This window comes from Pomacea canaliculata, linkage group LG13 (assembly GCF_003073045.1).
Source record: "Pomacea canaliculata isolate SZHN2017 linkage group LG13, ASM307304v1, whole genome shotgun sequence".
In the NCBI taxonomy this organism is placed as follows: domain Eukaryota; kingdom Metazoa; phylum Mollusca; class Gastropoda; order Architaenioglossa; family Ampullariidae; genus Pomacea; species Pomacea canaliculata.
In genome coordinates, this window is record NC_037602.1 from 2,906,723 (window position 1) to 3,033,617 (window position 126,895).

General features: G+C 44.8%; 1 protein-coding gene across 1 annotated transcript; it reads left to right on the top strand.

The window, feature by feature from the left end:
- The first annotated feature begins 27,202 nt into the window (after window positions 1-27,202).
- On the top strand, window positions 27,203-104,562 carry LOC112554215 (small conductance calcium-activated potassium channel protein 2-like). Its single transcript, XM_025221882.1, is given in 11 exon segments — window positions 27,203-28,789; window positions 46,583-46,678; window positions 68,279-68,697; window positions 90,800-90,935; window positions 92,305-92,415; window positions 92,565-92,692; window positions 92,919-92,988; window positions 95,306-95,377; window positions 98,067-98,168; window positions 98,484-98,648; window positions 98,651-104,562. Coding segments are annotated over 11 exon segments (2,334 nt in total). The 5' UTR covers window positions 27,203-27,889; the 3' UTR covers window positions 98,786-104,562.
- The last annotated feature ends 22,333 nt before the right edge of the window (window positions 104,563-126,895 follow it).

Sequence of the window (126,895 nt, forward strand, 5' to 3'; positions counted from 1 at the left end):
GTTGGCACAGCTGTGAAGAACTGAAGTGATTGAGGAACAATGAACAGTGTAGAGAACAGTTCAGTTATTAATCTTTAGTCTGTACCGACTCCTACCAGTACAGAAAGCACTTTGTAAATATCAAAACATTGCTCATGTAGGTGATGTGAAAAGGTTGGGCATGTTTGGGAGAAAGGATCATCAAGTCCATTCTAACAGCAGCAGTCACGTGGGATCTCGCGAGAAAAAAAAAAAGGACACGAATTCTGCGTTACAAACTGGCCTGCTCAACAAACAAATAACTTACAAATGTTTAACTACAACATTTCTGCATTAAAACTAATGTCGTGGAGGATCACGTGACAGTCTGCTGCTGCATTGACTCAGTCAAGTCTCGCGAGAAGCAATAACATGTCACGTGACGTTCCGACGTATACTCGGTGCACGCAGGGTGGCCTGCTGACGTAGGAGACCTGTTGCTGCCTGGCATCGAGCGCGATGTCTTTCAACTTCTCTTACTTCTGAGAGCTTTTCTTGTGCTGCCTGCAACCAAGCGAGCTGCTATAGGTACTGGCAACCTGAGCCGGATGTACTGGCGCGCCGAGAGTGATAGATGAACCCGGGGTAATGATGATGACGTCACTGGGGTGGGAAGGATGGTCGCAGTCTTTGGCAAACAGTCTTGGAGGCCGGGGTGGCCACCTGCAAATGTCGTTAGGTTGCCGAAGCCACACACACACACGCAGAAAAGCTCGGCGATAAACAGAGCAAGTAGTACACGAGTGTGTCGACTACAGCAGGCACCAGACCTTGCACACAGCAGGATGATGCGATAACCGAGAAAAAATGTACCAAGGGGGGTTAAAACTCAGGAAATATTATTCTATGTTCATTGAAAAAATTAAATGTCCTGTCGTCCTCGAAAGAAGTACATCTGTCCGCTCAAACTCCTTCAGTACAAACAACAGTGGCCAGGAATAAAGAGCTAAGACTATGTAATAACTAAAAAAAGTAAGAAATTTTATTGTCGGATACTTTAACGAGTACATGGGACACCTCTTCATAACTATTTGTTTCATCAATAGGCGTGGCTACATGGAACCTCAGTCTGTTTTCTTGCCTTTTTTTCCTCTTTGTTTGTTTGTTTGTTTTTTGTCTCTCTGTTGACATAGAAACTGCTTTATGAAACTCGAATAATGAGAAATGGACGTCACAATGCCAGTAACTTTGAAAATAGCCTTCAAGGGTCAGAACAAATAACGAGAGCTAAGAGCAAAATAAACAGAAAGCCAGCCCTTGTCAACATGTCGCGTCTACATGTCTAGTCTTCACGACAAAGCAAATGAAAAACATTCTCCAGGTCTTTATTTTCTTCGTGAAAATATTTGTATAAAAAATAATCTGTCAAATCATCACTTTTTATCACCAAAATATTGAAGTTATTTTGAGTTTATTCTTGATTCATCAATGGTTAGTGAATCGACGGTTGGTGTGTTTGTAGTTTGTACTGACTACACTAACATCACGTGGTCCTGAGAGGCGTACCGAGTGTCAGAGAGTAGTCACTCAACTTATTTCTCTTGTTCATGCAACTTCCAGTTGAGTGAGTTGAAGATAAAGTTGATTGCGAGCAGGTACATGCTGCTAGCTGGTGGCTGGTGCTGTCTGCTAAATAACAGACTTTATCGAGTTGCAGCAAGTGCTTGCCTGAAGTGTCCATCGCGCAAATAACGGGATCGATCACCTGCACCAGCGTCTTTGTCGGCACGTGCAAGGTGGCGCGAGGTTGGGGCTGGAGTTCATCAACCTGACGGATAGACTGCTGGGAAGCTGGCGGTGTGTAGGCTGCAGCTAATCAAGGTGATGTACAGGTTGTAGCTGCTGCTGGTGGTGTGTAGGCTGCTGCAGGTCAGTCTGATGTTTAGAGCTCAGCTCATCTGCCGACATGCAGGTAATCAGTGTGAGCTGGGGTACTTGAAAGGATGAAAGCTACCCGGCACCCAGAGCAGGAAATCACTCGGCTTGGTAAATGAGATGAGCAAGGAAGCCAGCAGCTGTAAGTCTAATAGACAAGGGATCAAGAACTATCTAAAATGTCCACAAAACGAAATGGCTTTTCATTTTAATCAAAATAATCCTTCCCATGATTTTTCACCAAGAATGGATGTGTGTTAATCATCTGCACAAAGATCTTACCCTGAATTGATTATTCCGTTTATTTCTTTGATTATCATATATTGTTGTTATTTAAAGTGAAAATAATTATTTTTACACATTCTTCTTATTATTTATTTTTTTTAATCACCAGTTAGACAGTGTTAGGCCAATCCCAGAGTCCTTGACATTGTGTGAAGAGTGCTGTTCAGTCAACACCTGACTACATTCATATCATGGATGATTCTCACAGCCACGTCAGCTCGTAAAACACACGAGTGCTTGGCACCCGGTTGCTAGCACCGCGGAGCTTGATAGCCGACATCCGAGGAGTGAGTTGTTGAACAGTCTGCTACAGGATCAGCAAGTAGCTATAGCTATACGATATTAGCTATCCATTGCCTTTAGTCGACTCTACCCCATACCTACCCTCCTCTGGTAGCAGGATGTGTCTGGAGCGTATTTCTTGCTTCACTGCGCAGGACTGAAGGTTTGATGGAGAACCTTAGTGCTTGCGTCGATACATCAGATAGTTCCAGTCTTAGATATGTATATATATACCTCACATCGGGAAAAATACTTGTATCGTGCGAATGATTGTGTGTGTGTGTGAGAGAGAGATAAAGAGGAATAGGAATGAGTGCAAAAAGCTTGAAAAACATGAAAGCCCGATTGGTCGTTCTTCTGCACTTGATGGCGCGGTGGGGCCGCTTACAGTTGTAATGGCTTTGAATGGTCTCTGCCGCTTGTCTCCTGCTTGTAGGAGAGACCGCAGCTTCTTTCTTCCCCCAGTGCTTTCTGAACTCGAGATCGTGCACTTCACCTAGCGGCGCAGGCAGCTTGCGAGGCTCCTATGTCATTGATTTGGATGTAATGACTTCATCGGCGGCTGTTCGCGAACGAAGGAAGAGCCGCCATCAAAATGATTGCTTGGCTTCAGGCGGCCACTTTGAAGTCGCTCGCTCAACGCCCATGTCTATGGCTAAGGAGCATAATCTACAGACGGCACGAACGACAGGAGTAAACAGGGGGAGGGAGGAGAGAGGAAAAAGAGAAAAGGAGAGTAGTGATTAGAAAGGGAGAGAAGCGAGATTAGGAAGGAAGAGAAGAGTATAGAAAGAAGAGATGAGAAGGGAAGACAGGAAAGGATGTGAACGAGTAATATTGGGAAGAAAAGAACTTAGGGACAGACAGGTTAGGGAGAAAAATTTGGCTAGGAAGAAGAGAGAGAAGAACTTATCAGAGGAAGGAATAACTAAAAAGGGGAAGAGAGAGAGAGGATAAAGATGATAAAATGAGTCTAAGGAAAGGTTGAACAGTACGCCTCGTTGCATGGAAAGATGTCGGATAAAAATGGTGTCTTCAGTTGCAGAAGAATCAATGTATTGCACATAATAATTTATGATTTCATGTGTCGTCCTGCGGTCTTCACTGGTGCAGTGAGTACAACTGTAGTACCCTTGTTCTTCATGGTTCGCTGCTTTGGGGAGAAAGTGCTTCCCTTACTAGGGGAAAAACTGTATCACATATAGAGAGTGTCCCGAGATGAGATCTGAACCCAGGGCCTCTCTCTCTATTGGTGACAAGCAAGTGTTTTGACCACAACCCCACCGGACGCCTCTTTCTTTCAGATGATGGCACTCACATGAAATGTTCTCATCGTAGACACGTGCTGGTCCCCGAGACAAGGAGACCATCAGTTCCATCAAACTACTTCTCCCGGCGTTTTTTATCGCTGATGCGGCGTCTGACAGATAAAAGAGACCCGGCTGTTTACTCGAGTGTAACAAAAACATTTTATTTGTCCAGAATGGTGGCAACAGGCAAAATGTCACCAGAAATGTCGCAGGTGGTTAGTAAGGACAGTGTGACAAGACTGAAATAAAATGTTGGTGAAAGAACATGGTGATAAGACCACAACAGGTGGTTGGTAAGGATAGTGAGACTAGACTGATGATGGTGATGATGGTGCGGCAAGTGCGGGGCTGCAAGGATAGGGCACACTCATGACACTCGCTATGGAGGGTTTAATTGCCAACTGTTTAATTGTATAACTCTATAATTGCATTATTATAGAATTGTCCTCCCTAACCTGTGCATGGGAATCTCACCCATTCACACACCCACCTAGACACGGAGGGGGGAACATTGAAGGAAGAGGGTAGACTGGCTTGCCGCTGGGTTTCCCAGTAATCGAAATCTGTTGCAGGCAGGAATAATAATAATAAAAAAAAAAATTACGGGCGGGTATACAGCTCAGGCATTACGGGTAGATTAATATAAAAATTCAGCAATCACGACATCTAAACAGCGCTCAGAAAACAAGATCGTAAAATGTTTGTTGACAAAGACAGCGAAGACGGGAAGGTAGAATAAGTGGCGGAGGCATCAGATGGCGGGCGTCAGGAGGCACAGGCACAGCATTGTAGGCCTGTACACAGACGTCAGCAAGCACGCCACCAGGCGGAGCTGTACACTATGTAAACAAAGCATTGGCATTTTTTTCCCGGGCAATTTACACTCCCCTGTTTTATCTCGACAATCAGGCCCACGGACTTCTTCGTCTCTTTTATGTTAAAGGCCGATATTAATCAGAGGAGAAAATAAGTCTCAGTCCTTTGGCAGAAAGAAGGCAGGCAACGAGTAATACTTTTTAAAAAATACGGTTTTATTTCTGGCTTCCTCTGTCTGTCTATCAGGCTGGCTGGATGGTTATGTCCGCGTGTCTTTGTCTGTATTCTGTTCATGACAGATAAGCACATTTTTTAACAGTCATGATTGGTCTACTGACGCTTACACAGACACATAAAAAGACAATAACCTCCACAATTGAACAACACAGATAGAATTCGAGTAAACAAGATAATCTCAAGGAAAACATCAGCATGACGTGAAAAGAAAACAGTGTTTGTGTGCAAAGTGCGAATATTCGGTTACCTGAGCGTCAGTGTCACGTGACCGGGCTGATTGTCTCTGGTTACCTGAGACAGAGAATTAGGCCAGTACCTCGCAGCTTTTTTTGGAAAACGGGGGTAAGTGGGAAGGGGGAGATGAGAAGAGAGGATGAGGAGGGCGGGGGAGAGAACTCTTGGCATGTTGCCGACCTCGTCCTGGGCTGTGGCGCAAGACAGGGGAGTTAATCTGCTCCATACGACGGCTGCATGGCATTCGTTCAGCGGCTGTGGTTGTTGCTGCTCTCGCTGGCGTCTGCTTCCCGGCTACTTTACAACGACCGACGCCCTTTGGAAGCCTCATCTCCGCGTACACACTTACAAACAGCTCGTGTGTACCTATGTGCATGCGTGTCCACAGTCATGCGTGTCTTTGTAGGGTGGTGGTCGTGGTGGTGGTACTGGTGTTGGTGGAGGTGGTGTGTGTGACCGACTATTCTAGGTTAACAAATCCACAAACACCAGCATCCCTAAAGAAAAAAAAAAAAAAACCAGCCCCGAACAAACCCATCGTGAATATTCTCATCGCCGGGGTGATAATGAGGAGCCGCGGCATCTGCTGATGTAGTCGCCTCCCTGTGCACTGATGCGAATTTGATGAAGCTATCGTAACAACAAACACATGGATCGAGTAAGAAATGCAATATTAATCAGCAAACACATGGAAAACCAACACCATCTCATGCATGTGGTGGCAAGGGCGGTGTGGTGATGGTGGCGCGGAGTGTGAGGTAGACGAGGGTTGTCGGGGCTCACACTGATGACGACCAGATATGAAGGAAAGAGGAGAGAAACACAATTACCCTTGAGGGCTTTGTTTTGCTGGCTATCGTCTCGCGAAAACATGTAAAACATTTATTTCATCCTAAGAGGATTTGGAAATTACAAATATTAGATTCTCTCGTGGTAAGAGTGTTTTCGAGATACTACTTGTTTTGTTTCGCCACTTGCCTCTTCCTCATCCTTTTTGCGTCTTTTTTTTCTTATTCAACACCATTCGTCAGTATTTTGTATCACGCACACGAGGTTTATGGAATTTACATCCAGTAAACATTACCGTTTGGTTAAAAACAAACTTTCATGCAAAGGATTTATTGTTTATTTTAAATTGATGTAGATTATACTGATAATCTTTTATTTTGTTGCGAAGATTAATGCGCTGTTGGAGGCATTTGATAAACGAGAGCTAAACTGTCTATTGTTCTACTGTCCACGTGATCACGTGACGTACATGAAAAATATTTTTTTTTCGGCCGAGCTATTTTCCTGTGAGAGAAATTGTCTGAACCATGTCAAACTAATCGCTTCCATCTTCATCCATGTATACACCGCGGTCATGTTGCAGCCAGACACACCTGGGCAGTCTGATTACCTGTCATGCTATGTGTCATCATACTAAAAACCGTCTAGTCGCATGGATTTTTTGTGTGTATTTTCCCTGCTCTCAAGGGTAGAATTGTTGGTTGATTACGGTTGATAGGTTGATTGATTTTACCTACTTTCAGCCGATCAGGGCGGGGGGCACAAAATTCTTTAGACACGACTAACTTGTCCTGGCGGGTTGGGCGAGTGCCGCAGCTTGTGAAGATACAAGAGCCAGCCGTCTGCCAACCACCAGGCAGGGACGTGAAAAGTTCAATGAAAACAGCCATCACTCCTCCCCTCCCACCATTCGCAGGTCTGTGTGAATGCACGTGACATCTTGTGCCCGGGCACGCCTTGCTGCCATCTTGCAAGAAACTTTTCTTTGAAAGTCTGCTCGGGTGGAATTTGTGGTAGCTTTTGGAATAACGGGGCTGAGCTCAGAATAAAATCCGAATGAATAACTTCTTCACGTTTTCGAGATTTAAGGCTACCATCACCATCATTCCCAGAAAGAGGTTAAACCTCTGAAATATCCTACCACAGACATGTATATGGACTGCTGTCTGTCTGCCGAGACCAACGCTTAGACTCTTGCAAAGTTCTCCGCTGCTAGTCTCGGCGAGCCTCAACAATGAATGTGACTAAACCGGAAGCTTTGTACACTCCTGCCTCGTTTTAGTAGTGAACTGGAAAAAAAAATCGTCTGCCAGCAGTCCAGAAATACAAGTTCGTGGTCTTAATATGTTACCAAAAAAGCTTGTTGCTGATACGCACGAGAGGTCTGTCGGGAGAGATCCACGACAAAAAGAAAGGAAAAAAAAATGATCAAGAGAATAAGAAAGGAAGCAGTCATTCAGTAAAAATGCTGTTCACTGACAACAAATCCAGAACCAATCCATCTCTCACATTTACAATGCATTTGTACCAATTCTCGCCACACGTACAAGGGACGTGGTATTTCAATCGACAGACATAACGAAGGAGGAATGATGGAGGTAAAGAGCAACAGGTGATCTGCTGACATTTGAAACATTTTGTAGAATGAGAGAAAGAGTCGCAGATCAATTGTTGCTATGGGGCTTTTGTCCTCGCCCTCTGAACCTGACCTCTTTACTGACGTCACAGGAGAGGATAGCGAGGGTTAGTCACGTGCGTTTTGTATTTATGCGTGGGAACTCTTTTCTGCTGAAGGTGACAAAGAACTTTCGACAACAGTTTTATTGCGCTACTCAAGTTTAAGTAGGTAATAGAAAAGTAAAAACTGGAGCATCATTTTTAAAATGTTGAAACAGGGTTGCACTCTGCCATTCGAATTTATTTTTTAAATTGAGAACATTTAACAAGGAAAAGGTGAGAGAGAGAGAGAGTGGGAAGAGCACAGATGTAGAGTTAATTCCCTCGCATACTTCATTCTAAGCAAATGTTCGCTCAAATCTCACAAAACTAAACCACCTCCCGTTTCATATGTCATCATCATTGAACATCTTCTCAACTCTGAATTCCCAGCTTGTTGCCATGATGCCTGGTGATCTCTAACAGCATGGATCAACACCCGCCATCGTTGCTTTTAAGAAACCTGTGATCGCTCTGGCACAAGGTGTTGTTGAAAAGAATCACTGAAGTTTTTTCAGAGTGAACACAGCTTTGAGTCTTAGAGGTCTACACTTACCAACAGGTTTTTGAAGAAAATTATAGCAACATTTTTCAGTGAAAGAGATGTAATTAGCCAAAGTACTAAAGATTGAAAATATTTCTTCTTGTCCATTCTCTCCTTCTTGTGAAAGTGCGATACAAATAGACTAGTGATTGATTGGCTAATTGCTTTCTTGATTGTTAGGTGGATTAATATGTGTGGTATGAGGATCGTGTTACACCAGAAAAAATTCTATGAAATACTTGTAAATAGTAATGAAGTGGATGGCACTTGTGGGGAGCTAGTTCCAGGTAAGAACTCTGGTTTGCTCAATAACACATGAACTGATATATAATATTACAGCCTCACTACCAACTACATCAACCAAATTATCGGTGATGAAGACTATAGATACGTGGCGTGTTTAGCAGAAAATCTTCGGCAACTGGCAAGAACACTAATCAATGGTTGGTGGGAAATCAGCCTCACAGGGGGCCATGGCTTGTCCCCGAGGAAAGAAAGAGCACAGAAGATAAAAACAAACCAAGAATTATGCAAAGTAGAGAAGCAATTACCTACAAGAACACCTCGTACCCCTCGGGTCACGAGATCGAAGCCTAGAAATGCAGGAAGGAGATTGCTCTCCCTGACCTTTTGATTCCCCGCTTTTCTTGTTTTCGTGGAAAAGAACTTACAATGCTTAGCTTTACCATAAATTGCTTATTGTTCCTCCTCCTCCTCATCATCATCATCTGTTTACCTTGACTTCATTAGCTTGTCTAGGATAGTTACACATTTTAAAAAAAATTAAATGTAAGTAAGAAACAATAAATTAAGAAGAATTATGTTCGAGGACAGCAATATTTTCTCACTGTGACATCATCTAATGCTTGAAATAACTCTTTCTTTCTCTCCCTCTCTTCTCTTCCCTTCACATTCTTTTCCGACTCACACCCCGTTAAGACCTCATTAAAGCTGGAATGACTCATTAACTTTCATAATTAAGAAGGAAATTGCGAAAACAAATCACAAGCGAGGAGTCGTGACACGGTTCATGCACACAACCTGCACGTGCAGGCTCGTTCTCTCACTCACAGTGTGAGGAATGCTGAGGTCAAGGGGTGCTTGACGAGTACGAAGACACGTGAGGTTGAAGTTCTCAGACAAATCTTCTGTGAAAGCTCTTGCCTCATTTATTTCAATTTATTTTATTTTATTTTGTCTGAGAGTGTTGGAATGCGTGACTAATTTAGTGTCGGGTTAGCCTCAGCTTCTATTTCCGTTTCTTGAAGGAATAGTCGAGCCTTTTCCTTTCCTCCCATCCGTTCGTCTTTCATTTGACACGAGTCTTTTATTTGTTCTTCCTTTTTTGTTTGAGCTTGTTTCTTTGTTTTGTTTTCCTTGTTGCTTATTCATTTGTTTGTTCGTTCTTTGTGCTTTCCTTACTTTTCATTGTGTTTTTTTTTTTTTTGCTCTTTTGTATTTTATTTGTTGTTTATTTTTTATTTTTTATTTTTTTTTTTGGGAGTTGGGTTGAAGTTTATTACAAACCGTTGGTTTCGATGGAGGATTCGGTGGATGCAACTGATGGATTTAACAGCCGAGGGTGAGTTTGTTGTGAACTAAATGCCTGGAGACTCATTACAATATCATGCCAGCTCCGCCTACACGCGCACTTCTCCTTGTTTTCTCTTCATCCTCCTCTCTCCCAACCTCGTCACAGGCATTTCAATCGGTCCTTCGGGAAAATGAAGCTGACGAGAAGATCACGAAATGCAGACATTGGCAGGGGTGATGGTGGAGTGGAAATGAAGGAATGAAGTAACAACTTAGCAGCAGACCACTGAGTTCTGTAGTTGGTTCTGTCAGCATCTTCACCAGCTAAAAGCTTTGTGCCTCGAGCGGAGACCAGAACTTTCTGTATCACAAACTTTTTCTTGTCTTGGTTCAGCTTCCGTGTTCATGCTATTTCAAGTATTGTGCTCGATTTATTTCGACTTTTAAATGAGTTAATTTATGACTGAGCAATGAAAGGCTATGATTACAACCCGTGATGACAGATGAGACTAATTTACGAGAAGGGATGATATTAAAACGAAGTTGATATGAAAAACTCCTCCTCCCCTGGCTGACACCGCACTCGCCACGCTTCACAAACCCGTTATTGCAAATATTTGACGGATGCCTGTAACCCTGCCTGCGACCATAAATATTTGTGTGTTTGACAGGAATTATTCTGTCTCTACATCACATTTCAACCCACAGCTTCGTGAGCGTCAGTCATCTTGTTTTAATGGCGGTCTCCCGAGCTCTCAACACAGGGAAAGAGGTACATCGGGTGAAGTCTTCAGTTACGGTAGCTGCTAAATAGCTAGAGAGGATATATAATGATGCTTGCGAACCCATCGCCGCACACCCCGACTTCATGTCCATCACAGTCAATACCCAGCGTTCTGCAGTTCGGGTATCTCTAAACACCTGCCTACTTCTGAATGCAGGCCATATTCTTCAGGTCCATGTCTTTTTTTTGTGTCAGCTTAATGAGCATCTTGGAGCCTTGGTAACCAGGTGTTTCTAGGTTACCTCGCTAACCGGTCGCTAAATGAATATACGTTTACCTTTTCTGTCCATCCATTGCAATCAGTCACCATTTTGAAAACCTCATTCCGAAAATAAATTAATTTTATTTAAACAACCCTTGTTCAAACTCTTCCACTACCTTCTGATCACATAGTAACGGTTGGCCATCGACCTGCACGTGATTGGACAAGCAAACAAAATGGCGGAGAAGAGCAGATTATACAGACATTCATGAGTCGCGTGTATGGACCATCAGGACCAGACAACTCTTCCTGGCCTGCCCCGTGGCGGTCCGTCGTCCTCTCACATCAAAACCACAAACTATCTTAAGGTCCACAGTGCTGTCAATAAAGCTGGTTATTATGGGATGGAGTTGCTGCTGTATCACATCTGTAGGACGCTCAAGCTGCGACTTTGTGATGAAGGCGGGTAAATACAGTAATCGTGTTTAGAGGGGAACTGCCCAACTTTTTCAATCTTCTCCGCTGCTGGGTTTTGAACGGCCAGGCCGCAGCGAGTAAGCGGCAGTCAAAGAGTTAATCCACTTCTTGTGGCTATAAATAGAAGGAGCATCAATGGAGGAGGGCGCTGCTGCCGTCTGTGTCAACTCACGTGCGCTCCTAACGCAATTACACACAGAACTGAGCGCCGAGACTTCCACAGTGATTTCAGCGGCCCATTCCTCTTTCTACACCCTGCTATTGCCCCTTCTTCTCTCTCTCCTGGTCTGTGCTCGCTCTTCCTTCGCCTGTCACGTGTACGAATGTCAGGGTAGATTTGTATGTACGGGTGAGATTTTATGTAAATTATGTATGCATAAGTTTGGTTGGTTGTACGTACGCGCGTTTGTGTGTTTGTCTGTCTGTCTGTCTGTCTGTCTGTCTGTCTGTCTGTCTCTTTGTGTGTAAGTGTGTGCTGGTCCACATGCTTGTATGTATGTTTTTAATACACGCGACTGACTGTAACAATCCCTGAGTGATCAATGTCCCTTCATACATCACACTTTGCACATTGACTTGTTTTTCTTCTAATCTTCACAGCTGGCTAACTGCAGCTGTCTATGCAGCTGTACTGCTGTCAGTAGGTCGGAAGATACATCTCATTGCTGTCTGTATTTGACAAACGAGTATCGGAGTGTTTGCACTTCTTTGCTTCCAGTCATTGTATATATCTGTTACCCTCCAGTAAATCTTTATGTATCTGGAGTATGCGGACACACCCAATGTAAGATGACAGACGGCTTGGGGGAAAATCGGTAATCCTCTCTACCTAGAAGAACTTTAAAAGCATTTGATTGCCACTTCTGGTCTATTAAAAAGGCAGTAGTTTGTGAAACCTTTAATAAAATGAGCTGAACGTGAATCATACGTTGTGAAACGTTTTTAAAACTCATCTATTGACTTCATAAATTTTCTGTTTCCTTCAGGTTTGAATTTTTAAGAACTGAGATATAAGCCAAAAAACAGCATAAAAATCAAAGCATGTCTACATGTTTACAGTTTTCAGTCCATGCCTATCGAATATCGAGTATCAAAGGTAACAAAATTAAAAGCGATAAACTAGGTTTAGAACACGTGATTCGTTTCAACGCCGATTTGAGGAATGCCAGTGAGTGGTGGCAGTTTTATTAGGAGAGTGAGATAAAGCCGGGTACTACCCACCCATGTCAGTGGTTCTTTCAGTATTTTGGACGATGTGAAGCTTGCATGCCGGCAGACAAGGTTTTTCCCGTTCGGTGCCTGCGAAGATCATCAGCAGCGACAGGGAAGCGCCGCCTGGCGGAGAGGGAGGAGGACTGCACCTGTACATTCACTGAATACCTACAGACCAACATTAAGGAAGGTCTCAGGCTCTGGGTGTTAGTCAAGAATACACTTCTCGATGGTTCGCTAGCAAAGCACTCACATGACACGAGAACGACTCGAGATTTGCTGGGAATTGCATAGCCAGGTGGCAATGAACTGCAGGAAGTGGTAGGTGAAGAGGATTACTAGGAGGGGATGGATTTTGGAGGAGACATACACCCTGCCCAAGAATTTCCTTCGCAATGAAAAAATGTACTGTGTACAGACTTTACCTGGGGCAGTCAGCTGTTTGAACGAAAACATAATTCCAGAAGAAGAAGAGGTAAACAACTTTGTGCTTGTATGTCTTTGGATGTAGACCTTCCAAGAACAAGTCAAGTTTTCATTGGTAGCATCCTTGTTGGGTGTGTGTTCAATGAACCAGGTAGCTAAAAATTGATATACAGTGTTGCATAAAGTCTTCATTAACGTTGAACAGAAAATGTAAATGCACAAACAAAGAAGTGAGCAACGTAATTTCAAGAAAAAGAGAGAAGAAAAATACTGATATACCACCACATCTATCAACAGACAAACTCGAGTGTTTGATCGCCGAAAACAGCATCTGAAGTTGAGCAGAATCCTCTCCAGCGGCCATCAAACAAAGCAGGCTGAACAAATGCGTTTCCGTCAAAGATCATCAATCAAATCGCAGATAACAAAATCGATGTGGGAGTACTTGTTGATTTTCTTGGTTGCTCTCAGCACAAGCCCACCCTGGGTAAAAGGATCACAGCTTTCATTGCTAATCCCCGGGGAGACGGTCAACACATTCCTTCCTCCAAGTCCTCAGCACTTAATCTGGAATTATCCTCCGCCATTTTGAGAATAAATACACTTGGCTGGACCCTCCTCACAGTGTCATTGACTGTCACAAGTGGACTGGCATCGCACATGGCTAGAGGAATGCAGAGTTGATGTAACTATCATCATTAAATATTAAATTGAAATGTTCAAAGATAAAAGCGTATTCTTAAATATTGTTTTAAAGGGGAATATGACCTGGATATTTACTGAGTAAATGTCAAAATGAACAAAATGTGAGATTGAATGAAAATGTTGTAATAAATAGTCTGCAATACATTTTTTATATTATACAAACACTGGGGTCCAACACCTCTGTCTTGAGCTCTAGGTTTCCTTCAGGGTTACCTGTTCTTAGCTCATGGTCTGAGCTGTGAGCACAGGAAGGGATGTTTGCTGGGGTCCTGCCCCAGGGCCAGACCTTGTAATGCGGCTTTTGATCTTCTGGACACAAAGAGTATTTCCTACTCCGTTCAGACCATTGTAAAGATCTGTTTGGCACAGTACAGTTCGGTTCCCCTAGAAAACAAGTTTTAAAAGTTAATGCCACCCAACACCTAACGCCTGTGAGAAATGTAATCCTCAAACAAGATGTTGTTTTCTCAACGTTTCTTATTGATCAAACGTTTCCTTTGACACTTTTTCTTTTGTTTCTTTCATTTTTTTCTAAAGAATGTCTTGGAAAAAGAAACAAGGTTGTATCAATAAAGTTTTTTTTGAAATTACATGGTTTGAAGATTGCCATTATCAGGTCCGCTCTCAGTTGCTACGGTACATTATCTTCTGCCACCTTTCATGTGCCGCTCAAAGTGCTCTGCCAAAAGTACTCTCTGTGTTTTGGCTGTTTTAAAATGTTTTCAATTCTTTGCCTGTAGCACTTTATCTATTTATTTTCCATCAAGGTCTAAGGAAATCGATTTCACATGCAAGTCCGACATCATCTCAGACATTGAAATTTTGAGGCAGCAACTATGTGGAGCCATATCACATTATTTTTTTGTTTTCTTTTCGTTGGCTTAAGCTATTTATGACCGGAAAATTTTAAATCGTTATGAATGGCAACTAGATCATATCAGCTGGGAAAATCTGCTGGTACCATCATGCATGTACATTGGATCATCAGCAGGTTAAATTGTGTCCCCCACGACCCCCAACAAGCCGATCACCAGAGAGACAAACTTTATACCATCATGGCTGCCTGTTATGTCATCATAACAACAACTAGTAACAGTACAGACAGCTCCAGTAGAAAAAATGTTTTTATGTTCTAGAAATATTGAAACTGAATTTCTTGATCAACTAGAACTCATCAAAGAATAGACATAAAGAAGTAGAAAAATTGGGCACCTTTGGTATCTCCAGTACAAACTCATTCCAGCATGCTCACCTGGGAGCTGAAAAACAGACATAACATCCAGGTAAACATCAGAGTTTTTGACGAGATAATGTTTCTTTTTACAACCTCTAAGATTGCTTTTATTGATCGCAAACTTTTATGTCTGTTTAAAGAGTTCAGGCTTTTAAGTGTCTGGGCCTTTGAAAATAAGGTTTAAAGAGGAGACAAACACACATGTGCTCTGGCAGCAAGCGTTTGCAGTTGTGGATGATGTCTGCCAGCATCCACGGAGGAGGAGACAGAGTATGTTGATATTGTTCTGCCGACAAACAGCAAAAGCCTGTGAAACTCAAATCCACTTTTTCTGTCTTTGCACAACAAATTACCTCCCTTTTACAGACGGCAGCAAGAGATGTTAATGGAATTACACTCAAAGGGCTGCAGTCGCTTTCCAAGAGGTCAATGCTTTCTTGAAAGCATCATTTCCAATGTACTTTTTTGCAGTTAAAGAAGATGTCATGCCGGTGGTGGTGGTGGTGGGGAGGCTGTTGAAGCAAATCCCAGCAGTCTATTCAAGCGCGATGGCGGCCGTGCCTCGGTCCACTGTTAAGTTGATTGCCGTCTGAGATCATTCGACCGAAGTCTGATGGCAATGTCTTGTGGTAGACAGTCACAGTCGGTGTACATTGCATGGCATCGGCAACCACACGGTTTCTTGTTGTTGCACGATTATTCGAGGTGCGATCCCCTGAAGTCGTATTTTCCTGCGGGCGTCGGGAAGATGTCTGAAGGTCTTCGAAACTGTTTTGGGATGGAGGGAAGTCTGATGTACAGGCTTCAAGCTCAAAACAGATTTACTGATGGTGGGATGTAGAATAGAAACGGAAAGAATAACGCAAAGTTAACTGTGTCTGTCAACATGTTTTATGGCCATGGGATTAGTTTTTTTTTCTCTCCCTCACACGTTCGGGACAGACTTGTGCACAGGTCGATCAATGCTCGAAACTCGTTTTATTTTTGTCAGAACATCAAACTGCTTAGCCTGCAGCTAGGCCAAGTGTGTCTAGCCTTCTTTAAAAAAAAAAGGCGAGGAAGCTGGGCGACGGAGAGAAAGAAGGCACGGAATAAATCTAACGAGCTTCCTGCACAACACAACCATTCGTCTGTAGCCCCGAGATAAAGAGAAGGGAGGTGGAGAAAAAAGTAAATTTACAGTCTCACGTTTTATTTTGGTTGGAGAGGGTTTCCAACAAACACGTCTGAGTTTTTTTTGTTTAAACTTTTGCTGCAAGAAAAAAAGGATAAAAACTTACTTGATCAATGTATTTTATGTTCTCACAATGTTTGGGTCGAGTCCGAGTGTAGAAGAGTACTGGTCGAGTCAATGCGTTTCTCGAACTCGACCTCTGGTTTGCTGAGGGCCACCCACATGGTCGTGGGTGTAATTAATGGTTTGATGCACTATGTCTGATGCATGTACATATTTTTTTACTTTTTGCATCATCCCCTATTTTTGGTGTCTTGGATCGAACGAATCATTGATGGCTTTTCTAAGAAAGCTTTCAACTGAGAAAACCATATTTTCTCTCTCTCAATCTTTTTTTTGTGAATCGATACTTTCTTTTACGATTGTGAATTTAGGTACAAAGACACCAAAAGAAAGAAAGGCTAATAATCATTCAGCTATTTAATCCCGTCTGTGTAAGCTTTTTAAAAAATTATATATTCTGACTCCGGGTGGATGATTCACCAAAGGTTTGAAGATCTCAGGCTTTGCCAACACAAGTAGTGTAGACAGCTTTATTTAAATTCATTCCACACTTGGCGAGTAGCGTCTGCTCTGGGAATTGCAAGCACTTTTCTCCAAAGAACTTCCATTTAGAAACTTGGAAATGGGAAAAACACATTGTCGCATGCTTGAAGTAGCAAAGGCCTGTTAAGCTGCGGGTTTATTTTGAGCTCCCGTGAAGACAATGGAGCCACGTCCTCATGTCCAGGCTTGAGGCCTTTCCTTAGTCTCACGCCATCTTTAATTTTGTTTCTTGCGACTTTGGGCAGACAAAAAAATTCCCTGTTCTCACGTCCTTCAGCACTAGCTGAGGATTTTATTCTGGTCTAAACACTATGATATAACAAAGTAGTTTTGAGGTAATTGTTGTGTATAGTCCGTGGGTGACAGACGTTTGATACCTGCGTGAAGCAATGATTATACTCATTTTTGATTAAACTTTTTTTCAAGACCTCGCAATGGCAAACAGGTCCATGGAGACTTTGTTTTATTTTAAGCGTATCCTCTGGCTGTGTTTTTTATGGAACTATCTAAAGACAACAACAACAACAACAACAACAACAAACAAACAAACAAAAACCAAACTAAACAAGCCAAAAAATCAATAAAACAAAACCAACAAAAAACCTCAACAAAACAAAACCAACAAAAAACATCAACAATACCAACAAAAACATCAACAAAACCAACAAAAAACATCAACAAAACCAACAAAAACATCAACAAAACAAAAAAACATCAACAAAACAAAACAAACAAAAAACATCAACAAAACAAAACAAACAAAAAACAAACCCAACAAAAAACGAAAACAAATAAAACATAATAAGCTCTGAAGGAAGACATGGTAGTTTAGGAATTGTTTTTTTCTTTTCCTGGCTCTTAATTTGTTGACATTTAAAATAGAAGGGACAGGAGGCTGACAACAGCAAGTTGTCTTTCTCTCTCGTGTGGTTTAGCTTCCCCTCGTCTAATGTAGTTAAAGCTCGGCGTTATCTGGAGTTTGTCCTCGCGCTGAGATAAATGTTTAACAGGGTGATGACGTCACTTTGTGTTCTGTCGGTTACTTCGTCTGCTCTCTCTCTCTCATTTGCTCGAGCAGTTTATCAACTGTCGCTTCTAGAGTTATCTCTCCCATAACGTCCCTGTCCTTTGTGCCCTTAAAGTGAAAAGAGAAAAAAAAAAAAAAAAGAAAATGAGAAAACGAAAAAAAGCTAAAAAAAAATACATTCTCTGTCTGGGTCTGCGTGGTATTTTTTTTTTCTTTCATCCGTCCTCACTCCGTCTGTCCCTCAACCCCTCCTCTCCAACCTTTCTACTAACCGCGTGATACTGTCGTTGATCAGAAACCGTTGCTCGACAGAGACTGTCTCACAACTTAAGGAGATGCCCGAGAGATGGAGTGATTTTTAACCCCTCGGAACAAGTGGTTTCACAGACAAACACTCTCGTGAGCTCCTCACGTTCGTTCTGTCTTGGCTGGAGCCCCTGAAGCGCAGCGGGAGGCGACCAGCAGGCTCGTCGTTCACTGGTCTGGAACCAGCGGCTGTCCCGCCCTGTGATTGTTGTGACGAGCTTGCCGGGGTCGACGGGTGCACAGCCACTTACACTGAGGGCAACTCACGGCGGCGGCATGGGAAAACAATCATGGGTGTGCTTGTGTCAAGTGCTCCGGGGTTACGCCGCCTGCTGGCAATCAGATTGCTATTCTGTGGCGATGTTAGCGACCATTAACCCGTCTTCACAGCATTCAGACTTTTTTAGAATTGTGATAAGTAAAAAACATATTGTTTCAATAGTTGTTTGAAGGATTGACTTGTCTATAAGATCGTTTACGACCAGAGAAGATGCTCTTGCCAATGGAAATGCAGTTTGACAAACTTCTACAGGTGCTAGCCGGGGCATTGTTGCCAAGAACTAAAAAAAAAAAACGAGCAGCTGCTGAAGTTAATCACGATAATCACATTGAGAATGGCGATTTTGCAGAGCTGAAAACTTTGCTCAGACTTTAGAAGACTCTTTTTTTCCATTCCTCCATGCTGGCAGCAAACGAGATAAAAGAAATTCTTAAGATGAGTTGAGACAGGAGAAGGGAATGGCGTGGGTGACGAGCGGCGTGACTGACATATTGCCTGGTGGTGCATGGGATACGCTGGCCACGACAATATATCTTTAGCATCTGCAGCCATCACCCACCCTAGCAACGGCTTCGTCAGGCTTCACCAAGATGGACATGGATGTCGATGAGTTCAGCAGCCTCCGAGACTGATGCACGCATCCTGTCGCCACGTGCAGACAGCCGAGACAGCGCCTCCTAGCGGCAAGCATGCAGACTCTGTCGTCAGCATCGCACCCCTGTCACCTCATCATTTGCACTAGGAATTTATTCATGTGGAACGCAGACAGCCGTCTTGTGAAGAAAATAAATTGGGATGTCATTGCCAAACAGAAGTACAGCTGTGGCTAAAGCTATTTCTGCCTTACACGCAGCTGCAGGCCCTGATGGAAGGACTGTATACAGCTGCGATTGTATTAGTAGAAGACGTGAACTTTGAACCCTCTTCCCTTGATATCATTTGGTTTTCCCATGGCTTCAGTTCTTCGGTGCAAAACCTTCTTCTGTAATCTGAGAGAGCGACTCAGGTCTGTTTCTGACACACACGAGAAACTCAAAAATTTTTAGAACCGTGATGTCATTAGTCTACCTGGTGACACCTGGTCTTCCTCAGAGTACTTCATTCTTGATGACATCAGCTCACAATCCTAATTCAACGACATCAGGTTTTTGTGTCTCCCACCATCTATTTGGCACAAAGATTTGCTCAGATTCCAGTGAGTATAAACTGAGAAATAACTAAACAAATCCCAAATATTTATAAACTTTTAAACGTTGACCTCTGAATTCAGTTCGACTTAAGAAATGGACGATATATTTTCGGAGAAGCCGGAAGTGGATGGATTGAAACCCACGCGCCATATCGAGGCAGGCCAAGTCCATGCAAATTGCTGGCGTGCAGGGCGTGAAGTGAGTTCACGCATCAGTGCACCCGGATAAAGAGCGGCGTCCCCGGGTACCTGACCGTCAACTCCCTGGTGCCGAGCACAAAGACGATGCCGGACCAATACATTGCGATAAAACCATTCCACGGGCCTGGCAGACGGATGCACCCTATCACGACCAGTAATGACCCACACCCTGAAAACGACGGCAACGCAGGCTGGAGTGACGTAAGCGACTAACCGTCAATTACTAGGAGTGCTTCGCAAATTACTGGCTGTGATCTTCCATCTCTCTCTGTAATCTATCAACCGCCATTGGTTTGAAAGACTGTAGGAGCCACGTCCGACTTTTCTCCCGTATCCAACCCTTTGTTTGAGTTCTTTTTCTAAGGCAGACACCATGAGACCTTTGAGGCAAGGGTTTCACTTGGTAACAAATTCCACATTTCCTTCTGCACAACTATTCCAGCATCCAGTCAACCAATTCAGTAGGGTGGACCAAGCAGCTGGTCCACACTGGGGACAAAGGACAAAAGTCGGTCAGTGTCACAAAACGGGACCAATCCTCCACATCGATGTTTGAGCAAACATAAGTTTATAAACAAACACATTTTAAACCCAACTTTTAAGATAAAAGCACATCAAATAGTAACAACTGTCGGCTTTGTGATGTGGATGCCAGTCTGACAGAGTGAAATAAAGGTGGAGATGGCGAGGGCTCTCTGTCACTGTGTGTTTTCATCCAAAGGTCATGATCGAACTGATTTCTGTTGACTTTTCCTATAATTTCTGCGGGGCGGCGGGGAATGGTGAGGTCCTGGTGTCTAGGCTATGTCTCGAGAACCTTGTGTGGATAAAAGGACCACTTGGCGCCGCCATGTACAAGGATCTGAACTGAGCTCCGTCTGAGCTACAGCTGATTGCCTGTCTCCTGGACAGTCAGCCCGTCTGCCAGGCTTCTTTTCACAGTAGGTTGCCTCTGGAGGGAGATGAACCAGTGCTCAGCTTCAAGAGGGTTTAACTTTTGAAGCATCCTACTCTCAGTGTCAAAGCCTGGACGGAGGAGGACCAAAAGACTATTGTAAGTGTGGCGTCCACCCAAGCTGACAAAACCCGAGGCTTCTCAAGTCCACCTTTTCTACTTTGTCTGTGCCTCATACATCAGGCATCATCTGTAGCTCGGGGGCGTGTGGGTCTAAATGTGTGCAGGAAATCGTCCTCCTGTCATTTTTGTTTCGAAACATTTGAGTTTATAGTTTAGTCATTCTACGTCGAACAGATGGTGTCTTCAGAAAACAGAGAACAAGAGAAGAATTTCTTTTATAGGACTGCAGCATTTTTAATTTGTATACTTGAAACCATGACTCTTTGTCCTTTGAGTTTTGAATATGGGGATCTGTAAATTTCATTTAAAGTTTCATACTTTTAGTAAAACCCAACTGCTTTCTTGAGTTTAAATATTTAAACAATTTAGCCAATCTTTATAACTTTATGAAAAATCGCGAGTTATCTCAAGATTTTGTTTCTAGAATTGGTTAGAATTTAAGATTAGAAATTCTTAGGGATGAAAATGTCACCATCTGTATTTTTTTCTTCTGTTGTTGTCAGAAACAAAGCTTACTGGGTTGGATGTACATGGGTTTAAAAAAATACTGTTCACTCGATTCAAAGAGAATGGGGGTCAAAGGTTACTGTGGTTAACAAGTTTCAAGCTCATTGCGGATACTCTGTCAAGATAACATCTCTTACATTTGACAAATGTGCTGCCCCTGCCCGGCATTCCCACCCGGCTGAGAGATGTTGCCGGCAGAGGGCAGCAAGTCACGTGCCTCTAGCAGCAGTGTCGATGGCACTCCTAGTAGCTATTTATTGTTGCACATGTTTACACAGAACTGGAGAAACCACCCATCAAAATACTAAAATACTATTTCCAGTCTGTATTTTGTTTTCGTTTCCTCTTCCTACAAGATGGCGCCTGTTCAACGCTCATCCCGAACCTGACCAATTTTTAAGTCTTGTTTTCCCGGATGTCTATCCTCATTACCAAAGTTGTTAAAACTTTCAGATAGTATCTAGCCTCTACTGAGGTGGACTGAGGCTTAATTAAGTGGAACTTACCTAAGGGTACAAAAAGATGTATACTACAAGTCAGCCTTGGGGTTAGGGGACACTAATTGATGTAGACCTTGCGGTGATGGGAAGCTTCATTTACACTAGTAAACATTGAGACTTATACTTCGGAACTAATGAAGGAAACCACTTCTTTCAAATTAAATCAAACAGCAAAACCAAACCTTTTACAGTGAGACCATATGGAAAAATATTTTAGTGTATGGCTGAGTACACTCTCAGACACAGTATTATTACTATGTGTATAGTCTTCCTTGCATTTGTTTGCACAACCTACTTTCACTGTTTTCGTAATCTATTAGCAAAACAATCCGTTTGTCTTGCGAGTTTCTATTTTATAAGCAGTGTTTTGTATCGTGTTGTGTGGGTGATAGATCGATGAGCATTTCCATCTTGAAAGGTCTGCACCTTTGTATGAACGGCTTTTTATTACTGCGCATGCGCAAAGCCTCGCCAACAAATGAACAACTCGATTTTAGCTCAGACAGCAAACCGTTGCTTTGTTGACGACCAGAGGTTGGATTTGCGAGAAAAACAACAAAAATACATATTAAATCATTGACTGTCTTTTTATCTATCTTTTTCTGAGTGTCTGTCAGTGTGTCTGTCTGTGTGTCTGTCTGTCGGTTCCTCTCTCTCTCTTGTCACTCACTCACTCTGTGTATTTGTTTTGCAAATATTAAAATTGCTCTAATATCGTTTTCCCAACTTTTCGAACCAAGAAAACCAGCATCCAATATAATAAATTCTCATTTGTTTAATGGGCGCTTGTGTTATTGGTTTTGCAAAGAACATGGAGGCTTTACTCTCTTCAGTCGGCAAATGTCAGTTCGAATTTCCAGCTCTGACATTTTACTGTATTGATGGACAGAGCAAAGGAATCCAATCATAGTTTGTCGACTTTGATTCCAGTAAAATTGTGTGTTCTCTTCTGTGCAGAGTGTTGACAGAAACTGAAAGATAAATGTAATATAGCATTGGGAAGACTCTGTCGCCTTGTCCTGTTACTGTGATCTCCATTAAAACCATTCTTAATTGCCTAAAGCCTCTGCCAAGATTTAGCCTGAGTACAAGATGATGAACAGTCATTTCAACAACAGTCTTCCTTCACTTCTTTTCGGAGACAAATTTATCTCCACGTCAGCTTTCCTTATGTTAGAAATAATGAGACAGAGAGAACATGGTGCTTTGTATTTAAATACATTCTGGATGCGCGGTCTTGACATTTCATGTCGTGGATCTTTGTCAGATTTGGAACTTCTCATCTTCGAATTTTGTCCAAGAGTTTCATTGGGTCTTTTTTTACCCTGGAATAATTTTTGAAATTCGTGTAATAACTATAATGAAAGTAAATTTTCAGTTGAAAGCATCAGTGAAATAATTATACTACAAAAGCAGCTTTATTAAGGTGATACTACCTGACAGGTGCTTTTCTGTGAAATAATTGAATATCTAAAGCTAGAGTTTCTGAGCAGTGTAGAAATCTTTAAATCTTTCTCTTATTGGTAGCTTGACCGGGAGAGGAATGAGTGAGAAATGAAGAAATAAAAGAGGGATCATGCGAGAGCCTAGCTCCAGTGTAAAAGCAAACTAAGGTTTGTAGAATAAGAATAAAGTTCGTTGAAGTAGAATAAAGTTTGTACAACCAGACACAGGTTTGTAGAAGCAAAGTAAAATTTAAGAAATTGTATCTTTTCCTGTGTTTAACTGATAGTCCAATAACAAACAAAATAAAATACTTTTTACCTCTTTTACAATGTTTTCCCCCGAAATTTACAGATTACAATTTCGTAAAACATAGATTGGATTTCAACAAGGCTTTTGGCTGGAGCTTTAACCTTTTAATTTCACGGGTGCATTCGCTGCCACATTTAATAAAAGCCAGAGAGATTATTTGAAGTCAAAGACCAGAGACAGACACCAGTCTGTAAGTAAACAGATACAGAATTTTTAGTCTGATTTCCTCTCGCCTTTCCAGCTTTGGTTTCCTGCGTTCACCCGCAAGACATTTGAAGGAAACCCTACTAAAAATATTGAAGAGATCATCTTTCTAATGTAAGCAGCAGACAACTTTCTGTCAGTGGCCTTTGCAGGTAGGAATACTAACTTTAAAACCGAAATTTGTATCGTGTATCAAGGATTTTAAAAATAAATAGAATTTCAATTATCTCTAGATGTAGCATATCGTGTATCTAGAGAATCATCGTAAAGTGGAAGCAGAGACAATAGTCAATTTATATTTTTAGTTAGTGATAAACTGGTTTGTTCAGCTCACGTGTCTACTGTAATGAAAACAGATGAGTTTACCTCTAATCACAAAAACCTCTCTCGAGACACATAACCAACAGAAAAACACATTAAACTTCTGTGCATTAAGTACTGAGCAATATCCAGTCAACGGAAACAGTGAAACTTAAGTGTTAATAAAGACTGTTCATATGAGTCTGAATTATTGTAAAAGGTCTGTTCATGGAGGATTTGGGGAAACAAAGTATTTGTCATCGAAAATACTAAATGTTTCGATTTCCGCAGTTTTTTTCGTTGTCGTCTCTCTTGCTCTATCAGCTGGTTCTCCTTCCCAGTCTCTTTCAAGAGTAATGTCCTCCAGTTGTGGCGATCCTTCCCTCTGGTGGTTAGTGTCAAGCCCCGATCCACAGAGATGGACAGCAACTCTATAGTAGTCATGACACACAGATGAATCATCCACTGAACAGCAAGCCTATAGTCATGGCCCACAAATGTCTCCTCCACTGGTGGTACCGTCCGTTGTCACCCTACACTACCATCCACCTTCCAAGTCAGGGAGGGACAATTGCTCCCTCGGCGACTCTCAGTCCAGAGACCTTCTGTGACTTTTCAACAGCTACTGGTCTCTCCTTTGTCTTGTCACCATAACTCTCAGAGGTGGGAGCCGAGGAGTACACAACCACTTACAGTCGCTGGACGAATGGCACTCGGATGTGTCTGATCTTTCCCGACTAGAGGCTAGAGGACGAGTGAGTGAATACCGTGCATTGTCTTCCCTTTCTCACAACGGTCACTTCGCCCTGGCCTTGGCCTCGAACACCTACCTTGTAAAGTTAGACGAAGTCCTGTTCGTGCTGTCTGAAACTTCCTCCCAACATTTATACACGTCTATACTAAAAGAAATGCCACTGGTCAGTGACAACCCATAAATAAACATCTATCTTCCTCTCCACGCTCTCTCTATATATAATAAAGAGAAAGTGAAGAAAGTTATATGCAGGTATGTATAACTGTCCTCACACCTGGCTGGGGTTGTGTACCTGTACCTTCTGTGCCGGCTCTATAGGTCGTCAGTCCATTTTTAAAAACCAATTTTATCAACACATGAAGTTTCAACTTTACACTTAGACTCTGAAGCTCAAAGTGGCGATGATATGGTATGCCAACAATATTTTTCAACCAATGACAGATTAAAACACTGCACCCACCACCTGCATGCACCTGGAATAATTGTGTCCACGTCCTACATCCATTGTTTGCTGATCGCTGTTGTTGACTGGTACAACAAAGTGTATTGTATTTAAACAGTGTCAAATGCCTTTGATGACTCTAACAGCGATTACATTGTTATTATGTTCAGACCTCTCCCGGCCAAAGCTGCTGGACCTGCAACAGTCCAAACCTCTCTCCCTCCCTGTCCATGGAGGACAGGCGTCTGCACAATTTTAATTAGAGATGCGATGGTGCGGTGTGCGGTATTTATGATTATTGTAAACGGTTGCCAGAGATGACACTTGACAAACAAACAACGCCTTAATGGGCGAGCTATTGATTGGCCTAAATAGCTCGGCAACCGGCAAAACACATTCAGCTGACGCACGGAGCGAACCTGGGTAGACAGGTGTCGGCCATTGAAACCTTTATCACTTCCGTTATAATACTTGTCATCATCATCAGCAGCAGCAGCAGCTCAACATCTGTGCATTGTCAGCGCTCGCTATTCACACACTGATGATCAATGGTACAACAGGCTTTGTCCTCTACCCCTTATCCCTCATTCTCTTTTACAGATTAAAACCTGATTTCCAGACAGAAGGATGAACATAATAACGGATGCATAAAGCTGGAATGCAAAGCGATAAATAAATGAATTGATTAAAGAGCAGATCCATCCACATCCCTTCCCCCCAGAGACATGGCTGAGAGAAAGACAGAAGAACGGACTGACAACAATATCCTAACTGGCAGCAAATCCAAAAATGCTAATGTAAACATATAAAACTCTAGCAATGCTTCTAGGATGAATTAATGGGCAAGGGAAGACAAGAAGACAAACAGACAGGTAGGGACAAAGGTTGTTTTCGTTAGTTATAACATCTGAAGAGGTATTGTTTGAGCTGCACAGAGGATTTGGTGGAAATTTAAAAACTAGTAACACTATGTAGTTTGAAATAATTATTACATTTTTTTCCTTTGTGACCTACAGGGTTCTGCTGTAGCTACGAGGTGTGTAGTGTGATCTTCACTCAAAGCATCTTCTAGTCTCACTCAAAGCCAGCTTCTAATCTCCACTCAAAGCAAGTTTCTAATTCACTGCGAGACCCGCGAGACAGAGAGCTGCCAGGAACGACAACTGTCGATACGACTTCCGGCCTGGCTGCAGGCTGTGAAGCACAGTATCGTCAGATGACGACCGAGGACACGTGCTGACTGAGTTCACGAGGCTCAACGACTATTGATCAAGCTCCACTTTCAGACCTGTTGCTTCCAGCCTCTGATAAGAAAGAACAACTGCAGCTAGAGATGAGTTATCGCAAAAGGAAAGCAGCATGCCTTATCAACTTAAAAATCAGTTTTAAGAGATAATTACCAAGAATGAATGCATGAATAAATGAATAAATAAACAAATAAACAAATAAATAAGACCAAAGTTACAAGCAAGATTGCCCACATGCAAACAGCCTTCGTGCATTGCATACCACAAAACCAAAATGTTTGTAACTCCACAGCAAGGGTAGGTTGTATGGCGGAATAGTTAGCTCCTGTCACCAATATAGTGAGTATTCTCTGCCCTGGGTTCGGATCTCATCTCAGGCACGCATTTTTTTTCTCTGCATATGATATCTGTTAGCAGGGCTGGCTACTTTATCGTGATATAGTCTTAGTTCTGACTCGGCGTAAGCACCGATTCCCCCAACCCTTTGTCGAAATCTTTAAAATACTTACAAACACTTTAAAGCCTCATCTTTAAATTAATATTAACGAAAATATTAATAAAAATAGTATTCATAAAATGGATAAGATAAAATAATAACAATAGAAGAATAGATGCTTCGAAAAAATTACTGAAAGTGAAATGAATTTTACAGCATCATAATATGAAGCCCTCTAAGAATGGAACTAACTTATGTTTTGATATGCCTTGGAGCGTGTGGCATATCCATTTGGTTGTCACGCAACCATTTGCCGATGCAGATATAAAAAGGAATCTCGAATTCCTCGTTCACGATGCAACACACAAGTAGAAGATAATTACATCTTAAGGACGCGCGCCGACGACAGGCCTAACGATGTCGGTGATGATTGTGGAGCCAGCCAGTCAACACCACCGTATCGACTCCACGGAACAGCTGCTACAACCCGATTTTGTCAGCGGGGAGATAAGCGACGAGGGCGAGCCGCCGGCAGAGGGCGTCCCCCGAGCGCCAGATGCGCAGGCCGCACGCGCCCCACACGCGCGTCAGCATGCAGACACGCAGCTTGGTGAGACACGGAGCTCTCGGCACGCCGGTGCACGCCATAAGGACACAGCTACCGCCGCTTGCAGCAGTAACAAGACCAGCAGTGCAGGTGGTGGCAGCAACAGCGGCGGCCGCGGTCGCAGCAGCAGCATTGGCAACGTCAGAACTGCGCGCGGCCACAACGGCAAGAGCGACGGCAGCAGCAACAGCAACAGAAGCAACAGTGTCTCCTCCTGCTTCAGGACTAGAAGGCGCAGCGGTGGTCCCCCCAGGTTCCGTCCGCGAGGGCGGGTGGCTGCTGACGTGCAGCACCTCAGCAGCAGTAGCACGTCCTCCTCCGCATCCCCGGACGGCAGCAGTGCGGCCACGACAACGTCGACCACTCCAGTGTCAGCGACGGCGACAGTGCGGGACGCGGACTCTCTCTTCAGTCCGTACCGCCATAACAGTCAGCAGCCCGTCAGTCCACAGGAGCCCCGTGCGGACTCGGCTCAAACTCGCGGGCAGGATGCTGCCGCGGCCATGGAAGGTCCTCCAGGACGTAGCGTGCCGGCTTTGAACCTCCCGGCGCTTCACGGCGGCGGTGGCGGCAGCGGTGGTGGTGGGCTTCCACAAGATGGCCGCGTCAACCGCGGCTACACCTCACCCGACATCGAGCTCAAGTCCTACAGCTTCACAGGCGGCGACAGTCTGGCGTCCCTGGGTGACATCCGACCTCCTGGCCTGCCGGCGCAGCACAGCGACCCGGCTCCAACTTCACTTCCGGTCTGCGGCGGCAGGAACGGTTGGCCATCACCCCGGGGGACAGCGACGACGAGCTGCAGGTGGCCTTCCGCCCTCGTCCCTACAGCTGGGCACCCCGGCGACGACGCCTTTGTCACAGACGGTGTCGCCAGTGGACATTCTCGTGGACAGTGCTAACCAGCTAGGCGCCATGATTTCGACCGGTTCACGCACGCGCTTGCACGTCCAGATGGAGCGCGCTCGCCAGAGCAGCGAGGAGGAAGGACGAGCTCATAGCGACGTGGAGAGCTATACTGGCGGGGCTGGGGGTAGTCTGGGTGGTGGAGGTCGCACGTCCAGCGTGTGTCACCTGGGCAGTGGGGGCACGGTTTCGGGGGGAGTGGGATCCTTAAGTGAAGCACGCAAGAAGGAGTCGGCCCTTTCCGACATCGGCGCGGACTATATGCGCGTCAACGGGGCCATCGGCTCCTTCCGGCAGCTGCAGAAGCCCACGTCCATGCAGTCGCTGCCCACGTCATCAAAGATGTCGTACACGTCGGCCGAGGAGGCCGGCATCGCGCTGGTGGGGGGCGCAGACTTCCAGAAGTACACGGACGAGCGCCTGCAACACAAGTCTCGGCAGAAGCCCAACGTGGGCTACCGACTGGGCAAGCGGCGCGCCCTCTACCAGAAGCGCAAGAAGATCTCGGACTACTGTCTTGTGTGTGGAATGTTTGGGATTGTTGCCATGGTGCTGGAAACGGAACTCAGCATGGCGGACGTGTATGACAAGGTAAGTTTTGCTTCCGGTTTCCAGGTCTAAAGAAAAAAAATCCATTCTCTTCCATTCAGCACCGACACAGTTTTGATTGATTTCACTAGTTTTTCAATATTTATTCTTAATAGTTTTTTGTCTTTTGTAATAGGCAGGCAATGTAGTCTGTATCTAGGTTTTACAAATAATTATTTATATATGAATACTATATTATATCTATTTTCTGTTGTGTTTATTTTGATATTTTCCCTTCATTTCTAATATTAGTTTTTCTGCTCCGTGGGACCGCGGACGTGCCTTATGCAAAGTTTATTAATGCATTGCATCGATTGGATTATATGAACAAGAAATAACGATGTGTTTATCAAAACCGTTTGCTGAATAGAATTAAATCGTGTGACAACAGCTGGAGGAGACATTCTCCAATCAGGCTGACAAGTGTAGTAATGACTTCAGGTTCAAATGTTATGTCGGAGCTTCCATCTTTGATTTTTTCTCACGTGTTTGTGCGTGTGAGATAGAGTTAGTTTTCATACTGCGTTATCTGTTTGTCAGTTAGTGAGAGAGGTTCTTTCTTCATCTTCGTACATTTCGTTCACACTATGCGATGGTGTCGAAAGAGGTGAACTCAGGTATGTTGCACTACTTGGCTGGCCTAGCATCTTCTGTGCTCGTGACTGTGAAGTGCGTGCGAGCATGCAAACAAAGTATTTGTCTGTGTGTGTCGTGACGTGTGTGCGTGTGTCAGTTCGTGTGTCGGTGCGTGCACAGAGCATGCAAGCCGACAAAGTATTTGTGCGTGCGTGAGTGCGATGTTTCTTGTCATCGCGTGCGTTCGTGTGCGTGCCGGCCAGTTGACTTTTTGTCACCGCTGCCTGCGAACCAAGCCAGCAGGCTCTCTAATCTCCATGGCAACGCGTGCAGCAATGGTGGACTAGGACTCTCAAAGTGTAAGATGCTTGTACAAATCACTCACATCGAAGGTTTCCACACACATTCCGTACCTCGACTGCCTCCAGCTTCACCGGAAGCTTGACCTATACCGTGAACTTTCAAGTTGCCCATCAAATATATATTTCTACATCCACGTGCTTCAATACCAAGATTCCTCGGCATCGTTCTGAGCTTGCCTCCAACCTCCCCACCTCTCTATCATTTCCCCTCCCATTTCTCTCTCTCTCATATTGATCAGTCTGTTTCATATTCACCAGCTTTGACCTTCTGTCCGCTCGCTCTGGTCATCGCGGTCAGTCTCCTGCTGCCTGACCTTTGACCTTTCGCGGGGAGTCATGCCCTGCGGATCACCCAGCAGGCCAGCATAAAGATTCGGTTATTACCGGGCTTGTTGCCCTGGAATGGCTGTAATGAGCAGCGGAGCCGGAGATGCAGGTCTCTTATTCAACACTTCATATCCTCTTGTTACACTGTGATCACAGTCACGTGACTGTATTTATTTGTTGTGCTGGCGGCGATCTTTTATTCCTCCTCCCCTCTGTCACGTGCACAACTGCTGATCTCATCCACACAACGTGTCCTCTCTCTCTCTCCTTCTTTGTCTGTCTCTCTTTTTCAGTTAGAAGCTTGAAGGGTGATGACTGTAATCAACAAAAACGAGAAGAAGACGAAAATAGCGAGGAATGAGTGGTGTCTAGTGAAACCATTTTACAATCAGAATAAACAGACTTTGGAAGGAAACATAAATCAAGCTCAGCAAGCTACAAATAGAAACCGAGAAACAGGATTTTTTTCTTTCGCATTTTCCTCCTTTGTGCCTGCATTTAAAAGATGAAACATGCTTCCTCTCAAGATTGGGATATGCGAAAAAACATGATTCTGGAGTAAACGAAAAGAAACAAGAACATCAGAAAAAAAAAAAATTAACTTCGTTATGTCAGATGCTTGTAACGTTTTTTTTTTTTTTTTTTTTTTTTTGAAATTCAAAACGTGTTGAAACAGGTGTATTGTAGTATGTCCTGATTAATAAACAATAGGTCGATTAACTGGTGGTTTTTTATTATTTGTTTTGCTTTTTTGCCGTCAAGTTCTAGTCAAGTGGGATTTGTTTGTCAAACGGCTGGGTATAGATGTCCAGGATAATGCATAATTTATAAATATCCTACATACATTATAAATAAGTCCCTTCTATCTTTTTTCGAGATCCTGGCGATGGTGGGGTATCATGTTGAAACATGATTGCCGGTAGAGAAATCCAATCTGTGAGATCGTGTTGGGACATTGCTTTGCCTCATTAACACACCAACCCTCGCCTTCAGTGAACTGTCGCCTTGACAACGGCCAGCATGGCGTCACACATCACACATCTGACCTCTTACACTTTCGATGTTTGGAAAGCTTAATTAAACTTCATGAAGGACGGGCTGCTGTTTGCTCAGATGTTGAGGATCTGTAGGCTATCACAAGGTTTGCTGTCAAACATTACAGGGACGCCACTCTACCATTTGGTTCGCACTCTTGTGTCCTCGCGCTCTCGTCACTCACATCGCCGACCAAGAATTTTCAAACACTACAGAAGGGGGGAAAAAATGCCCAGGAACCTTTTGCACACTTTGCTGTTAACGGCTGCGACAGTTGGACGAACGGATGAGCGACAGTGCGCGCTGGCAGACGCATGCATGCATTCAATTCGCGGGGACAAATTTGCAGGACCGTCCTGCTGTGTGCTCTAGAATGGCGCGCATGCACTCTGTCTTGGCGAGAACAAGCTTCGGTGATTGTGTTCACACAGCGGGGTAAACAAGTGCTGGCCAGGCACGAGTACAACAAGGAGATGAGAGATAGTCAGGCAACGAACAGAAGACGAGACTGTGTCCATGTTCTTTCGAGAATGGCAGTAGTGCACACAACAGAACTTTCTTCTTGTCTGTTTCTAGAAACTTCTTGTGGTGACTGACATGATGATCGTTGGATGATCGGGAAAACCAGGTGAACGAAGATGGTTTATAGAAGTGTTCGTGACCTCTACTGACCCCCTATTCCCCTTTTACCTCGTTCTCTGTGTACACTTCTCTTCCCCCATTATAAACATGGACGAAAGGACAATGAATATTCGTTCTCTCATAGAGCAATACCGTGACCGATCGAAAAGTCCGCAAAGGTCACAACCTGCAGCACGTGACATGTCGCATGTCAGGTGTGTCGACTCCGCCATTCAACCCCCGGAACATAATCTTGAGTACAACATGCAATGTGAAGTGGAACGTGCCGGTGCCAGAAGAAACACAGAAAAGCTGCGAGGCCAGCTCAGCCTCCACGACTTCCTCCTACAACCATTCCTTCTTGCTATCGTTAATAATAGCTCCAAGGAAGCCGAATTGTCCAGCTTCTAGAGGTTGATCGATAACGACGATGGAATTATCCTCCTCGCTGGTCTCCTGACAATCAGATACGCTGCCGTCGCCTACCTGTGCAGTCGGAGGCTGGGTGGGAGGACGGCTGGGAGGACGTGGTGAAGGCGGAAAGATGGTGCCATTACAGAGATGCTCTGCAGGAGGCAGAAAAGCTAAGAAAGCAAGATCGATAGCAATACGCTGCAGCCATCTGTTATTGGAGGCCAACAGACGCTTTTTGATGACTGGCCGCTCAAGACACGTCTTCCGCCGCGTTTGCTCGGAGTTCGCTCCCTTTGCCGTCTTTATTCCCCGCGAACTTTGACCTCCCTGGCTCTCTTCTTCTGTTTGGCACTCGTAGGTAGGATGAGACTCCCGGCAGCTTCCATGATTATCAGGGACCCATTGGCACATGGATATTCTTGACACAGGGAAGCCAAGGATTAAAAGTTTGGTAAATAAAATAAACAAAAAGAAGGATGAAAGATTTGTTTATGTTTTTGTCGCTGTCAGAAATTCAGGCTGAGTGTATCGCGTGTCTTCTCTTTGCATAGATCATCGCCTCGAGGGCAGAGTGGCAGATGCTGGTTGGTAGGAGTAGAAAACAGATGAAACTGTGGATTTTTACACTGCACGATGGGAAAGCATTGATGATGATGTTGAAAACACATTTTTCTATAAGACACCGGAAAGGAGATGGAGTGAAAAAGTTAAAAAATAAGATTTTATTTTACAGGGCAAGCGGACACACACACATACATACACACGCACATACATATTCACTGATCCTTATCCGAGACATGTACACACATTAGTATTGTTTTATCCTTGTGTTGTCTCGATGGAAGTTTCTGTTTTCAGCACCTCTCCATTACTTGCACTGACTCAGCCGGGGCCGTAGTCACGAGGCAACCTTACCTCAGGGTTAGCCTCCAAGGGTTGCTTCATCCTGTAATTGGAAACAGGAACATACCTTGGGTGTTGGACTGAAACCCAAGGACTGCGGGCTATGATCACAACTCACAGCTGTGGCTACACAAAGTCTGCTGGTGCCGGAGGTCTAGAGAGGAGATAAATAAACCCCGGGGTAGGAATGTAACCTCTGTCTCATGTTTACAGCCCTTGAATGTGTTTGACACTTTCCGTGAGGTTGTTGCTCCTTTGAACTGTTCTGGTTACAGAGAAATACATCGCAGGGAGGTTTAAACGGAACTTTAAACGGAACTAAGGTCTTTAGAAGTCTTCAGTAGACTGAACGGACCACACTGGCAGCCCCCTTGCCTTATTGCCAATGGTATTAGTTAACAACAACAACAACAACAACAACAACAACAACAACAACAACAACAACAATTGGCAATAAAGGTATATAAGAAATCAAACTTAAATTGTGCCCCTCCCATCGAATGCTATTCCCGTGTCCCCCTTAATTATTTTCCAAGAGAAAGACCCTATAGATACGTGTAACGAGAAATTTCGCTAATTACCTGTTTATATGTAGCACATCGACATGGACATTACAGTTAAAAATGAGGTTTGTACTCATTTAATAGGACACGAGACATTTTACTGTCTTATTAGACATTTTTATGTCCGCGGGGATAAAATCTTTCCAGCATGCAAGTTTCAATTACAGGATAAGCAGCATTTTTACTCTTGAAAACTTCGTAGTAGTTGCTCTGTCAATAGTCATCAACAAAATAGACAGTGTATCCGAATTTTTAGTCGTTAGAAAAGCGTTAAAGCATTGAGAAAATGGATGGAGACTGTTTGAAAGAACACAGTATATATATATCATGTCGCTATACTGAATGATTTGTCAGGGACATCTTTCATCTAACCCTGATCGCCAGCCAACGGCAAAATAAAACATTTTACACATCAGTCACTCATCTTTTGGTTGCTGAAGAATGAGTGCAGATACATGCCCAAACTCCTGTAAGAATCCTCTTTTTCCTGAGTGAAAAGATTTAGTTTGCCTGTTACTATCTCTTTCTTTCTTTCTTTGTTTCCCAGGAGGATCTTCGCACAAAAGACCATTGTCCACAATTTGCTAGCGCTTTAAGAGACCTATCTCCTTAAAAAAATATGATCTGTTTCCGAACAGGAATTTTCCCCCGACATAAAAATAGCAGCAGCAGCATCCACACCTCTTTGCACCATCTGTCCATCAATGTATTTATCAACTGCTGAACTCAGCTCACCATCTCTTCATTCCCCATTCCCCAGTGTAGGGAAAGCAGAGAAAGTGGGAGGTTCTACAGTTTACATCTGTTGACAGTCGTCGCCTGTAGGGGGCGCTATACACTTGGCAGTTAGTTTACACTTGTTGTCTCAGGCTGCTGTACTTCAGGTGGTTTACGGTCTTTGTCGGAGGGACGAGGATGTCTTCTCTCTCTCTCGCTGCTTACTTGACAAACGGCCTCCGTATTGTACCACCAACACAGACACACTCGCCTCCCGGGCTCTGGATTTTTATTTTCTTAGATAACGGAGAAATATGCGACTTCGAGAGGAAAGACATTGATATTGTGTCATCTTTCCTCTCATTTTTTTCTTTCATTTTGCTACCGCAGTCTAAATATTGGATATTTTATTCTGTGGATATTAGTAAGTTAGTTTCCTTTTGTACTATTGAATGCTTTTAATGGATTATTATAATTATTATTATTAACGAAAATTATCGCTAAGCACGCCATTCACAGAAAAGTATACAAAGAAAGAAAATAATGATACATTTGAGTGTTTGATACACATTGGACAGTCCGACAGTATCTCGATGGTAACACGAAAATCAAAACAAATAATTGAATGTGAAATACTTTTAATTTTTGTTTAAATTGGAGTTTGTTTAATGACATTCTCTCTATTTTCTCCCTCCCTCTCTCTCACACACACACAGAGGAGCGCTCAAGGGTAAAAAACACAAAACAAGGCCTACTCGCAGGCTGGCAATTAGAGCAAATTACTGGAAATCCTGATGACAGAGAGATTAGCCAATGTCGTGTAGTCTCAGTCTCGCCTGTACACACAACTCCCACGCTTGAGCGGAGGACATTCCAGTCGACAGGAGAGAGAGAGAGAACAAGTCAGCGGTTCGCCGGTTGCTGATGTGAAAATCAGATGCTCACTTGCTCTCTTCTTTCATTGCTGCTGCTTCTATCGTCAGCTTTTATCGTTTTATCGTTATCGCTAGAACTTTCTATGTATTGAGATTTTTTTCCCTTCCTTCTTCTCTCTTCTTCTTCGTCTCCTCCTTCTCCTTCTATCACGTATAACTATAACTGCAAATTCGTGATCAGATTTAAACACTGATGTTTGTTGGTAGTGTGATGACCGGTAGAAATTGTTCTGTCTTTGTATTTTTTCCACTTTTATTTCATAGTACTGAGACCTTCCGCTCTAAACGTGACCAGTGTGTGTGTTTAAAAACTGACAAAGTTTAAAAAAAATGTTAATGATAGGTACCTGCTGTCATTTCATTAATTAGTTGAAAGCTTAGGACTGCTGCAGTAGTTGAAGCAATCAATAATAAACAACTCAGCCTTAACATCAAACCAGTCAGCGTCTACTCGCCACGCTTCATTAACCCTCCCCTTCTCACGGGAAACAAGCTTTTTCTTGGCTCGGCCATGAAGATGTAATGTGTCCTGGGGGAATAAGTGAGGAGAATGTTGTGGCAAAGATTTTAAAAATAATATTCGTCGTAAACAACATTTGGTATTATTTTTTTTAATATAAATTTTTTTTGACAATAAAAATACAGAGCAAGAGCGATAAATAAAGCTAGTAGGTGCTCTTGATGCTGAAATGCTGAGTGAAGGCCGTTGGGAACGCTCAGGCAAGAGTTATCCCTCACTTCCACACACACACACCTCCCAACATCCCCCAGTGCACATTCCTGTTGCAGGTCTGTACGGCAGTGTGATGCCATGCACTTGGCGCGCGGCCGCCATTTCCCTGTGTCAGCCCTCGGCAGGTCGCTTCATCTTTCGCATTCTTTGGTGACGGGCCGCCTGTCAGCAGCAATTAGCCTTTGAAGGCAGCGGTGCTTTGTAATCATCTGTGGCTCAAATAGCCTGAATCATGTCCTCCAACCATGACAAACGTGACAAATATAAATGGTATTCGCTGTGCTCGTGCGCATGCGTGCCCTACTTCCTGAGAGACTGCGTTTAAAGATGTACTTTGCATAAATTAACAATATAATTATATGCTTTGGTATATTTCATTTACGTAATATTTTCATACATTTTAATTAGAACTATTGTTTCTACCCCACTCCTTCACACACACCTAGCATGTCCCTCCGCCAAGCAAGGGAAGCAACTCGGCCTTGCAGTGTCCACAATTCACACTTTATAGTCCAGCGGTTAAGATGTTAAAATGTTAGATGACAGCATGCAGCAATTTCTGAAGTTTTTCTGTGCATGTCTGTCAAGTTTGTGTTTTTGCTGTTTTGGTTTTAAGGTAAAAACCATTTTTATGCGGTGAACATTTACTCGCAGACCCAACGCCATCAGGCGCCGAGTAAGATGCGATCCATTGCACTCAAAACACTTGTGTGTCCGCCTTTCAGCTTGCTGCAAGCATGGTACGTGGAGCTTAGACATGGAAACCGCCTGCTGGTGTCACGAATATCTCAGCTTCCTTTACCTTTCAGCTATTTCCAGCACTTTCATCGGTGGTTTGTTGTTTCAGAAACTGGGAGTGGGTTCTCGTCCCTGGGTCTGTATTTCACGTCAAACAACAGCTCATCCGCGACATTTCAGAAATTCAGATCATTTTAAGGAAGTGGCACTGTGAATGTACACCACAGCTACAACAGAAAAGGGTTGGAACTAATTTCTTTGAAAAAAAACTGGAAGTATCGGGATTTTTTTTTGAAAGTTAAACTTTGCTGAAGACGTAAGGTCCAGATTATCTCCCTTAGAACAGACATCTTGCAGTCTCTTATCCTGAGATTACTCTGGTAATCCACTTTCTCGTGAGGATTCTTTGTAAAGATGGCAAGCTTGATGGTGTTATCGCTTCTGAGTTCCAAACAGCTCTCTAACTCTTTCTTTGTTTTCTTCTTCCTTCATTGATACACATCCGCTTTGTTCTACAATTTCTCCTTCTGGATTTTTAATTTGTTTTTGGCATATTTCCTTCTTTTCTCTTGTTTACTTCCATTTTATTGACTTCTTTCTTCTTTTCTTTGTTATTTCCCTTTTCCTTTTTCTTTCTTTCATCTTTTTTCTTTTTTTTTTTTTGTCGCAAGGGATGGCCCCTATGGCTTATTAGGTTAGAATATGCAGTTTTCACTTCCCTGTTGAAAGTTATTTTGTTGATTGAGTTTTTAGGGGCCTTCTTTCAGTTTCAATTGCTCTGGGGACGGACTTCTCACATCCTGGCCCCAGAAAGCACAGCATTAATTACCATGTGGCCTTAAAGGTGTCACTTAAAGGTGCCACACGAGGTGCTAACCGAGTAAGCTCTCCTGTTAGCTTCTTAACACATCGTTGGCGCTGACATGAGTAGCAAATATTCCTCCTTCTTCTTGTAACAAGTTTGGTTGTAAAACTCGCTTGACAAGCTTTCTTGTCGTCTTTCTTCAAAAACTCGGCTTTCTTAAAGGATGAGTGAAGCACAGCATTAAAGTGAAATTTACTGGAGAGTTCACAGACCATGGCATTGCCACTAGATTGTCCTTAAAACACTTCTGTTCTTAATTATTTATTTTGGGCTGAAAACACGTGTTATTTTCTTTATTTCATTCTTCTTTTCTATTTTGTCATTTTCCTTTTGCATCCTTCTTCGCCTTGATGAGTATCTCTTGACAAACCTGCAGGTTCCCATGCTTCTTCTGTGTGAGAGGTGAAGGTAGGAAACTTTCTGTCTTCCAGAAGAACACAGGAATCGATCTCCAGAACTTGACTTTCCCTGAAATCACTCTTAGCCTGAAAATGAATTTCCCTGGAGGACTTTATTGGAACTTTTAAAGACTTTTTCCCCCGACAACATAACTTGCATTCTAAAAGTTTTTCATAAGGCAAAAAAGTTGATTTTTAAAATTTGTGTTTGTCAATGCTTACGATTTGAAATTCTGAATTGTGGTGTGGAGTGCCTGGAATCTCATCAGTTCAAAACCGCCTGCTCGGACCTGACCCTGGAACCCTCGGCTCCCTCATTAACGAAGCTGGTCAACAAAAGTGGGTTTATGGTTTATCGGGAAAGTAAAAGGTGTCGAAACAACAACAACAACACAACACAACACCACAACACAACAACACCAAAACACACAACATAACAAAACCATAACACAACAATACCAAAGCACAACAATACAACAACAACGCCACAACGCCACAACACAACAACACAACAACACCAAAACACAAAAACAACACAACAAAACCACAACACAGCAACACCACAACACAACAACACAGCAACACCAAAACACAACAACATAACAACACAGCAACACCAAAACACAACAACACAACACGAAAAAAAACAACAACAAAACAACATAATAGCACAGCAACACCAAAACACACCAACACAGCAACACAACAACACCAAAACACAACAACAACACCACAACAACACCACAAGAACACAAGAAAACCACACAACAACACAACATCACGACAAAAACACAACACAAGAAAACAACAACAACATCACCACAACACCACCACAACACAACAAAACTACAACTCAACAACACAACAACACAACACCGCAACACAACAAGACGACACGTGATCGAGCTCTGTGTCGTGAAGCATGCATATAGAAAGCGACGACGACACCATGACCTACACCTTGAACTCGCTTTGTTTGTCCTTTTTATTTCGTTCTGTTTTCTGCTGCGTTGAGCTCAACGGTCCAAGAGGCGTGCAGTGTACACAGTCACAACCAGCGTGTGAACACTCGCCTGCTGATCCTGTGCCGATGCCAGAAGACAGAATCAACACACGCGGGGCTGAGCGCCATTCCAGAACAAACGAAATGCAGTGATTAGTGAACGAGGCTCACGCGCGCGTCTCGTGTCGCAGTCTCAGTAGCACGTGCACCCTCCTCCCAGCTGCGATCGTTAACGTCGCCAGACATTGCCGGGCTATTATCGGCAAGGTGCAGGCGATCGCCAAGCTTTGCTGTCATTACTGACATTCGCTGAAAGGTCGGGGGTTAGTTTGCGAATAGCATTAAAACGACCAATCGACCGCGGGTGTCCTCACACAACAATACCCGGGATGCTTTGCTGGTCCTTAGGCAAACTAGGTCAGGCATCTACCCGGGATTCTTTCACAGCCAGAGGCAAATCAATGCTGACCATGTGCAGAAATTCTTGTTTTTTTTTAAATTCCTTCAGTCAGTAGACATTTCAGACATTTTTGTTTTAAAATAGTTTTTAAGATAACTCATTTTTCTTGTTTTAAATTTTGGAATGAAATGACGAACGGCAGCGAAACTTTGAGTTAAAAATTGGCTAACATTCTTTTTTTAAGAAAGTTTGACCAAAAAATTATCAGAAAATACGAAAATATTTGCATTAAAACTTGCATTGGAATGACTATAAGAAAGTCTGCAAGCCTTTCGTGTTACATGCGCGGTCATGAACCTTGGCAACAACATTTTTCTTAACCTGTGGAATTTTAAAAAAAAACTCTTACTCGTGGGACACAGACACAATCACTCGTGAAAGCTGGTTAAATTTTGCTCTACACGATTTTCTACTGATTTCAATGAGTTTTTTAAAAAAAACTCTGTTGAAACAAAAATTAGAGATTGCATAAGAACCTGCTCTACTTACCTCAAGATGCTTACGTGGGAATTCGTTCACAAGTTCTTCCGAGACTAGGGCTGAGTAAATATTTAGCGGAGCTTGTGATCTCCGATCTCCTTTCTATTTGCGTGGTCGGGACCAGTCCCGCACAGACGCAGAAGTAAGATGTTGTTATCTACTGCCAGGTTATTTTTAGACTTTTCTCGTCGTCAAAAGAAATATATATTGCATGCCGAAAATTCTGGCACACGACATTTTATTTATGGATGATAAATACTAACCCGTCATGCCACTCACCGTGACGGCGCGTGCGGACAATAAAGATGACCGATGACCTTCTGTCTCCTGGCACAGCTTGTGCATGTCATCGTAAAAAGACGGGAAGGCAAGCAGAAATAAAATCTTTGATAAAAGGTCGTGTCGATGTGTGGTTTGGCGATGAACAATGATAAACACAAACAGGATGAGGATGCTACACAGGTGAAAGATATTTTTAAATAATAAACCTGAAGAGGTGAGATAGCAGCGCATCGACATCTTTCTCTCAAGGATACACATATTTTATTTTTTCTCGATTTTGTAGGTTTCTTGTGTGGGAAGAAGAGTGGAAGAATTTAGCGAACTGCTGCAGTATGTAGGTATAAAAAAATATGTTCTTTTCTTGACTTTCAGCCGGCATCTTATGTGTTATTTTAGGTCAGTAGGTGATCGCATTTCTTCGGTTGGGATGCTAATAAATATTTATACATATATTTCTGAGATGGAAAGATTCTCCAGTATTTGAAAGATAATGCAAAGACATGCAACAGACAGTAGCAAAAGTAACAAGAAAGAAAGAGTGAATGAGTGAAAGTGAGTAACCAAGAGTGTGTTTGTGGATGTGTGTGTAAATGTGCGTATATTCAAGCTGTATGTATGTCCTATTCCATCAAAGTACCTTGCAATGAACACATACACCTTTCCTCGCAATCGTTTCCCTTACTTACAGGAACAGCTGTAGAATTTTTCCAGTCTAATTAACACAATTCCCAGACAAGTTTGCTTCTTCATATGCAGTCATAATTTTCCTAACGTTCGTTTGTTTGAACATTACAAATCTCTTGGCTTTAAAAAAAAATACCAGATGCCCGGATGTAAAGCTCGAACTAATGGCCAACAGTCAGTTAATTGCCGATTTATCTTCAGTAATTTGAATGACTACATCCGGTCCCCCAATGTCTCCCCCTTGTGATGCATTTCAGTCAACCACCCACGCGAGGTGGTCTGGCACCGAGAACTGCTGTGTGGGGTAAAAATGGTTGAAAATGATGGAAACAGCAACATGACACAATCTGTATTTCATTGTTTGGTTAAGAGTGTGGGAATTACATCACAGAATGTAGCTGTCAAACTGATGAACTATTCTATGAGGCTGAGCTCACAATTAGAAGCGGTTGCGTGCAGCAATGTTAGCTTTTATTTTTTACCTTGAAAAAGTCTTTGCAGGATTCAGAGAAAATCTTTGACAAGTCTGGGAACAGTTTAACCATGGGAAGGGAAGGTGTATTAGAAACATCTGTTTTTGTCAGACAAGCGTGTGTTTGTGACAGGAGGAGGAGCAGAAGAGATGATGAAAATGATGACTTACCTACCCAGCAATCAGAAGTCCTAAAGTAACTAACCCTGACGAAGAACATGATTCATTACTTATTATTCATCCTTGTACTACATCTCATATATAAATCCGAACTTAACAGACCGGTAATTTCCACTAAATTTATGTAAAGAAAAAGAAAAACCCACAGACTGTAAACTTGCCTTAACGAATGTGTTGTAGCTGCCAAGTTCTATTGGACTCCAGTCTTTGCAATCCACTGGGTAAACAAAACCCAAGCTTATCTCTTCACTGAGTCTTGTCATTTATACACAGCGCCTGCAAAACTCAGTTTGCAGTTAATGCAGTTTGGAAATTGCATCATGCGATCCTCTGTTTACTTTGGACATGCCACAGAATTATTGTACAACGGTAAAATAAACATTTTATGCTCTGCACAGGTTGGACTCACTAATGGAAACTACACGTAAAGCAGATGTCGGGAAAAAATGTTGACCGAGTTTTTCTTTCTGAGGAAATATTTATAGGATTTATCATCTTTAACACTTTTGTTTTTGGAGGGGGGACATTTGTTTCATTAAGCACGCGGGTAATCAGCGGGTAGTCGGCGGCACAGTTTGCAGAACAAGTCCATCTGTCGGTGTTAAAGGACTAGTGGAGTGTACAACTTTGTTTTAAAGATCGGATAAATCAAGGAACTGTTTTACAGAATAAATAACCGATTCCGTTCTCGAGATACATGCCTACTAAATCCCTCATGCACTTAAAGAAGTCAACAACTTATTTTTTTTATAGAAAAGACGGATCCGTTAAGACTTCAGCTAATGGGAGAGTTGGAAACACATGTTCATAAATCTTTCTGTCATGGTGGTGTTTGTCAACAAATATCGCCAGAACTGAAGAAGTGTATTCACTGAGATTTGGAGAAGAGAAATATCTGGCACTGAGCTTTACTCAATCATCTAAAAAATATCGTACCCTACTCGTCCTTTAAGCAACTAAAAGGTTAGCAATCCCTGTAATAGCACTTCACTGTTGGGTGTCAGACCATGCTGAGCTGCTCATCACCTGCATGGCCATGTTCTCAGCAGGAAAACATCGCTTCATTTGCTCTGGACTCACGGGTGGTCGTATGCTTAGTGCCGCTTATAAGGCTAGGTGACAGCTCCTGCTGTTCCTCCTCTGGCTGACAATAAACTTTCAAATCCTTCTCATGTCTTAAACAGAGCAAAATTACTCCAGATGGAATCTGTAGATGTCTCTTGTTTCAGCATCCGGCGGTTTGGGTTCAAACAACTCAGTTGCAAAAACACAGACTAAATAATAACTCTAATAATTAATTTGTTCAACACAGTATCTCCTAACCATCAGGCGAACTGATTGGACTGAACAGCATCCATACCATCGACTCAACAGCCTTGAATAATGATGAGAGACAAAGAACCGTTTTTCCCCTGTAGGAAGAGGCGAAAGTGTTAGCAGGAGAGAAGACAAACAAGACAGGCTGGAAAATGGAGTTGCTACATTTATCTGCTGGAGGCGATAACAAGACTGACGCGAGAGGCGTTGGCTAGAAATCGTTGAGCTCAGTCCTCGCCATTCATTGCCCTTATCGTGTCGAGTGTCTCGCAGGACCAATATGTCAACAGGCCTGTGCTGGCTCCTCCACCTTCACTCAACGGCACAGCACAACGATGCAAAAAAGAAAAAAAAAAAATTAAAAGACAGAACGAAGAGAAGAAACAAAAAAGAAATTAAATGGCGCAAAAACAAAACAGTTCTGCTCCTTCACAGACCTCAGAGCACGGTGTTCTACAGACAACAAAACATGATGCTAATTCTTCACACAGCATCAAACACATCTCTGAAGAATGGTGTACTTTGGGTTTAAATTGTTTGTCTTTTTCGGGAAATTTGGAGAATTATGGACTTTTTTGGAATAGAAGTGAAATTAGGTCGATCCTGGCTTACAGGTAGCCGATCCCTAGAGCTTTGGGGGAAGCCGGACAGAGAGAGAGAGAACTTCACAGGTAAACCTCCAGGTAATGCTTCTCCTGCGCCACCTGGGATGTCGGTCAATGCCAGCATTTTGTTTAGCTCCCAGGCTCTTACATCCGCTTCATTTCATTTGCGAGAAGCACGCGAGGTGGTTTTAGCCTTATAATACCCAATAAATATTGAAGTAAGCTTGTCATAAGCTGTGCCTGCCAACAATTCGGTTATCAGGTTAGAAAGGTGAATAGTTGTAAAGCATTGATTGATCTCACTCACGGACACACATACCCACAGACACTCACATACACACAGACGCACACACACACACAGACAAACACCTGTTACTGCAGCCATCGCGTGCGCGCGCATCCCGACTGTGGAGGCATCAGACTGATTAACCCCGTCAGTGGCCCACGTGCAGGCGCCAGCACTGTGGTCAGACCTGACGTCAGTCTGCACACACCAAACCTCTCAGCCCACACGTCTGACGTGACTTCCTGTGGTTGTGTGGGGCTCGTGAGGGCTTATCATCCTGACATTGATTCCACCTGGTCGCTAGGTCTGTAAGTCATCGGAGGTTGGTCGCTGAATGGATGGTGACTTCCTATTCCCCTCCTCTACATAAATAGCTGAATGTGTATGTGAATCTATGAGTTAATTAACTGTAATTAAATGGCTTGGTAAAGTGTTTATGAATAATTCAGGAAGTAACTAATCCAATAACTAAGTCCTGTAACCTGACAACCGCTGACTGTCAGTATCTACAGTATCTATAGACTGTTATATTCTGACAAGGACCAGTCACCATGTTACACAGTTGGAAATTCAGTGTCTCGCAGTCTCATTGTTTTCAGTCATTTTTAACAGTTCAACAGAATTACATTTAAATTGAAAATACACTCATTTTTGTTAGTCGACCTTTACATTCTTTATAATTGTTTGAGCAGTCATTTTGTTCTGATTTATATATCTGTAGTTTTAATTTGTGTAATTAATTTAATTTGGGGCTCATAATTTGTGTACTTGGATGAACATAATATATTGTGACACATATTGTTTTCCAAACTCTATTTTAAAGTTAAAAAAAACCTGTAAAAATATCCTTATATAGGAATCCTATATATGTATATACATAAACCATTTTATAGGAATATAGGAATTGTACTACAAGAGTACACAAGAACCAAGCCGGTGCAGCTGAACCTAAATGCTGACCGACTAATCATCGGCGAAATCGATTGTCCTGTTATCATCGGATGACAACAAGTGATGGAGCACAAGGTGTTCTCTCACACACCAGGCTCCCTGCTATTTGTCATCTACAAAACCCTGAGGTTCTGTCCCGCCATGGGGGCTGTCTCCCTAGTCTCAGGTGGACAAAGATGAGTAATGATGGAGCAAGTAGGATCCAGGTAATTAGTGTCTGGAAGGTGCCTGTACCTGTCCTGGGCCTCAGTCCTTTCACCCAATGCTAACAACATTTATTACAATATTCGTGGGTCCTGTTTGCACAGGTGATGGAAATGATTTGACAGATTTTTAAACAAACTAATCTTAAATAAAAAAGATATTCTTGAGGCTAGCTTTATTAAAACTTCCAAAAACCCTTAATATCTTAGCCTAAACAGATGAGTGATAAAATAGAGAAGAATGTTTCTGCTGCAATTTATTTGATAACACATCCATAATATATGAGTTGACTGAATTGACCTTCACGGGTGAATGAGAAAGTGAGAGAGAAATAAGTGTGAATGCATTAGTCTGTATGAGTCACTCAGTGTGTGTGTCTGATAATGTACACACACTTAAAATAATTACAAAGGGAGTGTGTGTCTTAACATACACTTCTTTGTTAAATGTAATAGAATTTACAGACAATAGTTTGTTGTCAGCAGCTGATGTCCGTCTTGTTGAACATTGGTAATAATGCAAATAATCACAATCATAAACATCAAAAAATGTATTTTTATTTCAATTGAATTTTCAATCTTCCAATAGCGTTTGAGAATTAGTTTCTTTTCTTGAAAGCTTAGTTTGGCTTCCATTAAATCCAATGGATTCAATCTGAGAAGAACAAGAAGTTATGAAGTATCAACTGTTAAGGCGAGTGTACAATTTTTGGAACATGTATATAGTATTTGCGTGTGTATATATTTCCATGATATATTTTTGTACTTATATTATGTGGATAATTGACTTTTAAACATCTCAACACCCCACGGGACGTAGAAAAATATAAAGTATTTTGTATCTGATCTGAGTAACAATTTTTGTAATTTTTTTCCTTTTGGGCGAGCGCGCGTGTCTGTTCGTTTGTGTAGATGTGTGTGTATGTGAAAGGACTAGCATTATGTAAAGTTTGTAATGGAAAGTACAGATAATGAGATACATACACACGTGTGAACAGCCCTTTGGGAGCAGGCAGCAAGGTGTGTCGGTGTGTCTGTCCGTGCGAGTGTAAGACTGCGCTTAGCAGCCGTCAGTTCTTATGTTCCCGCGGAGATGCTCGGTGGTAGCCATGGTAACAGTCATTAGTTGCAGCAAAAAGCCGGCACTAACATTACTTTCTATATTCTCGCCTCTTCCATTAGTTGAGAGTCCCTGGCGGGCTAACAGAACGACTTTCTGTGTCCATAGCAACATGACATACCCACGCAAATAATCAGAGATAATAAAAATTCTTTGTTTCACCTGACACTGTAGTCTGGTCTCTCCTCACCTGATGGTTCATATTCATTCCATGCATTAAAAGCCAATTGTTCCTGTGATTTTGTGGGTTTTTTTAAAAAACATTTTTCATCTTTGAGAGTCCATGTCATCTGAACTGTTCAAGGACCGGCGAATATATCCTCTGAAAAAATAGTCAAGCAATTGTCAAGATTACAAGATGAACAAAACCCATGAAAAGCAAAATGAACATCATAAAAAGTCAATCAAAGTGTCATAAACACTGTTCACCTTTACTCACGCACCATCCATTATTTCCTATTTTAAACAAATTGAACAATAATTTGGTTTTCGTTTGTTGTTTGTGTTATTTATTACTTACCCTTGTGTCCAGTGCCCGGAGTTATCTCTTTTTTCTTTTGTTGCAGTCGGACTTTGCTTCGCTGTTCATCAAATCTTTGATATCGTTATCTACGGTTATCCTTCTTGGACTTATCCTGGCATACCACGCTCTGGAGGTCAAGGTAAGCCGTGAAAGGTCAACGTGCCCTAACTAACAACGTAGGTTACGTGAGGTGGTTACGTCGCTGTGTACACCAGGGCCAATGACATAGTTGGAAAGAATGTACGCAAAAGCAACTAGAAATAGTTCTATAAAATAAATAAATAATAAGAAAGAAGTCTTGAAAAATTGAAACATTAAATAAAGTCTTGTAACATTTTGTCAAACAGGCAAACACGTGTCCTGCACATCCACGTCCTCTAATCGCATGCATAGACACACGCACGCGCGTGCAAACAGACAGCGAGAGAATTAATATGTCACAGTGATCAGCTCCTCTTTCAGTGTCATTGGCCCTTGCTTAGTCTCTGTACTGGGGTAGTCACACGTCTGCTTCATGAGTACTGCCTACACTGTGTTACTAACTGAGCGGTCCACGTGTCTTCCGGTGACTGTTGGTGACCTGTCCCACGTGCAGTCGTGTGAGGGTGCGAACGTAGCTTCCAGCGCAGTCATGTCAGTGCGAAGGTAGACAGCTCCACTTGTAGTCATGCCATTGTGCGAAGGTAGACAGCTCCACAGGTAGTCATGCCATTGTGCGAACATAGACAATTCCATATGCAATCATGATATGGTGCGAACATAAGTTCAAGCGCAGTCATGTCAGTGCGAAAGTAGACATCTCCAGCGAGCGCTAACGATACAAGTTCTGAGATAGTATTGCAATGTTTGGTTACATCAGAGCCATGAATTAAACTGATTGGCTAACAGTCAAGGGACGGGCACACCTAACGATAACATTATTATTAAATAATGACAAGAGAATTAGCTTAGTGGAATATCACTATTTCCCAAACGGATTATTTATCATAGAAATCTTTAGCGTTCTATCTTCAAAGAATTTTTTTGGAGGGTCACAAGTTTACGACTTTTCTTCAAAATCAGTTTAAACAAACTTTGTCGCAACTTTTTTTAAAAAAATTTCCTAAGCGAATAGAAATGTTGGTTGGGACAATACTACAAGGTCCAAAGGAAAAAAAATGCTTTGAGATTCATTCCAAGCGTAGGAAAATAAAAAAATATTTGCGTCGTCTTTATGCCACATCTCATCTCATTCCCGTGCGTGCGTGACACAGCAGCAGCAACACAGCAACTTTGCAACATCAGTTGCTCTGATGGTAGGTAACAAGAAGCAGGTGCGGTGCAATAATACCCGGTACACTAATCAAACATAGGCACCACGTGACGTGTACAACTACAGCAGTTTCACTGTCAGCACGTGTGCTTAGGCAAGGAGCAGCGAGTAGTAGTAGATAAGATGGGTGCCACCACGTGGAGAACCAAACATAACTTCACTCTCTTTTTTAATATTCAAGTGCTCCTTCTCTCTCTCTCATTATTTATATATGTACTTGTGTTCCAAAAACTCTACTAGCTACTTCTCAGCAAAGCGAGGGTTAGCGCTCTGTGTCCGGGTGGATGTGGTGAAGCTATTACAGACATGCGCAGATTCAAACCTCTAATCGTGCGTCAGCAACAAGTGCAGCGCTAAGCATGCCTGTAGCAAATAATAATAATAATGATGATAATAATAATAATGACAATAATTTGCCCCATTACTCTCGGCTGCTCGAGGTCAGGTGACGCACAACGCTCCCACACAGCACGCGATCAATGAACGTCACTGTGTGTCACGGACCTCACACCGCGAACCCTGCGTCAGACGTCACGTGCGTAGGCTTGTCAGTGACGTCATGTAACAGGGTCGATGGCCGTTTAGGCACAACCAGTGTGACGTCATGCTATCGAGCAGGTCAGGTGTGGAGTTCACTTCCGATATCCATCAATCTGCTGTTTCGCGTGTAATCCCAGAATGCATTTGTCATACTGTCTGTAGGCGGTCGTCTTCTTTCATGTGGCGCTCGGTGTGTTTGGCAGGTTATTTATTATTGACAAACACGTGTCAACAATCTTTCTTTTTATTATTAAAAACATATTTGTTAAGGTTTCCAGTTGGCTGCACGTGACGATCAGACAGAGCAAATGAAAATAATCTGTCTTTTTGTCTTCGAAAGAATGCTTTTACTTCCATATTTATTTTAGAAAAATCGAGAACATTTCTGCACTGTCTGTTGTCTTCTGTATTACTGTTTTCTTCCTTTTTGTTTTCGGGAATTTTTGTTTTGTAAACAAATATTTTCTGTAACTGAAAATCAATATCAGAAACACCCTAGTGTGCACAAAGGATGGCAGCAGCTGCTTTTGTGTGTCATGCTAACCTCTTTCAGCTAAAAAGTAGAGGAAACTGGAATTAACGAGAGGATAATGTTATGACGTACAAGTAATGAAGAACGTTAGGTGGTGTTACCTGCCATATCAGTACCCTCCATACCCCTCCATGCACCCAGTCTAAGCGAGGGGAGCGCACTCTGCAGACTGTTTTTCTTTCGTTGAAATGAGAGAGAAAGGATTGAAAGGAGTGAGAGAAGAGAAAAAGAGATCCACTGTACACTTGTATTTAACTTTCATTTGTTCTTGTTTGTTTCTTGAATATTTGAGTAAAAATAGAGAAAACCCACTAAAAATTATACAGACATGAAGAAAGAACGAAAGAGGGTTTGACTGATAGCTAGTGATTAGAACGCTAAAGTACAGACTACGTATCGCGTCAGTTCGATACCCATGTAGCGCACAAAAAAAAAAAGTTTATCCAGTCGGAACTCAGCTGGGGAAGGTAGGGAGGAGAGGGCCACTGGTTTTAATAAAACTGTGATTGTAACATTTACTTCACAATGACCTGAATAGTTCAGGGGACGATTTTACCTCTTTACCTACTTATATAAATATAAATGCTTGAGTTTACCTAATTCTTTATACACAATAAATTTATATATTTAAGAGCATGAGCAGCAGTTTATAAACATGCATTTAGATGGTTAGGTACACAAAATATAGACGGAAAACACTTCTTGAGTAGAAAGCAAGTAGTTAAGGTTAGAGATTGGGATGTGAGTGAGAGAGGGAGAGAGAGGTAGAGGTTGCATGGTGTTACATCCACAGTGTAGGTGTCGGGTACAGACTTGAGTGCATTGTTAGATTATCCGTTAAAGTAAGGTAAAGAAAAGAAGAAGACAAGGGAACTATCAGCTTGGGGGCGGGGGCAGTATGTGGTGGTAGGTGTTATCCCCTCGCCTCAAGCTTCTGATGGAGGAGGGGTTGGTGCATCCTGCCTCAGCGGCAAGACTTCTTGACACACGGGGTTACACTGGCAGCCCCTGCTGTTGAGATGATCTGTCAGTACTCCTTAGTATCGTCACCGGGTATACAGGTACCCTGGGGATATTGCTGATCTGAAACACAGGTGTCAGTGTCTTCAGGTGCTTGCCTGAGATAACATCCTCAACCATATGCTTTCTGCTTGAATGACATCGTCTTTCTTTCGTCCCCCGCACACACACATACATTCTTTCTGTCACACTTTCTCAAGGATCCCGCTATGAACTCTTGTGTTTCTGTTTGTCTCTCACTCTATGCACTCCTCATCCCCTTTCTCTCTTCTCTCTTTTCTCTCTCTTTTCGCTTGCTTGCTCTCTCACTATCACTTTTTTGTTTGTTCATTTATCATTCATCCATCCAGTCCTGTCTAATTCAGCAATCTGCACAAGAACACAAAACATCCCACAGCTGAACTTCACTCAGCAACTCTGTCGGGGATGTAACTGTCGAAATTAAAAAAAAAGTAATGCAAGTCATGGATAAGTAAAATTCAAGGTTTATAAATGTTTAAAGAAATGTAAACAGCAGACACTTTTGGCTTTCTGCTTACGTTCGGTAGACGGTTACCTCTCAAAAAGAAAAAAAAAAACACCCAAACTGTGCACATGCAGCTCTCACACACACACGCACGCCCACGCACACTCACTCACACACAGGCTGTGGAGGAGATAGCAAAGTGTTGTTGATGGGTACAGCTCCTGTCTACCAAAACCTATTGCCCGTAAACACAAGTCGGCTGAGAATGGGGAACTGACGTGTCTGTGAAAAAAAGAAACCTTTGTTGCACGGCCGCTCAACTCGCTAAAAAAATACTGTTTGCAGCAAGTCCTGAGTGTCTTTCTAGAGGCCAAGTGGAAACATGCGATGTCTGTGTGTGGAGATGAGCAGGTATGTTTGGTATTGCAGTCATCTGTGTAAAAAAGCTGGCGGACTTTCTACCCGGCCTTGGGCGCTATGTACCCCAATGGATTCAAATAAGAACATTTAGCCCACACACGCGCCATTGCTAGCAGGTAGTTACATTTACACGGCAGTGGCCCACAAAAGAGAGTTTTAAAAGAACTGCTCTCGGCCCACAAAGAATACGCTCCTCTGGTCCACAGACTTCTTCTTGCCCACTCTGGTCCACGGATTCCTCTTGAGGCCCTGTATAAGAGACACTTGTAGACTAGAGCTAGCACAAGCTCATGACTTTTAACGACCAGCTAATTACGACTTTGATAGCTAGCTAATTACGAGACTGCCAATGTCTATATGATTAATGACAGACATCGCTGGCCTGTCATCTGTCTTCCATCAAGCCAAAGAAAGAAGTAAGACTGACCACCGAGGTCGGATATTTCGGTCCTCTAATCAGACCGGACCGGAATGCCCTCGGCGCGCAGTGCGCTTTGTAGACGGCAGCAGATGTACCACTCGGTATTGGGTCTGAAAAGCTCCGTGAGTATATTTCAGCCTCAGGCGCAAAAGATTGGTACAATGGCGGTTTTCTTCTTTTCTTGTCCTCTTTTTGCGGGGTAGCCAGCGGATTCCCAGGAGCCAGGCCTTGATGAAGCCATCAGACAAAGCATCTTAATAGAGATGGCTGCTTACACGGCACGCGAGGCTCTCGGGTTCTTGTACTCTAATCCTTCTGATCAGTCTCACTGCCTCAGTCTCACACATTTTCGCTAGTAATTTCTGATTTCAGGGTTACCTTCCAGCCCCAAAAGTTAATTTATAAGCGAATGCCAAAAAGATTTTTTTATTATCAGTTTTTTTTAAGCTCAAAATAAAAGTTTCTGGAGAAGCCGGGTTTCAATGACAAATTAAGGCGGAAGCAACAGGTGTTGGGTCCTAGCTGCATAATTGTACTCATGCCAGCAATCATGTCTGGAGGCGACATCTGGATGAGCAGCCTATCACATCGGGTTCACACCCTCGGACGTCGCGTGATTTGTTACGACAGAGAACAGCGCGACCTCGCGTGACGGGTGTGGCCTTACATTCTGTCGAGCAAAGTGCATCGACACGTGGGTGTCTGAAGAGAAGCTTAATTTAACAAAACCAATTAAGAAGTGATATTAAACTCTTCACGTGAGCTCTCTGTTGCTTTATCTGGATAACTACAGAAACTGTGGACAAGAGCTCTGCGCGGATGCAAGGAACTATTCACTGCCGAACTGTTCGTCAGTTAGCTTTTCTGAAGTCATCAATAGCTGACTGATCTTCAATCAGAAGGATAAGAAACTGCCCTGAGCATGATGACGATGACAATGAAAATGAAAACGACGACTACGTTGATGAGGATGTGATAGCGTGTATAGTGAAGCCTTGCTCATACCATGACAAAGGACTTGAGACAATAACAAATAAACATAAAAGCTAATGAAGTCCGATGTGGGGACATAATTCCTGGGTCCAATAACATCAGGACTGACATGAACAAATGAAGATATATGTGCGGGGTAGGGGTGAGGGACGGGAATGGAACTACATCCGGTTAATTTCGACGCAGCCGGTTGGTTTCGTCTTGTTGATAGATGAGGTCATCAGGGTGCACGTGACGTCATTGATCTCGACAGCAGGCTTCATCACTCCTCTGATCACCAGATGTTATCTTTGCGATTCTCTAGCCAATCACTTGAAGGTGCTGGTGGTGAAGTAATCCAATAGTTTGTAATGAACTTTTCCAACAGATGACATCTTCGTCCAACTTCTACAAACTCCATTTCTTCCTGCAGTAAGAAAAGTACGCGAGGTACTCGTGAACCACTCCCACCCCGACTCCCAGCCCTCGGGCGTGCACAGATTACGATGTACAGGGCGTAGGAAGCACTGACTGACAGACTTGGCATCTGCACAGATGCTTTTCCATCCCGCAGCACACGCAGCCTCCCAGCCAGCCGACGTCAGGCTGAACAATGGCAAGACATTCCACAGAGGCAGTTCTCTATTTCCTGGCAATGCTAATAATTTCCTGAATACTTTAGCAATTATTTCGCTCCTTTCCACACTGGCTGGTGGAAGCGGCGATTGTATTTCAAGATCTGCTAGCACTCTGGAGAAAATTAGGCAGAAAGTTACCCCAGCCGGGGATCGACTTCTTTCCGTTTCCCTTCTAAGTGGGCGCTCTGCTCGATTTCGCCTGCCTCACACTTGAAACTTGATGCCAGACGGCGAGACAAGACAGAGCTCCTACCCCTGCACCCGACTCCCCCACCCTACACCTTCCCCGTATATACCCAGCTGTGGCAGACAGCAACTGTCTTTGTGTCTGCAAATTCTTGTCTACTTACCATCCATGGATGCATCATTATATCAGTTGAGGCGACAAGAAGGGAGAGAGAACAATTTGTAGCAACGGTTCTCCTCTTCCCGTCATCGCTGGACCTGGCTGTTATTTATAAATAATGAGACAGAAGACAATAGCAAAGTAGTGTAGCCCCTAGGTGAGCCCCTCTTTCTGTAAGAGAGGTAAGTTGTGATAAAACAGTTCAACCAACCGTCCTTGAATCTTTACGCGTTGGTGGATTTGAACACCGACGCCTTTTAACCTTTGAAGACAAAAAAGGTTTTTGTGAGCATGTGTCAGAGGGTTGTCGAGTGCCTGAAGTAAAGAATTTTGATTTTTCGGCATTTTTACTTTCTTCTTTGTCCTGTCTTTGTACTCTGTGACGAGTCTGAGTGACGTGGTCAGTAAGGTCTGAGAGCAAAGCAGACGACTTCTGTCAACGCAGCGGAAACAACGGACTGCAGCCTTATTTATTCATTTCTTCTCCTTGAAATGTAAACTGGGAAGATGGTAAGATATGCAAAGTCATCACATTCAAAGCCACAGTCAGGCCCTTGTGATCCTGGTCACGTGATCCCATTGCCCTTTATTACTCGAACTCAGTCCCCTTTGTCTACGTCACGTCTGAATAACCTTTGATGAAACGATGGCAGAAAATAGAATTGAAAAAAAACCAGTTTACATTTCTGCTTTTATTTATCGTTTAGCACCAGGATGTAAATTTTTAAGCCTGCTGCTAAATTGGACAGATTGTGTGGTTTGTTGCTGTCGTCACGTTTGTTCCTCCTGTGGGTGAACGAACCGACATATTGATTGATGTCAGCATGTGGGAAACATGAGAATGGCGTGCTGCCATCTATTGTCACAGCCATCGTTTTGTCAGACTCCAATATGATTCTGCAAGTGGGCGAGCCATGCTGCCGACCGGTCTGCAGCTTCCCTCGGTTGCATTTCATCCCCTTTCCATAACGCATTTATCCGCCCCTGGGTGTGGAAAGTTTGTCGCAAGTGATGCGCGCAGCTTGCGTCCGCCCTCGGCGCCAGTGGTGGCTGCCATGCTGATTATTCTTAGGATGCTGCTTAATGAGGGGGACTCATTATTCTCCAACATGCTGCAGACGATGTGACGGATTGCAACACGGCAATCACGACACAAATGATACAAACAACGATAAATAAATTAATATGGTGATGAAGACTCGTGATAATATGCCAGTGCCTCATTTATACTAATAAGCCAGTGTTCCACTAATAATAAGCCAGTGTTCCACTAATAATAAGCCAGTGTTCCACTGATACTAATAAACTAATGTTCCATTGACACTAATAAGCCAGTGTTGCACTGGTTGTCAACCATCAGTCGGCTCCCAGAAGCAGGGCTTCTGTTAAGGCTAAATTCTTTGGGGTCCCAGGGACCCCTTCTTCAGGTTTCTAAGGGGTCCCAGGCTAACTCTAAGGGGTCCCTTTACAACGTTGAAAAAAACACCAACAAATCAACTATGTATACTTTGTTCAACTGCCTTTCAGGCACACAAAGGACAAAGCACTGTAATGTCTAGTCAGAAACGGCGAGACTTCTGTGCCATGAAGAGTGTGCAAGCATCTGTGATGAGCTTATGCTCACTGTACTTAGGGTGCTCACTTTTCCCCCGTTTCTGATACGATGATTTTAACCACGCTGTCAACATCTTGGAAATAGGAAAAAAAAAACAAAAAACACCTCAGTGCAAGGGAAGTAACTCTCACCTTGTAGCAGACGACAACAATAGACTGGGCTTGTCAGACACTGTATCTGTTCTTCGCCCAAATTTGAAGGGGTCCCCTGGGACCACATTGACGAAAACTGAAGGGGTCCTCCGAACTTTTAATGCGTACTGTACGCAATTTTTTGCGTAAGCAGAAGCCCTACAGAAGCCTTTACTAAACTCCATTACTGAGGGTGGACGTCTCGTCCAACTGCCTCCCGTCGGCGTCTTTGATGTGGAAGCATCCATCTGCCTGCAGGCCTGTGCCAAAGGGTGTGTTCCTCTTTGTGCATCGGGTCGTCGGGTGCGTTCAGAGCTGCATTCACATCCTTTCATATGGAATCTCGGCAAACTTCGATCGCTGTTTTTTTCTGTTTAGGTCTCGGCTATCACAGTCACGTGCAGCTGTTGACGTCTGCACACCAGGAGAATTAAGTGTTCTTTGTGAAGCTGTCCTTTTTAATTCTCTCGGTCTGTATCAGTGCCGGGAATTCTCTAAACACTGATATGAGTGACGGTGAACAACATTTTACATAAACAAGCAGCTAAAGAAAGGACTATCAGAGACCTAGCATATCAAAAACACTATAATCATTACTACTCATCTCTTTATTTCCCTCGAAAATTCTCTGGAATTTTTCCAAAGTGGCTTATTGATCTCTTCCATTATTAACGTGAATATGTTGACCTCTGAACTTTCCCGCCAGACAAACAAGCTCACTGACCAGGTGGAAAAAAGTTGTTGATAGAATGGCTAAGTGCTTTACACAGAAAATTAATGTCGTCTATGAAAGACCTTGACACATGCGACATTTAGCTCTAGACGAGGCGGGGGAGTAAATTATAAAAATAAAACAAAACTTTACTTCAGAAGGGAAGACTGTCACTATCTGGACATGACAAAACATTTGGCCCTGGCAACAAGTGTCAAGTAAAAATAACAAGTAAAAATTGCTTTGGACCACTTTTGAACATATAACATATAACATTATTGTATGTGTATTATTTTAGCGCGGATCCAAAGGTCAGAGTGAAATTTCCCGAGTGTCTTGTTTACGTCTGCACAAGAGAAGCATGCTTTTTGAAGTGGGTTGGCAAGACTCAGGAGCCGGTGGCTTGCTGATGTCGATCCTTGGCGCGACAGACATTGCCAGCATGAGAGCATGCATGGTGTCTTCAGTGCTCCTCTCTGACTTTTTTGCACATCCTATTTGCACATGAAAGAGGAGAAAGATTTTACTATTCCAAACACGACTCAAGAGCCTTCAACATAGGAAAATCCCTCGATGAACCTCGGCAAACGCTGATGGTGTGTCCATCATGCCCGTGTCATTGTAAAGAAAATGAGAGCAATGATTTGCAATCTTTCTTCACTTTTTCTTCGTTTACAGGTTTCCGGTAATTTGTAAAGTTTACTCAGCTAAAGAAGAAATAAAAAATCAGGAAAGGGATGAATAAAACAGAACGGTTTAATAAAGAGGACAAGAAAAAGCTTGTGATGTTATTGCAACTATCACTGATGGTGATTATTACTACGATTGCAACCACCACCAGAACGTCCTACCACCAGCCACGTCATCCCCACTGGTAAAAGAAAAACTAAAATAAAATGTTAATAGTACGAGTGGTTCACTGTTACCAGTAGGAGCGGGAGATTTCAAAGACATTCCAATGGATGCTCAAGTATCCAAGGAAACCAAGCCGAGTGCTAAAAGTTAAAAGCAGTTGCAGCAGCCTTCATCTCTGTTAATGTTCATCTCGACCTGAGGCTTGTTGTGTCAGCAATGCAAGCAGCTTCTGTCATCTCTCTTTATCCCCGAGGCGGACTCGTGCCACTCACAGAGCCTGGACTTGGCAGCACACACCACTCCTCATGGAGGGTGTACACTTCCAAAGATGCATGGTGTGATGTTACTCTTCACAATGAGATGAGAGGAAATAGAAAACAAAAATCCAAGATTGTGAATAAAACGAAAAAAAGAAAGCCCCAAGGCTACCCCGAGGTAAGTGTTTCTTTTCGAGTTCAAGTCATGAATCATCTCTGTTCTGGAAAAAGATTTGTCAAGAGTACAATCACTGTACAATCAAACATTAAAACAAAAATGTAAATGTCATTATTTATGAGGAAAATACGAATGATACTGATAGAATTTAAAAGATAAATTGCAATGCAAAGTTAAAAAAGGACGTGAGTGGTGGTAGAGAGTATAAATAAAAAGTATAGTTAAACTATCCCCCAAAGACATAAAACAATAAACTTAATGTAATTCTCCGATTTTCATCTTGCTGTCTGCTCTGATGTTGAGTAATGGTGGAGCCAGGGCTACATCCGGGAAGCTTTGGGAAAGTAGATACAGAGGTCAGGAACGGCGCTGGATGTTGTCCATGCAGTGGTTGTCGTGGTAAGGGTTGCATACGAAGCCCAGACTATGGTGCGAGGCGACACCTTGTGGAGAGGGTCTGTGTAGTGAGCAGTGAACAGCTGAGGAGACTCTTTGGAGGAAAGTCATGTTGTTTCTGAAGAACTCATCGGAGGAATGTCCTGCTGTTTCTGAACTACTTACTGATGAATATCCTGTTTATTCAAGCACTAACCCTGAAGGAGCTGTTCACAATAAGTACAAAGTACAATAATGCAAAGTAAAAGCCAAACGATGTAATGAAATATAACATAGACGGTTTGATAATACGACACATGTGCAAGGATTCGCTTAAAGTAAAAGAATATTTGGCATAAATAAAAAGTGTCTTGTCTGTGCTTTTGGTAATAGGAGGACTTGTTTGTGTAAGTGGTCAGGACTGTCGCATAATCCTTTTCGCGGAATGAACGGTTATTGAAATTCTGTCCATTAAACAGCCTGGGGCCAGGTGCACGACATTTAGCTATGAGCTAGCAGTCAGCTAAACTGTCAGATTGAAGCCAGTGGCAGATGGTTTGAGTTTGCCATCCAGCTAGTGATAAACTACTGGTTTTTCTCAGCTATTGTGTGACTTGCTGTCTGGTGTAACTTTGTTGACTACAAACTGACTTCCTGCCAGACGAGGACAGTCCTCAAGATATCTTTAAAAAAACAATTTCTGACAGTCGAAACAAAAGAGAGGCTGTAAGGTGTGACATTTCTAGACTCATCTAGGACAGAACTGCACGATAACAAGTTCTCAGCTTGTGTCACCTGCAATCAGATGTCATCACCTTGTCAGAGAGCTGCAGCAACTTGTCCTCCACTAACAAACTGGTTCAAAACTTGGTTGTTTTTCTGACATTTTACTGACACTTTTGTGACCATGTTCCAAAGCCCTTAACAGCAAAAGCAGCCAAGCGCCACCTTCTCCATATAGCTGTCGCCTCACTTATCTCCCTTCTGCCTCTGGGAAGCAAGCGAGGATAAGCCCTTTCATTTCCGGTCCTGGATCCGACGAACCTCTTCTGCCGATAGCGGGATACCGACGAGTATTGTTCCCCGGAGAGCCACTGATACTGTGAGTGCACAGAGAGAAACAAGACAAAACAAAAATAAGACACAAATTTGAGCACAATAATACCGACACTTAATTTCGAGGGTCGCAGGGCAATTTTCCCGGCAACATTTCTGATTGACTTAATTATGCAATTAGCTCGGCCACCGTCTAATGATCGAGTTAATTGCTTATATAGTTTTGCGATGTGATTGTACTCACTGTATATTAGGTTTGTGTGTGTCTGGGTCCTTAAATAACTGTTCAGGTCTATTAGTACAATGTAATAATATGCACATTAAGCTGTGATAATTTGTTTAGTTGTTCAGTCTGTGAAGTGTACTCTACTCAGCACGTGATTTTCTTTCTACTCCCTTACGTGCGTCATCGAACGCGCGCGCGTGCATGTTTATTCTTGCATGCCTGTCTCTGCGTATGGGAGTGTGTACGCGTGGCTCTCTCTCTCTGTCTGTGTGCACAGGCATGTCATCCTTTATTGAAAAGCCAGATCGAAATCGGTGCAAAAGGGTAAGGTCAAGGGTCAATGCCACCGCCACACTGAGATAGCAGGGATGGCCGTTCGTTTTGAAGGTATAATTTTTCTTCCGGAAACAGCGTGTCGAGAGTTAAGGCCTCGACACAAAATAAACACTCCGCCGCCCACGTGCCCCGAGCTTGGCCGTTAACTCTTCACGTCCTCCACACGCCCTCCTCCCGACTCGCCCTCCTCCCGACTCGCCCACACAGTTAAGTGCCGTTGGACATCAAAGACGCCAGTTGTATGCAGACCACCCGGCAAGTCTTCGACAGTCATCCCACCTCCACCCATTGACCACACTCTTGACCCATCACTTTGTGTGTCCACGCGCTCACACGAAGGCGCACACACATATATATATATTCACACCCACACATATTTACAAGCACACGCACTCTAACCAGTACTTTGGCCCAGTTCTAAAACTATTCTAAGCTGCGCTTGGCATCTATTTTCTGGTCAAAAACAACAACAAAACAAACTGAACATCAACAACAAAAAAGGGTTATTGCGCTTATTGGCCAAGTACAACCTTTTTAAAGTCAACTCGATAAAGGGAATACGAGCGGGTAATTCTACCCGACCGGCAAATTGCCGTCACAGGACGGTCGTCTGATTACAAAAGCTGCAACTACAGGACTGCAGGCTTTCATTTCGATGGGTTGGTAGGGACGACTGTAACTTGAGAGCTCCCTGATGATTTATGACGCAGCTGGAGAATTATTATTCTTGTTATTTAATGTTTTTATGTCCTGACAACTTTCATTGACAGTCTTTCTTTTAGTTGGTAGAGATGGATGTGAAGGTGAATCAGAGATAGTGATTGGTGGTACGAATTATAAAGATTTCAATACTGTGTTTATGTTGTTCATACAGTCTGTCGTTTTCTCTTTTCATAATTCGGCTACAAACTCAGAGGGGAAACACGTTTGTCATTTGTAAACACGTTTGTCGTGCGTTGTCTGACCTTTGTCAAGATGGTCAATAATGTCAATAAACTGTCGAGTGACACAAGTTTACCGGTTATTGTCAATCGTGTCAGTAACAGCAACACATCTACTTAAAGTTTCATCTATCCTCGCGTACGTGAGCTGTCAGCTGACTAAGTTCTAGTTGACTGATGTTAACGTGCGCGTGGTGTTGTTATTATTTCCGTCGTCCAAACACGTCTGCTGCTTGTTGGAGGCCATGAACTCTTTCTTCTTACTCTCAGTTCGTTTTTGGTGATGCTTGATGTGCTCTTAGAGCAAAATTCGAAAGTAATAATGTCTGAACAAAAAGAAACTTTCTTTGCGCGAGTTATTTTAAATCTTAAGCCAGACTTGCACACACAGGCACTTAGTCGTAGGTAAGAACATAATCGCTTGATATTAGCCTCTACATCGTTGCTTTCAGCACCCTTAGCTCTCTCTCACACACGTACAAACTCAACACATTAGCAGACTCACTGCTTGTAAATGATATTGTGTGATTATTCATTACTTTACCTTATTTTTAATTTAAATGAATGTTTTGAATGTCATGTGATGCCGGAAACAAAATCCTACTTGTCCCTCAGGGACTCGAAGAGGGAGAGCAGTGGTCCTGGAAGTATTTGCCATTATTCTATTAACAAAAAGTTGTTTTTGTTGCTTTTGGCGGACGACCTCGGAAAGCGAAACCGGAGAATCAAAAATCATTCGGAACAAATGGGTAATATGACAATATCATGCTAGCTAACAACTACCCACTACCACCACCCACTCACCATCTCTCTCTTATTCTCCCAGTACTTGCACTTGTACCACTCTGTCTACAAGTTTTGATAAAGATTGAGTATTTATGAGCAACAATATCATTTGACAATAAGATTTGTACAACAATATGTTGTCGCTAACTCTCCGCTTGCATCCAGAGCCTCTCTGCTGATTTTTTTAATCTTGCCAGGGTGCGTGTGCGTGTTTATCCTTTATTTCTACAATAACTACATTTTCTTTCTTAAAAGCAAAGCCAATACTCCACGTCTACAACTCTTATATTTTCTCCATTGACCACCCAGGTTACCTAATTTTCTTTGAAGATGCTCATCAAGTCCAAGACGATCTCAATATTATTTAGACGGTTTGTCAGTAGACTCTACAAAGCAAGGAGGTTTCGCAATGAGATGCCGCAGTGTTACTCAGGGAAAAAATATGGTTTCGTTACCATTCAGTTGTGGGGTAGGCGTTGATGTTCTCCTTACTGCTTGTGGTACCGGATACGGGGCCCTCCTGACATTAGGCTTTGACATTCATCCGGCGGGAGGTTTGGCAAGCAACCGAGGGCACTGGGAGAGAGAACGAAGGGAGAATATGCAGCGTAGTCGTCTGGATCGCGATTATCATCTGTTCCACATGTTCGACCTGCGTGGACTCTGCTACGAAGAGTAAATTTTTTTTAACAATCCACGTCCCATCATTGTCTTCACGACAGTGGTTTGTCTTCAGTGGTTTACAAAGCAGTCCTGAAGGCTATAGCAACTATATTAAAACAAAGACATGGCCTTCAAAAGATTTTTTGTTGTTCCCTAAAGGACCCTTATTGAGACCTTAAGGTCTACTTTATTCCACGCTGACGGGGGATTGCAGCGGGCCCATAATGAGTCCTCGGTGCCTGAAACAAACCTCACTGCACTGGGATGTTCATATCCCGGGCTCCCATAAATATTCTCATCACTAGTGAGATGGTGAAAAGGACTGCAGAACATTTAGCAAAAGCTGGAAACATCTCCAGTGAAAATGCCAATGTTTTGACACTTGTCTTGGAACTTCGTACCCATAAATAAAATGAAATATGGGGTGGAGGCAATGTAAACGTCTGTTACTTCTCTCCTAGGCTCGTATTCACGGAGAACATTTATTTAACTTCTTCCAAACCTGAGCTGGGTAGCCTTTCAAACCCTGGACTTGTTTATTCAGGGTAGGCCTATACAAATTGGTTTACCTGCTGGAAATTTATTGAGATGTTACTGTCTTACAACTTCTTTTATCATAAGTACATGTGGCAGAGATAGTGATTCAGTTCAACCGAACATTGCTCGAACTGTATCCCTTGTAGTATTCTGACTACACGGGTCATTATATGCACGTGACTGGCTCTGTCATCTAGAAGCCCGTACACCGCGTTCTCGTCCCTCTGTCCATGCTGAGGTCCTTTCCCTGCCCTTGCCTCTTGCAGGCTGGAGAGGTTGAGCTAATTGGAAGACAGGGAGGGAGAGAGAGACAGAACCCATTTACTCCCTTTCTTCCCTCCATCGAGAAACGACCGACAAGCCAGATACTAGACTATTTCTTTCTTCCTCCTGGTCCCAAACCCCAAACCATCTTGATTGTCCACCGTCTAACTGGCTAGAGGTGACTGCTTTCCGTTACTTTGTGTTATTTGCCTGTTTGTGTCTATATTGCTCTCAGTGTCTGTCAAGCAATTGCCTTTGTTCCTGGACTGATGTCTGTATCTTCGCCACTGCACCTTTTAGGGGATGATTTTATTTCTACTGCTACATCTGCGCCATCTTGCAATCACTTATATTTTATATCCGTTCATCAGCAGCATCCATTCTAAACTGATCTGCGATTGGTTCATGTTGGGAAGTTTAGCCATTAAAAGTTTCGTGAAGGCAGGTCTAGGTCTGCTGGCGGACATTGCGCATCTCCAGGAACATAAGTTTTAATGACCATTAGCATGATGTTGTGACAAGAATGGTGTAGATTTTTGCGAAAGTTAGGCCACTGCATCAAAAATCACCAGTTTAGCCTCCATAAAAATGACATAATAACTTTCAATTACTTTTCAAACGACAACTTTATTGACTTCTCGAAGATTCCACTCAACGGCAAGAGTGCAGACCTCACCCTCTCAGCAATTCTACACTACGGAGAACTCAATGAACTTGTTGCTTTAAGATTCGTCATTATTATTATTATTTTTATTATTTATTATTAATTACTATGTCTGTATACTTTGTGCAAATCACTTTGAGCCTGTCTTTAATGGTTAAAGCGCGATATGTCAACTTTATTACTATTTATTCTACTCTTTCTCCTCACCACTTCGCACTTCTTACTCGCGGTCTCTCTCTCTGTGTTCTGTCTCACTCTCTGATTTTTCCTTTCTCTGTTGTCTCACTATCTCTCTGTTTTCTCTCTCAGATTTATCTTTCATGCCTTCATAGGGATTCCTCAGGATCAGCTTACAGTGTAAACAGAGGTTTTGATCATATTAACCATCACAAACCTCATCAACAGCCTTTTATCTTCGATTAGTCGAAGCCTTTCAGGCGGAGTGTTGATTAGCATGCAATTCGATTCTCCGCTCGTCTTGTCTTCTTTTCTTCTAAGTCTGTTATTAGAAGAGAAAAAAATCTTATACTTTTCCTCGCAATTCCTTTGTTTATTTTTTTTTTAATGTAAATACAACATTATGTTTCCTCCCTCATTATGAACACAAAGATGTGAGCAACTATTCACGTCAACAGACTCGCAAACTAACAAGCAGCAGAAATGCTCCTAATTGATGAGTTAGTTTAGTTTACAATTATGTGTTTATTTATGTTGAATGTGTTTGTATCCTTTGTTTGGAGTTTCGATAGTATTAATCCTGTTTAAAGTGAGTTTTGATAAACAGACTTGTAGATTGACGTTGTTTCATTTTCTGTCTATGACAGGGCCATGTGAGTGACATTTTGGTGACATTTTGAGTGACTGTTGGTCATTAACCCACTGATATCATATACACACAGCAGTTACAGCTGTCACGCTCGCTTGCTGTACTCGGTGTACAATAACGAACAGCGTTGCCGACAGCGATAACGACCCTCGTTAACTTAACCCTCGGCGTTAGCGCAAGCGGTGTACTAACTAACCCCCAACACAGCGTCACGTGCTAACAGTGCTCCACTGCGCATGCGTGGATGTTGTACTAGCTGCTGCGTCGTGCTAACCTGCGCCTAGAGTCTCGCACAGCTCGGCTTGCTTCCACCCTGAATGCCAGTGAAAATAAACGTGTGGCGTCTGTACAGTTGTCTCCATGGTTACTGACAATGTTTGCACAACCTTTTTCTGTCGTTCTGTACTTGATGCCGCAATGCACACTGGGCCTACTTGTGTTAATTACGTGTGCTATTATTGGTTGTTTGGATTATTCAGATTTTAATGTTCTGGTTATTATTTATCTACCGTATCTTTTACTGAAGTTTTTGTCTGCATGAATGTTGTGACTGGTCACGAGGCTAGTGCTAATATGGATGCTCTGTGTTGTGACTGGTGATGGAGCTAGCTAATCTGGATGCTCTGTGTTGTGTTTTTTTTTTAGGAAGCTGGGACGGAGGTACTGTAAACACCAGAACCACAGTTCACACCAGTGTTCCCCGGTCGCAAGGCTTGAGCCTTCCCCTCTAGTTCAGTAGAGACCAACCCTCCCTCCCTCCCTGTTAAAGACGAGAACCTGTGCATATTTGATTACCTTCCTTCCTTCCTTCCCTCCCGCCTTTATTTCAGAGAGGCTTAGCATGAGCTCACGCAGGATGTCATGAAATCTTATTACACGATGCCGGAGACTCCAAGTCTTAGTGTAGGATGGAATATTCTAGCTAGCCATCATGATTCCGGATGATATTAACTATAAGGTTTACTGCATGATGTCACAGAGAGGACAATTAAGATCAGTTTATTGTGATATGTCACAGACAGGGGACCTAAACAAAAACTATTATTAATTAAAAAATATTTCGTGACATCATGGAGTAGGAAGCGCCATGCAGAACCGAAGGACTCCATGTATGTTTTTACGGATTAGTCGTTCATGCAAACTTATATCTCCATAGAAAATGAACCTTTTAGAGGAAAGTATGCCTGTTAATTGAGAATACGGATGTTGGTTAGTAGAGATTAACCCTGGAAGTTAAGAGAGCTGTTAAACATCTTAGAAGAATAGTCAATGAGGAAGAGAAACCTAGATACCGTGCTTCCCGAAAAATAAGACATGGTCTTATAACTTTTCCAAAAAAGGTATTAGGGTTTATCTTTCCCTGTACAAAAATCTACATTAATTCAAGTACAAAATCTGAATTTATTGTAATACAGTCATGTCATTATCTTTTGAAACATCACTCACTCATGAAGCTATTTATTTAGATAGCAATGTCATCATTTTATAATTCTTGATGTTTGTCGTTTTTCATAAAGAAATCTGTCCGTCTGGTTGACGATCTTAGGTTTAAATATGGGATGGGGCTTGTATCACGAATATCCCAAAATCATTGTAAGTTATTTTCTGGTTAGGTCTTTGGGGGAAACACGGTATGTAGTTCTCTAGGATCATTGCCCATGACAGGTTGAAAGCTGATTGTTTTCGCCAATAGTTCGACTATCCACGCTCACACCCTTGTATCCGCAAACTTATCCATGTTTATATATTTCGTTGTCTTAGTTGTTAATAGAATCGTCAACTGGCTTAAGACCATGTCATCACACACACAATTCATCCGCTGGACTGCTTTTTTGTGTCCATCATCTTTGTCGTCCCTCCCACTTTCCGGCTTCGCCCCGAAACGCATCCCTTTTGTTCCTTCCTTCCTGCAAACTGACAGTGTTTCCTCATCCTCCCTCAAAATCCACCAGTTCTCCACAGCTTGTCCAGCAACTTTGTCGTTTTTCTTTGGATGTATCCGTCTTTGCCGCCAGAATTCCTGTCCACATGTTTGCAGTGCTGCTGACCATTCTCCTCGCATTTATTCATCCAGTCTATTGTTGGCATGTAGAAGTTGTCTTTCCAGACCACAGAACCTTTCTTTCGCGTTGCAATCATATTGTTTATTAATTATATGCTCTGGTTCAAGCACTCATGTAATATTGTACAGTAAACTCATATTCTAGGAGGTTGCACAGCAACAGTTTTTATAAACATGTAAACAAAGCACAGCTTGGCCTTTAGTGTTCTGTAGTTAAGGTTACATTCATAGGAACATAATAATCCTTTTTCTTTTAGTAAAAATGTTTATTGATCTCTAAGCAGGAAGAAAAATAATCTCCATTTTTTGCCTGTTAAGGGTATGTACATTCTATGATACACATCCGGGAAAATCATAAAGAGAAGTAATTGATGTCCCTTTGTTTGCACGTGCATATTTAGAGCAAGTAAGAATATTTCTCAATTGCTCTTTTTTTTTTTTTTTTTGTCTTTTATTGTTTTCGATCCGACAGGTTCAATGTAAAGCACGGTCGTTCGCCTACATGTCTATTGATCCCTGAAGAACTCCCTCCATGGCCACATCGACCAACTCTATTTTTAGCGCAATTTGCTTTCTTCCCGTCGGTCAATGGGACAGGAAGTGTTTATTTTGTCTTGGACGCGCTTGTGTGTTATGCTTTTAAGTCATTTCCACCTGGGTGGGGTACTTCCCTATCAGTGTTATTTATTCTCAGAATAGCCCTTGCACGGCATGGCGCCTGCTTCACGGATTATTTACTCACAAGAACATTTTTAGCAGCTTTACTTCGCCTCTTAAAAATGAACCAACTGCTTTCAAGGGTTCTTTTTGTTTTTGTTGATGATGAAATGATATTTTTGTCATTCCGAACATGACCGGCAGCTATTTAGAAAGACCCGGAGCTGACATGCGCAGACTGCACGTGCATCAGATGCCGGCGATGCTAGATTGTTCTAGTCGTGTGGACACGTCAATGAGGCCTCAAGTCCTCCATTCCGTTCCCGAGTCGTAAAGTTCCGGCAGACCGGAAGTGCGCTGAGACTGCAGTTTATGGCTCACACGCAAAACGGGGAGGAGGAGGATAATGGGAGAGAGGCAGGCTATGGGGGGGGGGGCACTAGCAATCTTTAGACTAAACAAAGACACACTAGTTTAAGCTTTCTTGAATTAATTTAACAACCAGTGAAAATGTAACAAGTCTTATGCCATAAAATGTAAGTTTTAATTTTAATTTCTCGCTAAGCTTTGCCTTTAATGTTCGTTGGTCTTGTAAGTACTACAGCACTTAATTAAGTTTAAATATTGTTAACAGTTTGAAAGCCTTTGACTATTTTCAAAAAACAACAACAAAAGACATTCTGTAATACTCGGGAAAATCAACTACAATAAAGGTACAACAGAGGGTCTTGATGACACCCAACAAATGTAGTCAGTCTAGACATTTCAAAAGATAAGTTTCTATACACTGACCGTTTTCTCATGACTATACTACAGACTTAATTCAGTCTAAATAAAAGTTCGCTTGCTTTTGCAAAAAAAAAATTCTGTAATTTCCTCCTACTTCGGAAAGTCAACTACAACAAAGCCACTTCATTTTGACTGCTTGATAAGGGGGTCGTCTGACATTTAGAAAGTTTAATCACTACAAATGTTCCATAGACGAGTGAATGTCACAGAAGTTTAAGTTAGAACTGTAGATGTGTTTGTCACTTCGATCTCTATTGGCCGTTTAACAACAACGGGTCAGTTAGTCCACCAGATAGCTCTTGTCTTTAGAGGGTTAGGCATTATTCGGAAGTAGATGGTATACTTTGAAGACCAGACACGACATGTGTGTAAACATTTAATCTGTGGATGTGATTTATTTCTGTTATTTCGTCTGCTGTCCCTAGGTAAGTACGTACGTGAGTGTGTCCGTAGGATACAAGTGTTGCTTGGCTGCTTGTCCTGCTTCTCTACAGCAGCTGGCTGTTGATGGCAGCATCCGGTGGCCATGGTGTGTCCCAGTAGCATGGCTTGACTCGGGAAATGGCTTTGTGTTCATGTTGTGTGCATGGTGTTTCTGTGTTCACCATACTTAGCTGCATATCGTGAAGAACATCCTGCATTCTCAGATGGGTTCTTCACAGCATGACCTTCCACTTTACTGGACCATCTTAGAGGCTTTGTTATCATCGTAAAGTTAATGGTCCCTGTAGGCTAGCTAGACTGAACTAAGGGACTCTTATTTCAATATCTTTCTTGACCACAAACAGTAATAAATAATGTACAGGCCAAGCGGCAGCAGCTTTTCAGTTAGGTTTATTTGTATAGACATGTGAAAAATCGTTTTTCTTATCAGTAAGATATTCCGATTTTGTTGCATTTGAACTTGTGATCCTTGCCTATCACTCGTTGTCAAACACCGTTTCCTTTTTTTGAATTTATTCATTCTCCCACCCAAGCCCGCTTCTTATTTAGGTTATAGTTGAGCCTCATATCCATAAAATGCTACAGCCAACATCCCAGTAGATACCTCAGGTGCAGCTGTATTGATGTTCAAATGTAACCCATTTTTGCACAGCTGCAGGTTTAACATGCCGCTGACACCCAGTTGCGTCCCTTTGCAGCTGTTCGCGGTGGACAACTGCGTGGAGGACTGGCGCATCGCCATCTCGTGGCGGCGCATGATCCAGCTGTTCGTGGAGATTCTCATCTGCGCCATCCACCCGATCCCTGGCAACTTCACCTTCGAGTGGACGGTGATCAAAGCGGAGGACAAGGCGTCCGTCGCGCGTGTGGTGTCCGTGGACGTCCTTCTGTCCATCCCCATGTTCCTGCGCTTGTACCTCATCTGCCGTGTGATGCTGCTGCACAGCAGGCTCTTCACCGACGCCTCGTCACGCAGCATCGGGGCGCTGAACCGCATCCACTTCGACACCAAGTTCGTGCTGAAGACGCTGATGACCATCTGCCCGGGCACCGTGCTCCTGGTCTTCATGCTGACTTTGTGGATCATCGCCGGATGGTTGTTGCGAGCCTGCGAACGGTAAGACATTGGTCGTCGTACTGGGAAGGTTTAGGAAAAGCCGTGAAAAGAAGAAAGAAAGGAAAGAAAGGGGAGTTTATGGGGGAAGAAAGGACCTTACGATGCCTCTTTTTTCTGGAGATGTGTTCTATAAAACAGGACGAATGCGAACAGAAATACAGGACATTAATCTTTAAGTACACCTTGCTCGCTTATGTCTGCAAATTAATGGGCCATTTATTCTAGAAACATTTATGTAGCAGCTCGTTTGTTCGTCCCTTGCGATCTCAATGGCATCACAGGTCGGTGATAGCCCATCACGACATCTGGCCAATGTGATTTTTTTTTATAGTTTATTTCTTTTATTTTACTAATCTTGCAGTATTCTTTTTAACAAGTTGATGACATGTCCTCCCATTTATCTGAGTGCGTACAGCGATGTAAGAAGTATATTATTTGTTTTATTAGCACCAGCGGTTTTTTGCACACAGTGCAAATTCTGTATTTAGGGGCACGGACTTCTGGTATGAGACTCAGAGACTCATGAAAACCTTGCGATGTCTTAGAATTGGGTCCCTATCTCCTCTAAAGAAAAAAAAACTGATTAAAATTCTCCTCCACTCTAAGGGAAAGTGGTTCTCAACATGAAGTTCCCGGCACCCTACTGAGAGGGTGGGTATAGGCGTGGAATCTAGTCACATGGTTTTTCTGATCCAAGAAATCCCTGCCGCATTCTAGGAGGGAAATGAAACTCTTCTGTCAGGCTTAGAAGGACTTGTTTTTTCACATGTGAGCTATTGAGCACTTCCTCGCGAATCACTGGCAAAAGATAATAACAGTAAAAAGTTTGCAGCACATTTGTGCAGGTTACAGGGAGCTCAGTGCGCTTGGCGGTGAAGACACGTGCAGGGGCGCAACATGTCGTGTTTGAAGTACTGGGCTGTCAACAATGATTTCTTTAATGTTGTGAGTAATTCCCTAACATGACAGCATGAAAGAGGATTAGAGGGAGATTTGTCGAGAAGAGCAGACAGAAAATATAATTTATTTTCAGAATTGTTTTCTCAACTCTCCTTAACGCCATGCTCCAGTTAGGTCAGCCCGGTGGTGAAGCTCCAAAGAATGCACATCTGGGCTTAACATCCACGTGATACTCTCTACCTTTATTTAATTTTTTTCTAGCTAAGAAGACCGTTTCTTACAAAGATACAGTCCTGACAAAGTGTTAACATTTTTCTAAGCATGTTTGACGAAATTTGCATGTCGAAAAATGCTCTGAATTCGTATTCAAAATTTTATATCTCATGTCCATGCAACAAATGTTTAGCATAATAATTAGCTTTGAATTGCACGAGCATTCAACGGAAAGATTTGTTTTTTGTGGGGTTGGGGACAAAATCCTATCGCCTTCAATTTACCAGACCCTAAAGAAACACGGTTTACATCGCACCAGCACCGCTCGTTAGTGAGGTCCATCACTTCTATCACGTGACTCAAAAATGGCGCCGTAAACACTTGCTTGTGTAGCTAACAGGAAGGAGAAGAAGGGCTAGATCACAATGACAGATGAATGTTCCTGTCTACAGCAGGTTGCAGTCCCACGAGCCTTGTGTCAGCGCACCGCACGTGCTCGCCCATCACAAATTAGACCGCTGGAGCGGCAGCGCCCTCTCGTGTCGAGCATCCCTCCGCCATTGGTGAAATTTAGATGCCATTAGGAAATATCTGGCAGAACTTTCTGCAGCTGCATCCCTGGCAGACATACCTTCTGTCACATTGAACTCTTGTTCAAGTTGGTTGTACTACCACTGACATGTTTCCATGACTACATCCGGGTCATTACTCTAACTTCAAAATTTTTAAACCCAACGGCTTCAGTCAAGTTTAATATATTTTACATTCTTATCCTCGTGAGATAAACCGAAGTTTTTCTGATCGCATGTCATAAAAAGCTGAAAAATAATGTTTGGCAAAGGTTATTTAGTTCTTATGATTTTTAAAAAATCTTGACAGCAAAATTGGATTGGTTGTAAATATTCAGATGCTGGATTGGTTTGTGAGCCTCGTGATTTTTCTTTGGCTCGTTGAGTCCATTTGTGTAAACTGATACAGGCAGGTTTATTACTGCTTTCATTTTTCCTGTCGTTCTCCAGCTGCAGTTTTGTGATTTACTGTCGGTGTGAACGCCAGGTCGTAACATTTTACACTCGCCAAGTCAGCATTCCTGTGAACCCCGGACAAGTCGTTTTCTGGAGCTGCCGTGCCCGTTGTGACGTCATTGCCGTAACGGCTTCCCTGCCAGCCATTTAACAGACTTTTTAAACCGTCAGCTGCGGGGAGATAATGACAGGTCGACAGATAGCATTACCTTCTTATCTTCCCTGTGAAAGAGCTGTAACTTTGTAATGTCGCAAAACATTTTCTCTTTGTTTTGTAATCTATCCTCGCCTACGGCTTGAGTTCTTGTCTGGAGGGGTAGCAAGTTGGAGGGTTTATGGGAGGGGCCGGGTGCACGACCTTGTCAGAGCGAATCCAACGCCTACTTGTGCCACTTGTTTCTTGGACACCCGCTGGAAAGGAAGGCCGGAGGGAGCGCTGTTGGAAGACTGACGGTGGGGCTCCTGCCATTGTTTACCAGCCATCAGTTTGTAACATCGTCATCTTTTGTCCTTGAAGGCCTCGTGCCTTTTCGCACTTCGCACCTGGGTCCCACACTTTGGCACGTGAGAGCACAGCTCGCTAGGCCGCAAGATGGCGCGAAGAGAGCATCAGCAGCAGCCTCTCTCTCTCGCTGTTGTAAGAGCCTCCCTCTGCAAGCAACATTGGCAAAGCCCATCGGCGATCGTGTGGGTGTTTCCTACCCTTCACTCTCTGTTATTTTTTTACTTCTTTTACTCCCACGCTCTCTCTTTCTCTTTGCCGCTCTCCCTTCCCTTTGAAGAACCGGACGATGACAAGAACATTGTGTGCAGAGCGATGAAAGACGATAGATGACAAACGAACATTCATGGTGACAACAGAACAAAAGGCTGGAATGATAGGAAAATTTCATAGGCTTCCGTTAATTAAAAAAGCTCATCTTCTCGAGATCTTGGCTGCAATAGGAAAGTCGCCATTTTTGTTTGCTGTAGTGATTCTGCTGTCATTCTGTCACTGGTCTGGGACATCCGCTTCTGTGTCAACACAGGCGGGTACATAGGTATACAAGGGAAAGGACAAGCTCAATTAAGGAAGTTAAACGGTTTTTTTGTTGGGTTTGCTTTCATTTTTAATCATTTCGTAGTTGTTTAAAAAAAACTGGGGATTTCAGTCGTGAGCAATAGTTAATTCATATTTCAAGACCTAATTGCTATAACACTTGCATGTTTCCAAATATGGACAAACTGAAATACACAACGGCTGTACTCTTACACATTGTGATTTTACTTGCAGTGAACGAAATATCATGAATACCAAGATACAGACACAAATTGCTACTCCCGATATGTAAACTCATGAAACTATGTCTGGCTTCTTAAGATAAAAAAAAAGAGCTAACATATGGGTAACTGGAGTTCGATGCTAAGAATAATAATTTTTAAAAAAATAAATTCAAGATTTATACAAATTAACTTTATTGTTTTAAGGACTCCAATATATCGATGATCTTTCAGTACTCCAAAATACCAATATGAGGAATACAAGACAGAGACTAATGAACTTATTGTATCGTGATTTCAAGAACACAGCTCAACTACTACAAGAGACAGACTGAAGTATGTCAGGAATCCAAGATAAGGAGCAACACACGGGAGGAGGAGTGCCAAGAGAGAGGTGCTGTTAATAAACCAGCCCACACCTACCTTCGTGTTGGGATTATGTTTACTTCACACTCTTAAAGTCAAGGAGGAAAAACCCAATTTTCTTTTTCTTTTACAAAAAATGTAAATCACGTGGTCGCTTTCCGTTGGCGTGTATCGAGATGTCAGTCGATGGTGGTGGAGGTTCTGTTTTCTGTTCTCGACGATCTGTCGGGAGGCTACGACTACTACAACATGCACTCGGTTGTCGGCACTTGATGGTCAAGGCCCACAGAGCTGTGTGATTTATGGCGGTTATATCATCCTGGTGATGACACTGCAGATTGTTAGCGATTGATCACTATCGCCGTGCATTCATCAAACTGGACAGGTCCTCGATGACGACGGTTAACAAAAATTACTTTCTCTGAACATTTAGTTTTTTTGCTGCTGCTTATTTTAAGCTCCTCGTTTAACATGTTTTCACCACCGTTATCTCTCTCTTCTCATTTCTTCTTCTTTTTTTCCATCAGAGAAAAGTGTTTTTTTTTATTAATTTTCTTGTTTGACTGTCTAATTATCAGTCTTCTTTCTTTCACATTCTCTCTCTCTCTGTGACACACACACGCGCAGGAAACGAAAGAGCTGCAAATTAATTTAAAGAGGCAATTTAGAAGAAAAAAGCTTTTAAATAGACAATAATAAATAATTTTTGATTAGCTGATATCTAACCTCAGGAAGTTTTGCAGTCCATAGAATGCCAAGAATGGATGAGCTCTGTTTACCGCCATATGCGTGCAATCACACTAATGATGTTTTATGTTTCCTGTCCCGCGAGACTTTTATTTAGTTTGAGGGAATAAATTTTACACTGTAGCCTGAAGAATCTCTAGCAGGCAAACACGAGCAGTATGTTTTCATTCATTCTATTATTTGTAAAGTGAAGTTGTCTCCAATTCTAGAATCTTGTTTTTTTCCCGAAACACTTTGAATGATATATTTATTTAAAATATTTATCGCCATCATTACACAATAAAGAAGGGTCCTGTGGTCTCAGATGTGTTGAGCATGACCAGGAGTCTTATGAAACTCCTTTTACTGTGAAATGATAGGGAAAACTATTTATGGAAATTTGTATAACGAGGTACTTTCATTTATCCGAACTTGCTTTACTATTGTTATTGCTATTAATACAACAAACATAGGTTTAAAGAAGGTTTTTGCATCAACCTGAAACTGATCCACGATGCTTTGAATTATTCAGCCATTTTCCCTGGTTCCAGATTCTAAAATGAGAAGGCAATCACTAGCGAGGTGCATTAGTGACATAATCAGATTGCAGCAGGTTGAGGAGGTTGAAGTGACGCACACACGTTGGCCCAGAACGAACAGGAAGGAGAAAAGAGTCGGAGGCAGAGACCGTGTCTTTTTTTTTTTCTATTTCCTCCTGCAGTTCGCCCACCTTGCATCCGCAGCTCGCTACCTGACGAAAATAAACGGCTTGGCACGCCGGGGAGTCTGCCCCAGTTTCCAGCGCCAGCTCTTGTCACGAAATTGCGGGTCCGGAACCGGTGCGACGCTGGCAATCGCCTCCCGTCACGTGCGCTGCGCCCTCGACCAGAAGGTGCGCACAGTGCATGGGGGCGCACTCACGAAGCCAGAGTAAGGCGTTGACCTCGAGTAAATCAATGGCGAACTTTTTGTCTTGGTAGCTATGAAACATGTTTCCTACTGGGAGTGCATTCATAAAGCACTGGCAAAGACGATAGGGTAGAAGAAAACAAGGCAATAAATGCAGATTATAAATGTCAGTCGTTAGCTTCGAGGACGGGAAGCTGTTATTTGATTTTTTTCCCAATTTATCCAGTAAGTAGCGACTTAGCTTCGCTTCATGAACACGGCCCCAGACCTGTGTGCATGCATTTAAGGTTTGAGAAAATTGCACAGGTTTCCGCGGGATGGTGAACCGTCAGAGAAAATTTAATCGACACGTGAATTGCTGCAGTGGTCCGAGAACACTCTGACTCCAGATAAGTCGATTCTAGGAAATTTGCCCAAGACAGGGAGAGAGATTGCCAGACAGACAAAGAGAAAGGGAGGGATGAGGTTGGACAATTTTGAGAGCAAGTGATGAGGAGGTAGGGAAGTCAGTGAGTGTACGAGAGGAAGAGAGAGAGGGAGGAGGGAGGAGGAGGAAAAGATTGACACTGGACAGAAATGAAGTCTGCAGGGAGGAAATGAGGAACGGAGAAGAAAACAGAGAAAATTAAGTCAATGGAAGGTTCGAATCTTCTCTGTTTATTGCACTCTTTAGCATACTGAGCTATTCAATGAACTTAGTCATGCAGTCAGTAAGGGTTAGAAAAAGAGAATTCAGAGAGAGAGAGAGCGTGTGTGTGGTGGACGATATCAGGATGGAGATAATTACGAAACTCTTCATAAGAGAAGAAGAACCACGAGAAAGAACCTGTCATCTGCGATGATGAGATAATCGGGGTTTGAGCAGACATCGTCAAGAGAGAGATAGCAGGCTGACCAGTAAATTGTATTTAGCTACGAAAAGCTACTGAGACATCGTTTCTCTGTCACATCAAAGAAGACATCAAACATTTTCTCAAGAATATAAACTTTCTCGGCTAGCGAAGTACAGCTAAGCTTTTCTGCAATTTTGATTTTTAATAACATTTTTTTCACATACACATTAAAGGTTTGTAGTGAAAGGTGATTTGGTAAACTAACTTCAGAGAAAGCATATACAGGAATAAATATGAAATATATTTTAGTATTTATGTTTTAGTTTATAGTTTTACACAACCCACCGTATTTACCCTGCTCGAGTGTTGTCGTGCAAAAAAGGGGAAGTTATGTTTCTTTGAAAAAAAGGTCGGATTTGCTTTGATCTTTCTTACCTACCGTCCATCGACACCATCTTGTTTGCTCTCTGCGGTTGTGATTCATCTAGCTGAAAAGTGTTTCCGTTTAACTTCAATGCTAAAGATTTAATTTCAAAAATTGAGAAAGTGGAAGTATTCGGTTGCATGTCACATAACGATAACAACATTAGCAGAATCAAATTTCACAGAGCTAGAGGAATATTTTACAGAAGGTAGATGTTTTACTTCGTGTCTGAAGAAAAAAAAAAGCATCCTCGGCAGTCACGTGACTTGCACTCTGAGCATTTTAAACTTAAAAGATTAAGGGGAGGAAATGTTTTCCTAAAGATTGGATGAGGTCCGGGAATAGATAATATTTCTCCAAGTCTGGATTAATCCATATTTCCCTTCTTGAGGTACACGCCTTCAAATATCAGTAAACAAGGTAAACAAGACAGGAGACAGACAGTTCGTAGATTGTAAGACAGTGGGAGGGATAGGGGACAATGCTTTAGTATGTTATCTCAAAGCACACCCACACACCCACACACACCCACACACCCACACACCCACCCACACCCACACACACCACACAGAACTGACTACCTCGTGACGCCTCGTCAAATAGTTGCTAAAAGAAGGAAAATAAACTGAAGAAAGAGTGTTAAACAGGATATGAGTGGCAAAAAGGCGGCTAATGAGTAATAAACAGATTAAAGTCAGGAAGGCAGCTGCGAAATTTTTCTGCAGATGTTGTTTTATGCACGCCATGAAATCAAAGACCGAGGTAATCTTATTCCTCACCTTGGCGCTGACTATAAATTTTCCAGTTTGACTTTTGTTGTTCTTTTTTAGGAGGGAATGAAGAAAGAGGATGATGTCTGCCTACGTTAGCTCACGAGCGTGTGGGTGTACTAACGGGTGTGTACAACCTCGTGTGTGTGTGAGAGAGAGAAACAAAGCGTGGGCGCGAGCGTTGGGTCACGTGCCTAGCAATAGTCTGCAGTCTATTTAAGTTTCTAATTGTGGGACAAATGTTGTTACAAACATGACTGGGGGAGGAGAGTTGTCGCTGGAGTCTGGTGTCCTCACTACCCACAGATGACTGCTGATGGCAGGCGGGGCCTTCATGACGACCTTCTGTCGGTTGGCGCGTGCGGCCAGCAACCTGTTGTCTCCTCCTGTACAACAACAATGTCAGACCAGGCAGACGTAGCCAAGCACATGTCTTTACTTTTCTGGCAGACATCGAGCTGATGGTGTGGACTGCCAACGAGCTCCCGCAGAGCACACCATTCTCAGGATGAACTCACAGACTCTTAGAAACATTATGTAACCACAAGTTAAAAGGGTATGGTTGAGGTCTTCCCCTAACCTTCTTTTAGGTCGCTGGAGAGGGTCGGGGTCAGATGTTAAGAGGCCACACTTTTCTCGAGGCCAGTTTTTTTGTGAGGGTGGTGATCCTGTCTTCTCCCTCGCTGCTTTACCTGTGTGGAGTCAGGTATCCATTCAGCTGCATTGACTGGGAAAGCTCATTGCGGCGAACGGGTATGGAACCGGTGTACCTCTGGCTTTGATGCCAATGTTTCGACGAGGGGTCTTTGGTTTGGAATTAAAGCAGTATTGACTTGTATTAACAGGTTAACAGTTTAGACAGGGTACGCTTTGCATCACAAAATTTTGTGAAACCTTTCTATACGCAAGCAAGTATTCTCTCTCTTTCTTTCTCTCTCTCTCTCTCACACACATTTTTAGGGAAACATGAAAGAAGGCTCAAGCACTACATCTGTCAAACGACGATTGGGTTCCAGAAAGTTTTTATGAGCCTAGAAGACTCCTACAAGTTTATCGACCATGAAATTACCCCGAGATAGCCAAGCGATGTTAAATATGTCAATCACGCTCTGATTCCTTGTCTGAGTTAGATGCATAATTATTATTTTGATGATGTGAATTTCACAGAGTTGTCAGCTTGATTCCAACTTTATTTGGCGTGACTAAAAATGCATTCTTTATGTTTTAAGTGTCTTTGATCACCCAATTATTTCTTAATATTCGTGTATTTGATACCCCGTTGCTTTTCCTCCAGGGGTTTGTGTGTGTGTGGCGACATAAAACTATTCTGAACGCATCAATCATAGTGTTTTTATGATAAAGCGTTGATTGTGTTGATAATCAAAGAGCAAGATGACCAGGTGCCTTTCCGGTCTCTGCACCGAACCTTCTAGCATCGCTTCATTTCCTTCTTCCCGCCTGCCATCGGAAGTCTTCGCAAGTCTTTGATCCAGTACCGTTATTTCGAGTCACGTGAGAAGTCACTGACCCAGGAATATGTTTCCTCCTCCCTATAAAGAGCTCCTCGCCGAATTTCATTCATTCCTCTCGTCTCTTTGTTCGAGGGTCTTGAAAGATGCCTCCTTCTCCGCAGTACATCTGTGTCGGGTTGCATGTACGATCCTGAACATAAGTCTTAATGAAAAGAAAATCGACTTCTCTGAATTTGTTCTAAATAGTCGTTTTGCCAGTTGCCACCAGTGACGTAAGATTCATTTTTAAGACCTCATTTGCATACTAGTCATTTTTAGAAGTTAAGTTGAAGTTAACTCGAGCTTAACGCTAAGTCCCTCGTAACACCTCGTGCAACCTGCTCCTATAGCCGCCAACATCCATTTCCGCCACACCGCGCAGTCGCGTAGTCTCTTCCTGGAACGGTCCTCATCTCGTTGCTAGGGAAACCAGTCACCAAGCACTCGTCCGTCTGGATGCTGCTGCCCACAAGGAAGTACACTGTCCAGTGCAACAGCAGCCTTGTCCTGCCATCAGCTTGTCCTCTGCTGGAGACTTAGTTCTCGCGCTCGCTCGAGATTTGCAGGCTTCGGTGAGTGAGTGCATAAATAATGGATGACCCGCTCCCTGCCCCCTTAGTTCTCCCCCGAGCCCTACATTTCTATAAATTACTTTCCCTCTTTTGGCCGAGACACAAAATTAAGAGCGCGCAGCACGTGGTCGGTAAGACGACCTGCTCACACAATCCTGTCAGATTCTCTAAGCCTGTGATAAGCAGTGGATATAAATAGCTGCTGGAACGTTCCACAGTTTCTTCCTTCAAGCCACATGCATCGTTTGACAAAAAGGACCGGCAGAATGTAGGTACACGTTGCTTTCCCAGCAACCACCGGGAGACGAGAGATTAACCGGGGTTTCATCTGCTGCATTTAGACATCATCGGTGTTTGTCATCACCTGGTGACACTACATTTGTGATATAAGAGACTTGATATTCGTTTTGGAAGTTTTTTTTCAAAAATACTTCTAATAAAACCTAAAATGTAACACGTGCCTTCATTTTCAAGTTTCCTTACTGAGCAATAAACGCAAACAGAGAGCCAAGAACATTAATTAAACGGGAGAAATGCAGGGGAGGCGCTTACCTCCCTTACCTCATCCAAGTTTTTTTTAAATAATCGTACAGCATGCACTCGAACACGCGCGCTTGCACACACATATCTACGCATGCACGATATACAATAGCGCGTGCCTACACGTCTCCATGTATAAACCAATAAACATGTTTATATATTTAACGGACGCCGTGTGTGAGTGCGTGTGGGCGCGAGTAGAACTAGAGACTGGAGGAGCAGTTGGAAATAGGAGGGGAGGGAGCAGGGATGGAAGTCAAGCATGGAATAAATTATCAGAGATGCGTCAGCCACGTAACTGTCTCGATTCCCGAGCTTTCTCGAGCTCCAGCCACAGAAGTGTGTTGCAGACGTTTCTGAAGCGTAATAAGATTGGAAAAAAAGAAAAGGGAGGATACGGGAGAGAGAGATGAAGAGAGAGAGAAAAATTTGCAAGTCTAAAATCCCTGCAGAACGCGACTAGGAAACTCTTTTAGCCAGGACCCGGTACATGATCAGCTCCTGCGCTCTCCTACTCCACTGAGTAACTAGTGAGGACAAGAAACTGATGATCTGTGCGTCTCCTTCAGACAGTTTTTATTTCTCATTTTAGACTGCATTTTTATCGTTCTTCTGTGCTATCATGTTCCTCTCTTTGTCCGACACCTTGCCCCAGTGCAATGCATAGTAAAGTGGTAATTTTTTGCTAAATTGTTTAATAATTTCATTACATCCGTAATGTTGCCAATTGCTCCAAATTTATTAAAATAAGGGGAAGAACCACTACTCTAGACTCTTATTCCATTTTCGAAACAAGAATCCAGAAGTTACCCATTCACATGCACGCACACACACACAGACACATAAGAGCAGGTAGTATACTCACGCTAACGAACACGCAGACGTGCGCCAAGAATTGCTTGGCACGATCGTGCTTCCCCCTGCTGTCGGTCACTTGATGTAACGGTGGGGAAGTAACTCTAGTGGCATTACGAACTCAGCCAAAGGAAACAGCTTGCGTAATGTCCTGGTGCCGGGTGATGCCGAGGTCTGGAGACCACCACAAGATGGCTGCCATTAACTCATATGATATGCAGATAACGGTGTTGTTAACGGTTCTGGACAAACAACTCGTCTGGACAGACCCCAGTCGTCACTGCATTCATAAATGTGAATGCAGATGAACGACTGACTGCAAAAAAAGTTGAACATTTTATGCCTCATTGTTTGAGGTTTCCAGAAGTGTATTTCAGCAGGAATAATGCTCTGGTCTCCACATACCGACATAATTCTTGTCGTCAAAAGGACAAAGTTCACGCATCTGTCTTCAACGTGGAGAGGGTTAATTCACTGCTTAGTCTTTCCACTGGAATAATTAGTAATATTTCCCTGTTCTCCTAACAGCCAGCAGTGTTTTATGCCAGTCTAAACAAGACTGCTTTGCATGTTGGCCTTTGTGGCGACCCGTGGCGGGATTTGCTTTCCTGTGTTTGGGAACATTCTGCAGACTGAAGGGAGCTCACCTACGCTCAAATGTGTTTTTCTCCTTCTTTCTCTCTCTCATGCCCAGAGCTGTAAACACAAATATAAATGAGACGAAGGACCCGTTAGCTGATAGCTAATTAGTTTGTGTTCAGGGAGAGACAACTTTGATTCTACAGCAAGTAACAAAGCATATTCTCTCCTTCCTGTTCAATCATACCGACAAACACGCACATGCGAGGACAACCGCAAACAGGCAGGTAGACTCTCACACTGATCGAAGACAACGGGATGTCAACTGTGGCTGCAACTGATAATTAGTGAAAGGTGTGCAGTCTGAAGGTTCCAGAAATTGAATCCCCCAGAACGATGCTGTAGAACCCCCTCGTCTCTTCCACCTTTCTCTCTTCCCCTCCTTTCTCTTTCTCCTGCCTGCGCTTGGTCCAGATTCACGAGCTCATTGGCACTCGAACCAAGTGTTAAAATAAAATTCCCTGCAAGAATGGGGTACGCCCACGTACGTGTTATAAACAGAACATAAATGTGAACGTGCAGCATGAAGATTCCCAGGAATATCTAGAAACATCTGCATCAGGTTTGTGTTCGCCACGATGTCAACAACACAGTCTCTGTACAGAAACCATTGAAGCTCTGTCTTGGTCGTGAGTTCCTGACATTAGTAATAAAATAATGATCTTGTCAGGGGAAAGCTCGTCCTGCCATAACACTAGTGGCAGACCTAATGACGTGAACATATTGTCATTGGGCATGCGCGAGTCGCAGGACATTTTGGCGACATCCGGGTCTCTGGCAACACGTTGTTGTCACAATAATGTGTCAACAATATCGTTTATTGTCTCACGATGTCTCGCTTCACCCGCTGATGCTCACATTATAAGACCTGCTTGAACTCTTCTGTTGTACGATGGATCACCACTCAAACGATTCCCTTTTCAAAGCAAATGCTAAACGTTAAGGAAGCCATTTGTCAGGCTATAAATAGCCTTTTCCACGTGCTCTGTCATTCCCGGCACCTTGAGATTTTTTCAAACTCTTGAACATTTCGTAGCCTTTTTTTTCCTCTCTGCAATGCGCGTGCTATCTGGTTGAATGAGTGTAGCGCTAACACTTCTTTTTCTTGTCAGCGCTTTACAGGGACTCGAGAGGGAGGGGAAGGTAAATCACGAAAAGGATTGTGGGAAACAAGAGGGTGAGCTGCCCTCAGCGGGCCTCGGTGGCAGGATTCCTCGCATGCTGCGGGTCCGTGTGATCTATTTTCAGCCTCAGCATCACGCAAGGGACATTTGTACGTCTGACTGGCAGCACTTGCCAGCATCCCGCATCCATGTTTTACCGAGTGGACGGACGGCTTGCCTCTCCACACTCAGGAAGTTTGACAGATGCCACACATCGGGCCAGAGATCCATGTGTGTAAACATGTTCTGGCATTGACCACCGGCATTGTTGGTGGCGGTTCTCTAACAGCCGCCCTCAACTAGGAATGCTTTATACAAAGTTCTCTGATGTAAGGATGTCGTTACATTTCCAGCAGAGTTAAGGCGCCTTCCTGAAGCTTATTGTCCAAACATTCAGCTGGAGGCAAAGCACACGGCACTTCAATCGCTCTCTTCTTTTCTTCGAGCACATCCACAAGTATCTCATGATGCCACGTGGTACATGTCCCGCAAATATGAGTAATTACTACAGGCTGACATTTATTTCACAATTTAATTTTGGTATTTTATGCAATTTTATTTGAAATAATTCTGTTATTTGAACATCTTCATCCCTCCTCCCGTCAAGCACTAAACAATTTTTTTTTCTTATACGATCATGGTCTTTCAGAACACCCATTGCTGTCAATGTTGCAGAGAAGCATGCATTCTGATCAGGACGCACAGAAAATCATACAAACTACACAAAACTATGAAAATAATCAAATTGAATTATCTCGTGGAATTCAATTTAGCTCCACCGACATTAAACTACCCTTAAAACACTTCAAACATCTCCATTACTCGCAAACATTTAATTATCAACGTTTGTGTCTCCCTTGATGGACAGCCAATAAAAACTTGACAGTAAAACCGAGTCTTCCAAGAAATTTTCATGTGAACGGCATAAGAGTGTTAATGCAGCGTGGCGCATGCGCATTGCGTGTGTTCTCCGGCTAACCGCTGTTTTCCCTGATTTTTACTTAAACGTGAAAGCAGTTTCCCCAGGTAAAAAAATAAAAAATAAATAAAAAGAGCGTTTAGGTCTTTTAGCGAGACCTGGAAGGCCCGCCAAGTGGTGGGAGTGGGAGCCTGTTGCCATCGATTGGTCCCCATGTCGACCGGAAAGTGCGCGCCATGTCGGTTTGCCGCGATTACCGCCGCCATTTATCACCCGATCACGTGGAGAAACCGTCTCCGGTGACACTCGGAACATGCCAGTGCGTTGCGCGCTGCTGCCCTCTGGGGAGGTAAGTTAGAAATCAAACTGGCATCTTGACAGAGAACTTGGGGAGACGTCAGCCGCTGTAACAAATGGCGGAGAGTCTTGTTAGCGGCACTCGTTTAGTGTAGTGCTTGCCTCGTGTGTGTGATGCTTGATGGGAGGACGGGGGAGAGGGCTCCTAAGGGGCGCAACTCTCGGAACTCGGGTGGTGGCGGTGTTATATGGCGATTCCGTTTGTTTTGCTGTTTGTGGAGGTTTCTCGCTGCTTCTACTGTAGCGGAGGAAGATAAAATACCTTCGAGATCTTGGACCGTCATCTAGGGTCATGGTTATCGTGCGGGGGTCAACTTCCTCCGAGGTTGCATCATTATGGTTTCAGATTATCAAGCAGAGGTATCACCGTTTCCCAGATAAAAGACGTTGATCAGGGAGCATGCATGACTACAACGACTCCGACTGCGGAGAACAGCATCACGACCCTCGCCAACCTTATCTCCAGTGACGTCAGTCCTGACAGACGAAAGTCGGGGAAAGACAATAAAAACGCACTTAGTCTGCCCCCTCGCCAGGGGAGTGTGTGGTGAGAGCTGCTGACACCTGTCAGGTTGGAGACAGGTGTACAGAACACTTGTCAGCACCACACTGCCATATGGTGCAGAAAGGTGCGGCGTGCACGGTGCACGCAGGTCATCTTGTGTGAATATTGTCGCTTCCAACAATTTACACTTTCATCATCTTAATATTTTTCTAATCGAACCACTAAAAAAAAAGTTGATAACACTTGATTGATTCTTGTTCAGTGTTAAAGGCTTGTGAGCATCATTTCGCTAGGAAACCAAGTATCGTCCATTGAGCTCTCGTCTCAGCTGCTGTCACTTCTCCAGTCAAAGACAGCATCATGAAATGCATTCATGCAGGCGCAGTCTAGCGCCCTCTAGCGGCGGCTCTTAACGAGACCTAATCGTGGCATAAGCCCTCATTAAGACTAATGGCAGGAGGGAGCTGGAGGGGCGATAGAGGCGGCATTCACTAGAAGGCAATTTGTAGCCTGACGACAGACGATAAGTTCCGACTCCAAGCTGATAATTGCGAGAGAGGAGGCCGGTCTGTCTGTCAGAGAGTCGAGACCAGAGCTGTTTGTAATGTAAGCCTACCCGCCATCTATCTCGTGTCCCGGGTAGCTTTACGACGTCACGTGACCTGTGAGCGCCAATGATGTTCGCGTTGATGATCTGATTGGATGTAATGAAGGGAAGAAGTTAAACAAACTGTTGTTAACTGCGATGTTTTTGTCTGTACAGTGGGAAGAGGTTCGTGCTTACCTTCTCTACATTAAAAGAGTAAAAATTGCATATATAGGTGCGTGCGCGTGCTTGTTCGCCCTATTGAGAAATGATTAATGTTCTTTGCCCCTGCTGCATAAGTAGACTGAATATTGTGTGATAATTCCTGTTTATTTGTATCCACACAAACACACTCAAACGAATTTACTCACGCAATCACATTAAGAAATGGACATGTACAAATCCGACTGTAATTAAGACACATTAGCGCGTGCTGTCTAATTCATTCCTGTTGTTCGCACTCAGAAGGTCGTCTGCTCCTATGTAAGGCTTGTGTTGCTAGGGAAACGGTTGTAATGGCCTAATAATGTTTGCCACGTGTGGTGATATATTTCTGTAATACACTCCAGGACGCCATGGTCTTCGTATTTGTATTCATGATTACACGGTCACAGGTTCGATTCTCATGACCGCCTGTTGCGTCACGTGTCACTTGTCATGCGCATCTGTTTGTTGATAAAGTGCATTCGACCTACAAAGATTTGCAATGCAGATAGAAAGAAACTGGATTGGAAAGATACCTGGGTTCAAAGCGTGCTGGTTAATTAACCCCCGAGGGAACAGTCTTGCCAGTCCATCGGATATCCTCCACTGTGGCAGGTGTGGGGATCCTGATCAGTAAAGACGATGCCATGACAACTGTCCGCCATATGCTTTCAGCGAGGACATGCTTCATGTTCTGGTTTGGAAAGAAACAATTCATTTGCTCTTCGTGTTGTTTTAAGTGTGAGTGGACTTCTGTGTTGTGACAGTGTTTACGGCAAAACTGTGGAAAGGTGAGCAGTTGTGTAAACAGTTATTACAACAGTTTGTGATGATACATTGCATCTCATGACCTTAAGACAATCCTTAATTGACTTCATATTCTCCATTCTGGTATCTTAAGTGGTAAGTCCTTGTTGACAGTGCCAATGGTTAATGATTTCTCCCTGTCATTCTTAAGTCTGCACAGAGTGGGCTCATTCTGACTGAGTGATCAGCTTAATTTTGTATTTGACAATGTTTTCTACTTGATAAGATCAGGTTCTGAATGAACTGAGAAGCTCATGACCAGGAGAAACAAAGTAAGCTTATTATGCAAGAAATTGACGATGAAGTTATAGGTCAATATATGTGCATGTAATAAATATATTAAAATATTTTGATGAATCCTATTTCTCCACATTAAGCTAGCCTCATCACCCACCACAGGTCCGACTGCAATCCTGACGAACTGTTTTTGGTCTTCCTGCTGTTTGGCATCGATTTTCTCCCCTGAAGTGTGCGTGATAATTACAATCTTTTTACCTCCAGGGGGCAGCACAAACACTTACAGCAGCTACCGGGCTGTTTAATTCCAAATGAATGGACCAGGCGACCTTGGGTGCGCTCAAGCGAAGCGAACCCGCAAACAAACGGACTGATAGTTATCAGCCCGGCAGACCCGCAATGGCCCACAGACAAGTTCCTTTATTAACATCAAAGAGAGAGTTATTGCCGGGGTGGCCCTGCTCAAAGCCGCCATCTATCCTCATCATCCTGCAGTGGGTCCTGTGGCTGGGCTCCAGGGGGAGGATACAAAATAATGTTTACACGCGCTGGTCGGGGGATGAGCCGAGGTATATTTAAGTGGGGATGCGATTCCCTGCGGCAGGTTTGTAACTGAATCAGCAGCTTATGTTGTCCGAGTTTTATTCCCACGACTTCAGGCACAGGTGTGTCATGTCACGTGACAGGTGACGTACAGATGTGTCGTGTAGTGTCAGTGACACAGCTGTGTAAGCGGCGTGTGCTTTTATTAGACGTACAGCTGTGTGTGACCAAGTGCACTATATTATGTGAGGCACAGCTGTGTCGCGCCATCTGTAACTGTATTCTGTAGTATTCCACGAGAAATTTTTTTTTTCATTTTGTCTTTTTTGTCGGTTCCGTTGTGAAAGGCTTGGCCTGCCATTGATCCTCCATCCCTGCAGCTTCCAGCTTATGCTGTCTAAAGTAAACCAGGGGATCTCGAACTATTTCCCATCTGTTGTGCCGTTTCCTGTCCATGTCGATGGTCCAGGAAGTCCATGACAAAGGCGAGGCAATGCTAAGGTTCCAATTGCTTTGCTTACTGTCGTTACGACAAAGGCAGCCTCTTGACCTCTGTGTATGCTGCATGTTGATCGAATCTGTAATGCCAATCGCCATGTTTTGTCGTTTAAATAACTCACCATGCCACAGTTTATTTCTAAATAAAGATTAGAAATGGTGAGGAGCCTGTTATGTTAATATAAAATACAAAAAACCAGCCTCCAACTTACTGGATGTATTTTATGCCCAATAAGACTTACTAACAATAATTATGGAAAGAAAAATGGAATTTATACTATTTCTCTGTTTTGAAAAAAAAGGACACACAAGATCACGTGAGGCGATTTGCCGCAATTTCCGGGCGAGGCTAAATAAATAAAGCTTCTTTGAACTGTCAGAGTCAATGGCTGGTTTGTCTAGTGTCAGAGGTCATGAAACGACAGAACAACCTTCTGAAGCTCCACGATCCCTCCAAAGCTGAAACGTGTGCAACTGCCTTCATCACCTCCCTCCTACCCACCCCCTCAACACCATTCCTTCTCCATTAAGCATCAGGGCAGCTAGTGGAAAAAATTTATTATTTATTATCTGGTATTGAGAGCCTTTCCAATTTGTTTAATGGAATTTGCATGATTGCCTCCCGCAGCCAGCAAATGTTAGAGTGCTAATGCTGTTAATACCATTGCCACCGACCATTGTTCTCTTTAATGTAGCCTGAGGTTATGAAATTTTTAGTGTAGGAAATCAAAGGGACACTAGTAAAATTAGAAGGTTCCTACAAAGATTTTATCACATCCGGAATGTTTCTATGGCAACCGACTAGATTGGGTGTAGGTTGTCTGAAACATAGAAATAAATAAATGAACTTATTTTGTAAGAAGCACATTATGTCGATGTGTTAGGAAAATATTTTGTATCATTATTTCTTATTATCTCGATTTGAACATGTGTGTGTGTGTGTGAAAAAGAAAGAAAAGAGGAGAGAGAGAAAAAATGGACGGGGAGGATGGCGGATTTCTATAAACAGGAGGCGGTAAAGGTCGGTGTAAGGGTCGCACCACACGATGGCGACTCACAAAATGAACTGTTAAATGTCAGAGTCAGTCACGGGTACATGATACGCGTGCAGCTCGACATTTACCATGTCTCTGTGTGTCAGCATCCAAAGCAGCTTGTTTGTGATTTCCCTCGTCAACGAGTTACACCAGGAGTGGTTCAAGGTTCCAAGCACTGGCACTCAAGCAGAATTTATTTTCTCCTCCCGTTACGCGATGTTGTTGATAAGGAAGAAAACAGTTCTCGTCTTTGTCCAAGTCACATTGTGTATGCAACTGGTCTTGCCAGGCTTGTTGCAGAACAATTTTAACAAAAAGGTTTGACTGAACCAGTAGGTCTGAGGGAGCGATTAGCATTATTGATCACCGCCATTCAAATGTCACTGATCTAGCTCGCGAGCTTGTGAACTAAATAAATAAACAGTAAGAGCTCATATCTGAAAGGGAAATTTGTGAAGAGCGGAGTTCAATGCCAAACTCCGGCAAGAATAGTCTGAGGCTGGGTAGACTTACTTTTCTCTTTGCCAAATATCAAACATGAAGTCGGTTGTCTTTGTGGCCTTTGTGTCACCACAACTTTTAATGTCTTTCTGTTGAGGTCAGAGTCTGCGTCAGTAACATCGATCAGTTTAGATAAAGACCGATGCTGGCGAGAGTTCCTTGAAGTGGAAAAACAAACAAACTGGAGAAATGAATTCAAATGTCAGAGGTGGTCGTGATCAACGGTCAGATCCTGGCTAGAGGACACAAGCCTGCAAGTTCGCATGGAAACACATCGAGAAGAAAGAACGAACAAAGTGGTTTTGTAATCATGGAGACCCGCATGCACGCAGGTGAAGCTTCTTTGTGACCGAGATGAAGCAGGATCTGACCCGGGTGTGTGGATGATGTTCTGCTCTGGTTAAACTCGTTTAGTTGCGTGTTTAGTTTAGTTCGTTTTAGTTACCGTTAGCTACTGGCTTAATTTAGAGCATTCTTAGTGTCCCTCTGACGGAAATGAAACATTAAATATACTGAACTAACTACAGTTGTCTCCCCAGACATGCCCAACATGGTCTGTATTTCGACAGGTAGTCTTGATGTGCACTGAGAAGCTCTGTCTTCCTGGCGAGGGCTCTCGTCCTGGCAATGTCCCGAGTTCTTCTGTTAGTTGTTTCCAGTCACGCAAGCTCGGTGTGGAGCTGAACTGCTTGACCTTTGTTCAGTGCTGGCTCGTTACCCATCCACGAGTGATCCTTGGAAAGACAATCTTACTAAGCCAGTAAAATACTCACTTTTTAAAATCGTTTGTTGATTTTTTTTATTTTGCTTATTTATTCTTGCGTGTCTCTACCACGTTACATTGTAATGCATTACATCCTCTACAATCGTGAAGCAGGAGAAGTAAATTTAAGATGGAGTTCTGTCTGGTGGGGGATTAGCTGCAGTGCAATGTATCTCTGACCTTTTCCTTAGAGACAATGAAGACTAGAATTCAGTATTGTCAAGCTCAATATTCATTCACTTCTCGTCATTGGCGTATTACACTTCTACGATTCCAAAATAACTTGGACAGTTCGCCATTTCTGATACATAACACTAAACTATTAGCAAACAATCGTTCTTTCACTGCATCATACATGAGACATGGCAATGATCCTGGTGTTTGGTTATCAGAAAATTGTTCTTTTACAACTGTGTCACTTTATTCCTATTTCCGCTTTCTAGTTTTATTAAGGATTTTAGTTCTTCCACTGTCGTGAGTTTTACTAAGTCTTGTCCTGTGTGATTTCCATTGAAAGTGTTTGTCATTACCTCGGGACGGTCACGTGATTCTTCCCTTATTTTCCTTTCCCCATTATTCTGTCATCACTCTCCATCATCCGGGATCTTGCTGACCCAAAAGCCGCTGGCCCTCGGTTTCGCAAGGGAGACAATTCAGAAATGCATCCGAGTTCTCATCATCTGAGAAAGCTCTGATAGTGCAATCGTACCTTCTAGAGTCCTTCTCGGATGATTTGTCCTTTGTCGGGAAAAACGATTTGCTGAAATTGTCTTTCCTTGGACGATCTATCACGTCCGCGAAAGAATGAAATAAATCCTGCTCTTTAGTGCAAACGATACTTTATGTTTGTAATAGGATTGGCCGATATAGGAGGATTAGGTAATCTCAATCTGTTTTATTGGTCAGTCGTCATCTTGTGTCTCACTCCAAGTTCAGGATTTCTCATCCCCTGTTCTCAGGAGGAAAATAATATATTGAAAAATGGTTTAGCTAAAAATGTCTTATTTGTCTAATTAGAAGAGAAATTATTATTATATCCAGAAGTAGGAGTGTGGATAAAAAAGTTGGATAGAGTGTCATTGATGAGTAGTCTATCTTTGAGAACAACTTTTTAGTTTAAATTCCATGTGCCCTACATTTCAGTCACTGACATCCGACACAGAAGAATCGTTTAGTCCAACCAATCATTTAACTTGCTTTCCCCTTTAAATATCTAATCACAGAGCGACACACGAGTATTTCAAGGAAATCGGAGGTGTTCTGGGGCGACCACTTTATTACAGATAGGAAGAAATACCCATTAACTATTGTTGCCCGTACCTCCCCACTTTAGCTTCGTCAGGACCTGGAGGTGGATTACAGTGACAGATAATCTCAGACCTGTCAGTGGACTCGGCGACACCGAGAGTACTCATCTAATTGAAAGGCTTGGAAGTGTGGGCGGGGCGAGGTCGTGAAGGTCCTCCACCCCACGAGTGGGTGTCGATGGAGCTTTTCGTGATTTCATGCGTGCGGCCAGAAATTACCCGACTGGTATCTCCTCCCATCCCATCAGCTCCTGTCTGGCACTGGCACTTGCTCGTGCGAGAAATGGCGAGCGCACGTGCTGAACATGGCGACAAAGAGAAGGCATCGGGGAGGCGATGGGAATGTGGCTGCTGCGGGTCTAGACGGATGGCGGACGTTGGCGCATGGCGGACGCTCCTCCGTCTTGTCCAGGGTCTTGTGCCAGGCTGCTGTCGCCAAGGCGACTGATTTAAGGCTGCCTTAAATAACTCCGTGCAATGAATACCAAAAAAATGTTGCAGTCATTTTGCAATCAGTCTACTAGTTCTTTCTCTCAAGGCGGGGTAACATGCCATGTTGGATTCTCTGTTTGCTAAGAGTTCAGCAACAGTTATTGTTTTGTTTACAAGTGATTAGACTTGTAGCATATCATTCTATTCCTTTTTTTTTCTCATTGAAGATCATAACTTCAAAATTAGTGCTTGATATTAAAATAAGTTAATAAAAGCTTGTTTGCTTTGACTATCCTACCGTTATAATCCATTTTAAGTAAAGAACGGATGGTTAGGTGGAGCAACGGTTAGTACCTCACCAATACAGTAAGGACTGGCTGTCCTGGGTTCAGATCTCATCTTGGGCAAGCAGCTATTTCTCTGCATGTCACATCTGTTTACTGGGCTGGGTGTTAGCCTTAGTTGCTGGTTAGCCATAAAACATCCTATCCCTTAACCCCTTCAGTGGAGAATGGTTTTCTGTGTAGCCACTGCGATGGTTCAAAGGGTAACATTTGTAAGTCTTTGACTGTACCATCATCTTTTCTGAAAAAATGTTCTACACCTGCAGTTCATAAGTCAGTATACAAAGTCACTATTAGTGCCAGTTATTTCTAAACAAACTTATCCTCTCTGATCTCACTATATGAATCTGTTTCAGGCATCATGACGAGAACCACGCCAACATTCTCAACTCCTTCTGGATGATAGCAATAACCTTCTTGTCTATTGGTTACGGAGACATAGTGCCTAACACTTACTGCGGCAGGTTCATCGCCATATCTGTCGGTACCATGGTAAGTTTACTATGTTTACCTTTCATTAACCTTGTCATTCTCAGTGTGATACGATGGTAAGTGTCCTGTAGGTCTCCTGGAAGCACTCTTGGGTACGACTGTAAGTTGACTAAGGCTAGTCTGCTGGTTTGTTCTCGTCCCATGGCTACCTTACGGGCCAACGTGTGGTACTATGGGAAATTAACTATAAATAGTTTAGTATTATTTCAGTACAAAAGCAAGCTGATAATAGTTAACACTGTGACCTTCCTTCGCTAGAAATTTGATTTCTTTTGGTTAGTGGAGCTGTCCACTCTTGTTACCAAGATAACATCACTAGTCAGTCTCAATCCAACACTACCCATGGAGGGAGTCCCCAGACCCCTCGTTCGCCCCGTGACAGCTTTTCACGGATAAAAATACCAAAGACGACAATGGTCTTTGTCTTAAGATATCAACCTACCGCAGATTACACGAAGCTCTCGCAATGTCAAGCAGTATTTTGTAACTTGATCATCTGTCCAAGAATATTGACTGCTGCAAGGTACTTGACCGCGAATACGTTTATTTAATTTTGAGCAAAACTATTGACAGTGGACCCGACAGTCGATAAGGCAACAGTAGCCAAGGAGGAGTGTTGCCTGTGCTATCAGGTTAGAGAGTCCCTGAAGTCAGGACATACTCATGGTAGTTGCCAGAGGTATCTTCGGAGATGTCTATTGCTTGGCGAACTAAAGAGAGCAGTAGACCCCTTGTAGTTCTGGGTAGTTTCATCGATGACAGGGATTATCTCGGCATGTAGGAGCTTGTTTAATGTGATTCAGTAAATTCAGAAACTTGAAAAGGATTTGGTGTCACAATTTCCATTTCAAACAATAAAATCATGGTTTCCCCTTCACAGTAATAGGATGTGTTTCTCCGTCCCTCTCTGTCATGCTTCTATGCACGGCTGGAAGGATTCTTCTAGGATGCCCCTCATCTCCGTTGTTAAGGCCCTCTTGATGGCCTCCAGGTTGCAGGTCTTCACAACGCCCTGAACATCCAGTAGTTCCTGACATGAAGAACATCACCGTGGTGGAACAACCTCCCTATTCACCTGATCTTGCCCCATGTGACTTCTTCTTTTCCCCAAGCTGAAAGGGATCATCAAGGGACCCCTTTGAAGACATGGAGGCCATCAAGAGGGTCGTAACGACGGGGCTGAGGAATCAAGAAGAATCCATCCAGCAGTGGACAGAATCATGGCAGAGAGGGAGAAAAACGTATGAGACTCTAGTGGAATTACAGGGAAAACAATGTAGTTTGTTGTTTGGAATTGAACTAAATTGTTTGTGACACCAGTTCGTTTACTTTTTCAGATAAACCTGTTATACTGTGTTTCTGTTTCCAGGGGGCAGGTGTCACAGCGTTGGTCGTGGCTGTCATCGCCCGCAAGCTGGAGCTCAGTCGGGCGGAGAAGCACGTGCATAATTTCATGATGGATACACAGCTAACCAAGCGGGTCAGTAAGCCAAGTCTTCTTTATGAGCAATGTCTTTAGTGGAATTCCACAGGACATCAGCTACATCATTGAGTGTTCTTTTGCTCGTTAATAGCTATAATGATTTTTTTTTGTTTCTTTGTATGAACCTTAATCTTTCTATCCCACAGTTAAAAAACGCTGCAGCTAATGTTTTGCGGGAAACCTGGCTGATATACAAATACACCAAACTGGTCAAGAAGGTTAATCCCAGCAAAGTGCGTTCTCATCAACGGAAGTTTTTACAGGCAATACACAGGTAAGATTTTTTTTTTTTTTAGCAAACAGCTTACCTGAACAGCTTTGCAGTGACTAGTTACCCATGTTGGTATCCCTACAATGAACAAAAGCCTAAAGAATGAAATGAAGATCACAGATATACTTGTTTAAAATGGTTTTGAGCTTTAATCTTATTTTCTTTCTTATGTATCTTCAATTTTTTAATGTCAAATTAATTTCATGAAACTTGAATTAATTGTTAACAGCCTTCGAAGAGTGAAAATGGACCAACGAAAGCTTGAGGAAAATCAAAGTACACTTGTTGACATGGCAAAGGTAAAGTCATTTTGTTTTTTAAATGATATTCTTCCTCAGATTTTTTTAAATTACAGAGCCAAACCCATTTCTCGGTATTAGATGCAAATGAGAAGATTTTATAAGCTTCTGAGTTGAAATTACTTTATTTCTGTAGATTTTATATTATTATATTACTATATTTCTTCGTAATTGAAATTCCTATCAGGTCAAAATTACTAATTAATAATAAATTAAAAGCGACGATCACTAAAACCATTCTTTTTCATTTCGCTGTAACCACTTTTGTAGATAATGAAGTCTGTTAAGTCTTGTCATCGACAATTTCAAGTACAATGCAGATAGAAATAAATAAGGGCTGCATTGAGATGTTTTGATTGGCTGAAATTAAACAAGATTTTGTTTACTTTATTGTTCATTTAATGAGAATAAAATGCATAGTTTAACATCTATAAACACTTTCGTAACATAAACTACAGGGCTGGGGTCATAGTCGTTCGTATCTTTGTCCATACATGGAGAGGCCTATGGACTATTTTATGTGGGTGAACACTAAACACGATTGTTAAAGGACTCAGCCCTCATCTCAGTCCACTTTAGGGTAAAACTACTGTAGGCACCAGCAGGGAGTTTTCATTCCTCTCTAGCAGTCAAACCAAACATAGAAATGCATCAAAAATAAAACATTCTCCAAGATTGATATTTATTTTTAGGAGCTGATGTAGAGGCTATATCGATACTTTAATAATTTATTTTAAAATAATTGGTGATAGTTGCAAGATACGAGCAGTAAATCTTCTGTGGACATTTTCATCTCACATCTGGCATCACCGCGTGAAACATTATAATAATGGGAAATATGGAAAAAGGTAATATAAAAACAAAAATAGACTGACAATATTTACATTTAGGTATTCTAGCCAACTCTGAAGAATTGTTCCATTTTGATGCGCAGGCTCAGTCACATAAAATATTCAGTCTAGTGTATAAAAATGAAGATCAAAGGTAAACTTTTTGCATTTATTACTTGTGGTGAAGTTTGATAAGTTTGATAAGTTCTCACCTTTTATCAGCCACAGAAAGTTCTAGTTACATTCTTTTCTGCGGCACTACTTGACCATTTTCACTTATACTCTGGCAGTACAAGAAAAATGAACAGAGCTTTTGTAAGGTCTCTACCATCACATTAATTAGAATATACATCCCTGTTACCCTTGATTCCCCCTGTAAATGAACATTCATCTTTAGTTTTTCCATTCCACCATTTCAAGAATCTGTCTTGGATTGTCTTATGAAATGAATATTTGTATGAACATCTAAACTCATTAAATGAAGATCTTAGTTTTATAAGAACATATAAAGTCTCTAAATGAACATCCGACACTGACAAATGTTCATGCACCCAACATGGAAGGATGCCACAGCATCAGGGTGAAGTTTAATTATCGCTAACAACAATGAACCAAATCATTAACTTCATTAATTACTCACTGATAAGTTGACCCCGCTTCCAACCTTTCAACCGTGCAGTGTATGAAATTTTATCCTCTGGAATTAGTTTCTCAAATGTCCGGTTTTCCCTCCAGACTATGTTGTTCAACCATCCCATGTTTACAGGAAAGGAAAGGAAAAGCTTGGCCGATAGATGAGTTTGACAATTGTAAACAATCAACACTTTACTTGCGTGGGATGTGGTTTGCTGTCATGTGCACGGCAAACAGTTTTTCTTTCACAGTCAGCAGTGAATGGAAACTCCCTGTTACACTTTGAAATAACAAAGTGAGAGAGAATTTAATATCTCCTTCAAAATTTCAACCACTCTATAGCCTTGTTAGTGAAGAGCAGGATTTGTCCTCTCCTGTTCACATTTCTCCTTTAAGGCAACATGATGAAGATGGAAGGACTAAACATTTTTTCCTGATTGTGAGTCAAAGGTCATTTGCATTACCACCGAGGTTGTGATATGAGAGTATTAAATATGTTATTTAACTAGATTTTTATGCTTGTTAGTTTAGTGACATATTTTCTTTAGGACATACATTTATTAGAGTGATTTCTTGATGTGATTCTCAAAACATTAGAGGAACAAAGTGTGTATTAATATTCTGGCTAAAATGTGTGCTTGAGGAATCAGACATTTCAGTCCACATTAAATATTAATAATAAACTTCTCTCATTTTAGACTAACAATTATAGTACTAATTAGTTGATAGCAGAAAGTGACCACATGTTTATGGTAGCTTGAGACTAAACATTACTGTGGCTAGAGACGAAAAGTTGAAGTGGGTGAGTACTGTTCATGCCGACTTGTAGCGATTCCTTTCCTTTCCTTTTGTAGAACTTGGGAATTGAGGGCACACATGAGATGCCGAGTGTGTACATCTCTATCCCTCATGTCGTTTACATGCAGGTACCACTCCACAGTTCTGACTGGCTGCTGCTGACACGGGCCCTAACTTGCCTGTCCCGCCTTACCTGCTTTTTTTCTGCTCACTGCTCCATCTTTCCGATGCTGATGCAGACTGGTGTGGCCAGAAAATGCGATTCAATTGAGAATTTCACATTTTAATCACGTTTTCTTGCCCAGAAGATTCATTCATCTGCCTCGGACCCTGACACTGGTCTGCACAGCATCGGAAGGATGGAGCCTTAGATAGGGAACGTGCTCTGTGTAGGCAATACATGCATTGAGTAGCTCAGGCTCAGCAAACATGTAGATGAGTGGTATGTGGCATGATCTTCTATTCTTGCATGTTCAAGTCAGAATCTTGATGTTTGCAATCATTTGTTTTATTGGGGAACAGAGTCCGGAGCAGACTCCCATGAACGATTTATATATTTCCAAATTTAGAAAGCGATAAAATTAAATGGAGCGAGTGGCACACTTCAAAATGTTTCCTGAATATTTTTAATGTAATTCATTCGTTTCGCGGATGTATATGCTTGCGTCAAGAACTGAAAGCAAATCATGTCGGTTATATCTCTTGCAGGAAATAACCGGTGAGCTTGGAAATGTTTGACGGTTTAAATTGAGCGTGGATGGCGAGTTTTATGTACATGACTGATATTTACTTGCATCAGGTAGTTATATATACAAAAACATTTATTTTATTTCATCTTTTATCAACTGTCAAAAGGCTAGATATCCGAGGTTTCATGCGTTTTGTCGAAAAGACAAATCGAAAAGCAAATACCTCGAAATGTCAAAAGAGAGAGTGTACAATGTTGATGTGAGAAAAAGGAATTTCTTAAACGGAAACCAAATTCAGAAGTAAAAGAATCATTAGTACTGAGTGGAGCTAATTATGGTTGTAGCAAACAAAATGAAGAATAACTGCCGGACTAACGCATTTTTCAAATGCATGCACTTGTGTTTGTAGAAGAAAATATCAACTTTGGTAAACAAAAAGCTTTTGGGCAATGGCACTAAGACTCCTTTGTGCCTGGATCCACCAGAGGGCGCAAATCATTGGCTGTGTAGAGCACGCGCAACTGCAGCACTTGTAACACGGCTTGTGATTGGTTGTGTAGCGTCACTTCCTGTGGTGCGGCTTGCTGACGTGTCTCACTGTCTCACTGTGTCTCAATAACACTTTCCTGGCGTTGATCTAATACGGGTATTGTGCACCTAGTGCATGCAGCTGCAGCGTTCAAGTTGTGTGTATGTTGTTTCGTAGATGTTTGTAGACTATTATCATGAGACGAAACACGACGACTTTGACAATGTGAATGTGAATGTGAACTGTGTTGTGTGTGAGTGTATTACTGCGCGCAAACCGAGATAAGAAGTTCTTTCCAGCCATCACAGTTAATTCTGCACACGTGGTTGCAAAATATTGGATGATAATCACTAAATACAGAGAGTGTTTTTAAAAAAGAAACAGAAAATAGAAACTGTTATCGCGCGGAAGCCACCAGGTGGCGCTGAATCACTGAGTTACCATGGGGACATTTTGGAATGGCAACTCGGGTGTGCTGATTCTCTCTCTCTTTCCCTATTTCCTTATCTCTGTTTGCGTGTTTGGTTACCAGACCCTGACAAATGTGTTTTACATTTGCTGCGTGTTTGTTTTTCTGTAGCAAATATTTCTTTGTTGATTGGTATTCTGGTAATTTCTTTTCTTTTTTTATGAGTTTTGTTTTTTTTTGTTGACACAACTTACTATGTTTGTAGCTTATAACAGAGTATTCTTAAACACTTTTATAATCGTTTCGTATTACTTTTATTACTGAAATAGCAGTCTGTTTTCATATTTCTTATTACACAAATGTTAAGTGGTAAACAAATGCAGATGTGTAACAGATTACTCATTTTCTTTAAGTTTGGTTTTCATAGTCCTTGTGCAACACATGGCACATTATATTTTGTCACACTCACCTCGCAGTATTGAATTCCTTTTTGTGACTCGAGCACTTTCAAGTATTGGTAGCCCTATACACAGCACTTAGCTTCTAGATGGCCTGATCACCACCCGACATTGAGCACTATCATAACCTGCTTCCATCACTGGCCCTTGTCACAAGCTGAACAACCAAGTCCAGTAACTTGCAAGGGAGGATAACCCGATTGTATCTCTGTGTTTCGTAAGGATGACAGTGCCAACGATTTGTTTCCATCTGTCCCACCCTCCCTTCAGCAGCTACAGGCGATTACTGAAAAGGAAGAATAGTATTTTAGAAATTTTCTTTCCTCTGATACCATCAGCAGTCAACTCTACAGTATTGTCCGAGTGAGTCACAAAATATCGCAAAATATAAAACAGACATCTCAGTGATGGTGATGGGATGTTTCGAGCCAGTTATGTTGAAAATATGTCTAAAAGAAAATCTCTCAAACATCACCGAGCAGCTCACAGTTTTTAAATACTGAAGTTGGCAACCATTGACAACGGGCTTCAGAACAATTGTCAATATTTTCCCCTTTAGAAAATAATCAGTCTGTCCTTGCTGTAGACACGTTTCTCGTTTTCCAGCTCAGTAGGTGGTACGGTAAGAAGTCACATACTTGTCACATCTGAGACTGATTAAGTTCAATTTACCATTTGTTCTGTTGTAATGCGAAACTAAATTTGTTTATCTGATTATGCATACTTGGACAGACGCAGACCAACATCCACGAGATGGTTTCAGAAATGCACACCAACCAAACAAACCTGGAAAAGCGAGTGAACAAGATTGAAGACAAGCTGGCAACACTACAGGTACAGTCAGCTGCTGGAGAGGCTAAAATATTTCCGATTCTCTTCTTTCTTCTTATGGTTTCCACAGTCTGAGATATTTAAACTTTGTGACACTTCTGTAGAGAACTGAGCACGAGGAACATGAATAACTACTTCCCACCCTTTTCATACCTTGAAACTAAAACCCCCCCCCCACCCCCCCCCCCCCCCCCTTTCCCCCCCCCCCCCAGGCCCCCCCCCCCCCCTTCGATACTTGAAAAGAAATTTTTATTAGGGCCTTTTAAAAAGAAATATTTTATAGTTCTTTGAATCGTTTTGGGGGGGGGCTCGAAACAGATACACCTGGACGCTTTACCAGAGCTGATCTCAAGGTCCCTCAGGATCCACTTTCAACCGGAACTGGAGATGCGTCCGGCCAATGGTGGGCACATCACACCATCAGCCAGCAGTGGGCCCCGGCCCTTGTCGGACTTTGTGGGCATGCGCCGTATAGTGGGTCCACCCGACAACGTCGGCCCTTCCAGACTCAGGCGTCGTTTGGAGGCTTTAGCAGTGTCAGCAACCACAACAACAACATGAGCCGACCGAACCTATCCGGACCCGGAACCGGAAGTGACAGCCAGATAAAGAACGGCTAACTAGGAGCCATCGTGTTTAAAAGGGAAAGATTGGAGTTCGCTCTCTAGTCTGAAAATGGAGAGTGGTACTTATGGTTCGGAGGTCTTCTGGCCCATTGTAGTTGAAGTCCCTGAAGACTACCAGAACCGTTGGCTGTCGGTCCTCCCCCAACCTCTCCATTTGGCTTGCTGCCAAGGAACGTGAGAGACTAGTGCTTGAGCTAGCCGTCGCTATAGTGACCATACGACTGAAGGAGCAGGTGACTTAAGGATTTGATAAATCGAGATAGAAGATTATCTAGTCATAAGAACAAGTGTACTTAAGGTGTGATCCCTTGACGAGACATAAAATCACAAGCTTGATTCCTGCTGTGAAAACGATGTGGTTACCGATGAGGCTGGCAGTTAGATGAGTGATGAACAAACTGAGGTCGTTGAGGAATGAAGACTAAAGAAAAAAAGGATTATTGGGAAATTATCTAAAATTGTATTTAATGTGTATTGTCCTCTATACGAGGACAAACAAGATGTTATCGCTAAGAACACTTGCGATGTAATTTTAAATAAATATTTCATCATGTCTGCTTTAGTTTACAATGAAATGTCAAGTTATTGTGTTGGGGTGGGCCCTTCGTTCTGCACAGAGAGGAGGGTGAAGATATTGTGTCAGGTAGATGTACCCAGAATACCACCTGACCATTGCGTGTGGATGGAAAAAACAAACTGTGGCAAAGGATGTGTGCAGAAGTGTACTCAGGAAAAAGTGTTATAGACCTGGGGTATTCGCAATTTCCTCTGTGAATAAGACTGCTGTGATACGAGAGTTCCATTATGAACAGACTTATCTCCTTGGTAGGGTAATGTGTCCAGTAGAGATGTTCTACTGGACTGATTCTCATGTCTGCAGTTGTTGCTTTACCAAATATTTCGCGTAAGGAATGTTATGCTTGAAGTGATTGTTTTTCATGTTCAGAGAGGTATAGGGACAAACCCATACAAAAAATGAAAAGTCAGGTGGTGGTTTTTATACCGAAGATCTCTTGCTATATATTCTTTGTTTTTTCTATGCTGTTGCGACTCGCAAACATTGACAACTGGTCTCAATATTTTTTTAAGATTTCATAATATTTAGTTGCATCATTTCAAAATTATTTGTTCTGATTAAAAACTATTGCTATGTCCAATTCTTTAAGGCTTAGACATAGTACTTAATTCATCCATCGCCCATAAACCTGTAAAATATAATGAAAACTGGATCATTTTTGAATTAGTTTCCTATTTGTTATCCTTTCAGTAATCCTGAGCCTTGTATGTCGTAAAATTCTGTCTCTGGCATTTGAGAGAAAATAGATGTCGTGACTATTTATTAGTAAAGGCAGTAGCTTCAGTAGTCCGCAAGAAGGTGGGTTGGAAGACTGAGCAAAGAAAATCTTGGTTCAAAGCGATTCATTGAAAAGGTCTCACAGTGCGAACAAGGAAAAAAACTCATTTTGGGGAAAGGGAAATAACTGGTCACAGAACATCATGTTTCAGAGTTAAATATTCATGATCTAGAAATCAGTGAACTTATAATTTCCAGCATTTTTATTTATTTCTTTTTAATTTCCATTCTTTTTATTTCACTTTATTTTTTCAGTCTCTCTCTCTAAAGAAATTAAGTCTATTGAAGAAAACGTCTCACGCCTGATACCCTGATGACAAGCTAAACCAATAAGGTTAGAGGTCACGATCTGGATAAAAGTTTTGTTGTTTTTTATTCCTTCATGGTCTCTTTTTCTTTTCTTCCTTTTTCTTAATTATTTATTGCCCATTACAAGTACAATTATTAACACATGTCCTCATGACAAGTCACATCATGTGCTCATCACAGTTCTGCCTGACAGAGTGGTATGCATCGCCAGTGAGTGTGCCTTATGTAGTGTCCACAATATTTGCTTGCTTTAGTGTCTTTTGTAGTGTAAAACAGTTCTGTCTGTAAGTGGCCTGTTTACTGTTTTCTGTAAATCTTGTCTTCATATCAGCTTGCTTCCGCCCCAAAGCGGGTTTGTCGCCATCACTAACTAGAAGACTTGGACTAACATCAGTTCTCATCCGAGAAAGTTCGTTTTCAATCATCTAGAGAGCGGATCCAGTAAGGTAGTCAAACCAAGACAAAAAACAGAATTTTCGCGAGAAATCTTTGTTACCTGCTTGTGCTGGCAATGATCTCTTGTCTAGTTGCGAGTAAAATCTGATAAATTAGACGTAGAAGATTTTTATATCTCTAATACTCTACATCAACTGTATCTGCCTCTTCATCTGAAAAACACCTTTATACTCTGACATACAGAGGTAAGAAACATTTTAGTGACCTCTACACCTGTGTACGCTTGTTAAGAGTTGTTCTTACAGCAAATCAAAACTCTTTGCGACACCAGTCCTTACATGGTCGGTTACTCCTTATTCTTTAGAAAAAAAATCCCCAAAACAAAACAAAAACAAGATGAAAATTGCTTGGTTCCTAAAAGCAGCTGTTTCCTTCCTAATTTCTATACAAACAGATGAGCAACGTTCGTACCATGTGTGCTAAGAGGATCAAACACAAGCTTTGAGGGTTAATCTCATTTCTTGACAATCGATCGTTTGCTGTTTACGAGATGTTTATTATTGATAGTTTTAAAACCAGTCTGTGATCAGAACTACATTATGAATACCCAAGCATGGATGACTTCTGCTTTGTAGAGATATCTGAACGTCGACAAGTTTAGGTCTGCTCAAAACATTTCTCTCTGTTTTTTTCTACCGAAAAGGTGCGTGCCTGCGTCAAGGAGACTTCGTGATGGCCTTTTGAGAGTTGATATATTTGTTAACTTGTCATCCTGTCTTTATTACTTTATTACCACATCATGACGCATTGCAAAAACCTGGAGTTTTATCTTACTGCTTGATTTTTCTCTCTTCTTTTCCTGAAGTATTTTTGCCAGTTGAATCCAAAGAACATAAAATGTAATTATAATGTCTAACTTTGGATGTCCAATGCGTGCATATTTTTTGTAAATCTGACTTTGTGAAACAAAGTATCGACATTTGCACCGTGTGTTTGCTGATTTTTTAAGAACTACTTCTCGACATCTGGTATAAACATTCAATACAGCGCGATAAAAGCTCAGACCGTTCTAGAAATGGCAATTTTTTATCCACTTGAGATTTTCTAAAAGAGCTCCCCCCCCACACTTCCTCTTCCCTGCACTTTTTATTGAGATAAGGTAGAGAAATCTGAAAATAGTTCGCAGATGTTTGTCACCGTGTCAGGAACACATGTCATATTAATCAGGAGAAAGATTAATAACTCAGCGCAAAAAATCCGTATCACTTCGGGTTGTTGTCTCCATGCTTGATCTTTGTATCAAGCTTCATTGTTAGTCGCTGCTAACCATTTCTTCTCTTCGGTGTTCAAACTTTTGCAATTTCTTCTGTTCACTGCAAAAAATAATAGCGCATATTTTGTTCTTGTATACTGTCACCACCCTGGGTGGCAAACACTTCAAAGATGGGGTTCCAGTAGTTTAATGTGAGTGACTTGCCCTTTCTAGAAGTAAACAAGCATGACCAAGAGTGAACGGCCATGTTCTGGTACTGACAACATTGAGGGATACAACTTCAAGCCAAAAGTTTTTTTATCGATTGTAATTTCGGGAAAATTTTTATAATTGAAGGTAAAAAGTCAAGATTTAATTTTAGTAAGTATAGCTGCTCCCCTGATATATTTTCTCATATGTGAAAACCTAAATGAGATGAACTGTAGTGTTCTATTAACTATTCATTGGTTATCAATGTTTGTTAAAATATCACCAGAAGAACACACACAGATATGGAACTCACCCTACACTTGAAAATAAGTTTATCTGATTGTAAGAATCTAGCTGATATCAAACAGAGCTGATGTCGGTTTACATTTAGTCTTAGTTTTCGATTCTCGCGGAACTTGCGGGTTTGTTTACGCCAGCTAGGGGAGGTCACTCACAGTTTAGGACTCGAATATTCTGAACTTCATTGTACAGCTCAGAGACTAAGAAACCGTTGTTTTCTTTTCTTTTCTTTCTGTTGGTAGTCACAATGGACAAGCCGGTGACAAAAGTGTTATCCTAGCTCGCTGGTATTGTTGAAAGCACAGTGAGAGCTTTAGTTCCGCTCGTCTTCCAAATGTTGCAACTGCGTCTTTCTACTTTCGCTTACAAAAAGACTATTATGGAGCATCTTGAAGTTTAAAAACATTCCGAAAGTACTCTTTCTCTCGCGTAGGTCTTCAGCTGTCCCTCGTACTCAACCACTAATCATCTATTAACCCATCACCCAGACAACTCTTTTCCCCAGCCTCTCTTTCTCTTTAGATATATATATATTTATAGAGAGGTAAAGAAAAAAGTTACTGAATTGCTTACTCATGTACATACAATCGTATTTGTGTGCGTAAGTGTGTTGGTTTGAGATTCAGCATGCCCATCAGCCTTTATACAGAGTCCGAAATGACATACCTGTGTGTGCATGCGTGCATGAGTGGTCTTCGTGTTGTTTATCATAATAAAACTTGTCTCGTAGCCTCTGTTTCGCCACATATTGTTCACACGTTCCACGCCTTCTCAGTTTCTAGGAAGGTATTTTCCTGTTGTTATTCGACAAACCTTTCCATACATTGATATATCTAGCTAAAGACAAGTCTATTTCATTGTTTTGGGTTTTTGAGTTTGTATTTTATGTCCTCGTGTTGTCTTCTCCATTTTTTAGTTAACTGTGTATGGTGATTGCGTGCAAAAATAAAATACTGTCGTCTTAAGCATTATTAATTACCAATGATTGATCCATCCATTCATCCATCACGGAACAGGAATGCCTCCTTTTCTGGGGGAAGAGAAAGATAGGATTTGTTGTGACACTATGTCCGCTTCCATTTCCTCAAAATGTGAAAGGGGGATGTATCAAAGCTTTTGTAAGATTCCAAAATGCTTTTTATAAATATTCAAATTTGTGATTTAAAAAAATGAAAGTCTTTCCCATGCTCAGCTTAAAAGCAATCAAATGGCTTCTCTTGTTTTGTACTTATATTGACGTTCGCTTGTCCTTGACATTTAACTCTGCAATGATCGAGGGTGTAAGCGTTTTGGGCGAGGCTGTCTCGCCTATATGCTTTGAAGGAAAAAATCCAAACGTTCAATCTTCCAGTTTTCCCTTAGAATAAATTAATTTGTGTACATAAAGCTATCTTAAATTGTTTTAAAAAGTACTAAACTATATATAGTTGTACAATAATTAGACGTTCCATTCCATTACAGCCTTACCTCTGAACTCGCAGTTATGGCCCCGCGAGTTGATATGCAATCCCCCCCAAACCCTGTCCTCCACCCGCCCTCTGTCCCCCCTTAAAAATGCTATTTCTGGCGCGTGCCAGTCAAACGCCAGTGAGCAATTAACCTCTGAAACAATTATTTCACAATTCACACACACCTCACGATGATATAAAAAAAAAAAATTTCTAAATTAAACATTTCCTTCCAAAGAAAATGAGAACTAATGGGAAACAACCACGACACCTTTGCTCACGTTTGGAAGGTAGTATTCTCCCTTTGGCTCGCTTACTTCCGAGAAAGAAGAGGAAGAAATAGGCTGAAGATCATTTATTCAAATCACACCTTATGTTAAGTCCAATGTTAACTTCCTCCTCCGTGAATTTTATAGCCCATGTATACTTCAGTCTATGCGTTGTACCGTTTGTCTTTCAGCTCAGAGACATGTGTACGCATAATAAAGAAACAAATCACAAAGTTGTCTTTGTCTGGGATATTTTACTGTCACAATTATTTATATATATAGATAAGTTATAAATAGTATCTATCACATATTGTAGTACATCACCGTCCGAATAAAAGACTTTTCCTGAATTCTCATTTAACATTTTAACAGCTAAAAAATATATATGGTGGGCAACTTAAAACTAACAAGCTCTGCAAGCACGAACTAACGGTGGGATATTTTTAGGGGGATGTCATAGTTATATATCTTGTCAGCAGCAAAGGGCAGATGACTGAAAGATTTTGAAATAAGCACTGACTTCATTGCACAAATAAATGTTTAGCATGAATGTCGTACACATCACACTTAGCAACGATAAATGCTAGTAATTCCAACACCAACAGGCATTTACACGTGAAGCTGTGTTTATCATTTGGTCATCCCGGCGAGGGGCTGATGGCAGGGAGGGCCATGCTCCACTGGTGGTGGAAGGCGGGATGGGGAGTCGGCCTAGCTTCACCACTGGGCAATAGTGGGTTACTGGCAAGCGACGAAAACAGTTCAAGGGGCATAACCGCAACCATCTGAAAAATACTTCAATGTCTGCAGAGTTGTCTAACTTTGAACATGCACTCTTCTCCAGCTGATGTGTACATTTTGTACTCATCGAAGTGATATCAATTGGCTTTGTAAGCTAACTTAACCAATCGGCGCACCAAAGTTCTTTAAATTAAAAATCTGAAATATAATACATACTGTCTGATCACAGTTCATTAGTAAGCAGTAGTCCAATCAAAAATATTCTTTTTTTTGTTTTTGTTTTTACACCTTATTGGGGGAGATAAGGTTTTCTTGGGTCGTTTGGGATTAATGAACCTACAAACCAAAATCCCTCGGCAGATTATAGGCCCAGACACTTCGCGGAAAGGTTTCCACTTCAAATCTTTAGGTACACAGAAGCAAAACCACAGTCATATATTCAGGCATAGGTTTAAAATGAACAATTAAGTTTAATATCTCTATTATGTGCGCACGCACGCGTATACACACACACACACACGTACAGACATTCGTCATCCCAAAAACTATTAGAGAGAGAGACGCATGCCTGAGAAGGAGGAACAGGATTCTACACACGCTTTACCGTTTCTCTATTTTTTCTTTTCAACAAACACACACACACACACGCAAATAAAACGAAAATATGCCCTACTCATGGGATGTCAGGGTAGAGGCTGAGGTTGGTGAAGGCATGTGATGAGGTGGGGTTAGGATGACAGCAACATAACAGCCAGACACGGGAGGAAAGTCAGTTGACAATCGGGTAGAGTCACGTGAAATGTCTATCACCCCAAGCGTTGTCATTTCGAATGCAAAGTACTTCGCCGCCTCTAGACCACTTCTCCCTCTTCTTACTTCTCTTCATCCATCTATTCGAGGCTCGAGGGGCGAAGGGATGTGGGTAGCTAGTTGTTCATAAACTTGTTAATTTACTCCAATAGGCATGTTATATGGTGACTAGGTAGTTAGCCTTGTATACAGGCATCATATTCAAATGAAATCGGGTCGTTAAGGCGATATTTGAACAGATGAGCCACTGTCCTCATAATCTTGAGTCTCTGTCCAGAAGAAGCTCCACAGTTGAGGACACGAATTGACAACCTGCTGAGCCTCCATAATCCAAAAGTTTCCCTGATGATGATGCCATCGTTCCCTTTGTCTTTCTTGATTTTTTCTTACTTTATTATTTTCTTTTGTTTCCTATTTTCTTGACAATAGTATACAGCCAAATATCAGAGTAGCAGAGTACAATCATCTCTCTCGACCTTATTTCTCTTCTCGCGAACAATAACAACACTGGGTTAAAGTAACAGTTCAGTGCTGATTGTACACTTTAGTGATCCAAACTTTATTCTTTGTGATAGTCGTGTGTCAGTATTGCTAAACTGTAAGAATATAATACTTACAGCCTCACATACATATACATATGGTCCGTTAGTGGCCAACAAGGTACAGGCGATAAAAAAAGGGTCTCTTTCGACTCTGTTAATCTCTATTTCTTATAAGGTATATTTTGGGCCTGTCACATGCTTGTTGAGAAATATTGTACAGCGGTATACTGCCATACGCATAGACAACCCGCCCTAACACCCTTCACTTCAGACCCGTGTGGTGAGTCAGATCGGTCACGGCTTATACCCATCCAATGATGGCACAGTCTACAATGAGCGGGGCTGATGGAAAAGGGGGCTGGAAGGCAGGGCTGGGGATTTGGCAATCGCCAGGTCCAGAGCAACCACCCCTGAAATATTGGCACACCCGGCATGGCACCGACCCTACCCCTGGCTGGAAGGCAGGGCTGGGGATTCGGCCTCGCCAGGGTTCTGGCTGGCAACCGGCACCCGCTTCAGCTTCTGGCATGGAAAGGGGGGCGCACCCTCGCCAATGATGGCAGGCACACACCACCCTGGCTGGAAGGCAGGGCTGGGGATTCTGGCATGGACCGCAACCTCGCAGGTCCAGAGCACCACCCTGGCTGGAAGGCAGGGCAGGGCTGGGGATTCTGGCATGGCACGCACAGGTCCAGAGCGGCTGGAAGGCAGGGCCATGGCATGGCACCCTCGCCAAGAGACACCCTGCACCTGGCATGCACGCACTCTCGCCAGGTCCAGAGCCCACCTGGCTGGAAGGCAAGGGCTGGGGATTCTGGCATGGCACCCTCGCACCTCGCCAGGTCCAGAGCACACCCTGCCCCTGGAAGGCAGGGCTGGAAGGCAGGGCTGGGGATTCTGGCATGGCACCGCACCCTCGCCAGTCCAGAGCACCACCCTGGTGGAAGGCAGGGCTGGGGATTCTGGCATGGCACCGCACCCTCGCCAGGTCCAGAGCACCACCCTGGCTGGAAGGAGGGCTGGGGATTCTGGTGGCACCGCACCCTCGCCAGGTCCAGAGCACCACCCTGGCTGGGAAGGCAGGGCTGGGGATTCTGGCATGGCACCGCACCCTCGCCAGGTCCAAGAGCACCACCCTGGCTGGAAGGCCAGGCGGGGGCATTCTGGCATGGCACCGCACCCTCGCAGGTCCAGAGCACCACCCTGGCTGGAAGGCAGGGCTGGGGATTCTGGCATGGCACCGCACCCTCGCCAGGTCCAGAGCACCACCCTGGCTGGAAGGCAGGGCTGGGATTCTGGCATGGCACCGCACCCTCGCCAGGTCCAGAGCACCACCTGGCTGGAAGGCAGGGCTGGGGATTCTGGCATGGCACCGCACCCTCGCCAGGTCCAGAGCACCACCTGGCTGGAAGGCAGGGCTGGGGATTCTGGCATGGCACCGCACCCTCGCCAGGTCCAGAGCACCACCCTGGCTGGAAGGCAGGGCTGGGGATTCTGGCATGGCACCGCACCCTCGCCAGGTCCAGAGCACCACCTGGCTGGAAGGCAGGGGCTGGGGATTTCTGGGCATGGCACCGCACCCTCGCCAGGTCCAGAGCACCAACCTGGCTGGAAGGCAGGGCTGGGGATTCTGGCATGGCACGCACCCTCGCCAGGTCAGAGCACCACCCTGGTGGAAGCAGGCTGGGATTCTGGCATGGCACCGCACCCTCGCCAGGTCAGAGCACCAACCCTGGCTGATTTGGAGGCAGGGGGGGATTCTGGCATGGCACCGCACCCTCGCCAGGTCCAGAGCACCACCCTGGCTGAAGGCAGGGCTGCTGGGATTCTGCATGGCACCGCACCTCGCCAGGTCAGCACCCTCGCCAGGTCCAGAGCACCCCTGCTGGAAGGCAGGGCTGGGGATTCTGGCATGGCACCGCACCCTCGCCAGGTCCAACCACCCTGGCTGGAAGGCAGGGCTGGGGATTCTGGCATGGCACCGCACCCTCGCCAGGTCCAGAGCACCACCCTGCTGGAAGGCAGGCTGGGGATTCTGGCATGGCACCGCCCCTCGCAGGTCCAGAGTCACAGAGGCACCACAGGCTGGAAGGCAGGGCTGGGGATTCTGGCATGGCACCGCACCCTCGCCAGGTCCAGAGCACCACCCTGGCTGGAAGGCAGGGCTGGGGATTCTGGCATGGCACGCACCCTCGCCAGGTCCCAGGCACCACCCTGGCTGGAAGGCAGGGCTGGGGGATTCTGGCATGGCACCGCACCCTCGCCAGGTCCAGAGCAGCCACCCTGGCTGGAAGGCAGGCTGGATTCTGGCATGGCACCGGCCAGGAGAGCACCACCCTGGCTCTGGGATTCTGGCATGGCACCGCACCCTCGCCAGTCCAGAGCACCACCCTGGCTGGAAGGCAGGGCTGGGGATTCTGGCATGGCACCGCACCCTCGCCAGGTCCAGAGCACCACCCTGGCTGGAAGGCAGGCTGGGATTCTGGCATGGCACCGCACCCTCGCCAGGTCCAGAGCACCACCCTGGCTGGAAGGCAGGGCTGGGGATTCTGGCATGGCACCGCACCCTCGCCAGGTCCAGAGCACCACCCTGGCTGGAAGGCAGGGCTGGGGATTCTGGCATGGCACCGCACCCTCGCCAGGTCCAGAGCACCACCCTGGCTGGAAGCAGGGCTGGGGATTCTGGCATGGCACCGCACCCTCGCCAGGTCCAGAGCACCACCCTGGCTGGAAGGCAGGGCTGGGGATTCTGGCATGCACCGCACCCTCGCCAGGTCCAGAGCACCACCCTGGCTGGAAGGCAGGGCTGGGGATTCTGGCATGGCACCGCACCCTCGCCAGGTCCAGAGCACCACCCTGGCTGGAAGGCAGGGCTGGGGATTCTGGCATGGCACCGCACCCTTCGCCAGGTCCAGAGCACCACCCTGGCTGGAAGGCAGGGCTGGGGATTCTGGCATGGCACCGCACCCCGCCAGTGTCCAGAGCACCACCCTGGCTGGAAGGCAGGGCTGGGGATTCTGGCATGGCACCGCACCCTCGCCAGGTCCAGAGCACCACCCTGGCTGGAAGCAGGGCTGGGGATTCTGGCATGGCACCGCACCCTCGCCAGGTCCAGAGCACCACCCTGGCTGGAAGGCAGGGCTGGGGATTCTGGCATGGCACCGCACCCTCGCCAGGTCCAGAGCACCACCCTGGCTGGAAGGCAGGGCTGGGATTCTGGCATGGCACCGCACCCTCGCCAGGTCCAGAGCACCACCCTGGCTGGAAGGCAGGGCTGGGGATTCTGGCATGGCACCGCACCCGCCAGGTCCAGAGCACCACCCTGGCTGGAAGGCAGGGCTGGGGATTCTGGCATGGCACCGCACCCTCGCCAGTCCAGAGCACCACCCTGGCTGAAGGCAGGGCTGGGGATTCTGGCATGGCACCGCACCCTCGCCAGTCCAGAGCACCACCCTGGCTGGAAGGCAGGGCTGGGGATTCTGGCATGGCACCGCACCCCGCCAGGTCCAGAGCACCACCCTGGCTGGAAGGCAGGGCTGGGGATTCTGGCATGGCACCGCACCCTCGCCAGGTCCAGAGCACCACCCTGGCTGGAAGGCAGGGCTGGGGATTCTGGCATGGCACCGCACCCTCGCCAGGTCCAGAGCACCACCCTGGCTGGAAGGCAGGGCTGGGATTCTGGCATGGCACCGCACCCTCGCCAGGTCCAGAGCACCACCCTGGCTGGAAGGCAGGGCTGGGGATTCTGGCATGGCACCGCACCCTCGCCAGGTCCAGAGCACCACCCTGGCTGGAAGGCAGGGCTGGGGATTCTGGCATGGCACCGCCACCCTCGCCAGGTCCAGAGCACCACCCTGGCTGGAAGGCAGGGCTGGGGATTCTGGCATGGCACCGCACCCTCGCCAGGTCCAGAGCACCACCCTGGCTGGAAGGCAGGGCTGGGGATTCTGGCATGGCACCGCACCCTCGCCAGGTCCAGAGCACCACCCTGGCTGGAAGGCAGGGCTGGGATTCTGGCATGGCACCGCACCCTCGCCAGGTCCAGAGCACCACCCTGGCTGGAAGGCAGGGCTGGGGATTCTGGCATGGCACCGCACCCTCGCCAGGTCCAGAGCACCACCCTGGCTGGAAGGCAGGGCTGGGGATTCTGGCATGGCACCGCACCCCGCCAGGTCCAGAGCACCACCCTGGCTGGAAGGCAGGGGCTGGGGATTCTGGCATGGCACCGCACCCTCGCCAGGTCCAGAGCACCACCCTGGCTGGAAGGCAGGGCTGGGGATCTGGCATGGCACCGCACCCTCGCCAGGTCCAGAGCACCACCCTGGCTGGAAGGCAGGGCTGGGATTCTGGCATGGCACCGCACCCTCGCCAGGTCCAGAGCACCACCCTGGCTGGAAGCAGGGCTGGGGATTCTGGCATGGCACCGCACCCTCGCCAGGTCCAGAGCACCACCCTGGCTGGAAGGCAGGGCTGGGGATTCTGGCATGGCACCGCACCCTCGCCAGGTCCAGAGCACCACCCTGGCTGGAAGGCAGGGCTGGGGATTCTGGCATGGCACCGCACCCTCGCCAGGTCCAGAGCACCACCCTGGCTGGAAGGCAGGGCTGGGGATTCTGGCATGGCACCGCACCCTCGCCAGGTCCAGAGCACCACCCTGGCTGGAAGGCAGGGCTGGGGATTCTGGCATGGCACCGCACCCTCGCCAGGTCCAGAGCACCACCCTGGCTGGAAGGCAGGGCTGGGATTCTGGCATGGCACCGCACCCTCGCCAGGTCCAGAGCACCACCCTGGCTGGAAGGCAGGGCTGGGGATTCTGGCATGGCACCGCACCCCGCCAGGTCCAGAGCACCACCCTGGCTGGAAGGCAGGGCTGGGGATTCTGGCATGGCACCGCACCCCGCCAGGTCCAGAGCACCACCCTGGCTGGAAGGCAGGGCTGGGGATTCTGGCATGGCACCGCACCCTCGCCAGGTCCAGAGCACCACCCTGGCTGGAAGGCAGGGCTGGGGATTCTGGCATGGCACCGCACCCCCGCCAGGTCCAGAGCACCACCCTGGCTGGAAGGCAGGGCTGGGGATTCTGGCATGGCACCGCACCCCGCCAGGTCCAGAGCACCACCCTGGCTGGAAGGCAGGGCTGGGGATTCTGGCATGGCACCGCACCCTCGCCAGGTCCAGAGCACCACCCTGGCTGGAAGGCAGGGCTGGGGATTCTGGCATGGCACCGCACCCTCGCCAGGTCCAGAGCACCACCCTGGCTGGAAGGCAGGGCTGGGGATTCTGGCATGGCACCGCACCCTCGCCAAGGTCCAGAGCACCACCCTGGCTGGAAGGCAGGGCTGGGGATTCTGGCATGGCACCGCACCCTCGCCAGGTCCAGAGCACCACCCTGGCTGGAAGGCAGGGCTGGGGATTCTGGCATGGCACCGCACCCTCGCCAGGTCCAGAGCACCACCCTGGCTGGAAGGCAGGGCTGGGGATTCTGGCATGGCACCGCACCCTCGCCAGGTCCAGAGCACCACCCTGGCTGGAAGGCAGGGCTGGGATTCTGGCATGGCACCGCACCCTCGCCAGGTCCAGAGCACCACCCTGGCTGGAAGGCAGGGCTGGGGATTCTGGCATGGCACCGCACCCTCGCCAGGTCCAGAGCACCACCCTGGCTGGAAGGCAGGGCTGGGGATTCTGGCATGGCACCGCACCCTCGCCAGGTCCAGAGCACCACCCTGGCTGGAAGGCAGGGCTGGGATTCTGGCATGGCACCGCACCCTCGCCAGGTCCAGAGCACCACCCTGGCTGGAAGGCAGGGCTGGGGATTCTGGCATGGCACCGCACCCTCGCCAGGTCCAGAGCACCACCCTGGCTGGAAGGCAGGGCTGGGGATTCTGGCATGGCACCGCACCCTCGCCAGGTCCAGAGCACCACCCTGGCTGGAAGGCAGGGCTGGGGATTCTGGCATGGCACCGCACCCTCGCCAGGTCCAGAGCACCACCCTGGCTGGAAGGCAGGGCTGGGGATTCTGGCATGGCACCGCACCCTCGCCAGGTCCAGAGCACCACCCTGGCTGGAAGGCAGGGCTGGGGATTCTGGCATGGCACCGCACCCTCGCCAGGTCCAGAGCACCACCCTGGCTGGAAGGCAGGGCTGGGGATTCTGGCATGGCACCGCACCCTCGCCAGGTCCAGAGCACCACCCTGGCTGGAAGGCAGGGCTGGGGATTCTGGCATGGCACCGCACCCTCGCCAGGTCCAGAGCACCACCCTGGCTGGAAGGCAGGGCTGGGGATTCTGGCATGGCACCGCACCCTCGCCAGGTCCAGAGCACCACCCTGGCTGGAAGGCAGGGCTGGGGATTCTGGCATGGCACCGCACCCTCGCCAGGTCCAGAGCACCACCCTGGCTGGAAGGCAGGGCTGGGGATTCTGGCATGGCACCGCACCCTCGCCAGGTCCAGAGCACCACCCTGGCTGGAAGGCAGGGCTGGGGATTCTGGCATGGCACCGCACCCTCGCCAGGTCCAGAGCACCACCCTGGCTGGAAGGCAGGGCTGGGGATTCTGGCATGGCACCGCACCCTCGCCAGGTCCAGAGCACCACCCTGGCTGGAAGGCAGGGCTGGGGATTCTGGCATGGCACCGCACCCTCGCCAGGTCCAGAGCACCACCCTGGCTGGAAGGCAGGGCTGGGGATTCTGGCATGGCACCGCACCCTCGCCAGGTCCAGAGCACCACCCTGGCTGGAAGGCAGGGCTGGGGATTCTGGCATGGCACCGCACCCTCGCCAGGTCCAGAGCACCACCCTGGCTGGAAGCAGGGCTGGGGATTCTGGCATGGCACCGCACCCTCGCCAGGTCCAGAGCACCACCCTGGCTGGAAGGCAGGGCTGGGGATTCTGGCATGGCACCGCACCCTCGCCAGGTCCAGAGCACCACCCTGGCTGGAAGGCAGGGCTGGGGATTCTGGCATGGCACCGCACCCTCGCCAGGTCCAGAGCACCACCCTGGCTGGAAGGCAGGGCTGGGGATTCTGGCATGGCACCGCACCCTCGCCAGGTCCAGAGCACCACCCTGGCTGGAAGGCAGGGCTGGGGATTCTGGCATGGCACCGCACCCTCGCCAGGTCCAGAGCACCACCCTGGCTGGAAGGCAGGGCTGGGGATTCTGGCATGGCACCGCACCCTCGCCAGGTCCAGAGCACCACCCTGGCTGGAAGGCAGGGCTGGGGATTCTGGCATGGCACCGCACCCTCGCCAGGTCCAGAGCACCACCCTGGCTGGAAGGCAGGGCTGGGGATTCTGGCATGGCACCGCACCCTCGCCAGGTCCAGAGCACCACCCTGGCTGGAAGGCAGGGCTGGGGATTCTGGCATGGCACCGCACCCTCGCCAGGTCCAGAGCACCACCCTGGCTGGAAGGCAGGGCTGGGGATTCTGGCATGGCACCGCACCCTCGCCAGGTCCAGAGCACCACCCTGGCTGGAAGGCAGGGCTGGGGATTCTGGCATGGCACCGCACCCTCGCCAGGTCCAGAGCACCACCCTGGCTGGAAGGCAGGGCTGGGGATTCTGGCATGGCACCGCACCCTCGCCAGGTCCAGAGCACCACCCTGGCTGGAAGGCAGGGCTGGGGATTCTGGCATGGCACCGCACCCTCGCCAGGTCCAGAGCACCACCCTGGCTGGAAGGCAGGGCTGGGGATTCTGGCATGGCACCGCACCCTCGCCAGGTCCAGAGCACCACCCTGGCTGGAAGGCAGGGCTGGGGATTCTGGCATGGCACCGCACCCTCGCCAGGTCCAGAGCACCACCCTGGCTGGAAGGCAGGGCTGGGGATTCTGGCATGGCACCGCACCCTCGCCAGGTCCAGAGCACCACCCTGGCTGGAAGGCAGGGCTGGGGATTCTGGCATGGCACCGCACCCTCGCCAGGTCCAGAGCACCACCCTGGCTGGAAGGCAGGGCTGGGGATTCTGGCATGGCACCGCACCCTCGCCAGGTCCAGAGCACCACCCTGGCTGGAAGGCAGGGCTGGGATTCTGGCATGGCACCGCACCCTCGCCAGGTCCAGAGCACCACCCTGGCTGGAAGGCAGGGCTGGGGATTCTGGCATGGCACCGCACCCTCGCCAGGTCCAGAGCACCACCCTGGCTGGAAGGCAGGGCTGGGGATTCTGGCATGGCACCGCACCCTCGCCAGGTCCAGAGCACCACCCTGGCTGGAAGGCAGGGCTGGGGATTCTGGCATGGCACCGCACCCTCGCCAGGTCCAGAGCACCACCCTGGCTGGAAGGCAGGGCTGGGGATTCTGGCATGGCACCGCACCCTCGCCAGGTCCAGAGCACCACCCTGGCTGGAAGCAGGGCTGGGGATTCTGGCATGGCACCGCACCCTCGCCAGGTCCAGAGCACCACCCTGGCTGGAAGGCAGGGCTGGGGATTCTGGCATGGCACCGCACCCTCGCCAGGTCCAGAGCACCACCCTGGCTGGAAGGCAGGGCTGGGGATTCTGGCATGGCACCGCACCCTCGCCAGGTCCAGAGCACCACCCTGGCTGGAAGGCAGGGCTGGGGATTCTGGCATGGCACCGCACCCCGCCAGGTCCAGAGCACCACCCTGGCTGGAAGGCAGGGCTGGGGATTCTGGCATGGCACCGCACCCTCGCCAGGTCCAGAGCACCACCCTGGCTGAAGGCAGGGCTGGGGATTCTGGCATGGCACCGCACCCTCGCCAGGTCCAGAGCACCACCCTGGCTGGAAGGCAGGGCTGGGATTCTGGCATGGCACCGCACCCTCGCCAGGTCCAGAGCACCACCCTGGCTGGAAGGCAGGGCTGGGGATTCTGGCATGGCACCGCACCCTCGCCAGGTCCAGAGCACCACCCTGGCTGGAAGGCAGGGCTGGGGATTCTGGCATGGCACCGCACCCTCGCCAGGTCCAGAGCACCACCCTGGCTGGAAGCAGGGCTGGGATTCTGGCATGGCACCGCACCCTCGCCAGGTCCAGAGCACCACCCTGGCTGGAAGGCAGGGCTGGGGATTCTGGCATGGCACCGCACCCTCGCCAGGTCCAGAGCACCACCCTGGCTGGAAGGCAGGGCTGGGGATTCTGGCATGCACCGCACCCTCGCCAGGTCCAGAGCACCACCCTGGCTGGAAGGCAGGGCTGGGGATTCTGGCATGGCACCGCACCCTCGCCAGGTCCAGAGCACCACCCTGGCTGGAAGGCAGGGCTGGGATTCTGGCATGGCACCGCACCTCGCCAGGTCCAGAGCACCACCCTGGCTGGAAGGCAGGGCTGGGGATTCTGGCATGGCACCGCACCCTCGCCAGGTCCAGAGCACCACCCTGGCTGGAAGCAGGGCTGGGGATTCTGGCATGGCACCGCACCCTCGCCAGGTCCAGAGCACCACCCTGGCTGGAAGCAGGGCTGGGGATTCTGGCATGGCACCGCACCCTCGCCAGGTCCAGAGCACCACCCTGGCTGGAAGGCAGGGCTGGGGATTCTGGCATGGCACCGCACCCTCGCCAGGTCCAGAGCACCACCCTGGCTGGAAGGCAGGGCTGGGGATTCTGGCATGGCACCGCACCCCGCCAGGTCCAGAGCACCACCCTGGCTGGAAGGCAGGGCTGGGGATTCTGGCATGGCACCGCACCCTCGCCAGGTCCAGAGCACCACCCTGGCTGGAAGGCAGGGCTGGGGATTCTGGCATGGCACCGCACCCTCGCCAGGTCCAGAGCACCACCCTGGCTGGAAGGCAGGGCTGGGATTCTGGCATGCACCGCACCCTCGCCAGGTCCAGAGCACCACCCTGGCTGGAAGGCAGGGCTGGGGATTCTGGCATGGCACCGCACCCTCGCCAGGTCCAGAGCACCACCCTGGCTGGAAGGCAGGGCTGGGGATTCTGGCATGGCACCGCACCCTCGCTGGCAGGCTCCAGAGCACCACCCTGGCTGGAAGGCAGGGCTGGGGATTCTGGCATGGCACCGCACCCACGCCAGGTCCAGAGCACCACCCTGGCTGGAAGGCAGGGCTGGGGATTCTGGCATGGCACCGCACCCTGGCTGGAAGGCTCCAGAGCACCACCCTGGCTGGAAGGCAGGGCTGGGGATTCTGGCATGGCACCGCACCCTCGCCAGGTCCAGAGCACCACCCTGGCTGGAAGGCAGGGCTGGGATTCTGGCATGGCACCGCACCCTCGCCAGGTCCAGAGCACACCCTGGCTGGAAGGCAGGGCTGGGGATTCTGGCATGGCACCGCACCCTCGCCAGGTCCAGAGCACCACCCTGGCTGGAAGGGCAAGGGCTGGGGATTCTGGCATGGCACCGCACCCTGCGCCAGGTCCAGAGCACCACCCTGGCTGGAAGGCAGGGCCTGGCATGGCACCGCACCCTCGCCAGGTCCAGAGCACCACCCTGGCTGGAAGGCAGGGCTGGGATTCTGGCATGGCACCGCACCCTCGCCAGGTCCAGAGCACCACCCTGGCTGGAAGGCAGGGCTGGGGATTCTGGCATGGCACCGCACCCTCGCCAGGTCCAGAGCACCACCCTGGCTGGAAGGCAGGGCTGGGGATTCTGGCATGGCACCGCACCCTCGCCAGGTCCAGAGCACCACCCTGGCTGGAAGGCAGGGCTGGGGATTCTGGCATGGCACCGCACCCTCGCCAGGTCCAGAGCACCACCCTGGCTGGAAGGCAGGGCTGGGGATTCTGGCATGGCACCGCACCCTCGCCAGGTCCAGAGCACCACCCTGGCTGGAAGGCAGGGCTGGGGATTCTGGCATGGCACCGCACCCTCGCCAGGTCCAGAGCACCACCCTGGCTGGAAGGCAGGGCTGGGGATTCTGGCATGGCACCGCACCCTCGCCAGGTCCAGAGCACCACCCTGGCTGGAAGGCAGGCTGGGGATTCTGGCATGGCACCGCACCCTCGCCAGGTCCAGAGCACCACCCTGGCTGGAAGGCAGGGCTGGGGATTCTGGCATGGCACCGCACCCTCGCCAGGTCCAGAGCACCACCCTGGCTGGAAGGCAGGGCTGGGGATTCTGGCATGGCACCGCACCCTCGCCAGGTCCAGAGCACCACCCTGGCTGGAAGGCAGGGCTGGGGATTCTGGCATGGCACCGCACCCCGCCAGGTCCAGAGCACCACCCTGGCTGGAAGGCAGGGCTGGGGATTCTGGCATGGCACCGCACCCTCGCCAGGTCCAGAGCACCACCCTGGCTGGAAGGCAGGGCTGGGGATTCTGGCATGGCACCGCACCCTCGCCAGGTCCAGAGCACCACCCTGGCTGGAAGGCAGGGCTGGGATTCTGGCATGGCATCGCCAGGTCCAGAGCACCACCCTGGCTGAAGGCAGGGCTGGGGATTCTGGCATGGCACCGAGGTCCAGAGCACCACCTGGCTGAAGCAGGCTGGGGATTCTGGCATGGCTCCAGAGCTCTCTTGGGGCTGGCATGGCTTGGCTTGGCTCTTGGCTGGCTCTTGGCTCTGGCTCTTGGCTCTGGCTCTTGGCTCTTGGCTCTTGGCTCTTGGCTCTTGGCTCTTGGCTCTTGGCTCTTGGCTCTTGGCTCTTGGCTCTTGGCTCTTGGCTCTTGGCTCTTTGGCTCTTGCTCTGGCTCTTGGCTCTTGGCTCTTGGCTCTTGGCTCTTGGCTCTTGGCTCTTGGCTCTTGGCTCTTGGCTCTTGGCTCTTGGCTCTTGGCTCTTGGCTCTTGGCTCTTGGCTCTTGGCTCTTGGCTCTTGGGCTCTTGGCTCTTGGCTCTTGGCTCTTGCTTTGCTCTTGGCTCTTGGCTCTTGGCTCTTGGCTATTGGCTCTTGGCTCTTGGCTCTTGGCTCTTGGCTCTTGGCTCTTGGCTCTTGGCTCTTGGCTCTGGCTCTTGGCTCTTGGCTCTTGGCTCTTGGCTCTTGGCTCTTGGCTCTTGGCTCTTGGCTCTTGGCTCTTGGCTCTTGGCTCTTGGCTCTTGGCTCTTGGCTCTTGGCTCTTGGCTCTTGGCTCTTGGCTCTTGGCTCTTGGCTCTTGGCTCTTGGCTCTTGGCTCTTGGCTCTTGGCTCTTGGCTCTTGGCTCTTGGCTCTTGGCTCTTGGCTCTTGGCTCTTGGCTCTTGGCTCTTGGCTCTGGCTCTTGGCTCTTGCTCTTGGCTCTTGGCTCTTGGCTCTTGGCTCTTGGCTCTTGGCTCTTGGCTCTTGGCTCTTGGCTCTTGGCTCTTGCTCTTGGCTCTTGGCTCTTGGCTCTTGGCTCTTGGCTCTTGCTCTTGCTCTTGGCTCTTGGCTCTTGGCTCTTGGCTCTTGGCTCTTGGCTCTTGGCTCTTGGCTCTTGGCTCTTGGCTCTTGGCTCTTGGCTCTTGGCTCTTGGCTCTTGGCTCTTGGCTCTTGGCTCTTGGCTCTTGGCTCTTGGCTCTTGGCTCTTGGCTCTTGGCTCTTGGCTCTTGGCTCTTGGCTCTTGGCTCTTGGCTCTTGGCTCTTGGCTCTTGGCTCTTGGCTCTTGGCTCTTGGCTCTTGGCTCTTGGCTCTTGGCTCTTGGCTCTTGGCTCTTGGCTCTTGGCTCTTGGCTCTTGGCTCTTGGCTCTTGGCTCTTGGCTCTTGGCTCTTGGCTCTTGGCTCTTGGCTCTTGGCTCTTGGCTCTTGGCTCTTGGCTCTTGGCTCTTGGCTCTTGGTCTTGGCTCTTGGCTCTTGGCTCTTGGCTCTTGGCTCTTGGCTCTTGGCTCTTGCTCTTGGCTCTTGGCTCTTGGCTCTTGGCTCTTGGCTCTTGGCTCTTGCTCTTGGCTCTTGGCTCTTGGCTCTTGGCTCTTGGCTCTTGGCTCTTGGCTCTTGGCTCTTGGCTCTTGGCTCTTGGCTCTTGGCTCTTGGCTCTTGGCTCTTGGCTCTTGGCTCTTGGCTCTTGGCTCTTGGCTCTTGGCTCTTGCTCTTGCTCTTGGCTCTTGGCTCTTGGCTCTTGGCTCTTGGCTCTTGGCTCTTGGCTCTTGGCTCTTGGCTCTTGGCTCTTGGCTCTTGCTCTTGGCTCTTGGCTCTTGGCTCTTGGCTCTTGGCTCTTGGCTCTTGGCTCTTGCTCTTGGCTCTTGGCTCTTGGCTCTTGGCTCTTGGCTCTTGGCTCTTGGCTCTTGGCTCTTGGCTCTTGGCTCTTGGCTCTTGGCTCTTGGCTCTTGGCTCTTGGCTCTTGGCTCTTGGCTCTTGGCTCTTGGCTCTTGGCTCTTGGCTCTTGGCTCTTGGCTCTTGGCTCTTGGCTCTTGGCTCTTGGCTCTTGGCTCTTGGCTCTTGGCTCTTGCTCTTGCTCTTGGCTCTTGGCTCTTGGCTCTTGGCTCTTGGCTCTTGGCTCTTGCTCTTTCTTGCTCTTGGCTCTTGGCTCTTCGCTCTTCTCTTGCTCTTCGCTCTTCGCTCTTCTCTTGGCTCTTCGCTCTTCGCTCTTCGCTCTTGCTCTTGCTCTTGGCGCTCTTCGCTCTTCGCTCTTCGGCTCTTCGCTCTTCGCTCTTCGCTCTTCGCTCTTCGCTCTTCGCTCTTCGCTCTTCGCTCTTCGCTCTTCGCTCTTCGCTCTTCGCTCTTCGCTCTTCGCTCTTCGCTCTTCGCTCTCGCTCCATAAATTAATTATCAACAACAACTTCAACAACAATGATTAATGATCATCATCAACATCAACAACGACCATCAACAACTAACCTTCATCAACATCATCAATCAATCATCAATCAACCATCAACCATCAACCATTATCATCAACAACAATCATCAATCATCATTATCATCAACATCAACATCAACAACAACCATCATCAATCATCAACAACCATCAACAACACTCAATCATCATATTAATCATTATCATCACCAACATAACATTAACCATCAATCAACATCAACAAACCATATAACAACAAATATAAAAGAAAATCACCAACCTCTCACAAATACTTATCACATAGCATGTGTCACAACAACCCAGTTCAATCAACTAGTCAGGAAACAACTACACTCAATCATCAATCAAAGCAGTGGGGTGTACACACTCTCAAATCCAAATCTTCAGTAAACACAACAAACCCACAATGGGCAAGTTCTCTGTAAAGTAAACACATAAGCAATCCTAACGAGCAAACGATAGAAAGAATTCAGATTCTTCAAAATGTAATAATGTGAACACTACTAATCATTCAAGATTTCAAAGTTCAATACATTAGTTGAGGAACAAAAATTTTTTTCTTAAAAACAATAGAATAGTACCTAATGGGGAGATAATCCACACGCTCAGACACACTACCAAGCTTCCTCCAATAAACACAACACTCAGGGTAAGGTGAAGAAGCAGGAAAGAAAGACAGAATACAGTAGAGACAGAGGCTATGCCCTGACTACGGGTAGAACCTTTACAGACCCGTGACCCTGGAGCTGTAGAGGGGAATAAAACGTGAAAATGAACCATAAACATCAACAGAAAAGCCACAAAACTCCTCAAAGACAATCCTTCCACACAGCAACTGTTTACAAGACAGGTCACGGACGCCGCAACACACGACGTCGCACGGTTCGTTCAACACAGACAACAACGATCGACATCATGGACTGAACTTGACACACTACAACTTACATGCACATATATGCAACATACATGCAAGCAAAATTTAATGCAAAATAACATGCAAACTTAATGCAAAACTATGTTTATTTCTTGGTTCATATCGTCATAGATACACACTGGCCACAGAGTAATTCAGTGACGTCACGTATGAATAGCCACACACCGGCACACGGGAGGTAACTCGTCAGTACCGTAGCACCTAGGTCTGCTGGATGCGAGCCAAACCGTTGCTCCCGAATGCTTAAGAGGCATTCTTCTCTCCAGTAAACTCCTGCTGTGTCAGGCACCTACAACAACAAGCTACACTATATTCTTTTCAACCATATTCTTATCCATAAATACGTTCATTCTTCAAAATTTACATAAGTTGTATACATTCCATAACAAACCCAAAAAAATTGCCCTCGTGGCGAGGTTTTCCACAAACGAAAAGCAAGTCGATGGACACCCTCAAACAGACAACTGGAGATTCACTCGTACATCTTTGGCCTGAGTAACATTCTACAGCTCTGTCTGGCCAAACGTATGGGTGAGCATCACTAAACAGCTTGTCACGTTTTTAACCTTTCCCTCTAAATTCTCTTACATTCCGCTCGACAAACACTTATCAAGCACCAAGGGTTAATAGTAAAAACATGATGACAGACAGCCGCAAATCACGTCGGGTCAAATTGTCACGGACAAACAGTGGTCACACTGAAAAATTAGAATAAGTCGAAGATAACACTTACAATTCCCGTCATCTGCCATCCCGATGTAGATGCTCTCACGAACCTCGGCGCCAGGAATGCTCTTCCTCCCACCAGTCACTGCCAGGCACGTGCGCTGTCACACTAGCAACTACACTAACACGCACTGCACATATCCATGGAAACACCAAGCTGGTAGACACTTCCAGAATCTTTGCCAGAACATTAGTGAAACTCGACAGGATGCTTCCGATTCCTCGACGACCGACAAGGGAAGAAACTCCAGGGCTACCCGATAGTCGAGCACCCAGCCCTCCTCGTGACAGTCACCCTGGTGGGTCCGGTGTAGAAAGAAGTCTCTCAGCCCTCCTGTAGTTAGGGATCTGTTTCAGCAGGTCCTCCGTAACTGTTCCTCCACATTAGTTCCTGCAACTTAATGACTAATGAGTACCATTCACTGCTACTATTAGTCTCCCTGAGTTAAACTCATCACGTGATTTCTATTGAACGTTAAGATTTTTTCTCATGAAACAATTTAACAATACTTTTGCCGTGAAATCAGAATTAGAATTCAGGACCAATATAAAACATATTTGTTTACCTTTGACTGGCAAGGAACTAAATGCACACAGACTCCCCTGTCTGTATTCACACCTGTACAGGTAGACCAACCGTCTCGGCGGCTGCGTTGGGAATGTCACACAGCTCACTGAGCGAACACCTGGAGTGAGCTGTCGTCTACTAGTTGTCACTGTGACATCAGTATGCTCCTGCACAGGTTACGAATTTCACCCTTTCTTTTCTTTTATTCTCACGCGTAACACACTCGCACACACTCGCACTAACTACGCTTACACGGAAATAAGAACATTTCCCTGACAACAACATTATCCTTCTTGTAAATCATCTGTAAATAGCACTTGGTTTTGTTGTTTATTTTTTAAGCATTGAAGCACTCTTGTAGTATCCTGCAAATGAAAAAGCGTAAGGTATGTTGTTCATTCCAAAATACAGATATCAAAAAATATATTAAACAGAAGAAAAAATGTTAGTCTCTCACTGTTTTAAATTGTTTATTTTAATTGTCTGAATTTTTATTTATCTTTATCAAATGCCATCACGAGGAAACTTTTGTTTACAAGTAAAAATCACACTTGGAAAAGGAAGCAATGCACAATTGACTTTCTGTTCATTTATTCCTCCTAGTCTTTCCGTCTTTACATTCTGACTCTTTTTTCTGTTGAAAGATGAAAGTCACGTTTACACCAGATACAACGATGTCTTAATATAATAATTTATATTTTGATATCGAGTCGGTTATTAGCAGTGAAAGTGTGTGGAATAACCGTTACCGACAACCCAGGTTCTTAGTTGTAATGCAAAAAAAAAACACACACACAGCACGCACACAAACAAAAAGAATAAATAGACAGAATCGGGAGACAGACGAACGAGTTAAATAGACATTAAAAGATTTCGTTTCGCTGAAATCTTTTATGAGGTCACACAGCATAATCATTTTCTTTCAATGGAAAACAAAAGAGAAAAATCGGATTGGTTCCACAGTCCTTTATTTCCAAGACATGAACTGTAATCTTTGTGTCAAATAAAATGATTTCGTCGTAAGACTGTGAACTCCAGCCGAACAAACCAACAGAATGTTTAGGCATGCGGACTTTCGTGTATCTTCAACTTAAAAAAAAAATTGCTGAAATAGCAGTAATTAATGCGACTTTCTAAAAAAATCTTTCGTAAACCTAGGCTTTTACAATCCATTTAATTTTGTCATACACACCATTGTTACACAGACACCACCACTACCACCCGACTTCATTCCAAATACATTCACGCATCAGTTACATGAAGATCTCGAGTTCCTGTCATTGATGTCTTTCAACAGCTGTTGTCGACATGCTGCCAATAGGTAATTCGTCCACTTGTCTACATCTTGTTAATACTCGTAAGATAAAAAGCGTTTTAAGCATGTTGTCCATTGCAAAATATAGCCTGTCTCTTGTTTATGGTCTTGGTGTTCTAGGCTCCAACTGTCTCATGATTGTAAAGCTTTAGGTTATTCTTGCTGTAGTCCCATATCTCTGTCCTTTCTCTGCCTAATAGAATAACAGATTCGAACAATAAATTTGTGTGAAGGTGATCTCAATGCGCTGAGCAAAACAAATAAACAGTATACCATAAACAAACAAATTTTGGTGGAATTTACACAGTCTCTTTGATAAGTTTTTCACAAGCACCTGAATTAAAATGTGTTCAATTCCTAGTTAATTAACAATAATACTCAAGCAAACCGTGACATTTTGAACTAAGTGCTTAGACCCCACACTAAACAACTCAATTAACTGCAGAGGAGAACGAATCAAAGGACGTAGACACATAAAAAAAGTTCGCTTGTTATCTCCCCAATTTTGAGTGTTTGTTTGTTACCTGATCCGCACTGAATTTTTTTCAGAATAATATAAATTCAAGTCTTTAAAGAAGATAGAAAAAACAATGTTACTCCCTTAATGAAATTGTTATTTAATCGGTCTGTTTGTTTTAGTTATCAAATAATCCTACACTACGGAGCGGTGCTACAGGTACTTACTCTAATCTACCTACTTGTAGTTTAACATTGTCTCGGTTGCTTGGTCCCTTTTTCTTTTACTTTACCTGTCATCAGTTTTTAGGCCTTGAGTTATTTTGCATGTCGCAATAAAACTTTATGCAGCCTCATAGTGTAAAAGTTGTTGAAATTACGCCAGATACAAGTTCTGCAAAGTAAGCGGAGGGTTCCTAACTCGGACTGACGAGGTCGCTGACGTCGACGCTTCCGAAAGCTCCCGAAGTTTTTTCCCTTCACTGAGACCTTACAAAAAAAAAAAAAAAAAAAAAAAAAAAAAAATCAGCTTCCAGCTCACCCTGTTCCTGGTTCAGTTGTAGACAGAGAAAATGCAACTGAACACAAGGCCACGTTAACGAACTCAGCATCCTCATGTGCCCGGGGTAGGGAGGAGCAAAGATACCTCCGAACAACATTAATGTCAAATACAAAGACGCCACGTAAAGAACAACAAAACACACCACACATTGCAAAGTCTAATCAACCAGTTTGGCAGAAGGTATGTGGCGTGACGACATGATGAAGACAACCTCCGCCTGTCCCCGAGTGCCCGGTCCCTTGTGGATTTAGGCGGCAAGTCCATTAGGTCCGATCAAAAATGCCGTTTGTCAGACCAGGATCATTGCATGGACAGATTCCAGCGCACGCGTCTTCCGAAACTGTTCTGTAAAGAACCGGACGTGAGCCTAAAACCCCCTATCAATTCCTTCCATATGAAGACCCCGCACTTAGCAAAGCATGGCGCTCGATACGCACTTCCTGTCAGACGGAAGGAACAAAAGAAGATGCAGCGAACGAGACAACACACAGACAGGCAGGCAGGTAGGTAGAACAAACAAAGACGGTTAGCCGAAACAGAGAAGAAAGAAAGAAAGAAACAGCGTATGTAAAGAGACAAAGAACCGAAGAGAGACAAGAGAAGCGGTAGAAAAGAGAAAGATAGGAAAAAAAAAAAAAACAAATGGATTGAAGAGTACGATAAATGTAGAGAGAAATAAGGGAGACAATGACATGATCACGTGGAGAGAGAAAAGAGAGAAGAAAAAATCGATAGAAGGATCGAAAGTAGAGAAGAGAAAACGAAAAAGTAAAGAATCAGATTAACAAGAAGTAAGATAGGAGAGAAAAATAGTAGAAGAGAGAGCAGCAAGCGAGAAAAGACGAAAGCAGATGAGTGTGAGTAAAGAAGACGAAAGACGACAAAAAAAACAACCACACACCAAAAAGAAGACGGAGGGAGAAAGAAGAAAGTAAAAATAAAGAGAGAAAAGAGAAAAACTTTATAATCCGTTTGAGCGAAATTTAAACTATTAACGCCTTTTGACATTTTTCAGAAATACGTGAAAATTGAAAAAATAACAGAGTGGCATTCTTTCTTTGGTTAAACCGGTTAGGCTTGACAGTCTGCTCTCATCAGGATAAATGCAATCAGCACATAATGTCCTTTGTTCATATAATAACATCGGAAATGCGTAATATTCATTTTTTTCCAGAAGTGGGATTCAATGTCTTATGGCCCACAATGCCAGGGTACCACAAGCCATCTGCCATACACAGCCTCGCTCACCAATCAGACTTCATACTGTTCCCACCGACAACATTAGGAGGCAGGGCGTCGCCATGGTGACAGACCTGAAGTCCCATCGAAATATGGGAGAGAGGCGATCAACCTGCTCAAATTATAACAAATTGTGATGACATGACTATTGCAACTCTAGAATGCACTGAAAGCTATCTCTCAAAGAAGCACAGCAGCAGCAAGCAATAATAACTACGATAGACGATATTGCAATGGCTTGATAACGAAGAAAGGAGCATAAAATCAAGCACTCAACTAATAAACATAGAAAGTGCAGAATAATTAAAAACAAACTGAGAACTTAGACACAGTTAAATCATTCCGAGAGCAAAACACCGAGAAAGGCCTTTCAAATCCATTTACGATGAAATTTGCTGAAATAAAAAAAAGAAAAATAAAATAACTCAGTCAGAAATTACCATCTCCTAGATCAAGACATTCGGCAAAAGATCTTTGCGACCAAGATCGAATAAAAAAAAATATAGAAAATTGCTTTCCGGAATCCCGACAGTGGCTTGAAGTCTGCCGAGTCTTCATGAAACTGCTTTTAAGCTAGTACGTGCATAGAAACTATTTGGCATGCATGCCATGTAACATCGCCTTTCCTTATCTGCCACGTGATTTGGAAATTGTTGCTTCTTTCTTCCTTTCCTCTCCCTCTCTTTTTTCTGCTGTATTTGAGAGACCAGATGTGTGCCCGGTTCAAAGTCGTGGGAGCACGCACTGCAAAGTGTTTCCCCCAGCCGTGCGCGCGTGCAGTTCGTGTTTGCAGGAATCATCACCAATAAACTTGTCGCTGAAGAAGACAAGAAGACATCTTTAAAGTCCACCTGCCTGGCTGCAGGTCATCGAAGATGGATTGAGTTGAAAGAAAAAGTTCTTCAACTTGAAGAAAAAATTCATCACGAGCACAAAGGTCGTTCTTCAGTTAAAACCAACTGATAATTTCAGATGTAATCAACAGTATGTTGAATGATAAATTAATTGTAGGTAGTATCGAGACACGTCTACCAAAGATATCTGAAATATGTTGATATGGACGTAC